General features: G+C 40.4%; 1 protein-coding gene across 1 annotated transcript; it reads right to left on the reverse strand.

Moving 5' to 3' along the window:
• Nucleotides 1–10,871: 10,871 nt before the first annotated feature.
• LOC126094484 (DDB1- and CUL4-associated factor 12 homolog) lies at nt 10,872–90,290 on the reverse strand. The gene is made up of 7 exons (XM_049908879.1): nt 90,130–90,290; nt 89,590–90,045; nt 70,950–71,162; nt 47,841–48,122; nt 32,447–32,603; nt 19,909–20,060; nt 10,872–11,563 (listed from the first exon to the last, which is right to left on the reverse strand). Exons 2-7 carry the CDS (start codon nt 89,992–89,994, stop codon nt 11,408–11,410), a joined length of 1,365 nt encoding a protein of 454 aa, XP_049764836.1. The 5' UTR covers nt 89,995–90,045; nt 90,130–90,290; the 3' UTR covers nt 10,872–11,407.
• Between the last annotated feature and the right edge of the window lie 53,889 nt (nt 90,291–144,179).

Consider the following 144,179-nt stretch of genomic DNA (forward strand, 5'->3'; position numbering starts at 1 on the left):
TCTTCTGATGTGGCCTGCAGTAAGCATTTTGCATTAGTTCTTGGTCTCCAGTCTACACAATTTATACCCTGTTAGGCTGGAATTCTGGGTTGTTCTCCAATTTGTTTATATGGAATGTATGTGGAATTGTGAACCACAACACATTTATCATTACATTTGTACTAAATTTCAAGAAATGTCATGAATCAGAGATATAACATCCATATTCTGATTTACCACTAGTCCACACCCCAAGCCCCAATACATCCTAAATTCTTGATACTACAGAAGCTTAATCATAACATTCTGACAAAGTCATTAAAGGTAGGCTGCTCTACATTATTCTTATGCCTCAGATGGCATTATTTCAACATATTTGTTAGCAACACCTGGCGAAAGTTTTCAAAGCAACTTTTTATCTTGTCAACTGTGACCAAGTTTGACAAAATGTATTTTAAAAAACCAGTTTGTTAAGCCACCAGTGAGTAAATTACAAGTTGCAACTTCACTTATTTACTGAAGAATATGGCTGTGGCACTAGAGGTCTAGATGAGTGCAGGCTGATATTTTAAGGTAGCTAGCAATGTAACTCTTTCATGATGTAAATATTACTGTAACTATGGCCTATAGATTAACTGTAAAGACTATTTTAGTGAATAAGTATCTTGTTACGGACAAAGATGTTGAGCAATGACAGTCACTTTTACTGGTACCTATCCATAGATTGAATTACAACTTAGTGTAGAAATCTGTTTCTCTCACAAGATAAAAGAAATCTACAGGTTGAATCGAACAATGGAAACTCCAATTGGAATATCAACAAGGTAGGGAAAGATAGGTTGTTACTTACTGTAAACGTAACACACTAACTTGCATACAGGCAAAATTAACAGGCACTTACACATAAGCTTTCGGCCTTAGCCTTCATCAAAGAAAGAGAAACATACACCATTCATTCGTACAAAAAGCACATCTCAAGCACATAATGTCTGCCAAATAGGGCAGCTCAGGCCAAAATGCATTCTGGCCAGAGCTGCTGAGATGTGCGTGAGATGTGCTTCCTTGTGTAAATAAATGGTGTGCGTATCGCTTTTCTGATGAAGGCTGAGGCCAAAAGCTTATGTGTAAGTATCTTTTAATTGTGCCTGCCCGCAACTTAGCATTCTTTATGGTAAATACAAATCTGTCTTTTTCGTAGATTCACAATCTACAGACTCGCTAGTCATCAACCAAATGAAGGCTCTCCTTTTACTTTGACACTGACTTTGACACTGAAAGAATCCCTGCTACAGAATCAGTTTTCTCCCTTTTTACTTTTGAATTGTGTCTAAAAGTTTCTATCATTACTGCCCTTTATATTTAAAGAATGACTGCCACTTTCACTTTCTGAATACCCCTCCAATTAACCACCTCCAACATATGCCAACCTACCAGATTTGTTGGTGCATGCTTTTAGTGTGCTTAATTAATTTTCGAGTATGATAACTATTCCTGTCACACTTTTTTCTTTTCTACCGGGGGGAGGAACAGGATTGTTGTATGTTCCCTCCCCTCTTTTGGAGCACCAATATTTATTAACTAATTGTACGCAGCTAGAAGTACACATAGCTATAGTTAACATAAAGACTCTTGGAGCATTTGTCCCAAGTGGTTCAACTGCCAAACTCATACATTACAAACCTATTTGGAATTATGACACTTGGAGTGCTTTAAAGTCCCTGTTAAGAAAGCCAACCTGACAAGATGTTAATTTATGATATTTTTTTTTTTTTCAAATAATCTGACACTATTGCATTCCATATTTACATAACTCTGTTACAAGACACACACAAATGTTCTTATAAAGACAGGACACAGTTTGGTCCCTTAGGAATTCACACACATATTTTGAAAGACAGGACAATCAATTAGGACTTCCTTACATTGAACACAGTGTTACCTTTAACAAAAATATAGTGCACGTATTACTAATGCATCTATAACCAACAGAGAAATATGGTGTGTCTGGAAAGTCCAGTAAAAACGTCTAGAACTTACTAAGGGGTCTAACAATGAGTACACAATATTCTGAATACTAACATATATTTGGAACATACCATTTCCATTCTACAGCCATTTCAAATCATAAGTTTAACTCAACCACTTCCATTTAAGGAATTTAGTTAGACATGATTAAGCATATTAGTTTCTAATAATCAAACTCAATTAATTACCAATTCCAAGGGGAAAAATAAATAAATTTATCCATTTATCACTTTATGCAGTGCTGCTGAAACCAAATGTAGAATTCAGTGTGTGGTGCATAATTGGATGACCCACAGCCTATACCCTTTTTAGGTGGTAGAGATGTGGTAGCTGCTCACGCAGAACTTCTCAGACAGTGCTGACACTTAACACCTGTAGCAAGCACAATTGTTCTTTTTCTTGTTGATGAGTTCTCTTCACTTTCAGGAGTGCTGCATTTCCTTGGAACACAAGAAAGGTATGTTTCTCAGACCCATTGTATATGTTTGGCAAAAAGTTTTTGCAATGGATTTTCATGCTGCAGACAACCCTTACACAGCTGAAAAGCAGATATTCCGTTATCTCGAACTCTGCTATACACGAAGGTCATGTCTGTGTATTTGGCAAACATGTACTTATGAATGCTTATTGAAGGTGCAAATCTGAGTGACATCAGATGAAGAGTAGACATTGTTGAACCTCATAAACATTATACAGAATAAACAAACCATTCGCTATGCAACAAACACCCACCATACGTACAAACACCATGCGTCAGCAGGTGATCGTCTGCCCCAGTACCCTTCATCTTGTCTGGCCTGCTCCATATCATAACATGCAAATCCAAGACATTGCTCTTTTCTCAGCAGAAGTAGCTGAATTAAATACCCTATTTGAAATAGTTGTAGAACAGAAATTATATGTTGCAATAGATGGCTTCACATTCATAATGTTGTGTGTACCAGTCCCCTGTATGAATCCTAGAAGTTTGTAACTAGTATTTCTGTACACCTTGTATACTTGACAGGAGAAAACATAAATATCTATATAAGATTTGGGAGTTTCATATGTTAACTCAGAAATGAAGAATAAATTCTACAAGGTTCTTCAGGTAAAACGTTACAGTGGCAATACAAGCTGAAAACAGGCAGAAGTACAGAAAACTACTGGGCACTAACACAGTCTGGCAAAGTGAATGGAAAATGATCCTGTGTACAGTACAGGTCATGTACATTACTAACATAGCACTTAACAGTAAAACCAACATTGACCCCATAACTTCATTTCACCTATGGCATTCTGCCAGCCTACCAAAAGGATGGTGGTTCCATCCTGCTGGAATCACAATCAACATGAACTGTTAGAATAGCCATAGTTAAAGGGAAATCCATTGACAACCGTGCCACAGCAACATATCATAAAAATGATCACTGGAATATGCAAATGATTTTCTACAAGGATATGATCAATGGTGCAGAATGTTGGATACCAAGAGACTGACAAGTGTATTTTGTAAAAGTCACTCTTGTCTCTGCACACTATAAGCCAAATGAGGCAAGAACTGGTCTTGGCTGGGGTGGAGAGATGAACAGCAGTAAGGGAGAGTATTTGGACATATCATACCTGTTTTGGAATGTGTGTGTGTGTGTGTGTGTGTGTGTGTGTGTGTGTGTGTGTGCAGGATATGTGTTTGCCAGCTATGAAGGGAAGCAGGACCAAGGTATTGAAGGGGATGGGGACATTAGGAGAACAAGAAAACAGTACATGCATAAAATGATGCCTTTGGACTAAGATAAAGAAGATGTATGGACATGAGGATGTAAATGTTTACTGGCCATTAGAAATGCTACACCACGAAGATGACGTGCTACAGACGCGAAATTTAACCGACAGGAAGAAAATGCTGTGATATGCAAATGATTAACTTTTCAGAGCATTCACACACGGGTGGCGCCGGTGGTGACACCTACAAGGTGCTGACATGAGGAAAGTTTCCAACCGATTTCTCATACACAAACAGCAGTTGACCGGTGTTGCCTGGTGAAACATTGTTGTGATACCTCGTGTAAGGAGAAATGCGAACCATCACGTTTCCCACTTTGATAAAGGTCGGATTGTAGCCTATCGCGACTGCGGTTTATTGTATCGCGACATTATTGCTCGCGTTGGTCGAGATCCAATGACTGTTAGCAGAATATGGAATTGGTGGGTTCAGGAGGGTAATACGGAAAGCCGTGCTGGATCCCAATGGCCTCGTATCACTAGCAGTCGAGATGACAGGCATCTTATCCGCATGGCTGTAACGGATCGTGCAGCCACGTCTCGATCCCTGAGTCAACAGATGGGGACGTTACCAAGACAACAACCATCTGCATGAACAGTTCGACGAAATTTGCAGCAGCATGGACTATCAGCTCGGAGACCATGGCTGCGGTTACCCTTGACGCTGCATCACAGACAGGAGCGCCTGCAATGGTGTACTCAACGACGAACCTGGGTGCACGAATGGCAAAACGTCATTTTTTCGGATGAATCCAGGTTCTGTTTACAGCATCATGATGGTCGCATCCGTGTTCGGCGACATTGCGGTGAACGCACATTGGAAGCGTGTATTCGTCATCGCCATATTGGCGATCACCCGGCGTGATAGTATGGCGTGCCATCGGTTACACTTCACGGTCACCTCTTGTTGGCATTGACGGCACTTTGAACAGTGGACGTTACATTTCAGATGTGTTACGACCCGTGGCTCTACCCTTCATTCGATGCCGGCAAAACCCTACATTTCAGGAGGATAATGCACAACCGTATGTTGCAGGTCCTGTACGGGCCTTTCTGGATACAGAAAATGTTCGACTGCTGCCCTGGCCAGCACATTCTCCAGATCTCTCACCAATTGAAAATGTTGGGTCAATGGTGGCCGAGCAACTGGCTCGTCACAATACGCCAGTCACTATTCTTGATGAACTGTGGTATCGCGTTGAAGCTGCAAGGGCAGCTGTACCTGTATACGTTATCCAAGCTGTGTTTGACTCAATGCCCAGGCGTAACAAGGCCGTTATTACAGTCAGAGGTGGTTGTTCTGGGTACTGATTTCTCAGGATCTATGCACCCAAATTGCGTGAAAATGTAATCATATGTCAGTTCTAGTATAATATATTTGTCCATTGAATACCCGTTTATCATCTGCATATCTTTTTGGTGTAGCAACTTTAATGGCCAGTAGTGTAGGTTTGGGGGTGGGAGTAGAAAGGAAATGGAGGAATGAGAGTAGTAAGGAGGTGGAAGGGGGAATGACCTGTTGGATGATCCTGACTGGCAGAGCCAGTGTGTTTTCATGTATAAAATATATCTTGCAGGGAGAGTTACTGCTAGCACAATTCAGAAAAGTTTAGGCAGTTGGGTAGGGGGAGTGGGGTAGGTTATGATGATACAGGCCACGATGCAGTCATTGATGTGAATCACAATATGCTTAGCTACATGCGCCATACATAGATGGTGTAGTTATCTGCCTGTCACATTTTGTCAGTGGCCACTCATCTGGGTAATTAATTTATTTGTGGTAATAACTACACATAAGCTGTAAATTGGTTGCAGCAAATTTAACAACTGCACGATATGTGCAACACAGGGGATGCTACTTTATGACTAGCCAGCCAAAGTACAAGGTTTGGAAGGGTGTAACAGGTTATCTGTTTTTGGGCAAAATATGGGGATTAGTGTCACCAGACCTTCAACCTTACTGACAGCTGCAATAAGAATGTTTGTTTGCAGGGAAGCTGCCACTCATTTTACAAAAAATGTCACTCTCATACAAGAGGTCTCCACTAGACAGCACATCAGCAGCAATAAGCAGTCCTGCACACTGTTGCTGAAGGTCTTATCAGTTCTCACTTTCCTTGATACTTTCCACTCAATCCCGTATTACCCGCACGTATCATCTTTGCCTTATCTCTCTTTACTCTAGACCCTCCACCTTTTCTCTATACTATTTTTTGACATTTCTCCTAGTTGTTCACTAACCTTAGTGTAAGTGCCTGTCACCGCTGCACATTCCTACATGTTACACACCCACTTTTTGCTGTCTCCCCAACATCCACTTCAGTCAAAACTGCAAGGCACATCTCATAGTTAAAGAATCTGAGGTAGAGCTGCCCCTAAATATATACTAAAAAATACAGGTCTCAATAAAAGATTAAAGAATTTATATTATAAGAACATAAAGACAGTCAACATTCTTGAATTGTTGATAGAGGCTTGTTTTTTGAACAGGTAGTAGCTGGTTAAGCTCTATATAGCAGAGGGCTGTGGACATGGCTTCTACAGAGTAAAGCTCTTATGGGCCTCCCAAAGGCTTAGTTCCTTCAGCGTGGTCATCCTGTGTCACAAGCGGAACTTGGGAGATACCATATTGGATTTTGACCTAATCAACTGTAGCCTGTATTTGGTGGGCTTTATATTATAACTTATGTCCATTTAACCTATGCTGTTTCAAAGCTCAGAACATTGATGATCTGTCAAAGATGTGCGTCATTATTGGTATGATCCGTTGTATGAAAGGACAGGAAAAGTCTTATTGGTGATTAAAGAATTTTTATATGAAAGACTGCTGTTTCAAGGCAACTGCACATTCAAGATCTATCAAAAATGCACCATACTTGGTACAATCTGTTATAATTAAATGTCAATCACATATCGGCAATCAGGGGAGCATACAATATAAGAGAGTGATGTCTTATTAATTAATTTATTTTTTACATGCCTGTCTGTCTACTATACAACAGGTCTTCTACTCAAAGAGTACCAGTCTATTTATTTTCTAATGATACAATAGTGCCACAAGCTGTGGAGCATGCACAGTAGCACAGCAGTTGGCATCACTAGCTGACTTATTGCGAGTCCACAGTTCAAACCTGACCACAGGCAGTTATTTACTAGTTATCATTTCTGGACGTTTCTTGAAATACCTTATGTTTGTATATTCCAAAATATTCTATGTTTGTATAAATAGCTACATTTTCCATTCAGGTCTGTTCTTTTCTGATTGTACGTTGGTGTTTGTAATAAATATGCTTCACTGCTACCTGTTGTACAGATGATTCAGCTTTCAGATTTAGGCCCGATTGTGGTTTTTAGGTAACAACAGAAGCATTATTTTTGCTTATCAACAGCAAAAATGTATTATTCCACTCAATCATCACTACAAAAACGAACACACCTAATAACTGATTTCGTTGAACCCTATTGCAAAAACAAGCATTTTTCTTGCACCACCTTGCACACACGTTCCATTCCACATGATGTACATATCTTCAGTTTTCTTACATTGTCTTTAAGAGAGGGCCAATGAGAAACACTTGCTAGAATGTGTTTACAAGTTTATACAAAAACTAGCATGAGGCATGTACAATTTACAGAAATGTGATGGCTCTATTAATCACACTTTTGAAATGTATACATAATAAATTAGCTACAATGACACCACAATTACTGTAAGATGTTACAAAAGTAGAGCACGTATTTTGCATGGATTAGTAATAAATGAGAAAATTTCATAGGAACAAATGAGTCTGAAGAAAGAATGTTCCTTTCCATAGTAAAAATAGTCTTAATTTCCTTTTTACTGGTACATCAGAGAGTGCTGATTTTACACTAATCATACTCCTTTTCACTACATTCCTTGATTATTGCTTAATTTCTGCCTGAATTCTGCTATTATGATGAAGAATCCACCCAAATATAGACAGAGTGTGTGGTCTGCCAGAATCATGTAATAGTCTTACCTTGATGTTAAGTCACATAACACTAGCAATGGAAAAATTACTGCATCTGCCATTGTAATTTAAGTGGACTGAGTCAAGGAAGGGGCATCTATACAATAATGAAATTAATATTGTCTTAAAAATGCATTCTGAAGATTGATATGAAGTATATCTACTTACTACTATCATTATTATTTAATATGTAACTGGACATATATAAATTCTCCTTTGCACTTGTCTAAATGAACCCAACTTACAATATTTGTTCAGGAAATATAACTGGTAATAGATATACATATATGTTGAACAATTACTGAATACTCATTGTGGACATACTGTAACTATCAAGTTTGCCACAGTTTTCATTGTTCAGTTATTCCACGTGAGCCGCTTTACCCAATTACTTATATTTCCCTAATAAAACATGTGTACTAATTTTTAAAAAAAGATTAGAGGGAAAGAGACTGTTTATAGCTTGTAACAGAATACAGATAAAAAATGGCACAACATTATTGTCTATACTTTCCATTGTTACAGAGAGTCACATAAAGTATAATCAACAAAAATGTTTACACTAATTTGAATGTCACAAGGTGCCACTGTATTCCTGGCATAGGTTTATGTTATTTGGAATTCCTACATAACATTTTAAACCCTTTTTTTTTGTACTATGAGTAAGGATTATTAATATGAAACTACACTATGACAGCTCTTTACGAAGTAAGTATGAATAGCAGACTGTGAAAATAACAAAGTACAGTTCTTCATTCACATATATTTAGTACCACGTCAAATATGAATGCCAGCTGTTACAGTGGTGTGAAAGGATTTGTGCACAAAAGTGATTACACATGAAAGGCATTGTAAGCTATAGTCTTAAAATTGAAATACAAACCTCTCCTACTGGATCAAAATTACTAAATACAAGTAACGTAATTCCAAAATGATTTATATAAAAATGAGTGAAGTAATCATAAAAATATTAACTGGTTCCCTTTTAATTAATTTCTCTGATGAATTGTGCAAAAAGTCTTCTGTGACTGAACCATCAATTCCCACAATTTAAACAACAGTAGAATTAAATCACTTTTCAAACATACATTACAAAACTCCATGGAGTTAGCCTTCATGAATGCGAAGTGATCTTACAAAAAATAAATTAATCTAACATACAATCGTTTCCACAAACAAAGTTTAGTAAACATTATTTTAAAAAACAAAATTGTAGTACTCTTCCGTTCTCTTTTGTACTTTGTATATATAAATTTAGCAGTGGATAATACCTGTTTCGTTTGCACTGCTCTTACCAGTTCAATATTTGACCTAATAGGGCCAAGGTTTATAAGTTTTGCATTTGCAAATTCAGAGACCTATTTCTTACAGTGATTGTACAGACAGCAAGCTAAAAGAACCTTCCAGATGCTTTAATTTTTGGCATCCCATCTTCTGGATTCACAACAGAAAATCTTCAAAGAAATTATAAATGGATCTGAAATACTTTGCAATAACAAATTCTTCAAAAACAACTTCGATCTGCTACATGACATGTATTATGCCTGTCAATTTTAGCATTTACCGAAAATCTTAATGTGTAAGGGTAAAAAGAGGAAAGAAGGGAGATAGGGATTAATGCCTCACTGATGACTAGGTCATTATCTGGGGCTCAAGCTTGGACAATAAGAAAATCTGCCATGTCCTAACACGAACACACTCAGCATTTGACTTAACAGATTTAGAAAAATCATGAAAAACCTACATCTGGGTGAGAATTTTAACTCTGCTCCTCTCAAATGTGATTTTGGTACGTTATCCACTACACCCTCTAACTCAGATCAACTTGACACATTCACTGATTGAAATTGTAATATGTCTGATGGTTCTTCTGGTTAAAAGAGTCAACTTCTCTTTAGTCTTTTACAGACATACTGTTGTGTTTTCCAAAGAAAGATAGTAAAAAGAGATTGCATTTAATGTTGCAGATGTACCTTCCCATAATAATGGTGTATGTAAACTTAAAAGATGGCACTCATAAATATGTGAAAAGGTATCATCTACATCTTTGCTACTCACAAAAGTTCATTTCTTTTGAAGTGATACTGATAATGGACAGTTATATTTGTAGGTACTTGCCACTGTCAGAATCTACAACAGAATGTACTAATAGCTGTTGTTCCTCTGCTGCTGAAAAATGGCACTAACCCAGCATACGGTGGTTTATGAAACACTGAACATAATATAAATATGTAAATTATTTATAAGTACTTTTTTCTTGTCCTGCCATCACTTTTTTCCACATATGGAAGCTTAGATCATACAAAGAAAACTGGGTTTTCTCTTGTACAAAATGATTCTGTCTTATCATTCAACAAGTCTTATTCCAAATACACCAGAATGTTTGTAACTTAGGGATTAATTTTACTTCCACATTAGTAATAAAAATACATTACAATACTGTTTCTTATATTAAACAACTTAAACTGGTCTACTCGATTACTGAAAACCACTCTGTAACTTGCTACAGTACAGTATGAGAGAATAGGGAAAAATTTTTATTTTAAACATGCAATTCAGTATATGATCACTTTTTAAATAAATAACTGTTAAACAGTCAAACTGATTTAAAAATTCTGTTAGACAAGCAGCAATATGAGTTTTTTTAGAATTGTTGAAGATCTTTATGTAGGATGCAGCACAACAATGTCATCTATTTTAGAAGAAATAATCACAATTAAATAACCACAATTTGTGGATATCGTCAGAATAATAAATTTAACTTCAAGTATGTCTACTTAAAGTACAATATAATTGTGCCAACCTCAGCTTATCAGTGAGCTAACAGCATATCTTTTCTGTTGACAAATGAGTTTTCGTTTTCCCCCCTCAGGGCTTATGGAATACTTACTGGAAAGTTAACTATCTGCTCTCATATGGAGTGTTATTACTTCACAAAATAACATGGCGTACGATAATTATATACCAACTGCAGACAATAAAGTGAACAGATTGGTAGGAAAATGGAAACAATCAAGGGAAAACATTTCATCTCTGAGAATAAAAACATGGCAGAATAGCAGATGAAAGATACGCCTATGATAAAGTTATCTTTTCAATACACTATCATTTGCCAATTTGGCTGCCCCTATTCTGAAACCACTATTGACTAAAAATCATTACTACTTCTTGTGTCATTATGATCAGCTATATGACCCCCAACAATGTTACTCTCTTTTCCTTCCATTATTAATCAGTCTATGAAACTGTAAACATTTCAATTTTAAGATAACAAAATTGTAAATGATACACCATAAATAAAACAACACTCTTTCAATACAAAAGTATTGCGACAACAGAATTCCAAAATTAAAAGGAAATACTTTTACAACACAAATAAATATTAAAAAATTCTGAGCTGAAGTAAAAGAACAAAAGATGCACATGCAGATATCTATAGCTCCACAGATTGTATCTCCACAAAAATAAATGAAACTCATCTTTGGTAAATTTCAGTTTATCAGTGCCAATTTCTTGCATATTTATTTCAGGAACTGCGGAGAACAGTCAATGCAAGTGCACTTTACACTCTTCACATGTTGCAGTACACTTATGTCAATTAATTTCCTTCAAAGTCTCATTTATGAACAATAACCTACAATAGCCAAACATCACTGCCACAATCCAGCATAGTTTCCATCTAGATTTGCTGGTAATGGACCACCTGCTGTGAAAAGTCGTGTCCCTGATGGATCATAGCAATGGGTATATATTGCTGGAGTGTACTTGATATTTTGAAAACCATCTACGTACTCATCATCTGGAAACTGAGAGTAGAAAATAATTATTAACAGTTGGTTACAATATCATAATTTGCAGTTTAACATGAAACAATATTTTCATGAAAATTTACAGTTACTAGAAACTGCAATTCCAAGAACAGCAATTACTATTGAAATATTTTTTCTGTGCAGATCATTTCACATCCCCACATACTAGCAGAGCAGAAGTCCTCCAATGTGCTTCCCTCCTTTTCTTACCATGTTTACATATAATCACAAAGTTGATAATAGGTATTATGTCTCACATGTTCTACAACAGCTTACTGTATTTACTCGAATCTAAGCCGCACTCTAATCTAAGCCGCACCTGAAAAATGAGACTCGAAATATAGGGAAAAAAAATTTCCCGAATCTAAGCTGCATGTGAAATTTGAGACTCGAAATTCAAGGGGAGAGAAAAGTTTTAGGCCGCACCTCCAAATCAAAACGAAGTTGGTCCATTGTAATACGAGACAATTTAGGTCGAATGAATGACAATATAGCTACAGTAGTTTGGTTTGAGTCGTACGTTTAGCAGTTAAGCTTTACCAGGTAGCCATTGTTATGCGTCAGGCGCTCCGTCTGTATTCATACGGGTACCCTTCCTTTTTCACGTGCTTCGTCTGGTTTGAATTGATTGCTTGTTTTGCTTTGATCTGATAAGTGCCGTTTTCTTTGTTATAGGTGTTTACGCCACTCTAAGCTGAAAATGCATTACTGTACTGTGTCATGCATTGTTTGTCGCATTCTGATAGTGCGTGTTTACGGCCTGTCGCTGCTCGCGGCACGGCTTGCTTTTGTGCGCGCTACCACCGCTTACAATAAAAAAAGAAAGAGAGGAATCGTCTCATTAGCGAAGCAATGGCAAGAGATTGTTATTTGCTGTTACCTACACTGCTGATTTCTTTGATAATGATCAACAAGAACCAAATAATAGACTGCGTATGATAGAACATGTTCTGAACGAGAGTTAGGCGAAAATTTTTCTCCGTTTGAAAATCTTTGCAGCCGCTTCTTTAGTACATCGAATTCTGCACAGAAATTAGAGTCATCTTAGATTTAAAAATATAGTCAGTTGCCGTGCTTCATTTCTGACTGTATCACTAATAGGCATAAGAATAATATGAATATAAACATGACACGATACGCATATTCTTCCGCGTTTGCTGTTGTCTCACTCTAGTTTCGTAGTTTATTAGGCAGACAGGATTTAAATGAGATAGCAGCAAACACGAAAGAATACATGGCAAAATGTTTATATTCGTATTCTTTCTTATGGTAAAGAGAATACTGCATGTGATTCACATTTCTTCAGGTTCCTATTAGCAACCATCTCTTCTCACAGATAGGAAAAAATTCAGAACGTAGAGTTGGCCACATCGACAAACATCCCAAACAGTCTTGCCAGTCGGATTTTCATAGTACATTGAAATTCTGCTACATTCGAAGATGAACAATACGGAATTTGTATTTACTTCGTTGGATAATGTATGAAAATGCAGTGGTCGAAACTCAGGGCGGAGAAAAAAAGCTCATCTTCCACTATTTTTTTTTTTTTTTTTTTTTTTTTTTTTTTTTTTTTTTTTTTAATTTATTTACTGACGCAGAGGTTTTGGCGCCAGTATTTATCTTTGTGCCTACAAAGCATTCCTGTGTAGCACTACATATATTCGACGGCAGAAGTTGGTTCTGGTGGCACCTACCAACATTTTTCAGAACTTCTGCTTGCTTTGCACTCGATTTAAGCCACAGGCGGTTTTTTGGATTACAAAAAACGGAAAAAAGTGCAGCTTAGATTTGAGTAAATACGGTATGCAACTTCCTCTACAATTTTTGTGTATCTTCACATGATTATACAGTGCTGTATTCTAGTTTTTGGATACCACATTGAGCTGTTGGGTGTAGAAAGATTCATCTGTGTCATAATGGAAAAAAGAGCTAAAATCTGCTTCAAGAACAGTTATAATTGCTAAATTTACCAGTTTACCAGAAGTCGTATTATGTACAACACCAGCTATTCCAAAACTGTTCTGACACACATCAATATACCACCGAAAAAGGAGTAAGCAGTGAAAAGCATTAAAATAACACATAAGATAGCTGTGACTGGGTGATCACAAGAAAACGAAAAATAAGCCAGTCCCTCAGCAATAAACTAAAATCTCCAGCCTAAAAGCTCAGGCTGAAGTCAAGATATAACAGGAAAACATTCGTTACATTATCAGCTAAAATAAAGGCCTATATTTGCTTCTGTGATCACATCGCAATATAAAATGCCCTCAATTAAAATTGTGTAAAGCGATTTTTGCACCACAGGTATCACAGACTAGGGAGATTCTTTGTAAGAATATGAAACCATGTGTTAGGGGACAGTGCCTATTCGGAGGTGGGTCAGGGTTATTTCATCCCATCAGAGTGGCCAGTATGAGGTATGCCACAGCCAGACAGTTGACTTCATCAACCACAGTTTATTGTCCTCAGTTCGAGCCACCCATCCATCCACAGTTGCTTGGGAGTCTGACTCAACAGCAAAATGACAGCTTGCTGTGGAATAGTATATAGTGTCACATCATGTTCCCCTCACACCTCCTTAGCTGCTTGGTATGCTTGCTAGTTTCCTCAGATTCCCAGTTACCCTGGTGCCCAGCAGAATGATACCTGCTTCCCTTGCTGCTAAAGGAGCATGTTATCTTGAACTGTTTGTATAATTTTCTCTGCCGAGTACCTTTTTTGCAAGTAATAAAAGGAAATTTATTATGAACTAAAATACAACTTTACAAGTGTTAGTAATCATAGTGCAGTAGTGTGACAATGTGAGTCGCAGCCTCAAGTCCAATACAGTATGTGGTTACAAATGTATCATGACAAATTTTCAAACATTTAAAAGTTATTATTTAAAAACTGTACTAGAACTTCATAGTGACATTTACCAATCTTTGTAGAATGTTTACAGTAATTGTTCACAGAGCAAGATTCAGTTTTGTAAGCCAGAATGGTAGGCTGATGAAAACATTTGGGAATTACTGTCCCTTGCTGCAAATATACACAATATGAACAAAAAAGTATCATGGACATCGTTAGCACTTCAAATGTTTTTACATATGCTGGTCAAAGTTAAAGTGCTACGAAGATCTTAAATTGCATCACAGGAATTGACTTGAGAAAACTGCAAAATTACAAGGAAGTAGAAAGTCTGGTCCATACTTACCTTCAGGACATGAAATTCCAGAATCCATAACATGTGGGTCCCACTCACTGTGAGGCCAAACTGTCCCTATGTCTTCCCTAAGAAAGGGAATAACTGTTCCAAAAGCTAGTAACAGTTTTTTCCCTGATGTTTGTATGTTTGCGTGTGTATGGGGAGGGGGGGGAGGTATTGGAATTCCATCTCCTGAAGAAAAGTGATGGCTCGCCAATCTGTCTCCTTGTAATTTTACAAAGATCTTACATGGTCAGTTCAGAGAGATGGCTGTTGTGAATTGCACAATGTATTCACATAATATAAACATATGAGAGTCCTGAATAGGGACATCTCTGCTTTCACTCTTACTGATTAATATAAACATGTGAGAGTCCTGAATAGGGACATCTCTGCTTTCACTCTTACTGATTAACTTGAGAAAAATATAACTCATTCATTTCACTGATTGGCTACTATGTGTGTCCACCGATAAACCTGAAAGACCTACATTTAATCACCTTTGACAATCTTTTCAGAAAAATGGCCATGGTAGCAATAGCTAAGGCATCATGGAATAGTAAAATAGGTAACAGAAGGAAGTGTGGTAGGAGGACAAGATAAAAATTATAAAGGGAGACCAAGATTTTACTACAGTAAAACAAAATTCAAGTTGCTATAGGCTGCAGTGCTTATGAAGGGATAGAGCAACTTGCACAAGATAAGACTGGCATGAAGAGTTCTGTCAAGTCAATCTGCGGACTGAAGACCATAACAACAACAATAGCAACACAACTGAAGTAAACACAGCTCATATTTCAGTGTTTGTGACATTGGAGAGTAGTGTTATATGGAAGAAAGCAGCACTCAACTTCTGCTGACTTCCAAAGCTTGTCATTTATCGCTTGACTCCATTTTAATAACAAAATGCAATATTTATAACAGTTCTAAAAAACTAAAAACAGTGTGTCTAGTTGCACATATGCAATGATGTATACAAGGTGGAATCCAAAATTTTCGGGACTGGTGCTGCCATCTGGAAAGTAGTTCTTTGCACCATTGGGTGGTGAGAGCTGCATATCTGATGAGTAAGTGTGCAGAGAGGAATTCAGCTGGGAGGATGTGTTGCATGTCTACAGTGATTTCCATAATACTCTGTGTTTGGTGTGTGGCAATTTTACGTTGCACCCGCGAACAGAACAGCAAGTGTGTATCAAATTATGTGTGAATCTTGGGAAAAGTGCTATGGAGACCCTTGCAATGATTCAACAAGTGTTTGAGGGACAGAGCATGAGTCGTATGCGTGTGTTTGAGTGGCATGCTCGATTCAGGGCTGGCCGTACAGACGTCGAAGATGATGCTCACACTGGAAGAACCATTAGCCACACAACGCCAGACATTGTTGCCAAACTTCAATAATCGGTTCGTGCAGATCAACGTCGAACCATTCAAGACCTTGCGGATGAAGTGGGTATTGGTTATGGGACACGTCAATGAATGTTGACTGATGAATTGGGCACGCATCATGTCACTGCAAAATTTGTGCCAAGGATCTTGACTGCCGATCAGAAGGCACAGCGTGTTGAAGTGTGCACGGACCTTCGTCAGACCGCATCTGATGATCCAACCTTCTTGTCACCAGTGACGAGAGCTGGATTTACGGTTATGACCCAGAGACAAAGTAACAATCATCTCAGTGGAAGAGCCAGTGCTCTCCAAGACCCAAAAAAGCAAGATAGGTGAAGGGCAAAGTGAAGAGCATGATCATCATTTTCTTTGATACCAAGGGAATTGTGCGGAAAGAAATTTGTCCCACCCAACCAAACAGTGAATGCCACGTACTACTGTGACGTTTTGCGACTGCTCCATGACAACGTGTGGCGATCACAGCCCGAACTTTGGCATCAAGGGAACTGGCTGCTGCATCACAGCAATGCGCCCTGTCACACTCCTTGCCACGAGTTATCACAAGTGACGACAGCTGGATGGTGGTTGTACCCCACCCACCGTACTTGCCAGATTTGGCACCTTGCGACTTCGCACTATTCCCAAAACTGTAAATCAAGTTGAAAGGCACTCTAGAGAGGATTCAAGGAGCATCACTGGCTGTGATAAACACCCTCAAAGAATAGGACTTCCAGAAAACATTTGACCAGTGGCAGAAGCGCTAAGACGGGTGTGTACGTGCGGATGGGAACTACTTCGAGGTGATGGTGACCATTAGTCCAAAGGTAAGGTTCTCAACAGATGGCAGCACCAGTCCAGAAAATTTTGGATAGCATCTCATATTCTGATCTTTTTTTGGTTTCACCAATAAAGCTGTTATATTTGTGATGATTTGTCTAAGTTCCAGTGACGATGGGGTTTTTAATCTGAAATGGATACAGTGAAAATAATAAGTAATACAGCGAGGCACTTAAGATTTGTACCTGCAGCCTCTTAAAAAACAGCCTTCACATAAGCATCACTCAGATTTTTGGGTCTGTAAGATTAACTTTTATCTGTCAGTCTCTTTACATTCAGTTTAGAACTTTGTGCACAACCATTTCTTCGGCCTTTCAAAAACATTGCCATTAACTGGACAGGTAGTGCAATGTCCTCAATATGTTACAAGCATCAGTCACAGTCAGAAGAGTGTTCTGTGTAGTTGGGAATCCATTACGTCGGAGCTAAGTGAATTCAAATTAGGGGAAAGAGTGGAAAAACATCGTCCACTCAGTCCAAACATGGATGAAAGTGTGCATTGAGCAATCATGAAAGATAGTCACTGAAGAGGACTGTTACAAAAAATTAGAGGATGACAAATGTAAAAGTCATTGCAGAACTGAACATAATACTCGCAAAACCTGTCAGCACCAAAACAACATAAACGAAGCTTCATAAACAGGGAATTGCATGGTGAGCTGGAATTCTGAAACTTCTCAATGATGCCAATGTCAATAAAAGGAAAATGTGGTGCAGAAGCTACAAAAACTCAACAATGGAGCAATGGAAGAAACTAATTTGATCAGATGAGTCTTGTTGCATACTGTTTCCAACTTCTAACTGAGTTTACGTCCCAAGAGTGAACAAGGCAGGGATTCAGTGATGATTTGGGGAGCCACATCGTCATATTCCAAGGGCCCCATGTGTAAACTGAAATGTAACATTATTGCCAAGGGTTGTGTGACCATTATGGCTAATCAGGTCCACCCCATGGTACAATGTTTGTTCCCCAATGGCGATACTGTGCTCCAAGATGACAAGACCCATGTTCACACAGCTCAAATCATCCAGGACTGGTTTTGTGAGCTTGAGGATGAATTGTCACACCCGCTTGGCCACCACAGTCATCGAACCTTGATACTATTGAGGCCTTGTTGTCTACTTTGGAGAGAGGAGTGTGTGATAGCTATCTATCTCCATCATCGTTATCTGAACTTGCAACTATTTTTTGGGAGGAGTGGTAGAAGATTCCATAGAAAACCATACAGGACTTGTATCTATCTTATTCTTTTACATTGTCAATGGCAAGATCCATGATCTGTTGATTTAAAACTGTGTGGATAAAAGTTATCTGTCAAGATCACAAATTTTCTTTATTGATTAGCAGTTTCAGATCATTACTGAGCCGTCTTCAGATCAATCTGAAATGCTGTTCAGTGTGTGACACTCATTACACATCATCATATTTTTTAGAGCTAAGTTGACCTAGTTAAATTACAATTTTTTATTTAACTAGGGCAACTTAGCTATACAAAATATGACAATGTGTAACAAGTGTCACACACTGAGCAACATTTTAGATTGATCTGAAGATGACTCAGCAATGAGCCGAAACCAGTAATCAATAAAGAAAATTTGCAATATTGATCTGACTGGAGGATTTTCCCAGGTAATTAAATGTGATTTGCAAAGAACCCATGCAGATATAGATGAATGCTAACAGTCTTCTTACTTCATATTAGACATAGGCATGGCAATGTCTTTTCAGTGTTTCCATTTCCTCTTCCTCCCATTTCGTTGTGTATGAAAACTATAAACACAAATAACGAAAGCAAAGGAGGTGTATGTAATTGACATTCTTCAAGTAATGATAAATAAGATCCAAACAGTAAAATCAATACAGGAAATCAGTAAACAAACAAACTTACCAAAACATACCGGCCGTGAGGAAAGGAAGATAAACAATCAATAAATTACAATAAATGAAGGTCTGAAAAGGTGAAAAGGCAGGCTGGACAAATTATGACCAACTCTTCCTTCTATGCTTTTCATCAAAGCACTGTGCATGGACACATTGCATAGCTCTTGGCATCTCATAACCCAATTACCAATACCCATTACCGCTGACAAATGTGTGCGCACAAACATAAAATTGTTGAGTCACAACAAAGTGCAGAGGTTTATTCCTTTTTGTGGCACATGAAAGGACTACTCTCTCCTCTATTGCTCAACAAATACTGTGGGGGTTAGGGGTATAAGTGCAAATACTGTGATCATTGGTACCTTAATATTCACCCAGTTCAGTGTGTCAGTTGTTTTTTTTCCCTTCTTTGTGTCATCCCATAAACATATCACATAATTTACTACCTGATGTTTTCTGCATGGTCTTAGCTGTACCACTAAGTGGACTGCTCCTATCAGTGTAGAGTAAATGTTTTGCTAACACTCTACAACACCTTATCTGCTGCCCAAGGGAAAACAAGCACTGACGGCTTGCTCTTGCCACATGTACTTGGAGGCACTACTCCAACCTAAAAACATGCTGCTCCTAACAGCTATAATTATTAGTCTTTAAATGAAATAAATGCTGATGTAATGTTGTTCAGTACACTGCCTTTAGTGACCAATAAAAAAATTTGTAGTTATACCCCTAACACCATGCATAGTGAATCAAATATGTCACTTCATTTATTTTAACAAAAATAATCAGTTTTTGAAAATATAATGTAACTGTATAGGTAAAAAATCTACTCGCCAAGCAGCAGCAGGAAAACACACATCTGATGCTTTCGGAGTCAGTGGCTCCTTCTCCAGGCAGAAGGTTGAAAGTGAAGGAAGAGGGGTGAAGTCAAGGGATGAAGTCGAGAGTTAGGAAAAGCCACTCAGAACCCTCGGTCAGGACTTACCGGAGAGGATGAGGTATTTTGCAAACCTACATTTTCTGTATAAAATAAATTGAGCAACTTACCACCCAACCTTTCGACGCTTTCAGCACGACTGTTCTGCTTGAATTAATGTTGGATTCCAAATATTTTCCTGCTCTTAAATCATAAAACATCAGTATACCAACACCGGTTCCTATTGTGAGAATGTTGTCTTGAAAACTTGCAGATCGAATACCTGTAAAACATTATTCTTTCTTCAATAATTACAAGGGAAGAAGAAGAAGAAGAAGAAGGAGGAGGAGGAGGAGGAGGAGGATTATTTTGACAAACAAAGACTGAAATAATGACACTAAAAAGTCAAGGGCTTAAAACATGTAAATATTCTTAAGTTGCCCTATCTTCTACAATTTTCATGGTCTGTATTTGTTAATACTCATTCTTACAATCAAGGTTTATCAAAAACTATAATTTTTTCTTCCTAGAAAGGCAAACATACATAAATGTGACAAAATGGAAAGATTCTGAAAGACTTTTTACTAGTGCAATCTTTGCCTTGTTTTCCTGAGCAAAATAAATCTGTATAACACACAATTTTATAATGCTTCTTCATATGGATACTTCAATAAAAAAAGTAAATAAAAACACAACAGTACATTACATATTTGTACATTAAAATTGTGTGTGGTAGAATATAAGATAGGAGGATAATTTCAGCATATTGCTTCATACTGAAATGATCTGTATTTAGAAGATTTTGCTGAGAAAGAGAATTGCAGCCCATTTAGGAATGGGTTGACAGGCAGTACTTTATCTGACTTTTTAATCTCAATTTCCACATTTAAAAAAAAACTTGTCAAATTTGTGATGAAATTAAAACTGATAACCATATTACATATGAGGGATGAAGGGAAGTACTGAAAAATGCTCATGAGCTACATATGCTGAGGGCAGAGACAAAAGAGAAAATGTCAGCAAAGCTAAAGAATCCCCTGAGTATCCTTCTACTTGAATCTAATAACAGAAGATGGAGTTAATAAAGATGATGAGAGAGACATTGCTGAATATGAATATGAGTAAACCACAAGCTCTTGTGATGGTAATGAAGGAAAGCTGTAGTTTGTAAATTTTTGACTATGCTGCCCATATATTTTTCTTCAAAAACTGCTGTCCATACAAGGTATTTTATCCCAAAATTTATAATGTGCACATGGTCCACTTCATAAAAACCCCAACTGCTCTACAACATTGGGGGTCATGTTCATCCCCACCCTCCAAGCAATTGCTGGAAAGCAAATTCCACTGTAATTGTAACATCCTAATTTTAATGTTATTCTAACAAATATAACAAAATCAAACAAAGGAAAGTCTAAGTTGGAATATTAACAACATTATGAAAAGCATAGTTCCTACTCATTGTAAGGATGACATGTTGAGTTGGGGACAGGCACAACAAAAAAGTGTTACACACTTAGCTTTTGGTCAAAGCATTCTTCAGAAAAGAAAAGAGAACACATACACATCCACACAAGCAGATACACCTGATGCACACACAACTGCTATCTCAATCCGCTCTGGCCATACTGCAAGACTCACAAAGTGGCTGGAGATAGTGGTCATTTGAGCAGTGCCTGTTGCATGAATGGGTGCATTTTCCTCTCCTTTCTGAAGAAGGATTCGGCTGGAAGAAAAATGTGCAACTGTCTTTTCATTGTGCCAGTCTGCAACTCAATGTGTAATCTTTATGGTTGATAGCAATCTGTCCTTTACACGATATTTAAAATACAATAAATTGATGTTTTCACTTATGCTATTTGTATTATTTGAAAAATTTAAAGGAAAGTAAATAAGTGTGGTTTTCTCTGAAGTCAGAATATGGACATAGCCCTTTATTCTTCATATACTCAGGAATACTTGGTGAAACATGGCAAAGTGGAATAACTCCATTTGCTATACTTCTACTCCATAGATAACTATTTTTTTATCTTCTTCAGTATACTGGCAGTAAATATGTCACATTTACTTCAAATATCAAAATTCTCACCTACTTGATATTCTGTCACAATTTATTATTCTTTTGGTTCTTTGAGCTCACTCATTTGAAAGCCCTAATTTTCCTTTTTCAAGTAAAAGTTTTACTTTCTCTGAAAAGCTGTTAACTTCAAGTTATTTGTACTTAAAGTACCTTTAAGCATGATCAGTTTCAAGAACTAATATTACAATTTTGTTGCCCTACTTTTTCTCGCCAAGGAAGTGCCTTTGGTTACAGGAAAATTTGCTAATTAAGAAATTAGGCTAAATAGGAAAATTCAAAATTCATAAAATTTACATGAAGTTTGGTAAATCCTCATGGAGTTACACATGGTATAACAACATAAAGTATCTAACTTTGCTAATTTTACAGTTATCTTGTGCAGTCCACACCTAGTAATTATTCCAGTAACATGCCATGCCAGAGTTCGTATCTACCAACCAGTTAACATCGTTAACATCTTATGGTCACAAAAAGTCAAAATGTACAATTCTTCAGTTGTTCTATTTCTTCAACCAACAACACAATCTTTTTGACCCAAAAGCAAACACTTGTAATCCAGGAGTTAAACTAAATGTCAAAAACCAGTATATTTTATGACCAAAAGTGACTAGACCAGCTTTTACCACAAAAAGTAATGTTGTATATAGTTCTTCCTAGCATTTACTTACTTCTGAGACAGCAAATGCAAAAAATTGTGGAATACTCCTTTTAACTCTTTCGTTGATGCATTTTTTGCAGTGCCTGAGTAACAGTAATTTTTTGATATCTTATTAGAATTGTGATCAAGCCACAAACTATGGTAGTATGTACAGGGTGTGCCAGAAATACCTGACAGTTTTGAAAACAAAACAATTCAGGGAATTTTTTTTATTTTGTATAAAGACGCATTCTCTATTTTTTTTTAATGGAGATTTAGTGTGTATTGCTATTTCTTGAAAATAATATTTGGTAAGTGTGCAAATGCTGAATAACATTCACGTGGTCAGTCTGGAAGAGGTAATATAACTCACTGCAACATGCTGTTTGGAGACACCCGAATGCACTCACAAATATGATCTTTCAGCTCGTTGATATGGGCTGGGCATTACTCAGAAAATTTTTGTTTAAAGCAGCATCACAAAAAATAATCAGTTGCTGTCAGGTTGGGCAAACTAAGCAGACCAGTTGATGTCCTGAAAGGGAGAAATGACTCTGCCCAGAAACATTTCATTCAGGACTCCCAAGGAAAAAAATGCAGTATGGGCTGTTGCTCCATATTGTTTGAAATGTAAGTGTTGATGTGGATTGACTTCATGACACAGAAATGTTTGCAACATGGCTGTGTAGCACTCAGAATTTACTGTTACAATATAGCTCGCTCATTTTAAAAAAAATATAGACCAATAATACACTCGTAGGAAATGGTGAACCACACTGCTGCTTTTGCACTATGCACAGGATGCTGTAGCTATTCACATGGGGCGTGCACAGATCAAAACTGACAGTTGTGTTTGTTTACATGCCCAGAGTGGAAACAAGTGTCGTCTGACATCAGTAATCTGTTCACAATGTCCTCTTCAAATTGCACAAGCTCTAAGAACTCACTGCAAAACTGAAGTCTCATCACCTTGCCCCTTTCAGTAAGCTTATAGACAGTTTGGATCTTGTACGCACAATAGTGAAGATCTCCATGCAGCACACAGTGAACGCTGGCATCCGTCCACCCAAGAATGACACTTTGCTACTGAACTGACCATTGAGAAGTGAACAAGACTGCATCCCATATATGATGCGTGTTTTTTGGTGCATGAACCAAATAAAGATGTCCTGTAGGTTTACTGTTCTTTACAGTTAAATCTCGACACCATTTCAATGCTCATAGCAACAAAGTATCACGACTAAGGGCATCACATCGATAAAACCTGTGTCAAAAGCTGCATCGTGCAACTGTGATAGACTCTGTCTTTATAAACTTCTCACTGCTGGAATGCAATGTTCCACTGACTAGCACTCCAGCTCAACTAAACTCCAGAAAACAGTGCCCATCATGGCGCACAGTATTCCAACACCACATGATTAGTGTCCTGAGTGTGAAAGTACATCTCCTACAACCGTTTTGAGAGTTGTTCAAATGTGGTGATAATCGTTATTTCCCACTTCTCTTTTGTGAGCTGTTATGTGTTGCTATTACACATGGGGGGGGGGGGGGGGGAGTATTCTGTGTTTTCATTTTACTGTTCACAAAACAATAACAATCCTAGAAACTTCTTTTATAAAATAATAAACAAATGGGGTGATACAAGTCACAATAACATACCCTGTAAAACTGAAGCAATGTGTTCCGACTTCACAAGTGACAACAGTAGCAATCTCATGAGAAACAGAAACTGATTGTTGTAAAAGTTATTTTATGTACATGTCAGTTCACATGACAATATCATCCTATCCCTACCTGTGCACCGTCGAAACAGCAACCTGTGGCATCAAATTTTGTTATTCATAAAATGGGCCCTTTATTGTTATTCAAGATCAAATCACAAAGGTTATTATGGAAGCACACAAAATATTTCATTCATGTTTCATTGTAAACTAATGACATTCATTTTCTGAAACTTTTAAGTATGTGATCTTGTAGTACAGGCTTTCCTTGTTGCTTTTCGCATCCTTAGCGATTTTTATTATATGGATATTAAGCCAGGCCTCCAGCACAAAACATGCATTATTTCATGGTCTAATGTCCATAAGACAGAAATATGACCAATTTCCTTGATCATTACTGGAATATGTTATGCAAGTGTGAACACTCCCAGTGAGTTAATTGTTTCTCAAACTTATGGAGTACTTAAGTTGGATTTTTCAGGGCATAATGAAGTTACACAAATTGTGACAGACGAGTTGAAAACACACAATTTTGTGTACACTAGCTCTGAAACCATTTTCCACACAATTTATTAAAAATAAAATTGTTATTCTTTCTTCCTCTAAGCCGCCTCCCCTCACCTGCGCGCGCGCGCACACACACACACACACACACACACACACACACACACACACACACACGTCATACTTCCACACATATTTTTCAGCTCTTAATAATGAAAGTCACAACAGAGCATTAAAATGTGCATTATGAAATGAACCATATACTTACAAACAAAACGAAGAACATTCAAGGCCATGCTAACATATGAAGTGTGATAAAAAAGTAACAGATATTTTTGTTTTTCTTACAGAATCTTTATTTATTCACCAAAATCAACTTTGTCCCCTTCAAAGTAATACCCCAAAGATATAATACACTTGTGCCAGCACTTTTTGCAATCTTGGAAGCACTTCTGCAACTCACTTGTTATGGTGTTCAGCTCCTTCAGCTGATTCCATTCTGATCTCATCAATGGTGGCAAAATGACATCCTTTTATGGTTCTCTTCAGCCTCGGGAACAGAAAGAAGTTGCAATGGTTTTATTTTTAGCCAAAAAAATCAGGAACAAGCATTGAGGTGTGAGCATTATCATGATGAAATTTCCACGAGTGGTTCTGCCACAGTTCTTGTCATTTTCTTCGGGTTGCTTCATGCAAACGGCACAAAACTTCCAGGTAGTATTCCTTATTGACTGTACGATCATATAGCTGGAACTCATGATGCACTATCCCAATGTAATCAAAGAAAGCAGTGAGAAGCACTTTCACATGATCAAAATTGTCAATATTTTTTAGGTCTTTGTCTTCAGGCAGTTTCCATTGGGTGATTGGGTCTTGGTTTTGACATCATACCCGTATACCCATGTATGTCACCGGATACAGCATTAAAGTTCTGGCTCATTGTCTACTTCATTCAGCAATTCCTGAGTGATGTCAATTCTGGTTGTAATTCAACAAGTTTGGAACAAACTTTGCTGCTACAAGTATCATGCACACAACAACAGGAAGAATTGCTTGGCATGAGGCAAAGGATATGCCGACATTGTCAGCAACATTCGGCGATTTTTCAGCAGTATTTTCTTTACATCTTTCACACTGTCGTCAATAACTGATGTGCTAGGGTGTCCAGGGCTGTCATCGTCTTCAACATATTATTGACCCTGTTTACAATGTTTATACTACTCAAACTCTTGTCTTATTTACAGTACATTTGTCAAAAGCCACAGTCAACATTTTGAATGTGGTGCTGCATTCTATTTTATTTTTCAAGCAAAATTTAATGAAAATTCTTTGATCCACCTTCTCTGAAAGTAAAAATTTACCAAGCACTTGAAAACAAACATAACCTTTTCAACTGTCAACAATAAAATAAATATTCAAAATGGCTGAAAATGCAAACATGTATCAGAAACATTGAAATATTTGAAAATCAGGCATGTAAAGTTCGCAAAATAAAAAAAATTCCTGTTGCTTTTTGATCACAACTCATAAATAAAAATGCCAATTCTTTTATTTAATTCTGATTGGTTCATTTAATGTTGGAAATGGCTAAATAGGATAATATAAAAACTCCATGTTTCTAATGTATTACAAGACACAGCATTTGGGGAACGGGAGAAAGGAAATCAAAGATCATAAAGTAATTGTGCTGAGGAGGAAACAGGAAATAAACAAAAGCAGGGGGAGGAGGGGAAGAAATGAAGTTGTGGAAATTTGCAGGTAAAAGGAAACAGAAAAGTGCAAGGGACACAGAAATGTAGAGCCAGCCTAAAAAAAAAAAAAGACAAACAATGCAGCTACCTTTTTTCTGTGCATTTCAACATGTCTACTATTTGATGAGCGGCCTCCTTTACTCCCAAATTATTTACATTCTACCTGAACTTTCCTAACAAAAGATCACATTAGACCAGCAACAGTCAACTGTATGTTTGCTAAGATGTCTCAGAGTTGTCACAATGACTACCAGATTGCTTAGATGGATGATGCAATTTGGAAAACATCGGTAGTTCACCTTGTAAAGATGCACATAACATTACAATCTGTCAGAATCTGTACCAGAACATAAATTACTTGTAGAATTTCACAACTGTAGGGGAGTAAAAGTTTCCATAACAGACTGTGTAGCATAATTATTCAACGACAAATGACAATATAGAAGAGCTTAATAAGAGTCAATTTATCTCCATCAATGTATGCAGACAGTGGAAGTTCTATCACAGTTGTCTGCTATATTATTCCAATAATCAACAGGTGTCATGCAACACGAATACAGAAGAGGGAATGGAATGCAGAATTGATTAATAATTGCTTGAATAATTTACCTTTGGCGGTGTCTATAACTCATTCAGTTTACATATAACTTATATATAAGAAAAGAGAAGACAAAAAACATGATTCAATACAAACATGACTCTAAAAAGTCCCCCTTCTTTGTTCCAATTTCTCAATTTCAATACTTTATCCTCATGTGAGACATTGCATGTGTCACAACCACATTTTCTTACAATACTCCCTGCAGACTATTTATTGGAGTTTGGAAGAGTAAGTTCTTTGTTAAGTTTAGTTTATTACTATTTTCCCATCCTTAATTTTCTTTCATAATGAGCCTAAATCAGTGTGGTGTCTCCATATGAAATCCTAAAGATATGACAATACAGTGTAGCACTACACTTGTAAAAGAACTTGCGGTTCTCAACATAACAGTAAATAACTTTCTTAGAATCTTGTACCAAAAATGGTTTCTTTTCCAAAATATACCAATTTATTTAATGCAATAATATGTTTTTTTGAAAGGTAATTTTCTGCAGTAGCTGATAAATATCTATTCTTCTTTTCTTCTGTCTTAAGCATACTGAAATTTAAGAGAGTGGGGCAACACCCTCTTAAACTACTGTCCCCTTTTCATAGGAAATAATGATAATAATTGTTTTTTAATGCACATTCACTAGTGAGACCTGTTTTCACTCAAGAATGGATGTTCTACCCTCTGTAGCGCAGCTGACTTTTTCACAAAAGACTAAACCTGTCATCTTACAGCAAAACCTCCTTTTTAGGACAGACCAGAATTTTCACTGCACAAAACGTCATTCTAATGAACCTACCAAGACACCATAATAAAAAAAAAAAAAAAAAACCAAAGAACGGCCTGTCACTCAAAGTAGGATAACTATATGCAAATCGTTAACTGGCAACAGCTAGGAGACAATGAAGCCTAACGAACAACTGCTGAAAGAGTCTGAAGAACAGTCCCTCAACTGTTAGTGGAAACTGTAAAAATCTTCCTACACCAGTCAGAGAAGAATTAAGTCATCTGCTTCACTGGGCAGGGGAAAGTGATTTTGTAAGATACGGGAAAATTTGGACAAGGAGCGATTTGAATTATGTTCCCACCCTGATACTATAATGGCAGCTATGTATGTTGTATATCTCGCAGCAGCCTGTTGCCAGAGTTCTGTCTTCCATAGTACATCATATTCCACAGAATTGGTGAGATGATTTACATAAACAGTAATTGGCACTTTTTGGAGAACCATTTTCTGACTATCACCAGCCCTAAGCAACAAACAAAATGGGGTCATCAACCATTGTCGATAGAACACCTGTACATCTGCCCGCCATCTAACTGTGTGGAATTGCCACCACAGTAGGATGGCAACCATGTTACATCACCTTTTGTGCCTTTTTAACAAGCATATTTCAGCTTTGTTTACATCACATTCCACACTTCAGTACCTACAAAAAGTGCATAGGAAATGACGACTCATGTGGTGAGCTATAAGACAAGGTGGGGATTTAATTGATTGTAGTTAATAAATTTCTGTGAGTTCTAATTTTTAGTTATGAATCTATGCACCTCATTAACAGGTAATATTGCATCCCAGAAAAGAATTCTTTCCCAGTATTTCACGAAATGTTAATCACTCTAAACAGAAATATTTCGAGTTCAGCCTGCTGAATTATGAATTAAATGTTTCTAATCCAACATAAAGTAAATATTGGGATTTACATGACGAAGAGAAGCCTTTAAGAACCATTTCACTTTATCACTCCCTCTTTGACCACAAAAAGAAATAGCAAATATTATCTGGCCACATCAGCCTTGGTATGTAGTTATTACTTTGTTATTACATGCCAAGGAGGACTCTTCCTGCACATTTCATTACAGTCCCCACTGTTCCTTGTATATCCCCAATTTCTCTCAGTCATTTTAAACTTGCACACGTACTACAAACAAGACCCACTCAAGTAGAAATTAGTGCAGATTCTTTTTAGCTGCATTTACACATCACTCTGTTTCCACTGAATTCTTATGATGACTTTCTGTACGAATTTATGAGAGCAAGCTGAAAATTCTTCATCTGGCACAAAAATATCAATGAAGCTTTTATTGGATGTCAATGAAGTTCCTTTGGTACACACTGCACAACATCGTAAATCAAATGAATGTTTATAAGAAACTTGTGCCTTCATTTTCTACAGTTAAGAAATTGGTAGTTGAATGCAAATACACTATACTTCTCATAAATGCTATAGTAGAATTGTAAGTACAGATGTAAACACAGAACAGAAGAAAGATTCCAGCAGACTTTACATGAAGAAACAACTAACAGAAAGCTTTGCACAAAATGGGTGCAGCATGTTTTGAATAATTATCAAATGTTAATGTAGAAATGGATTTTTCAGCAATGTTCGGACTGCTTCAGAAAGAACCCACAGACTGTATACTAAAATGTTTTGCAGTACTTTGACATGAGGTATGGGTGCACTGCTTCACATCAGAAATGAAACAACAACCATAGTGTTGAAAGATAGTGGTTCTACAACAAATAGGCAAATTCTACTGCATCTAACAGAAACATTATACAGCTAGTGTTATTTGAGTTGCAAAAGTAATTCTTCTAATTGATTACCTGGAAAATGTTAAATCAATAACGGGGCAAATACTACATAAGTCTTCTGGACTGACTGTTTGAGAAATGAGAAACCAAGAATTCAGAAGAATAAAATTAATCTTTATTCAGGACAACAAGGTCAACAATGGATTTGAAATACCAATTGTTGGAAAATCCACCGTGTTCACCAGATCTGATGAAGACAAAACGACAATTTTGTAAAACAAGTGCATTTTTTATCCAAGAAACATATTATTTACACCTGAATGAGGAATTTTCATTTTAGCTTTACACATACCAAGTAACCATATCCTTTTCAAACAATGGAAAATCCAGGATGGACTGTAACAATACTAGAGAAGGGAAGTTGCTATTCACCACATAACGGAGATGATGAGTCGTGACAGACACAACAAAAAGATTCACACAATTATAGCTTTCGGCCATTAGGGCCTTTGTCAGCAGTACACACACACACACACACACACACACACACACACACACACACACACAGGCGCGCGCGCGCGCAGACGCAACTTACACACACGTCTGCAGTCTCAGAGAACTGAAACCATACTGCAAGCAGCAGCATCAGTGCATGATGGGAGTGGCAACTGGGTGGGGGTAAGGAGTAGGCTGGGACGGGGAGGAGGAGGGATAGTATGGTGGGAGTGGTGGACAGTGAAGTGTTGCAGTTTAGACGGAGGGCAGGAGAAAAGGTGTGGAGGGGGAGGGGTAAGTAGCGGAAAGGAAAGAAATAAAAGGAAATTAAAAGACTGGGTGTGGCGGTCAAATGACGGCTGTGCAGTACTGGAATGGGAACAGGGAGGGGGCTGGATGGGTGAGGACAGTGACTAACGAAGGTTGAGGGCAGGAGGGTTACGGGAACATAGGATGTATTGCACGGAAGGTTCCCACCTGCGCAACTCAGAAAAGCTGGTGTTGGTGGGAAGGATGCATATGGCACAGATTCATTGATGACATCTTTGCTACCTGGACTGAAGGTGAGGACACCTTATTCACATTCCTACAGAACCTCAACAACTTTTCCCCCATTTGCTTCACCTGGTCCTATTCAACCCAACAAGCCACCTTCCTAGATGTTGACCTCCACCTCAGAGATGGCTACATCAGCAACTCTGTCCATATCAAACCTACTAATCATCAGCAATACCTCCCACTTTGACAGCTGCCACCCTTTCCATACCGAGTAGTCCCTTCCGTACAGTCTAGCCACCCGTGGTTGTCGCATCTGCAGTGACGAGCAGTCCCTCTCAAAATATACCGAGGGTCTCACTGAAGCCTTCACTGACCGTAATTATCCTCCCATCCTTGTACAAAAACAAATCTCCCGTGCCTTATCTTTCCAGTCTCCCACCACCTCCCAAAGTCCCACAGTCCGGCCACAGAGGAGCATTCCTCTCGTAACTCAGTACCATCTGGGACTGGAGCAACTAAATTACATTCTTCGCCAGGGTTTCAATTACCTTTCGTCGTGCCCTGAAATGAGAAATGTCCTACCCACTATCCTTTCCACCCCTCCTACCGTGGTATTCTGCCGAACCTACACAATATATTCGTCCATCCTTACACAACCCCTGTTCCCAATCCCTTACCTCATGGCTCATACCCCTGTAATAGACCTAGATGCAAGACCTGTCCCATACATCCTCCCACCACCACCTACTCCAGTCCAGTAACTAACATCATCTATCCCATCAAATGCAGGGCTACCTGTGAAATCAGTCATGTGATTTACAAGCTAAGCTGCAACCACTGTGCTGCATTCTATGTAGGCGTGACAACCAACAACTTGTCTGTCCGTATAAACTGCCACCGACAAACTGTGGCCAAAAAACAAGTAGACCACCCTGTTACTAAACATGCTGTCAAACATGATATCCCTTATCTCAATGACTGCTTCACAGCCTGTGCCATATGGATCCTTCCCACCAACACCAGCTTTTCTGAATTGCGCAGGTGGGAACTTTCCCTCCAATACATCCTACGCTCCCATAATCCTCCTGGCCTCAACCTTCGTTAGTCACTGTCCTCACCCATCCAGCCCCCTCCCTGTTCTCATTCCAGCACTACACAGCCGTCATTTCACTGCTACATCCAGTCTTTTAATTTCTCTTCTTTTTATTTATCTCCTTTCCGCTACTTACCCCCTCCCCCCTCCACACCTTCTCTCCTGCCCTCCGTCTAAACTGAAACACTTCACTGTCCGCCACTCCCACCATACTATCCCCTCCCCCTATCCTTCCCAGCCTCCTCCTTACCCCCACCCAGTCGAGACAGCCATCATGCACTGGTGCTGCTGCTCACAGTGTGGTCTCAGTTCTCTGAGACTGTAGACGTGTGTGCAAGTTTTTTTTTTTTTTTTTGTGTGTGTGTGTGTGTGTGTGTGTGTGTGTGTGTGTGTGTGTGTGTGTGTATGGCTGACAAAGGCCTTAATGACCAAAAGCTATAATTGTGTGAATCTTTTTGTTGTGCCTATCGCGACTCAGAATCTCCGCTATATGGTGAGTAGCAACTTAGCAACTTTCCTTCTCTGGTATTGTTACAGCATATCCTTTTGTATCACTGCCATGAGCACTCAGAGGAATATGATTAATTTCAATGATTCAAATTGCATACTAATCAAATATACTATGATAACAGTACAATTTTTCATCCTATGAATACATAATGCTACAACTAACTACATGTAGCAGCATACTTACTAATCTGAGGAATGTTAGTAAATCTGAGGGATTGTATCACGCTTAGCAACAAATAGTTTTCAATACATACCACAGCCACTATAACGTGTTGATATTTTTTTCACAGCTTGTAAAGTTCGAGCATCTAAAAGCAGAGTGTAGGAACGACAGCCAACAGCATACATTCCAGTATCTTGCACTGCGAGACACACATTTTCTTGACATGATGGCAGCTTTCTTGAAAACTTCTGTGGAATGATACAGAACAAAATAATAAAAATATTGTTATTTTTGCACAGAAGTACTAGGAACAATATTTAATGTAGTGCATTGAATCACAGCTGCCTGGAACCTGTGTGTGAGTAGCCAGTATCCTCATAGATCTAATGTGTTAACATATTTTTGTTTACATCAGTGATGAAACTATCCAAGTCAGAAATGTCCTACTTACCAAAAGAAACTGTAAAAGTGTAACTGAGATACTAAATTGTGAAAGAAATCCCGAACTCTGAGAGCATACATTGCACCTCAAACAGCTGACTGAAGAGTGAGAGAAACAAAGAGAAAAGAAAAAGAAAGTAAGTAAAAGGTGTTTAACGCCATAAAAAATAGAACATGATACACTCAGGTCTCAAGATCAAAAGATACACAAGGAGAGAAAAAATAATGAACTGTGACTGTCAAAATAAGGGTTTCTGGGATATTAATGGAAAAACGTTTGGCAACAGAGCAGATGAGATATGCACGAACTGTCAAGAGAAGCTCAACATAGATGGAAAGGAAAGAAAGGAAAGCAGAATACAGATGTGAACACCAGGAAGGAAATGATCAGATATGTTGAAGTAATGGTTGAGGAATGAGGCCACTCTCACTGCAAATGAGGTGTCATTTGTAGGATTTAGAAGTTTTGGCAGTGAGAGTGAAAGTGGTAAAAGCAGTGACAACCACCGCAAACAGTCTCTTCGTATATAAGTAGGAACTGGAAGGAAGGACATGCAAGTACCATACAAACTGCACGTGCAAGCCAGCTGCTTGTTTCATTTATCAACACATCACGTCACTCCTTCTCAGTACCTGTTCTGTCCACCCAATGCCTTCTTCTGCAGATTATTCTTTAGCTTTTTACTATCCAATTTTTTGCTTTGATTTCTTTTCAAATAGTTTCTTGCACTCATGTGACCATGGGCCTCAATTTATAGCTGCTGTTCCACTTACACAAAGATTTTAAAGACCTTCTCTTCTTTTTGTTTTTCTCTCCACCCCTAAACCAAAAGTTCGTGATTTCTTATATATTCCTTTGTTGTTTACTACCTTCACAAGTTTTTTTGTAACATCTACATCATTTTTACTAGTCTTCATGTAATTAAAAATTCTATTTACATTGAAAAATCAACACCTAAACCATAACTTTCCTTGTTGCCAAGTGATATCTACCCAAAATCACTGAATAAAATGTGATATAAGAAGACTGGAGACATACGATAGTTCAAAAATATGTTCTTCCAGCCTCTTAATTGTTTTCATGTGCACATGTGTTTACATTGCTTCTTGTCAGTAATAATAAAATAACAATAGATCTGACTTAATTTGATTTTACTTAAAACGTTTACTGGTGGCTACCCTGCAATGCTAAAGGTTTCCGTCTGTTGATGGCAGTGTCATTTTGTTTGGGCCCAGTTTATCAATGTTCTTGCTGACTTTGTATGATTTAATTATACAATCAGGATTAATTTAATTTCAGTGAATGCCCTGTGAGCTTATTTGTTTAAATTTTATTCATACACGAGTACCTGGCATTACCTGCATGTGTATGATCCTTGTTCAGAAAGTAAACATACTGTGAGTATAACTGGCTGTGGCTTACTGTTTTTAAGTTTTGGCAACAATGAGTAGTAGAGGGGGATCCCATGCAACAACACAGTAGTATGTAAACCAATATTGTAGTATCCAGTTGCGTGAAAGATGTCTGTATGAAATCCTGCCAAGTGCGAACAACAATCTGTGTCCTGATTCCTACTCGTAGACAGAAAAATACCTACCAAATTTGTTTCACAAAACAAAACAGTTTATGACGGAGGTGTTATGAACAGAATAAGTGTGTTTAAGTGGTGTATGGAGTTACTGGAGACAGAACATATGTTCATGATCAAGAGAGGAGTGGAAGACCTTTCAGAAAAAGTTGTGAAGAAGAAGAAGAAAGTTTTGCTGTTAGGTAGTTCATATGGTAGAGGCCTTGGCCAACAGTTGGAGGATTAACTAGGGTCAAATTACCATGTCACAAGTTTTTTTTAAACCTAGTGCAAGTCTGGGTCAGGTGATAGAGGATGTAGGTTCAGTTTGCAAGGACTTCACAAAGTAAGACACCTTGGTAATAGTGGGTGGAGCAGGCAACATTATAGACAAGGACTCTAATTATTCAATTGAGGGTGACCTGGTGAAGATAGCTTCAGCAACAAGACATACTAGTGTTCAGTTTGTATGTGTTCTGAGGTGTCATGACCAGCCTCATTAGACTCTTCTGTTGGATCACGTATGGGGTTTCATATCAATGTGGTTTCTGTTGACTCTATGAATAGATGGGATTACACTAGGCATGGCCTTCTCCTCAACAGGAAAGGGAAGGGAAAACTATTTAGGCTAATAGCAAATGATTTCAGGAGGGGGAGTGGGGTACTATCACAAATGGTAAAGTACCAGTGGTTACAAGTGAGAGAATAGCAGTTTTTATACGGTAGGTAGGGAAGAAACAAAAAATGATAATAGACAGGTTGAAAATGACATTCACACCCATAAAACAGGCAGCCAGAAAGCAAATTTTAATGTCCACAAATCACACAAACAGCCCCTGACTGAAACTGGGAATATTCAGAAATTGACAGAAAAATTAGGTTCATGCAGTTGTAATTCAGCCAGTGCACAAATCAGTTATCTTATTACATCAGAATATGTGAGGCCTAAGGGGTAAGCATACTGAGTTGCTTATTTGTATTGAAGAATTAGAGTTGAGCAGATCAGTTGATATAATCTGTCTCTCTGAACATAATGTGACCACTGGTATAGATACGAGGGCCGTTCAGAAAGTAACCTCCGGTTGATTTAAAAAAAATACACCAAGTTAAATAAAAATATTTTAATACATACATCTTACAACTACATCTTTGCACTATTTTTCTACATAGTCTCCATAGTGATTGAGGCACTTATCGTATCTCTTCACAAGCTTTGAAATTCCTTCTGCATAAAAATCACCCGCTTGTGCCTGGAGCAAGCCTGTGACCGCATCTTTGAGCTCTTCGTTGTCATCAAACCGCTGTGACCCAAGCCATTTCTTCAAATGCATGAAGAGGTGATAATCACTTGGCGCCAGGTCTGGGCTGTAAGGTGGATGGTTGATAACGTCCCACTTGAAGGACTCAAGAAGGGCCGTTGTTCTGCGAGCAGAGTGAGGACGGGTGTTATCGTGCAAAAAAACGATACCGGAAGTCAGCATACCACGGCGTTTGTTCTGTATAGCCCGTCGTAACTTTTTTATTGTTTCACAGTACACGTCTTGATTAATGGTCATACCACGTTCCATGAATTCAACCAACAACACCCCTTTGGCATCCCAAAACACCGTTGCCATCAGTTTTCCGGCAGAAAAATCTTGCGAGGCTTTTCTTGGTTTGGTAGGTGAATTTGAATGTGCCCACATCTTTGATTGTTCTTTTGTCTCAGGGTTCACGTACTTAATCCAGGTTTCGTCACCGGTCACGATTCTGTTTAACAATGGTTCTCCTTCGTCCTCATAACGTGACAGAAAGTCTAATGCAGAGGCCATTCTTTGAGTTTTGTGGTGGTCGGTAAGAATTTTGGGCACCCATCGTGCACAGAACTTACGGTAACCCAATCTTGCTGTCACTATCTCGTACAAGAGAGTCTTAGAAATCTGTGGAAAACCAGTAGACAACTCCGACATTGAGAAACGTCGATTTTCACAAACTTTTGCATCAACTGTCTGAACGAGTTCGTCAGTCACCAATGATGGTCTACCACTCCTCTCTTCATCATGAACGTTTTCTCGTCCACTTTTAAATAAACGTACCCATTCACGGACAACTCCTTCACTCATAACTCTTGGTCCGTACACGGCACAAAGCTCACGATGAATAGCTGCTGCAGAATATCCTTTGGCTGTAAAAAACCTTATGATAGCACGCACTTCACATTTGGCGGGGTTTTCTATTGCAGCACACATTTCAAACTGCCACAAAAACTAAACTAGCGCAGGTACGACGTTCACTCGACCACGGCTTGATGCCGACTGACCTGTTGAGTGCGTGAACGCACAGATGGCGTCGCTACTCCCCCCACAACCCGCACTGTGACTGATCGGAGGTTACTTTCTGAACCGCCCTCGTATATTAAATGTTACAGATGCAAGTTGGCTTCTTACTCCTGTAGAGAAATTATGGAGGAAGGAAAAGTTGCCACATTTGTCAGAAACTGTTTGAATTTCAAGAATATTTATATTAATAAATTTTCCTCAGAGCTGAAGCTTTTGCAACAGAAGTAGTATTTCATAATAAGTCCTTTATAATAATAAATACATACAAAGCACTTTAGGAAACTGTAGCCTCTTCATCAAAAATCTGGAAACTGTTGTCCCACCTCACAGAAAAAAATAAGGAAATAGTGGTTGCTGCTGATTTTAATGTAGATTTATTGAATAGCTCTGTCAATGAACACCTTATTGCTATCAGTAACACTGTCACTCAATTTAATTCCTACTAGTGCGAACTTTGCAACTAAGGTATGTAAATGCTCTGAGACTGCTACTGATAATGTCTTTGTAAATTATCAAGGGGAAAAAGTCATATCACATAACCAATAGTAAGTGGGCTATCTGATCATGACATTGAAACTTGTCAGGATATGAGATCTATAAAACCTGAGTACAGAACATAACAAATCAGTCAAAAATTGAGAATTTTAGAAGACTGCTCAAAGACATGAACTGGATAGATGTTTGCAATATTTCTGACTCAAATGGAAAATACAAAGCATTATAAGTTACTTTCTCTTTTGAAAACTGTTTTCCCTTAAAGGTAACTCAAATCAAAGAGAAGTCTAAAACAAACCATGGAATACACAAGGAATAAAGTTATCATGAGGGAGAAAATGGAGACTGTATCTACTATCTACGAGTAGCTCTGATTTCAGCATTGTAATAAATTAAAAAGAATACTGCAAAATATTGAAGCAAGTAATCCAGAAATGTAAGCAGAGAGCATCCCAGAGTGCCCCAGAGAGCATCCCACAGTCCCCCAGAGAGCATCCCAGAGTGCCCTAGAAAGCTGAAACACCAAGAAGAATCGCTTCTCGGCTTTTGGCAAGATCAATGTGTAGTAGTAAGTATTAAATGATAATACAGGCATGGCTGTGTAAAACATTCAGTTGCCTCGAGTTAAATAAAGTGCTGCAGCTTCGTTATATATAGCATCCATGCTGTCGCCTGTGCGCAGTATTATCAAGCAACATGGGCGTGGCAGCTGTGTGCATTCACTCTATGCTGCGGTGTAAAGCGCGTGACCTTGAAGCGGACTTAGCCGCTGAGCGAGGCAGCCGGGCAACACGGGCCCTAGTATTACTAGGCCCGTGTTGCTGGAAAACTCAGCATCCGGTTGCGCAATCGGGACTGATAACGCGCGCTGGCGCTGTTATCACGAGGCACATCCGCTGGGGACCCCTGGAGGGGGCCTCTGGGGGCCCTTGACGCTCGTGAGGCAACAGCATTTCATTCGACTCGAGGCAGCCGCACTGTGCACACAGCCATGCCGTACCGACGCAGAAGATATTCAAGGAGGAGCAGAATGCCTGTCTACAAGAGTGTGGATAGCTTTTCTATTACACCAAATGAAACAGCTCAACAAGAACTTCTTCAAGGACCTATTACCTTTGTTGGTTGCAAGATTCAATTTTCTTGTACAACTACAGAGGTTGTTAGTGGCAATTCGTGGTTGACTGTTGCTATAATACGAGGAGGTGATTCAGCACTAGGAGGACTTGAGAGCTACAACGAGAGAGATATAATATCTTTTCGTACTTTTGCAATTGGTGTAATACCTAACCGTAGTTATGGAACTTGTGTAGTAACCACAGACAAGCCATTTTCATTGTATACAAGGAACAGGAGGAAGATAAATGCTGATGAGAGACTAAATATATGGTCCAAGATTAGTGGTGTTCTTTTAAAATATATTGTTGTACCTTTTTTAAAACAAAGCAGCTACTGAAGCATCTTTCTCTTGTGTGGGTTGCAGGGTTTACAACCCCTGGGGAGGTGGGTGGGTTTGATGGCTGTGTGCATTCAATCTATGTTGCGGTGTAAAGCGTGTGACCTTGAAAAATAATTACATCTGGCAACAAATAAAAACTATATGGGATATAGTGAAGACAGACACAGGTGGGGCCAAAAAGAAAGAGGAATAGGTAATTCTAAAAATAAATGAGACATTGGTAACAAGTGCATGTAGTGTTGCAAACCTCCTAAACAAGTACAGTAGAGCGTAAATTATCCGAACGTCGGTCAACCGAACGACCGCTTAACCGAACTGTGTACTCGCTCGCACCTATTACTCTCCCACCCTACCGTCCATCATCCCCCCTCACTCCCAAACCAAGTTTCCCACAGAAGTCGCCGCACTGGGCCACCGCTGGCGGAACACTGCTTTTATTGGGGCCTTCACAAGGCACTGCTGACCGGCCAAGCCGCCAGTCGCTGTGTTTCAACAATCAGCACACTTCTGTCGGCTTGGCACTGGCAGTAGAAGTAGCGGCAGTATCAAAGCTGTTCACAGCAACAGCTGCGCCAACTTAGAGTTGAGGCGTGCCGCTCCGCGCAGTTTGAAGGACTGCGCGCCCCCGAGAAGAGCTTCTTGGCAAATAAACATGTACAGTTTCATTATCCGAACAAACCAGTTTTCTGAACACCCATGTCCCCCAATTACTTCGGATAATCGACGCTCTACTGTACTTTGTTTCTGTTACCAACAGCTTGGGGTTGTCAGGTTTGGTAAACTGTCTAATGGAGTATCTGAGACCAGTCTTTACAACTAACTTCAGTAAAATGGGATTGACACTCATATTTCCCAGAGTAGTAGTATCCATCATAAAATCTTTAAAATCAAAGTATTCTAATGGTTATTACGAGATATCAATGAAGTTAATCAAACAGTGCTCATGTGAGTTGAGTTGTATGTTAAGTTGTTTGTGTCATCAATCTCATCATTGGAACATTTCCAGACTGGCTAAAATATGCTGAAGTTAAGCCTCTTTATTAGAAGGGGGGTAAAGAGATACCACCAAACTATCAACTAGTTCCACTTGAGCCAGCTTTTTCAAAAATATTTGAAAAGGTTGTGTTCAACGGTCATGTGACTGCAAATAACATATTGTCCAAGTTACAGTTTGGGTTTCTAAAGAGTTTCAATATAAAGAAAGCTATTTACATGTACAGTGAGAACGTACATAATTTCTGTGACCTGTCAAAAACCTTGGACTGTGTAAATCACAGCCTTTCTGTTACGTAAATTAGAATATTATGCTGCCACCAGCAGTGCTGCAAAATGGTTTGAGCCTTACCTAACTAATAGGGAACAAACAGTACCGTTGTTAAATACCATGGAGTAAGCAGTCAGTGTTCTTCTGATTGGAAATTAATTACATCTGCTGTTCCTCAAGGTTCTATCTGGTGTCCATTGCTTTTTCTTGTGTACATTAATGACCTCTCGTCTGTTACATGGCCTGAGGCTAAGTCTGTTTTGTTTGCGTATGATACAAACATTGCAATAAATATAGAGTCAAATACAGATTTAGAAATAGGTGTTAATCAAATTGTCACTGACATCAAAAAATGGTTTAAAGCTAACTGGCTGTCATTAAACTTTGTAAAGACCTACTATATGCAGTTCAGAACCTGTAAGAGATTTCCTTCCAGCATGTGTGTAACATATAAAGATGTGCAGATTGAAGAGGTTGACAGTGTTAAACTTCTGGGATTACAACTCGATAAGATTAGATTAGATTCAGTTTTCATTTCATAGACCCAAAAAATGAGATGATTCTCGTGGGTGTGGACATGTCAGAAAATATAACATAAAACATTTGAATATAATACTTACTACCCTAATCATTTATACTTACTAACCTTATCATTTGTCAGGAGATAGTCAAAATAGGTTAATATAATGCAGTAAATTGGAACAGCTAATATTTACAGAATTAACATGCTGTCAGAATGAAATTCAGCTTGGAAGGGCATACCACAAAACTGCTGAAGTGCCCAAACAAGTCTGTTTTTGCCGTATGAATGATATGAGATGTAAAACTTGCATACTTTGCTTACTTTCATTCTAATATGTCATATGGGATCATATTCTGGTGTAACTCGTCAAACAGAGTAAAAGTTTTTAGATTGAAAAAGCATGTAATAAGACTAATTTGTGTTGTAAATTAAAGAGAATCATGTAGAAATCTGTTCAAGGAACTGGGTATTCTAACCACTGCTTTTCAGTAAATTCATTCCTTAGTTAAATCTGTTGCGAATGTTATATCTCTATTTTCAACCAATAGCTCAATATGTAGTCTCAATAATAGAAATAAGAACAATCTACATAAAGACCTAAATTCACTTGGTCCAAAAAGGCGTCCAATATCCAGAAACACACACTTTCAATAAATTGCCAACAACTATTAAAAATATGGTTTTAGATAAAGCACAATTTAAACAGAGTTTGAAAAACTTTTTGGTTCGCAACTCCTCCTATTCTACATCTACATCTACATCCATACTCCGCAAGCCACCTGATGGTGTGTAGTGGAGGGTACCCTGAGTACCTCTATTGGTTCTGTCTTCTATTCCAGTCTCGTATTGTTCGTGGAAAGAAGGATTGTCGGTGTGCTTCTGTGTGGGCTCGAATCTCTCTGATTTTATCCTCATGGTCTCTTCGCGAGATGTACCTGGGAGGGAGGAATATACTGCTTGACTCTTCGGTGAAGGTATGTTCTTGAAACTTCAACAAAAGCCCGTACCGAGCTACTGAGCGTCTCTCCTGCAGAGTCTTCCACTGGAGTTTATCTATCATCTCCGTAATGCTTTCGCGATTATTACATGATCCTGTAACGAAGCGCGCTGCTCTCCATTGGATTTTCTCTATCTCTTCTATCAACCCTATCTGGTACGGATCCCACACTGCTGAGCAGTATTCAAGCAGTGGGTGAACAAGCGTACTGTAACCTACTTCCTTTGTTTTTGGATTGCATTTCCTTAGGATTCTTCCAATGAATCTCAGTCTGGCATCTGCTTTACTGACGATCAACTTTATATGATCATTCCATTTTAAATCACTCCTAATGCGTACTCCCAGATAATTTATGGAATTAACTGCTTCCAGTTGCTAACCTGCTATTTTGTAACTAAATGATAAGGGATCTATCTTTCTATGTATTCGCAGCACATTACACTTGTCTACTTTGAGATTCAATTGCCATTCCCTGCACCATGCGTCAATTCGCTGCAGATCCTCCTGCATTTCAGTACAATTTTCCAGTGTTACAACCTCTCGATACACCACAGCATCATCTGCAAAAAGCCTCAGTGAACTTCCGATGTCATCCACAAGGTCATTTATGTATATTGTGAATAGCAACGGTCCTATGACACTCCCCTGCGGCACACCTGAAATCACTCTGACTTCGGAAGACTTCTCTCCATTGAGAATGACATGCTGCGTTCTGTTATCTAGGAACTCTTCAATCCAATCACACAATTGGTCTGATAGTCCATATGCTCTTACTTTGTTCATTAAACGACTGTGGGGAACTGTATCGAAAGCCTTGCGGAAGTCAAGAAACACGGCATCTATCCGTGAACCCGTGTCTATGGCCCTCTGAGTCTCGTGGACGAATAGCGCGAGCTGGGTTTCACACGACCGTCTTTTTCGAAATCCATGCTGATTCCTACAGAGTAGATTTCTAGTCTCCAGAAAAGTCATTATACTTGAACATAATACGTGTTCCACAATTCTACAACTGATCGACGTTAGAGATATAGGTCAATAGTTCTGCACATCTGTTCGACGTCCCTTCTTGAAAACGGGGATGAACTGTGCCCTTTTCCAATCCTTTGGAACGCTACGCTCTTCTAGAGACCTACGTTACACCGCTGCAAGAAGGGGGGCAAGTTCCTTCGTGTACTCTGTGTAAAATCGAACTGGTATCCCATCAGGTCCAGCGGCCATTCCTCTTTTGAGCGATTTTAATTGTTTCTCTATCCCTCTGTCGTCTATTTCGATATCTACCATTTTTTCATCTGTGTGACAATCTAGAGAAGGAACTACAGTGCAGTCTTCCCCTGTGAAACAGCTTTGGAAAAAGAAATTTAGTATTTCGGCCTTTAGTCTGTCATCCTCTGTTTCAGTACCATTTTGGTCACAGAGTGTCTGGACATTTTGTTTTGATCCACCTACCGCTTTGACATAAGACCAAAATTTCTTAGGATTTTCTGCCAAGTCAGTACATAGAACTTAACTTTCGAATTCATTGCACGCCTCTCGCATAGCCCTCTTCACAATACATTTCACTGCGCGTAATTTTTGTTTGTCTGCAAGGCTTTGGCTATGTTTATGTTTGCTGTGAAGTTCCCTTTGCTTCCGCAGCAGTTTTTAACTCGGTTGTTGTACCACGGTGGCTCTTTTCCATCTCTTACGATCTTGCTTGGCACATACTCATCTAACGCATATTGTATGATGGTTTTGAACTTTGTCCACTGATCCTCAACACTATCTGTACTTGAGACAAAACTTTTGTGTTGAGCCGTCAGGTACTCTGTAATCTGCTTTTTGTCACTTTTGCTAAACAGAAAAATCTTCCTACCTTTTTTACTATTTCTATTTACGGCTGAAATCATTGATGCAGTAACCGCTTTATGATTGCTGATTCCCTGTTCTGCGTTAACTGTTTCAAATAGTTCGGGTCTGTTTGTCACCAGAAGGTCTAATATGTTATCGCCACGAGTCGGTTCTCTGTTTAACTGCTCAAGGTAGTTTTCAGATAAAGCACTTAAAAAAATTTCACTGGATTCTTTGTCCCTGCCACCCGTTATGAACATTTGAGTTTCCCAGTCTATATCCGGCAAATTAAAATCTCCACCCAGAACTATAACATGGTGGGGAAATCTTCTGTAGGTGAATATCTTAACAGAGACCATTAGACCATTTGCAAATGTCTTGTAGATTTCTGTTTTGACAAAACTTGGTCACAAGTTAAGATTCAGTATTTTGTGCTTTATTTATTGAATGTGCAAAACTATTTTTCATTCTGACGGTGTATTAGTTATGTAAATATTAGCAGTTATAGTAGTTCCAGTATATTGTAATGCATTCACATATTTTGACAATATCCTGACAAATCACCACTAAAGTGAGAATTATATTCAAATGTTTTATGTTATACTTTCAGACTTGCTCCGCACCCACAAGAATCTTCTCATTTTTGGGTCTACGAAACAAAAACTGAATCTAACCTAATCTACAAGTGTGCTCGTTACACAATAATGCCTGTCCTCACACTGCTACCAAGGCACTTTTGGACTCATTTCCTTAGGATGTTTTGACCCCAATGTTCCCCTGACTTGGCACCTTCAGATTATCATCTTTTCACCTCCATGAAGGCACACACAAGTGGAATTAATTTTTCATCCACTTAGTAGGTGCAGAGAGAGGTTCTTAAGTGGGGAACAGAGCTGGTGGGAGAGTTCTTTAAGGAGAGCATAAAGAAGCTTGTGCCTTGGCTCCCACGTTCACTGAACAGGATGATGATTAAGTGGAAAAATGTTCAATAAGTGTATCAACAACCTCCTGTAGTTTCTTTTCAAATACATTTTTACTTAAAAAAATAGAAATCTAGTTAAATTTACTCTCTGATCATGCCACGTATTTATTCCAATCTTCTGTTAGTCCTTCTCCTCCACCCCTACTCTCTGTCTATCTGCTCCTGCCCCTCTCTCTGTCCATCTCCTCCTCTTTTCTTTCTCTGTCCATCTCCCCTCTCCCTCTCTCTCTCCATTTCCCCGTCCCCTGTCCGTCTCCTCTTCCCCTCTCCGACTGTCTATCTTATTCTCCCCCCCCCCCCCCCTGTGGCTGTCCATCTCCTACTGCCCCCTTCTCTTTCCATGTTATGACCCTCGTCCCAATAGGAGGCTGGTGGTTCTTACCCCCAAGGTATTTCTTTCCAGTTCGTAACTAATGTGTGTATCAAACTTGACTGAAATCTTTCAAGGGGTTTCAGGTGAGCTTTTTACCCACTGCTTTGCCCACATATATGTTTCACACATATTGAACATATCACATTTGCTTGTACATATTTTTCTCTGTATCTTTAATGAATTTTGCCCTTCAGTTTCACTTTCGTGCAGCTCAATGTTTATGATGACATATGGGCTGAACTACATGTCGTACCATGATATAATTTTACAGGTGCATCCAGTTGAATATTTGGTTACTGCCTGTGAAATGTGCTGTGAACACAGTTTGCAGTAAGGAAGTAATAAATTAAAAGTCATGCATGATACAGCAATTTTTCACACATCTCAGTATTTGACATCATACCGTCTCAGCTGTGTGTCATACAATGATATGTTTTTGTAGGTTCATTCAGCAACATGTGTGGGTACTGTCTGCAAAAAGTGTTAGGAATAGAGACAGTAGTAAAGAAGTAATAAATTTAAGCATAATGCATGATGTGGCAGTTTTTCATGCATCTCAATGTCTGTGACATAATATTTCCTGAAATATGTGTCGTGTGGTGCTGTAATTTTGCTGGTACATGCAGTAGTATATGTGAATACTGCCTGCAAAATGTGTTACGGATACAGTTAGCAGCAATGAAGTACTAAACATCATGCTTAATGAAGCAGTTTTATTGCATGAACGGCAAAAATGTATATGGGATAAACTTTTTCCTTTCATCATTTTGTGGGGGTTGTCAGTGAGAAAAAGCTTCATGAAGGTTTGAAGTTACACGTAACGTCTGTTGCAAGTCACTATGTGTTCTCATTCTCAAATATTGGATGAACAAAGTAAGGATATTTGTACATTGTGGGTTACACAGCTTTTTTGCCCCTGCCCCCAACCCTTTCATATGTAGGTTGTTCTTAGCCCTACAGCAATTCTTTCCTGACAATAAGTGATATGTATACCAGGTTTGTTTGAAATCAGTCCGTTGATTTAGAAAGAGATGTGGAACATACACATATACATACATTTTTATAATATGTATGGATTCTTTTATGCAACCTCTCTGAGTCATTTCTATTTTACCTACAGGGTTTAAGTAATACTTCCTTGATTTAGCTAAGCTTGCATTTTACAACTGCCCAGTCCTTTTTTTTCATTTATTGGGCTTACAGGTCTCAAATGGTGCACTGACTACTGTTTTTTTCTAACATGTGTTAACTGAAACCTTCTTGGTGTGTTCTAGTAAAGCCTGGATTTCATTCTTTCTCATCTGAAATCGTTTTGATAGAAGGTCTCAGCTATCTACTTCTTCTGAAAAAATTTTTCAATTTTCAATTATTAAAATTTTTGCTCATTTCCTTAATTTTAATTATACCTTTAAATTCACATGTTTAATATGAAAAGAAGACATATTTTTAATTTTAGCTTTTGTGGATGACATGTTACATTTGTGTGGCCTCGTACCATACCACTCCCAGCTCCCCGCCTGTACAGTATCACACAGTTTTGTTGAAAATTAGATTATACAGCAATTTTTCATGAAGGAGATCGGTAATCCAATTTTGTACACTGCTTGAGAAAGAAAGTGAAGCACCCAGTAAAGAGAAGGAAAAACTGAAAGAGACTTCACATGTTGAAAGGGGATTACAAAATCGATTCAAAATTACAAAGAGCTTGGCAGGATGAGCCCACTAATCAGTTGGATCCCTTCTGGAATTGATGCATGCACAGATTCAGAAGGGAAGAAAATCAAAAGACCATTGTATCCTCTCCTGATGCAAGCTGGTCCACAACTGTTGTAAATGGTCCTTGATATCCTCAATACTGACACTGGGTCACAGTTGGCATCCAAGCTAGTCTCACGTATGTTTTATTGAGGACAGGTCTGGGGACCTGGCTGGCCACTGGAGTACCTCAGCCTCACACAGACAATTCACAGAGACAAGCAACGTGTGGATGAGCTTTGTCCTGTAGAAAAGTGGCACCACTATACTGTTGCATGAGAGGTAATTCAAGGGGATGCAGGATGTCCATGACACACCATTGTTCCAACAGATTTCCCTCAGTCACTACCAACCTCGAGCTGAAGACATTCCCGATGGCTCCCTACACCATGACACAAGGAGTTATATAGCTGAGCCTCTCCAAAACATGGGAAGAATGGGACCACTGCTTAGGTCACCACCATACTCAACAACAATGGTTATCCGAGATAGTGCAGAACCACGATTCATCACTGAACACAATGCAATGCCATTCCTCAGTCTCCTACAACTGCCGGTCACAGTGCCAATTCAAACATAGCCATTTGTGCTGTGTTAATGGCAGCCTATACATGGGGCAGCGATCCCCTAGTCTGGTTTCTGCTAGTCTCCGACCAATGGTGCAGGATGACGCAGAATGTTGCAAAGAGTCCCTTACTTGTTGTAGGACAGCAGGTGCAGATATAAAGAGGTTAGAGCGTGCTTGGTGCACAATATGGCAATCCTTCCTTGTGGTGGTCAGATGAGATCAAACAGAACACTGGCGATGAGTATGACTGCCCTCACATTCTCATACAGTCCAACATTGGGTCACTTCACCTCCGAAGGCCCCACAAATGGTTCAACCTGCCATGGAGACCCACAATGAGGCACCTTTCAAACTACGTCAGGAGCTCGTAATGCTGTCTTACAGAAGTATGGTGCGTCTCCAAGTCCTTCAGGGGGATCACTCAACATCTTAGCTGTTCGAACTCCTGATATATCCTATGAGGGCTGGTAACAACAATAAACACCAGCAACACTAATGCACTCTGATGGCCATTCTACCTGTCACAGAGAATTGCAACTACAATCATTTACGTGCTCACTGACTGTGTGTATGTGTGCAAACTTACATTGACATCCTACCGTGTCTTCTGGGCTTCAGTTTCTTTGTCAGGCAGTGTAGTAACCGTAACATCAACTATTAATTCTGTCAGTCAGATTGCTACTCAATGTGTTACTGTTACCATTTCAATGCAAGAAACACCACACAAAATATAAATTTTAAGAAACTTTCATTGCAAAAAAAGTGTTCAATCAGCATTCCAGTATTAAAAGTAACTTTATATTTCTTCCACTTTGCGGCCACAGTGATTATATTATCATCTTTTGTGCACCTTTGTATTAACTAACCAGGAATGTCAGCTGACTGAAATAAGTAATTCACAAATCAACAACAACTCACCTGCTCAAATGTTTCAGCATTCCATATATGAATGAAACCATTAAGAGACAAGGCAGCAATTTCCTGGAAATTCTTGTTGAAAGCTACAGCCCTAACTTTTTGTGCTGATCTGCATTCCTTTGTAGCCAAAGCATGAACATGTTTATAAGATGGCCCATCTTCTCCATCCATAAGCTCGTCCAACTGCACTCTCCACAAGGCCATGCGAGTGTCTCGTGATCCAGATACAAGGAACTGATCATCAAGCCAACACATGTCAAACACCCAGTCTTGATGCGCACCCTTTCAAAGAATAAAAACAAACAAAAACTGTCTAGACGTGATTCATAACTTGCATCAAACTGTTATTTACTACAAAACAGTGTTAAACTAACAGAGAAATTTTACATTTTCACAACACACTACACATCCGCTCAAAGTGCATAAATACTTCAAAAACCAAACAATACTTGGATTTTAAATAGTGTTCAATGCAATCAGATAACCACCACTCATTAAAAAATTAGGACATTTTAAATATTATAAGCATCAATGTCTCTAAATCAAAGCTAACAAATTGTGAATGACTGTGGCAAAGTATAAATTAAATTACTGTATAGTTTATAAAAATGATGACTGTTCTTCCTGAAATAGAACTGCATCACATAGATGCTTCAAATTATATTTCAGATAAATCAAATGCACCTGTGCTTACTGCGACTATACTTCCCACCAGGGTGAACACTAACATAAAAGAATGATACTTTAGCACAAGCATGTAAAGCTAAAGGCTGCTGTTTTGTCAGATAACAAGTGAAGGAAACACATAAGAATCCTAAAGCTCAACAACAGCAGCACTAAGTATTCAGAATCTTTATTCTTAAAGTATATAGTACATAGTAGCAAGCAACAGGTGAGGTTCCTGTAACTAACAAGGTCAAAAAGACTGTCAAAGAATAAGCACATTATGTAACCCACACTTCAGGGCCAAAAACCTTTATTCAACACAAAATTAGCATTTTGTAACAACAAATTAAACTGTCCGTTAGTCCATAAAATGTAAACAATAATAGCTCCCCTTAAGATTAATGTAAGTCCAGGTAGGACACCACCATTTTACACGCTTCTGCAATTACAATATTAAGCACAGTTCCAAATAAGACTCGAGTGGAAATCACTGTCATCAAATAGAAGAACTATATGGAAACGTTATACCAGCTCATAGTGTGCAGACAACAGGCCCATCACTCTAGTCATGCAGTAATCAGAAAGCACAGCAGTCACTATCCTAATAAAAGTCCAATCCAGTCCAGGCAAACAGCAGATGTGGTTGTAGTTCACTTCATAGTTGCAGAGCCAGATGACAGCAGCTAGTGAAGGCAAAACTGAGGGGGAGGTAGTTGCTGGGTAGGACAAGCACTCTGAGGGTTCCATACAAACTTAATTACGGATATAGACAACAATAAAATTTTGTGTGGCTCAATGGCCTGATGCATGTCTTTCTACTGAATCCCACTTTGGTGACTTGTGTGTCTCTAACCTACCCCAGCAGCCCAATCAGGGAAAGTTGACCTACAGCTTAATGTGGAATCTGAACCATGCGTTGTTTCTGGCAACTCCTCACATCGTTGAGACGCGAAGGCTAGGATAAAACAAAGACTGAAAAGTACATATCTGACAGAGTTTTGATCCTGCAGACACTAAGTTTTCAGGCATACACTTTACTGCTAGACCACCAGGCCTGAAGTGCAGTGCTTGATTTGTTATAGTGCATGTCGGTACCAGTACCTCTGACAAAAAGAATGCATTAAAATAACATTAAGCCATCTAAATTTAACAATACAGCCCCCAGTAGGTCACAGTACCAGAATATCTTTTTTCACAACTCAAGCCCTGCTGACATTTACATAAATAGTTCATCTATAGGTTGTTGTCTGCGAGTATCAAAATATGTGACATATATGGCCATATCTTTTGACTGCATTCACTTAGAAGCCGACATGTTTTGCACTGGTGAGGGACCTTAAATATTAGTATTTGACAAATTCTAACTAGATACTTCTGCCTGTTCCTGAGAAATGGACAGACAGAAACAATTGGCAAAAAGAATATTTTTTATATGATTTAATTATAATAATAATAATTTTTTTCATTTGCTTGTACTGTAAAACCTTGTTTGTGTCAAATTTCATGAGTCTAGATCAACAGGAAGCACACTATAGATTTTGATGAACGAGTTGGTGAGTATTGGAAAATATGACATAAATGGACGTAACTTTTGACTGCACAGACTGAGAAGCTTAAATTTTTCACACCACCAAGGGACTGTAGACTTTAGTATGTGACATAAATGTAAAATTCATACCCCCACCAGTTCATGAGAAAAAGTGGTCTTAGCAGTCGGATGGGCAGACAAATGGACACACGGATGACAGCAAAAAAAGGACTCCGATAGGGGTACTGTTTTTACTGACTGAAGAATAGAACCCCATAAAGAGAGACAAAGGGGGCTAAGGTCAAGATTCACACAGCATATACAAAATTCAGAGAAAGAAACAAAATGTGTAGAGAGAGAGAGAGAGAGAGAGAGAGAGAGAGAGAGAGAGAGAGAGAGAGAGAGAGATGAAAGAATATTAAGAAGTTGAATTTGATGGGCTTTAAAAATGAACATTAGAAATATGCCATTACGGCAAGACCACACGATAATGACAATCAACCTGGAATGCTAGATGAAAAGCAAAAACCACAGTGGAAAGGTAAAATGAACAATTACTATGACCCTCCTTTTTAGAAGGTTGTTCAGTAAAAGTTTCTAAGAAAATTGGCTTCCATAGCTGGAAACTGAACCTGCTCCTATTGGATCACAAAAAAGGTGAATATGATCCTCCTTAAAATGACTGACAAAAACGTAGGAAACCAGCTGCCTCAATCCTCATTCCACCTTCCTCACCAAAATATTTGGTATGTAAGCATATTCACAGTCTTTTCACACAGAACATTCTAAATCCTTTTACCCTGTTTCTCTTTGTAATTAAACCTTTATATTCAGCACCCCCATCCACTGCCACTTTCTATATATGTCTCTCTCACATTGTCTCCATTTTCTCTCATTGCTTTACAGTATATCCCATTGCCAATGCATCCTCTCTCACTTACACTCCATCACTGTCTACACAACACCTAAGCAGCTCAAAAATTCTGTGGTGTCCAACTTATGTTTCCCCTATACCCACAAGTTCAAAATTTCGGTCTAAAATACATTCTCCCCAACATCTACAGGTTAAAGTATGTTTGTTTGGGTGCTACAGACCACTCCAAGCCGACATATGGTCTCCACTCATCTGTATTTTTAATTTTCACTGTCTCCTCTTCTTTTCCTCCCACTGTTTCAATCTCCATCCACCTGTCTTTCTCTTTTACTGCCACTGTGTGCAACTGACCATCAACAACTCCTCTTTGAAGCTCAATGATATTGTCTTCATCCATCTCTCTCTCTCTTTCACTGCCACTTTCTCTCTCCCACCACCACTGTTTCCTCCCTCTTTCTCTCTGTCTTCCACCATCACTTTCTTTCTGCTACTGTCAGCACAAGATCATGCAAATATATCCGCATGCCAAAATGTTTGGTGAGGAAGGCAGAATGAGGTTTGTGGCAGCTGGTTTCCCACTTTTCTGTCAGAGTCTTTTAAATAAAAGCATATTTGCCTTTCTGTGTTCCGGTAGGAGCATTTTTCTGCTGGTTTCCTTCTCTCCCCTGCTACAGTAGGATGTGCTGCTTATATAAATTCTGTTGTACGTCAGTAAAGTTTTATGTACTTTGAATAATTATATGCTTTGACAGATATAAACAAGAAATAAGTATCCACAATGTAAGTGAACACAGAATCATTTGCTTTACATTTTTTTCTGGGTACTTCACTCACTGATTGCAATTCATCAAAAATGCCCAGATTATGATTTGTATCTTAAAAGAGTAGAACTATTGTTATAAATATTTTATTGAATTTTACATAATTTTTGGAAATCTGTTTAAGCTCTTTCCAGACATGTTAAGATAAGCTTTAACCACTTTTATTCCACAGCAGTGTTACTTTCGGGTATATTCGTATAGGTGTTAAGTGCCCATTATACAGAGAAAGTGCATCACAAAGTTTTATTGATGAAAAAAATGCTGACTAAAACAGCTTGGTGATCTCAGAACACAAGTGATGTCCCTAAAAACTTTGTCATGTGTTCACTATGTCAGTTAAAACTACATTTATGCCTCAGACCAGATATTAATGCACATTTTACATGCATAACTACAATAATTTGAACCTCTGGATCTCAGTTCCCCGAGAACATTACCTTAAGAACATATGGTAAAAATTTTGACGATTTTCCACAAATAACAATTAAAGAAGTAGCCATACTCACAATTGGTACTATGGTACCTGTGCTGGCGTAAGGTGTCGCCAGCACACCGGTTGGCAAAGAGGTTGCAAGAAAATCGATAATAGGCACAGAATCAAGCACACCTATCAGGAGAGAGGCCAAAGACCAAAAGACTCACAAGCAACGCACCGCCAATGCCCTCTCGATCACACGTATTTAAATCACCATCGTGTACCGGGAGAGACAGTCAGTCACTATTCTAGTTGGCGTCTGTCAGTTCATGTCATCAAATACGAGAATGCAGTGTTTATAGCCAGACTTGTACTTCACCAGCAGGAGGCTAATGTGATCTATTGCGGATGAGCTTGTACCATAACAACCGTTCTTGAAGATAAGTAGCTTCCTGTTCTTGTTAATAAGGAACACAGTTAATACATGTGTGCAGTTGTATTACAGAAAGAGGATACCAGCCACCAAACAACATCCTCTCCTTGCTTCCCATGGTACAAGACTCTACAGTGTCAACGACAACACAAAAGTACCCAAAAACAGTGATCTTTTGGGTGTATATTTATTACAGATACAGATTTTCAAAAACATGAAAATGTCATTTCTAGATGAATGTCTAAAGAATGTACAGTTAAAATTTTAGCCATTTGCTGTGGTTACATGTTATAATGAAACTAAGTAACGAATAGATGTTGAACAAATGTCCCCCACACACTCGATGAAAGCTGGTGGAAGAAGGTGACCTCTTCATAATTTTTTATAATAATCTAGACGTAGGAGGCATCAATGCTTGGGTAATCTACAAAGAAGTGACCAACATCAAAATAACAAGATGAGATTTCCTTTTCAAACTTGGGGAGGAACTTGCCATAGATTATATCTAAAGCAGGGTCCGAGTTGAATTATTAGACATAGATGGAAGCTCCCGCCACTGTCAGGTGCATAAACCTTGCAAACAAGGGAAAAGTCATATAAATGTGCATTGTTTGAGAAGAGAGACACCAGTTTCCAGATTGCACAGCTTCGTCTACAAAGATCATATGTAGGTATCTGCTTAGTCTACAGAAAAAGTGATCTGTTAGTATCTAATATAACATTTACTTACACAGACTATAATGTTTACCTTTAAAAAATGTGTATCAAAGTTTAGACCTACAGCAGTACTTAATGTTTAGTATTAAAACAAAAAACAGGCCCTTTAGCATGAGTATTTGTTACAGAATAACTCATATCCTAAAATAAAAAGACAAAGAACAAGCTGTACATGTATCAACTAGAGATGGGACATTTTTGTCTCACCAGAAGTTTTAATGGGTTAAAACAATCCAGTTATCCTACTGTTAAAAAAACACAAAGCATATCTTCATGCAAAAACCACATCTTGGCATTTCTCAGTCCACTAGGGAACTGAGGATCACTGCAGGAGGGAAGATGTTTGAGATATGGAATATTCAGCAGCAGAGGGATAACATTCGTAAAGTATTCTATGTGTTCATAAGCTTTAGAAAGGTGCCACGTCATCTTACCCACGGATTGTACATGATTTAGCACAAAATTACACACAGGAAAAGGTCACTCGAATGTGTGTTCAATATGATGGATGACTACAGCCTGAAAGAAATGTTGCTTCACGTGTGTTGAGGTAAACAATAATAATGAAAGCTTTCTCAACTGGATGTCATAGTTGCTGGTGAGTCTCCCAGGTTCTATGGTTACTGGCTGCGGTCCTTGTAACTTTTCTGTTCCTAACGTTTCATGCGGAGCTGCAGTAACATCTTCAACTTCAACATCTCAACTTCTGTTGAGTCTTGCCAGCTGACGTATCTGGCATCAGAGAGTGATATAAATACTGTGAAAAATGGTTAGGTACAAGTTTACAAGTGGCTGGCAGAGATATTCCTCGTCAGTGACAAAACTTAACTATCTATTGTCATCTCTCAGAAATAAAACTGTGTAGACCTACTGTCCATATATACTAAGTTTCATGGCTTTTCTCTTAAAATTATCCCCATGTTTATATATTTCCACAGCTTCTGGACATAGTTTCTGGACATAGTTTGTTGCTGTAACTAAAACTCCACAGTATGATTTCGTGACTGAAGAGCATGCTCCGCTACAGTTGATTATTCTATTTTCTCTAGTCATTAAAGACTTTTTTGTTCCTTCAGCCATGTATTCAGTTTTGATTGTTCCAGTGTAGACTTTGCCACATGTACATGGAACATAATGTATCCTGCTTGTTGATGTAGGAGCGCTTTTATCCTTTGCAGATCAGAGTACTTGACATTTTCTTTGTTGGTCTAAAACTGGTCTGATGTTGTGTTTCTGTAAAATCTTTCAAGTCTGATCAGTTACTTTTTTTAATAAAAAGGAGAGAAACAGTGTTCTTACATGTTTCATCCTTGTCCTTTGTCCTATTGTTATTTGGTCATAGAACTCCATTTCCTTCTTTAGCTGAATAGCCATTTTTCTCAAAATCCTGCTTCAGATGTTTTAATTGGGCATCCAGATGTTCTGGTGTGCCAATTCTTTTGCCTCTGTTGAGAAGAATTTTAATGACACCACTCTTTTGTTGTGTATGATGGTTGGAGTTCTTATGCAAATATCTGTCTGTACGTGCGGTTTCCCCAAAAACTTTCCAACCTTTCATCGATCTGTCTCGGAACTAAAATATCTAAGAAGGGTATCCTGTTGTCATTTTCTATTTCCATGGTAACTTGCATTTTGGATGTTATTTAGCTACTTTACCATGTGACAAGAGCACAAAATAATTTACTATCCACAAACTGATACCACCAAGACAGCTTCTTATTTGCTTTTTCTAGAGATGATTGTTGGAATTTTCCCAATACAAATTAGCAATCGCAGGACCCAATGGGTTACTCATTGCGACACCAACAATTAGCTCATAAAATTCATTGTCACATTGGAACTGGCTAGGAGTAAGGTAATGTCTAACAAGAGCTTTCAAATTCCCTGGAAAAAAAAACAATATATACATAACAACTTCATTAATGGTAACCATAGTGAACAAAAGTACTACGTCAAAATTTACAAGATCATCTTTAGGAACCAAAATTAGCCCTTCAAGTTTCTCAATAAACTGACACGAGTCTTTCACATACATGCCAGTTTTCCCAATATCTGGTTGTAAATGAGTTGCCAGATATCTTGCTGCTTGTTATGTAGGGGAACTGATAGCACTAACAATGGGTCTCAGGAAAAATTCATAAATTTGATCTTCCTCTAAGATACAGTGTTAATGTTATCAATTCTCCCACATACCAAGTAGCACCATATCTGGCCACTCGTTTGCAACTACAGATCTGGAAAAACTAACTCATACATAAAAGACTCGCATCATTCCATTGAGAAAGCTTACAAGCTAACTTTGACTCCTGAAGATATTTAAGTAAGTTTTAACATGGCGCCTTTGATCATTATGATTCCAATTAACAAAGCTGTGATTTATATAATGGATATTTTACCATGTGATCTGATTGCTCTTTTTAGACACAGCCTTACTTCTAGACAAGTTGTTGATGTCATAACCCACTGCATTCCACGATTGCTAATTTCTATATGAAAAAATTCCAACAATTAGCTCTAGAAAAAGCAAATAAGAAGCCATCTCGATGGCATCAGTTTGTGGATGATACATTTGTGCTTTGGTCACATGGTAAAATAGCTAAATAATATAAATCCAAAAATGCAGTTTACCACGGAAATATACTACCCATTCACATTAAAGTGATCACCTGTCAAAAGCCTGAATAACTACCTTTCGCAGCTCAGACTGCTGTGAGATGTGCAGGAAGAGATTCAGTGATGTTCTGGAAGGTACTGACAGGGACGTGGAGCCATGCCAACTCCAGTGCTGTGGCCAGCTGTGTTAAGTTCCTCAGCTGAGGATTCATAGCTTGAACAGCCAGAATGAGGTGGTCCCATAGATTCTTGATTGTTTTTAAATCTGGAGAGTTTGGTGGCAAGGTGAGTACAGAGAACTTATTCTGGTGCTCTTAGAACCACACACATACCCTGGGAGCTATGTGATTGTTAGGTGCCATAATGACAAGGAAAAACAAAACTGCATGTAGGGGCAGACATGGTCCCCAAGGATAGATGCATACTTGTGTTGACTCACTGTGCCTTCCTGAATGACGAGATCACCTGGCAATGCCACCAAAGTTCCCCACACCATAATATCCCTTCTCCACCCTGGATCCTTCTGAAATTGTCGCAGGGTGTTTGCTTTCAGACATTTCACTCCGTACATGCCAAATGCCATCTGTCTGCTGGAGCATAAAACATGATTCATCTGAAAAGGCCACCTGCTGCCACTCAGTGGACATCCACTTGTGGTACTGGCGTGCAAATTCCACTTTGTCCCGATGAACAGCAGCCATCACAGGTGCATGAACTAGGCACCTGCTGCAGAGGCCCACAAGCAGCAACAATCACTGAACAGCCGTTGAGGAGACACCACTAGTAACCCCTTGGTTCAGCTGGGTGGTTAATTGCTTAACAGTTGCATGTCTATTCACCTGTACACATCTCTGCAGCAGTCGTTCACCCCTGTCACTATGGTCCACGTTGCATCACAGTTGCCTTGGGGGTCAGTTTTGGATACCACCACTGTGCCATCCACAGTGTAGTTTAACCATGGCAGCATGCAAACTGTTTACAAACTTAGCAGTTTCAGAAATGCTCCCACCCTTGGCCCAAAAGCCAATGATCATACTCTTTTGGGCATCAGATAAATCGCTGCATTTCCACATTATGATAATCACAACACTGTTACCAAGCATTATGACAATGAAAGTACTGTTACCAACCCTCTCCCCCTCATGTGCCTTATATATCCTCCATTGTTCATGCGGCAATCTGCTGTCTATGAGTGGTTATTGGATGCTGATGTCAAATGTAAGTGGTGATCACATTTTTTTTTTTTGAGAGAGAACTCCATCACCACCTACAACAAAAGAGAAGTGTCATTAAACATCTTCTTGGCAGAGCCACCTGGATTTGTACATCAGACCATCTTGGCACCAAATTAAAATACCTAAAGAAGGCTTTAAAGGCCAAGGATAAAACACAATGATGGGAAAACACAGTTTGTCTTCCTTTTATTAAAAAATTAACCAATTAGATTGGAAAGATTTTACAGGAACATACCATTAGATCAGCAATGAAAATATGTCAAGCACTCTGATCTGTAAAAAGTAAATGCTCGCCAGTGTCAGCACACTGGGTATATAAAGTTCCATTGGAACTCTCAGGAGAAACATGACTATATGGAATGTACATCTTTGCAGACTACAGAAGAAAATACAAAAACCAGCTGCAGCAGAGCACACACTTCTGACAGGATATCATGAAGGTTTCCAGAATCAACAGCTATATAGAGAAGCCATGGAAATATATAAACATGGGAATAATTTTAACAGAACATAAGAAGCCATGAAACTTAGTATTTATCGACAGTAGCTGTCCAGAATCGATAGTCTCATTTCTTTACAGTAGACAGTTAAGTTGTATCTCTGACAAAGATTCTCTTTATCAAACACTTTTGCAAAGATCTCCAGTGCAGCTCTGGATGAAACGTCAAGAATAGAAAAGTTTCACCTACCACGATCATACAATACAGATTTACCAGTAGCTGAAACAATATCAAGTTGGTCAGAATATCAGCCAGGAGCATGCCCCTCGCATAGACTCTGGTAGAGACCCAAATGAGGAAGTGGGCATTGCAGTCACTGAGCAGCATGGAAGAAATTGAGAGTTGAGTGGTAAGCTGTAGTGTTCTGTACTGGTGAGAATAAGTGACAAGGGTATGTAGAGGCTTCAAAGAGAAAATGTAATTCTGTATAGGGAAATACAAAAGGCAGCAACTTGTAAAAGAGTGTTCAACACATTGACCAGGCTATGAACAATGTCTTGGATGAGTGCCATTACATCAACATGAGCTGGATTTCCCTCTTCGGGAGAAAGGTCATAATGTATTGGATCAAGTGTGGAAGTCAAAGCAGTCTTCAAGCTGTATTTAATTTCTTGTAGGCATATAACAGCTGGAAATTGTAAACATATTAGGCAGCTGCAGTTCTGCTGTATGTGATCTGATGCCACTTACATTCCATTCAAGGATAGCCATGTTTAGGGATGAGAGATGGCAGCTGTAGTAGTTGTAATCACCTTGGCAACTTAGGAGTATCTGTTTTCGTGTGTGTTTCAATACAAGTTTCAGAAGCTGTAGGATTCTTGTCTATTATTTCTTTTCTTCAGAAGTACGATTTTTCTCTCCAGATTGATCAGCTGTTGCTAAGGTAGAGGGTCAGTTGGTGATTCAGGCAGGTGAAGTAAAGTGAATAATGTTTTTGCAGTATTGTTATTGATTAGGATTCTTCAGTTTTCTTTTTACATTTCTCTTTACTTTCTTCTTCATAACTTTTCATTTGTTGGATCAGGATCTGGACCATTGTTGACCAGAAGTACACAGCAAATCTTCTCGGGAGTATTCCCTCCTAAATTTCCTTTCTTCCACATCAGTCACAAAAGAACTTCTGTGTTTAGGTGGAGGTTTCATAGTATGTTGCGAAAGCAGGGTAGTTCTAGATGAGGAATATCGAGATCTTACAGCTTTGTAGAATTTATTGCATTCAACTTACAATTATACAAAATAAATCAAATGGGAGAGCAGCTCCAGCAGTTTTTCTTACAGTGTTCAGTGAGAGCACAATTCGTCACATGGCACACATCAAATCGATAGGCAAGTTCCTCCCAAATCTCTATCAGTGCATCTGAAATAATTGTTGCAACAGCTGCTTCAATACTGTTTCTTAAGTCAGGTAGATCAGAAGGTGGCAGAAGCACATACACATGATCCTTTATGAAGCCCCCAAAAGGGAAAAAATCATGAGGTCAGATTGGCTGAATGTGAAACAAGCTCTGTCTTCCGGCCCACTGTGACCAATCCAGAGGTCGGGCATAGTGTTGCTTAACCAATCCCATACTGAGTTGTGCCACTGAGGGGGCGCACCATCTCGTTGCCAAATGTTCTGTGGTTCAGGTTCTTCCAATTGAGGAAAGGGCTGCCTAGTTCTAGCACATCAAGATAAGAAACAACATTTACAATAACTTCACAGAAAAGAAAGGCCCATAAACTTTCTGCTGGGATATGTCACAACAAACATTCAGCTTAAGGGAGCAAGATGATTCATATGATCTGATGCCCTGTGACTTTTACCTCTGGGGTTCAGAAAGCATCATCTGATGTGCCTCTGCTATCAGCTCATCTACCAGACTTAATAAACTGCACTGAAGCAGTTGTTGCAACAATTACTCGACACACACTGATCAAGGTTTGGGAAGAACTTGCCAATTGACTCAATGTGTGTGCCATGTAATGAATAGTGCTCACACTGAACACTTGTAACAAAAACTGTGAGTTGTTCTTTCATTTGATATAATACTTAAAATTGTAGGTTGAATGTAATAAATGCTACAAAGGCTTAAAGCCATGATGCTCATTTTGAAACACCTAATACTTCAATGCTTGGGGATTTTGCAATTGTGGCACTGAAACGGAGGTTGCAAGTCTGTGTGGTCATATTCTGCTTGGGTCATAATGTAGCCACAATAATGCTCTAACTGCCAGATGGATGTACAGATGGATTTCGGATGGCAGCTTTCGGATGGCAAACATTTTCTGAACAACAGTAAATCAGACCTTCTCCCTTAATCACACCTCCGTGTAGCTAACTCATAAAGGTGCTCAGAACATTTGTGGGATGAAGCAACATGGTACCCTTATGCAATTAATGTAATGGGAAGAAGGGGGTATGCAATCTCCAGCATGTGCATCTCTGCCATAATTTACATGTTTGGCTGCATTGTTACAGGACATGCAAGTATGGAAACACTGAAAATGGCAGCAATGCATTGTGTTTGGCATATACAGTATTCTGTTGATGACCTCGCAGCCAATCTTGATCTTTGATGGAAATTCCACTTGATTGAATGTACAAACAGGATACAGGCAGGCACTAATTTGATATCTATTTTCTTCATAACTCAATAACTTGGTCTCCCTAGGTCACATCACCAAGCAGCCAGATACCAACAACACCACGCAAGTAATTCACTGTGTGATGTACCTTTACGCAAAAACTGTATCTGTGGTGGAGCATAGCTTTCAACAGTTTTGGGGCCTGAAATGCAGGGGTCCATTATGAAGGTGAGAGCATGACTTCACTGGACCTGGAATTGTGTCCACTTCTTGCTGGTGGAAGAATCGATTTACATTAATTAAACTCTTACCTTCTTCCATGTGTGACACTATTAATTAGCATGATGCAGCCGGAAGATCTATTATTTTTTGGCATCATTCCAGTTGCTTTTGTTAGATGGAGGTTGAGAAGAACGGTGTGGAGAATAGATTAAAATTAGAGCCCTCATGATTGCAGCATTTCTGATGACACACTCCTTCTTTCTAGGTACTAACCCCCTTAGGCGACTGTTCACATCTCAGGTCACACAATCCAAACTCCAGGTAGAGGGACCACTAGAGGTATCAACTCAGGTTATCACCTTTCCTTACCCCTGGCCTTTACCAGGGGTACTTGTGATCCTTACCAGCCATCTGTGCTGGCAATTATGCATTACCTAATCAACCTTTATGTGTCAAACTGTGAGCGACCTTCAGGGATAGACAGGGAGGAAGAGATGCAAGATGGAACACCTCAAACACTGAAGCAGAGGAAGAACATAAGAAATCAATGGATAGGATTGGAATAATATTAAAAAGACAGACTTGCAACACAGAAAAAGTAGTAGTACTGCAAGAACTATAGCCCTGTGTTTGCCATACATGCACTCATGTACTCACATGCGGGGTCTGAGAACTGATGCCAGAGACAGTCAACAGGCATACTGAGTGACAAACTGTCATTTCTTCTGAGGTAAGGAACTGGTATGTTGTTGCAACCAGAGCAGTCAGTAAATTAGGTAGGAAGTCAACAGATGTCCATCGAAGCCTACAGTATTTCTTGAATCTTGACCAGCACCTATGAAGCTTCTCCTAGTGGAATTTGCCAGCTTAAAGACTTACAGTGCCTATATTTCTGAGAAGTGAAGTCTGAATCTTGCGTTAGATGTTACCATTTGCAGATGTAATCTAAAAGGCAAGGACTAGTACCAGAGCTAGGTTATCTTAACTGGGAAGCACTACTGTCATCTTGAATACTCCAGTTGTAACAAGGCCATACAAGCTGCAGAGCCACATGGAATTTACTCTTTGGTTGTGTGGTTTTATAGACTTCTATAGTCTGATTAAAATTACTTGATAGTTGGAACTTCATGGATTGAAGCTGTCTTCCTCCAATCAGAGTGCTCAACATCATGTCCAAACTGATCACCATTGCCAACTGTCACAACAAATGGTCAGTTCACTTCCACTGTGTATTTCATTACCATTGTAGTGTGTGTTGTTCCTGATGTGGTTGTCATGTCTGATGAAAAGCGAAAGAAAAGGGACAGTCCCAGGATTCAGAACACAAACATAACAAGAAAGAAAGCAGAGCATGGATATGTGTTTAAAGGACAATTGTGACAACTCATGTGCAACGTTTGAGGATGTCTTGAGAGGGAGGTGGAAAATGGGGGACCTATCTCTTAAGTTTCCAAAGAAGCAGTGCAGCCCCAGTTATGGTTAGTGAGCTGACCACGTTTCGTACTGGTAAAGAGAGAGAGGGAGAGAGAGAGAGAGAGAGAGAGAGAGAGAGAGAGAGAGAGAGAGAGAAAAGCACGACCCTCCTGTCTTTATACATCAGACAGGAAGAGAAGTATTCAGAAATGTGTAAAAATCTGGATCCCTTCACATAACAAGTGATTTGGCATTACAGATACAACAATTATTATCGTAACAGAGATCGACCTACAATATATGAGCTTCACACAACAGTGGGTGAGGCCAAATTTTTTTAAGGCAGCAAATCGCCACTGCAACTGGTTCTGCAAAGTATCAGTTTTAAATACTAAAACATTTTAGGCTGTACAATGTTGACGGAATGAGAAAACTTATTACTGTTTCCAGCTGCTCATCTACTTCACAAAGTTCCAGCAATTTTGAACTTTTAAAAAAAAAGGTTGAGCCCCTCCACACCCACACCGGCATGATGCCATCTCTGCATAGGAGTTAGTTTTCACTAAAATGAGGTGTTGCAGGATGTGGGTACTGCAATGTCTGCGTACATTTGGTTAAGGTTACACATTTATATGCGCTCATCTGCAGATAGATTGGGCCGAAAGTCTAATGAATGGTAGCGGTTTGAAGGGCAGAGGGAAAAAAGTACCAAGGCAAAGCCAAGGGAAAAAAACCTCTGCGAAAGTTAGGTCAGGTAGTGAGAGCAGCAGCGGATGACTTGCTGACTGCGACAGTTCATGCAAGGGTAGGTTATGTTAATAGCGCGTATCGTGCAAGAAGATACAGCGTCAGTGCCACTGGTCATTTTAATAAAAGGAGTTCGGTCGGCAATGCAGTGCTTTGCCTTGTGCCCTCTGCTGTGCCATGTCATCAGTCACTTGGCACAGCAACATCAGGCTGGTGCTCAATGGTAGCACCTCATGGTTGGTCAGCATCCCCTGTTACTGTGTGGCGCAGTTCTGCCGCAGCTGCTCCTTGAGCAGCTCTGCTTGCTCAGCATGCTTCATCGGACAGCTCCAGGCCGTTCTCTCACACATGTGCAATGTAGACTGCCCTTTTGACTTCTCAATCCCTTGCGGGGGCTGCTCCCATGGTGGTCGGCATTGCTGCCGATACCATTGGGGCGACGGCTGTCTTCTTGCCACCCTTCCCCTGCAGTGCTTTTGGGGCGGCCGATGGGGCAGGCACCCAAACACCCTTCTGTGAGGTTGCAAGAGTGTTCACAGGGGTTCGAACCCCTTCTGCTGGACGCAGGCCTCGGGCAAGGACTGCACGCAGCTGCCTCAAAGGCTCTTCCTTCTCTGCAGCCATGGTGGCTGCGAAGGTAGCCCTCTCTGCTGCCATGACATCTTTGTGAGCTGCTGTAGCTTCCTCCACAGTGGTGCTGATTTGACGCCACTGCTCTTCTCAGAGGCGCGAGCTGCATCCCGAACATCCGCCCCAGTCAGTCGTCCCCACTCCTGGCGGGGGATGGGGGGGGAGGGGGATCCGCGCTGTCCCTTAGCTGAGCTGGGCTGGTCTGCACCCATTGTTGTCGCGAATGTCGTCATCTCTTCCACTGTGTCAATGCGGCTGCCTTGCTGCCTTCAGCGCGACAGTAGCTTGAAACAGCCGGGCAGCCATGCCAGCCGGTGACGTGCCGGCCACCACACTGCGCGCAAATCAGCTAAGCTTCTCTGCCGCAGTCGCAGGTGTGGCAGCTGTGCTTGCCAGAGCACTTGACGCACCATACCGCGTTGTGGCAGTACTTCACGACATGGCCTTTGCCCTGGCACTTTAAGCACCAGGGCTGGGGGTCCATGACAGTCAGGAGAGCCTCTGGCCCAGCAGCTTCTGCAAGCCAAAGATGTCGCTCTCACCGTCGGCCGTTTACATGATAACAGCATACAACAGTGCCCTCTCCTTGCTCGTCCAGTGTGCAACCTTGCGGTTGCGTTACCGAACCCGGCACACAGCAACCCATCCAGGACCACTGCTTCGTCACAGCACAAGGCAGCCCCTTTAAGAGTGCCTTGGTCGTCTTCTTCTTCACTGTGGAAGGCAGCTTCTAATGTGACGGCGGCGCATTGACGATGTGGGTGGCCACAGCGCTCTTGATCGCCCTGTGATCGGCCAGGTTTGCCGCCAGAACACAGATCAGCGAGTCGGTGATGACAGACTTGTAGACCACCTCATTCTTGGCACAGGTCGTCATCAAGTCGAACAGCGCTGTCCACTTGACGTGCAAAGGGGAACAGACTGTGATTCGTCTTCTCGGGTCTTCCTTGCTTGGTCGGCAAACTCAGGGAGTCACACAACCGAAGGCCCCCTCGTGGCAGCAGGTTTCTTCTGCTAGTCCTCCTTTCCCATGCTGTGGGGTGCAGAACACGACAATTTGCTGGCACTGTGAAAACAACACACGACAATTTGCTTCTCGCAGCACCCACAACACAGAACTTCTAAAGCTCTCCTCGGCCGAGAAAGCGCAGCGTGCAGCGGCAGCAATGCACACACGTCGCTGGCTTAGGCCAAACCCAAATGAGTGGTACCTACCCTCTTTAGGACACCAAAGTTTCCTGAAGACGGAAATCGGTGGAGGTATTTACACAAAAAATGTTTCCTTACTTTTAAACAGTATAGTTTATTTCTATATGTTCTGCCTATGTCACCTATAATATGTAACCCATCAGTTCAACTATAGTGTGCTTTTAGCATTGTCTTAAGTTTGCTAATAGATGTTAGCTTTAATCGCCATGAACAAAGTGAGCATGATGAGTAGTTCGACTACAAGTTGTTGACCGCCATTTCTTAGATATACTGTACATCGTTGTGGTTAGGTTAGCAGTTCAATCGTAAGTCACTTTAAATCAGATGTTGACAAAGTATCTTGCGTTACCGTCATACTCCATGGTGGCCGCTGCCAACATTGCTCTACATTAGAAATAAGTAAATGAGCCCACACACATTCAACAATGTCAATCTGTCAATGTATTGACCACCTGTGACTGAGCATTTACATATTGTAAATACTAGAAATATTGACAAGCAGCACTGATGGCCCCAAATACACTCCTGGAAATGGAAAAAAGAACACATTGACACCGGTGTGTCAGACCCACCATACTTGCTCCAGACACTGCGAGAGGGCTGTACAAGCAATGATCACACGCACGGCACAGCGGACACACCGGGAACCGCGGTGTTGGCCGTCGAATGGCGCTAGCTGCGCAGCATTTGTGCACCGCCGCCGTCAGTGTCAGCCAGTTTGCCGTGGCATACGGAGCTCCATCGCAGTCTTTAACACTGGTAGCATGCCGCGACAGCGTGGACGTGAACCGTATGTGCAGTTGACGGACTTTGAGCGAGGGCGTATAGTGGGCATGCGGGAGGCCGGGTGGACGTACCGCCGAATTGCTCAACACGTGGGGCGTGAGGTCTCCACAGTACATCGATGTTGTCGCCAGTGGTCGGCGGAAGGTGCACGTGCCCGTCGACCTGGGACCGGACCGCAGCGACGCACGGATGCACGCCAAGACCGTAGGATCCTACGCAGTGCCGTAGGGGACCGCACCGCCACTTCCCAGCAAATTAGGGACACTGTTGCTCCTGGGGTATCGGCGAGGACCATTCGCAACCGTCTCCATGAAGCTGGGCTACGGTCCCGCACACCGTTAGGCCGTCTTCCGCTCACGCCCCAACATCGTGCAGCCCGCCTCCAGTGGTGTCGCGACAGGCGTGAATGGAGGGACGAATGGAGACGTGTCGTCTTCAGCGATGAGAGTCGCTTCTGCCTTGGTGCCAATGATGGTTGTATGCGTGTTTGGCGCCGTGCAGGTAAGCGCTACAATCAGGACTGCATACGACCGAGGCACACAGGGCCAACACCCGGCATCATGGTGTGGGGAGCGATCTCCTACACTGGCCGTACACCACTGGTGATCGTCGAGGGGACACTGAATAGTGCACGGTACATCCAAACCGTCATTGAACCCATCGTTCTACCATTCCTAGACCGGCAAGGGAACTTGCTGTTCCAACAGGACAATGCACGTCCGCATGTATCCCGTGCCACCCAACGTGCTCTAGAAGGTGTAAGTCAACTACCCTGGCCAGCAAGATCTCCGGATCTGTCCCCCATTGAGCATGTTTGGGACTGGATGAAGCGTCGTCTCACGCGGTCTGCACGTCCAGCACGAACGCTGGTCCAACTGAGGCGCCAGGTGGAAATGGCATGGCAAGCCGTTCCACAGGACTACATCCAGCATCTCTACGATCGTCTCCATGGGGGAATAGCAGCCTGCATTGCTGCGAAAGGTGGATATACACTGTACTAGTGCCGACATTCTGCATGCTCTGTTGCCTGTGTCTATGTGCCTGTGGTTCTGTCAGTGTGATCATGTGATGTATCTGACCCCAGGAATGTGTCAATAAAGTTTCCCCTTCCTGGGACAATGAATTCACGGTGTTCTTATTTCAATTTCCAGGAGTGTATATTCTCAGTAATGTCAATAATAATGAGATTATGAGGTCAAGCATTGGCAGTTTGACAATATTTGCCATTCAATGCCAGCAGAGCTCCATGAACCAGCCACAAAGTGTTATCATGAACTGGCCACAAATTGTTAGCGTGCACTGTTTATGTTTCCAGTTCACCTCTGAGCATAACACCTCTCAGATTCAATTTCTCAAGTAGCCTTTTTAATGCAGAACAGTTTCATTAGAACTCTGAGTAGTATTTGTGTTTATCACTTTAAGGTGGTCAAAGGAGCAGGCATTATGGCATTGCTAACTTAATTGGGCTTCACCATACATATATGCAAAGGCTTCAAAATACATGTCAGCCTTGCCAAATTACCACAAGATGGAAAAAAAATTATGTTCATTACCTTAGTATATCATTGTGGGACAGATGTAATCACTTTACAGGTTTCAAGAACATTAATGATAATTGTGTTAGCTCATATTACATCACTAAACTTCAAGGATTTGAATGACCTATCTGTTCCTAGAAAATCTCTTGTTGACTGCAATTGCATCTCTCGTTAACGAATTTAGTTGCTCTGTTTTTGCCACATCAACATTAATAAGTTGTTGTAAGATGCAGAACTCGTACGAAAATAGTTTACGGCATATTTCGTTGCCATAGTTATGAATTTAGTCAGTAAATTAATATAAGAGAAGTTGCTTCTTTTTTCCTGTCATTCTCAGACTTATTTCTTCTTTCTCGTTCTTTCCTGCTGTTGACCAGCTATCACTAAAATAACTGCAGCATATGCTTTCTTTTGGGCAGTTGGTATCTAACTTGCAAAATCATGTTTCCAATTGACAATATTATTGATAGAGTGAGGGTTGCTTCAATAAATTGAAGGCATTGCAAACTATTATTGTCAATAAATACTGAATATGTGCAGACCCCTTAACAGCACTTGTGAAATGACACATTGTGTGTTACCCACAACCAAGCAGCAGGGCAGATGATGGGGCAACAATGTAGTGGGAAGTAACAGACATCAAATAATTTTAATCAGACTACTGTTACTCACAGTACTCTCTTTGATCCATCACACATCAAGCCTATAACAACTGGCTTTGCAAACAACCATGGAATGGACACTGTGTGATCAGACCCTGTATTATTATTCTTTATTTCTCAATAAATACAATAGCTTTTACTATGAGGGTGGTTTGAAAAGTTCTCAGAACGGAATAGAAAAAAAGTACTTACATCACTGAAACTTTTTTATTTTTCCATGTAGTCTCTTTGTAGACTAATGTACTTGGTCCAATGATGTTCCAGTGCCTTGATCTCATCTCAAACATGAGTTTCCTCCAGGCCTGCAAAATAGTAGTCAACTCCAGCTATCAATTCTTCATTTAAAATGAATCTTCGTCCACCAAGAAAAATTTTCAGTTTTAGGAAGAGATGGAAGTCTGACGGAGCCATATCAGGTGAATAAGGCAGGTGTGGCAACAATTCATACCTTAGTTTGTATAATTTTGCCTAGGCAATGGCACATGTGTGTGGGAGCGCATTGTCTTGACGTAAGATGATTTTCTTCCTTGCTAAACCTGGATGTTTTTCTTGCACTGTTAGTTGCAATTTGTCCAGGATGTTAGCATAGTATTCTCCAGTAATTGTTTTGCCCACTGGGGAGATAATCTATGAACAGAATCCCCTTCGCATCCCAGAACACTAATGCCATGACCTTTAACTGCCGATGGAATTGGCTTTGCTTTCTTTGGTGGTGGAGAATCAGCAAGTTTCCACTGCTGTGACTGTTGTTTTGTCTCTGGGGTATATCAGTGCACCCAAGTTACATCTTTGGTCACAAACTGGTGCAAAAAATCTTGTTAGTTTCTCCAAAAATGGGCCAAACATTCTTCCGATATGTCCATTCTCATGCGTTTTTGATCCATGAGTTTTTGACACATCTTGACCGACCAATGTGAGGATCATCATCTAAGTTCTACCGAACATATTTAAATTCATTTGTCCACTTGGCAACAGTTGAATATGAAGGAGCAGAGTCCCCCAGTGTATTCTGGAAATCGGCATGAGTGTCCTTTGCTTTCATAGCTTTCTTCATGAAGTACTTAATCTCTGCTCGAATCTCGATTTTTTTCAACCTTCGCAATCACTACACAGGAACAACAGAACCATGTCACCGCCACAGCTCTCTTCCAAGTACACTGACATGGTACTCTCTTGTGGTGATTCTGAGAACTTTTCAAACCACCTTTGTATTATTACAACTTACTCCACTGCTACAAGTTTCTTTACATGATAACTTCAGAACCAATTTCCCTCAATGCAGGATACCACATAGTGATTTGTAACAAAACGACTCCATGCCTCTTCTTTGATCAATGAACTGTCATCCTGAATCCCTCGAGTCTTTAAGAATTTTGCTGTTTTTGAAGGTAATATCCACTTCTCTGAGAATTCCAGGTTTTTCACACAAACTGCTACACTGTAATTACATGTAAAGCAAAACTTTGTAATCATCAATTTACTTGAATCCTTGAGCTGGATGTGACGCTTATGTTCCTTGAATCAGTAGCAGATTTCTGTCTGTCTCTCATTGTCTGTCTGGCACATGAAAAGAGATTCTGGGGTGCTATGAAATAAACATGAAGCTCCTGAAGGTCTAAACAATCTTTAACATTGCAAAGTGATGCTTTAATTTTAATGACTGGCAAAATGTACATTGGATTGCGCATATTTGTAGTGCGACAAAGTTACATGACCTTTTGTTTGTTTTCCTCACTTTTGATCTCCTCCTACAACCAGGTATGTTTTACTGCACTGTTTTTAAATCCATATAAAATGCATGTGTTACAGTTTCTTCAGGCAGTTTTTGGACAAGCAGAGCATCTCTCTTCTGTGAGGAGGATAACAAGCTGTGGAAGTAGAGACCTGTACAAGTTTATTTCCTGTGGATAATGTGCTTGGTGCATGAATGTGCTTTTCTTTCCACAAAAAATCTCATACTTCTGTATTACCATAGCTTAAAACATCTAAGGCAGACAGGAAGAACAGTTCTCAGAGAAGTATGTCAAAATCAAAACCCAAATGCACTTGGAAATGGATGTGTTAATTTTCTGGATGCATCTTACATTTTTTGTCTTTGGCAAATTTCAGAGAATTTTGCCCAACATAAGCTGATGAGTTACAAAATGAAACAGATGACTATTTTATACTGAAAACTACACACACACACACACACACACACACACACACACACACACACACACACACACAAGGAAATAAAGGTGGGTGGGTGGGACCTAACGTAACTGGAATCTAAACACTGTCCATCATATACTTGTAATACGAGGTTGTGACACTAGCAATCTCTAGCAAACTATTGAAGGACCCCTCCTGGCTCAGTATGCCAAGTGGCATCACCCAATAATGACAAGTATAGTTTCTGTGGTAATTTTTTGTATTATGGCTGTGTAGTGCAGTCATGACATAAAGAAATGACCAACTCAAGAACAATGTGCAGCTGTGAAGTTTTGTTTTTTTAATCGGCAAGAACATAGTGTAAACTGTTGTGATGATACAAACAGCACACAAAGAACAGGCTCTTAGTAAAATTGAAGTGTACAATGTTTTTCTTGTGGCCACTGAAGATCATCCCCAATCCAGACATCCTTCGACTATGCAAATTTGGGAAACTTATCAGGAAATTCGCAGTCTCATCAGTGAAGATCAACACATGACAATCGACAAATTCTAGCATTTATCCAGGCTGTCCATTGCATAGTTCAGTTCACTTTCAACACTGATTTAGGAATGTGGAGAGTGGTAGCAAAGTTTCTAGCCAAACACTTCTCACCAGTATTAAAGGAATCAGCACTTTCAATGCTGTTGTGAAACAATGGACACATTTAAAGATGAGCCTAATTTTTTTTCCAACAAAATCATCACAGTGAATGACAAAGTGCTATGGTACGATCCACAAAGTGAACAGCTGGTTCACTTCATCCAAGGAAAGCTCGTGAGGTGAAATTGAATGTGAAGATGCTGATCCTCTTTCTTTTTTTTATGTCAAAGGGATCATACCCTCAGAATTCAAAACAGTAAACTAATAATTCTATCTGATCTTTGGAGAATTCTGATGAGTGGTTCTTGCAAAATGTATTACTCCCATGCACATGGCTTTTAGTGTTCACTTCAGTGAAGATAATTACCTTGACTAATGCACCCTATTTGACAGATTTAGCTGCTGTGGGCTTGTTCCTATTAGCTAGAATGAAAAGGGGCTTCAAATCAAAAGAGTTTTGCTGCTGATTACAAAAAACACAATGTCATTATATTGCTAGCAGGTACCAAAGAGGCAGAGGGCACAGCTTAAAAGGTGCTTTCACACTGGAGTGAATGTTTTGACAAGTGGATAAGCACTAATGGCTTGGAAAGAAATTAAAGTTTTATTTGGAAAAAATAAAGGAAATGCTTTTTGTAAGAAAATTCCTGTTATTTTGGAATCCCCTCTCCACAAGTATTCTCATGCATTGTTATTTTTGGGGAATAAGAGGTATTTCCGCAGCATATGTATACAAACCTCTCCCACACAAACAGGATCTAGTGTGGGCAGCTTATATATGGCTATTTCACTTGAGCTGTGGGCTCCCGTTGCAAGCAATGTTCTTGATGGATTTATCTGCACAGCATGGATTCCACATTGTTGATCTTGCTGCTGGTTTGCTGAACTTCGAACACCTTGCAAGGAAGGAATCTGATCCAACTGACGTTTAACGACATCGTAGACCATCAACTGAAAAATGAAGCATATTTCTGAATAATGTTTTGAATAAACAATATTCTACCATTACAAACACACAAAACATGAAAACAGGTTTTTGCTCTCTTGAAACAACAGTGAGAACTGAATGTTGCACACAGCACTCCCTCATTTTTGTTATCTGACCATTTATCATAATTCCAAATTACATGATGAAATAAGGATTGCCTACAAAAATTATTTTTTCCTGACATACTGGCACAAAAATTCTGTCCTCTGCACTGCAGCTGGATCAATTCTTTAATGAAATTGAGAAGCAGGTCATTGTTGTGACCCAAGTCTGATGATTTCATCATCAATGATATACTGAACACTAAACTTCCTTCCTTAACTGGGACACATTTCACAAACAAACTCAAAGTTCCATTTTTCAACTATTTTCCCTCCAGTCCCATCACTGACAAACCAATAAAAAGCTGCAACCTTATAGGTCAAGATGGGCTCAACTCAGAGAATTTTCACTTAGCACAATATCTTGTTGAACACAATGTGAAATCATTATTTCTATAAATGTTGTTTCCTTTTAACACTAAGTTTTACACACTTAAATCCCTGGGATAAGTCAAAAAATACCATAAAGTGTTTCTCTCTAAAGCAAGAATTGCCTGTGTATTTTTCCCATCACTAAGAATGTTTTGCTCATCCAGCACCCTACAGCAGACTGGTGCTAGAGAAGGAGCAAGTTGTTTTCCTCAGAAAAACAATTTCAGAAAAAGGAATTTATTATTTAAGCTTCCTATCATGCTCCATTTCAATGGCATTACACTGAGGTGACAGAAGTCGTGGGGTACCTCCTAATATCAAGTTGGACTTCCTTTAACCTGGTATAGTGCAGAAACTTCATGTGGCATGGACTCACAATTCGTCGGCAGTCCCCCTAAAGAAATAATAAGCCATGCTGCCCCAATAACCATCCGTAAATGCAAAAGTGTTGCCGATACTGGATGTTGTGTACTAACTGACCTCTTGGGTGTGGCCTGTTAATATCTGATGGGATTCATGTCAGGCAATCTGGTTGGCCAAATCGCCCACTCAAATTGTCCAGATTGTTCTTCAAAGCTATCATGAACAACTGTGGCCCGAACACATGGCACACTGTGATCCATAAAATTCCATTGTTGTTTGGGAACAGAAGTCCATGAATGGCAGTATATGGTCTCCAGGTAGCTGAGGATAACCATGTCTGGTCAATGATCCATTCCATTGGACCCAGTCCATTGCATGTAAACACAGCCCACACCATTATGGAGTTACCACCAGCTTGCACAGTGCCTTGTTGACAACCTGTGTCCATGGCTTCGTGATGTCAGCTCTTACCAACTGAAATTGAGACTCATCTGACAACGCCACAGTCTTCCAGTCACTTAGGGTCCAACTGATGTGGTCAACAGCACATAAGAAGCACTGCAGATGATATCGTGCTGTCAGCAAAGACACTAACATCGGTCATCTGCTGCCACAGCCCATTAATGACAAATTTCACTGCAATGTCCTAAAAGATATGTTCAATGTACATCCCACATTGATTTCTTCAGTTATTTCAGTTATATATTGGCCTGTTAGCACTGACAACTCTATGCAAATTTCACTACTCTCGATCATTAGGTGAATGTCGTTGGCCACAGTGCTTTCCGCCATGAGAGGTAACAGCTGAAATAGTATTCTCAGCACACTTTAGACACTGTGGCTCTCTGAATATTGAATTCCCTAACAATTTCCGAAATGGAATGCTCCATGTGCCTAGCTCCAAGTACCATTCCGTGTTCAAAGTCTGTTAATTCCCGTCATACGGCCATAATCATTTCAGAAATCTAATCACATGAATTACCTGAATACAAATGACAGTTCCACCAGTGCACTACCCTTTTATACCCTGTGCATGCAATACTATCGCCATCCTTATATGTGCATATAGCTATCGCTTGACTTGGTCACCTTAGGATATGAGCAATGGACAGATGGCTTTGAGCCATCTACTGCTTTAAAGTAAGATCAATATTGCTTAGGATTTTCCGTCAGATCAGTGGGCAGAATTTTACTTTCGAAATCGATGAACACTAATTTTTGCTTTGTTTAGTTTTTTGTTTGTCTTCCTGTAGTGATGATGGGATATTCCATGTAAAGTAGAACACACAATATTTAAAAGTTTAAAATTTGGTAATTTTCACATATCTTTTGAAAAGGCTGGACTTTTTACTGTTGGCAATAATGGTTTGTGGCCCATTATTGCTACCCCTCCATAATTTGTAGCCATTTTCATAACGCCATATGTTTTTCATGTGATGAGAGTGTAAACTACTGGAGATTTTGGACCTTCATTTCAACTAATTGGCAGGTGAGAATTAGCATATCATTATTTATATTACTGTTACATACCCTAGTGTATTGCATAAAGAGTATAAAACTGAAGTAGGTAAAATATACAACAGCATGAACATTCATGTAATATGAGTCACTTTCATCGAATTAAGTTTTTATACCAAGAGATATATTAGAAATAACTGTATCTTGTTCCATAATTTGCTTCTTAGTGTGAATGTGTAACTAATATCACTACTAAAAATTTCCCAATTTCAAGCAAAATCGCAAAAAGAGAAAATTAAATGTGTAATGTGAGTCACGTAATATGAGTCACAGTTGTATTATTTTAAGGTTAGAAGAAGAGGATGCCCTTAGCAGCAGCAGAATGACAGAGTAGGAGGAGGGAAAAGTTAAAAAATGAAGTAAAATATGAAGAATTTAAGAAGCAGCATTTGGAAGAAGCTAGAAAAAGCCTGCAGAAGCAGAAACAAAAGTTTCTACAGCTGAGTCAACATAACCAATGACTGTTGTCAGAAGAAAGAAGAGCTAAAACTGGGGGGAGGGGGTGGAGGGGGGGGGGGGAGAAGAGCGAGCGAGCGAGAGAGAGAGAGAGAGAGAGAGAGAGAGAGAGAGAGAGAGAGAGAACATAGGCAATGTAAGATCAGCAACCTACTAAAACAAGTTTGTCATCGTATAAGTCACATAGTGCTCTGGATAAAGCCATGGCTTGAGTGCTGCAATTGCTTACATTAGTAAGGTACTGTCAACTATACCTGAAAATGTGAAGGTAATTTCAATCTGTTCAGCTGGACCTGCCTTGCAATTTAAAAACAAATACATTACTGCTGCTGTACCTCAGTTTCAATCATTTAATAATGTGGAACTCTACTGGAACATATTTGCTACATCTCATGGTAAAGGAGCCATAGAAGGAATTGGTGCAGTTGTGGAACGGCTAGTGTGGAATGCAGTAAAAAACCAAAAATTCATAGTATGTGATGCTTCAACTTTCACTCAGGTAGCTGCAAGTACCACAACTATGCAAGTTTTTCCTATGTCTATTGAGGAAATTCATGGGATCAATGTGAAACTTAATCTGGTTCAAATATTTTCTTCAGCACCATCAGTGCCAAACATAAAAAATCATTCACTGCTTTCACTACAAGAAAGGAGTACTAAAACCGTATCTGCTGCCTCCAAAGAATTTTGCTGCTGCAGATCATCATACTGAAGAAACTATAGAAAGTGTGAAAATTGGAGACTGGAAGAAAGTAGAATACGACAGTAAATTCAATGCTGGAGAAGTATGTGCAGTTTTTGGAAATTCTTCCCTGATCAGTGGAATGGAGCTTGCTGGTCACTATTGAAAATGGCCTGTAAAACATGGTAAAATTATAAAGAAAATTAATCCACTTGATGTTCTCAAATTCAAAAGGATATTTTCAGTTCTCTGACTTTTAAAAGGATTTACAGTTCATTTTCCCAGATGTCATGCTCTTATAATTTTTCATAGTGTTTGAAAAGTGAAATGTTAATGTTAAGTTTATCTTATTTGTCATACAATGTCATATTTTCATTTCTCTGCTTGCAGCAAAGAAGTTTTTCCAACAAGAAGTAGCAAGCAACATGAGTCACGTAATATTGAAGATTCATTTGAACAGTTCCCAGACAGTGCCAGACAACAGGTTGTACTGTGCATGCCCAGCTACGATGACGTAGGCAGCCTGTGCTTGGTGCTTGCTTTGCTCATACACTTTTCGTCGCATTTCTGGTGGAATTTCATGCGTGGTGGGGCATCAAGTGACGATTTGCAGCCCTGCGGCATGTTGTTGAGAGGACATACAGAGTTATACTTAGAGCAATTGTTTTATCATATCCCACCCAGATAAAGGATGCAAATAAGGAATCAGTTTTTGGCAAAATATCATTTCAAAATTAGACTCCACAGCTCGGAGTACCATAACATTTTGCTATGAGGTGACTGACAGATTTTTTTTAATTCGTACCCTGCAATATTGTTATGTAGCATTTCCAACAGGTTTACATCTACAAAACACTGCAAAAAGCTAGTGGGATGGAATACAAATTTCTTGCAAAAAAACAGTTTCTAGTGTAGCTTACACCGGAACAGAAGACAATAAATTTCATGACTGTTTCAAAATGTGTATAAAATTGACAGGGTTGTCTGTGAAGCAAAGAAACTGTACAACTGACAGTTTATATTTTACTCAAGAAATAAATATGAAGCCATGGGGGGAATTAAAACGATGAAACACAGTATGCTGCAAGTCTACAATTTAGCATAGAATGGCATTCTATAAATTTCAGACGTAAACAAAAATTAAGAAATAACTTTAGGCCTAGAGGAAGTACTAGACAAGTGCCTTGTGATCGAAAAACACTTTCACAGAAGGCAGGTGTATACAATTCTGCTACAGCTGTCATTATATTTGAAATAAAATATTTAGTTCAAAACTGACCAAATTTGCCTACTTAGCTTCAAGTAAACGTTTACATATGTTCGTAAGTATATAGCATTAAGAGATCTTACAATGTCATAAAAGGAACAGGACATCAGAGACTACTCTAGCAGCATCGGTATTTCATAAACCATACTAAAAAGCTTCATTCCGCTCTAATTGCACATTTCTATGTCCACATGCACTCTGAAGTACCTGATATTCAGCTTTTCATGTGGTTTTCATGATACCAATTTTCTTGGAGGTCCAGTAGTGTATTTTCATGTTTGGTTCTTTATTATGGTATAAATGTCAATCATTGCAGAAAATGAAAATTTGCCCTTGAAATTGAACAAAGTTGAAAGTGCAAATAGTGCCGAATGAAACACTTCGTTTCAAATAAACTAACTGCCTCAGTGGAAAAAACATTAATAGAATCAAATTTCTCTATAAAACAGACAGAAATAGCTTCATTAAGACATTAATGGTTGATTGCTAATAATGTGGAAATAATATAAAATCAGAAAATTGAAACTACTAACTTATTTTCATTCTTTCATGGTTATGAGAATGTATATTAATTCACTTGATGGCTCCCAGCCACATAAATCTGTTTTGATATAATTTGACATGGGAACTGTAAACGAAGAGACCAGAAATATTACGAAGACACGAAACATATACACGGGTCACATGGGGAAGGAGGGGCCCCCCCCCCCCCTCCCCCCACTATAACTCAGCTTGCTCTGCGCATGCACGGAACTGGCCGCTTGGGTGCGCCAGAAAAATTTTTCCGGGTAGCATTTGGCTACTTGCTGCTACTGCTCATACAGCAAACAGCCACGCTTCAATTAGCCAGAAACGGGAGAAAGGCACTGCTCATACGTGAATTCAGCTCTGCGCATGTGCACGAGCCCGCTGGTAACTGCTCAAATGAACCTTGAGTCGTGCACCTTTTTCAATATATTACAATATTTCACATGATATAAATATTTTTTAGAAATATGTAACGGTGTCAATTGAATAGAAACCTAGTATGCATTTTCTGTGATAAAAATCAGATCCATACTCCCAATAGTTTGAGAAGGCTTTTGAACTAAAATGCACATAAGCAATAGGATGTCCCAAATCACAACATAAATTACATTCTTTTTCCTTAAATTTAATGCTCTTCCCTACTTAAATAACACTTCAAGATCTTTGCCTGAATAACACAATTTATAATGATGATTTACAAAAGAAAATATGGGTTTACAGATTGATAAAAAGTCAATATAAGACACTGATGTCAAAATGTAACATGAGTCGTCACCATGGAATCTCCCTGATGTACTCCTTCTTTCCAAAATACAATATGAAATGTCAATTATATTGAGATTTGGTGACTATAGTGGCCAGGGGAGATGCAACAATTCAATCCTCGAGCTCATAAAATCTGTCCTGGATGATTTAAGCAGTGTGAACAGGGGCCCTGTCATCTTGGAACACAGCGTCTCCATTGGGGAACAAACATACCACTTGATGGGCCTGATCAGCCAAGATGGTCATATAACCCACAGCAGTAATGTAAGTAAACATGAGACCCATAGAATACCACAATATGGCTGTCCAAATAGAGCACTGCAGCCCACAGGATTGGTTGAAACCTTCATTTATGTTGAAGCAGTCATTTCTCGCAGGGTTTCCACATTTTTTATCCATCCCCTTTATTTACAATTGTAGTATATGATGGTCTTACGATCACCGATTCCCTGTTCTACATTAATGGAGTCCAAATGTTTGAGCCTGTTTGTGACCAAGATGTGTAAAATGTTACCCTTATGAGCTGGTTCTCTGATTGACAGCTCAAGGTAATTTTCGGATAAGGCATTTAGAACAATTTCACGGAAGCTCAAAATTTAGTGTGAACGTCAATGTGAGATGCTTTTACTAGTTTCCACAATGAAACATTGTCTCAAAATATGGCAGAAAACCCAAAGAGATTCTAGTCATATGTAAAGGACACCACTGACAAAAAAAAACACAATCAATACCACCAGTGCGCGACAGCGATGGAAATGTTACCGATGATGGTGCCACTAAAGCGGAGTTACTAAATACAGTTTTCCGTAACTCCTTCACGAAAGAAGACAAAGTAAATATTCCAGAATTCGAAACCAGAACAGCTGTTAGAATGAGTGACATAAAAGTAGATATCTTAGATGTTGCGAAACAACTCAAATCACTTAAGAAAAGCAAGTCTTCCGGTCTAGATGGTATACCAATCAGGTTCCTTTCAGAGTATGCAGGCACAATAGTGCCTTTAGTAGCAATCATATACAACTGCTCACTTGACGAAAGGTCTGTTCATAAAGATTGGAAAGTAGCACGGGTCACACCAATATTCAAGAAAGGAAATAGGAGTAACCAACTGGATTACAGTCCCATATCACTGACCTCAATTTGCAGTAGGATTTTGGAGCATACACTGTACTCGAACATTATGAATCACCTTGAAGAAAATGAATTATTGATACATAACCAACACGGATTCAGAAAATGTCGTTCTTGTACAACACAGCTAGTTCTTTATTCCCATGAAGTAATGAGTGCTGTCGACAAGGGATCTCAGATCAATTCCATATTCCTATATTTCCAGAAGGCTTTTGATACCGTTCCTCACAAGTGACTATGAATCAAATTGCGTGCATATGGAGTATCATCTCAGTTGTGTGACTGGATTTATGATTTCCTCTCACAGAGGTCACAGTTCATAGTGATAGACGGTAAATCATCGAGTAGAACAGAAGTGATAACTGGCGTTCCACAAGGTAGCGTCATAGGCCCTCTGCTGTTCCTGATTTACATAAATGACCTAGGTGATAATCTGAGCAGCTCCCTTAGATTGTTTGCAGATGACGCTGTAATTCTCCATCTCGTAAAATCATCAGACAATCGATTCCAATTACAAAATGATCTAGAGAGAATTTCTGTATGGTGCGAAAAGTGCAACAGCACTAAACAAAGAAAAGTGTGAGGTCATCCACACGGGTACTAAAAGAAATCCGATAAATTTTGGATATAAGATAAATCACACAAATCTAAGAGCTGTCAATTCAATTAAATACCTAGGAAATACAATTACAATTGGTAAGACACACATAATATTGTGGGAAAAGGAAACAAAGACTGCGTTTTGTTAGCAAAACACTTAGAAGATGTGACACCCACTAAAGAGACAGCTTACATTACACTTGTCCGTCCTCTGCTGGAATATTGCTGCGTGGTGTGGGATCCTTACCAGGTAGGATTGACGGAGGACATCTAAAAAATGCAAAGAAGGGCAGCTCGTTTCATGTTATCGCGCAAATATGGGTGAGAGTGTTACTGATATGATACGCGAGTTAGGGGTGGCAGTCACTGAAACAAAGGCGGTTTTCTTCGCGGTGAGATCTATTTATGAAATTTCAATCACCAACTGTCTCTTCCGAATGCGAAAATATTTTGTTGACATCGACCTATGCAGGGAGAAAGGATCATCATAATAAAATAAGAGAAATCAGAGCTCAAACAGAAAGATTTAGGTGTTCCTTTTTCCCATGCGCCATTCAAGAGTGGAAAGGTAGAGAAGTAGTATGAAAATGGTTCGATGAATCCTCTGCCAGGTACTTATGTGTGAATTGCAGAGTAACCATGAAGATGTAGATTTCACGCGATTCCCTGTGCCATCTACTTGCCCTAACAATTGAGTCTCCCATTCTATAGTCCATAAGTTGAAACCTCTGTCCTATTCTCTCACATGACCATGAAATTTAAATGAAATCTTAGTCAAGTTTTTGCAGGAAAGTTCTACCACTACTGCTCCTGTGTCAAAAGTTCTATAAAAGCAACTGATTACCTTTAATACTTATCTTCAACCACATTATTTCACAGTCAAATACTGTACTAATCTCAATACATATTATTGTATTGTTTATGGTTACAGACACGTCTCCAACTCCAACATCAAACAATCTCTGCAATAATGATTCCATTAGAAATTTACAATTTCATTACTGATAACATCTGGTTTCAGTCAGTTACCTGACCCTGAAACTTTGCAGACATTATTACCATTACAACAACAACTAGCTCTGTGAGCTTTCCATGGACACTTCTGCATGAACTAATACTATATTAAAATTCTATTTGTCAAATCTGCCATGACAAATGCTACTTCCTGTTATTAATGGGGCTGATATTCTCCTCCTTTGAATTTATAGTACAATTTATCAGGCCTATGGAGGGATGAGAGATTTCTCTGTTCTCGGAACAATGTTTCTACCCCACTCAATAACGCAACTAGCAATGTTTAAGTGCTGATGATGGCCTCTGAACCCAGGCGACACGCATAATTTGTGCCAACATGAACCATGATTCACAGCTGGTTGCACCCAATGTACTCAATCATTGCCAGCAAAGCCTCCTCCACGTCTTTGGACACTGGGTTTTGTTCCTGACCTGCTTGACCTAGGCAGCCCAATCACTTTCCTAATGTTGAAGCTCCCACTGACGAGCAATCTCACCATCTTCACTTGCCCAGACCTTTCAGAAAGTCTGTCCCCCAATCCCAACAGCTGAGGTGCCCCACACTGCTTAGATGTACTTTCAACAGTGGGCAAGATCACAAACCTCTTTTCAAAGCATAAAGCCAAGTGGCCAGTGCCAATTTTTGCCTTCCTCCAAGAGATTCAAGAACCCATTACTATTCGCCGTTCACACTAAGGTGAATGTAGACCAGCCAGGCGAGGACATAAGAAGGTGCTGAGGCCTCAGAGATCCCAGACAATAATATACAAACAAAACATGCCATAGCTTTTGCCTCAACGCTACCGTAGTCCATTGTAGCAGTGTGAAACCCAATTAACATTACATGTGCAGCTTCCCACTGTTTGTGGACAGCGGCCAATTTAACCTTTAACCTGCATTTTGTCTATGCAACAAGGAATACAACACTAACCTAAGCAATCACTAGATGCAATCTTAGTACTATTACTTCTGGGTATCAATCCACTACTATTCACTTCTATGCAGAAGCATGTGAGAAAAAGACTAAATTAAAATGCTATGTAGAAACAGTAACTGCTGTTGGCTGTTGCACTAACTTCTGTGGCTGAAGCTACTGAAGCTCCAATGTTATGTTTATAGTCAATGATAGAGTACGTACTATAATTTCTATCATTTAGCTGGAACTGAAATTATTTAGGCTGTAGATAAAAGTTTGTACGAATCAAAGATATGGAATGAAATGTCGCGTGGCTAGGGCCTCCCGTCAAGTAGACAGTTGCCTGGTGCAAGTCTTTTTAGCTGACGCAATTCTCGGTGACTTGCATGTCGATAGGAATGAGATGGTGATGAGGACAACACAACACCCAGTCCCTGAGTGGAGAAAATCTCCAACCCAGCCGGGAATCGAACCCAGGCTTCTTTGCATGGCATTTCATCACACTGACCACTCAGCTATTGAGACAGACAATCAAAGATATAATGACTACCTTCAAAAATGAACTTGTGCACTTATCTGTATCCGCGAGGATGCCATGTCTCTCTTACGCAAGACCTGAAGTATCCACATGCCAGTTCCATGTCTCCAGAATAACACTTACAATCACTGTAGAGGCATGTGACTTTCCTAGCTGCATTAATTACTATGACTCCTTTGGGGTGATGTTTATTTTAAAACAGTGAACGTATCTACAAGACTGAAACTAGTTTCTGCATCAAAAGGGGTGTGTGAGGCAAAAAGAATGGAGCCTAACATGCCATCAACACTGAGGCTGTCAGAGAAAGAAGACGTGTTCAGATTAGAAAAGTATGGGAAAGGAAATCAACCATGTCCTTCTAAAAGGATCTATCCTGGCAACAGAAACCACGGAATGTCTAAATCTGGGTGGCCAGACAGCTAAGAATCCAGTTTCTTAATCACTGCATCAACTAGTTCTGTAAGATGAAAAAGGTGTATTATTAAATTGTGCAGGTGGTGAAGTAGCCACTGTTCTTACCAATGCAGACAAAACTGATACAGAAAACAGATAAAGAATGTGATACCCAGGTAGGGAAACTGCTATTCCTCTTGGAGATGTAAGAGTTAATATTACATATACTTTTATTTAAAAACTGCTCAGCAGGAGAGTAATGGTATAGAAGGTATATAAATTATAAGTTTATGTTGTTAAAGGCATCTAAACTCTGGAGGAATAGTGGAAAGATGCAAAACACAGATGTTGCTAACAGCAAAAAGCTGTCACGCATGGATATATTTTCAATGGAAGTGGATTTTCCTAAAGGCATTATGGCCACAAACGAATACTGTTTAGCAAGGGTTCCTTCCATGAAACAGATAAGGTATCTAGCGTCATGTTTGTTTTTACTATTATGGTAATCATTTCTTTCCTTCTCTACATTTTTATTTGTGTACAAGAAATTGAAGTACAAAACAATGAGTTTTGAACAGCATACTTTCAGGAATTATCTGTACTACAAAAACTGTCTGAATGAAGTATTTATAATACAATACAGCCATGGCAAAGTCATGAAGGAGGCACGGGACCATATTGAAAAATACGCACAATCTGCAAAATCCTGGATAGATCACCGAGGGAAAAGACATTGACTGAATGCAAAAATCTGATTTTTCATTCCTTATTTGAAATAACTGAAACTAAAATTCACACAATAAGTGTTGAACAAAGATTTAAAGAGCATAAACATTAAACACAACTCAAAAAGCCAACTAAATCAACTGTCACAGAAATGCAGCTTGCCTACGAGCCTGAAACAAAAATATGAAGATACAGGAATCTGGTGCAAGTAACAAAGTTTCTCAGACAGTGTAATAAAGATAGCAATTTAGATTCAAGTGACAGGAAAATTTAACTAATGGAGACACAGTCTTTAACTTAAGTAAATCATGGGAACTAGCATTTAGGTTGCTAAAATTGCATTGGAAAAAATATCAATGCTCCCCCCCACCCCCCGCCATATAGTGGCTATTCGATTGGTTTTGGTACAGGGTATGTCTTATGTCATTTTCCTGGCATAGCTTTTCAGATGATTGTGAATTTCTGTTGACTCAAATATCAGCAAGAAACAATCACCACGGCAGTGCACAGCTTCTCCCAGTCATAGCTTAGTTGGAGTCCAAACAGTAAACAATGAAATATGCACTCGGCATACTATTAATACATACGATTAATACATCTGATGAAGTACTACACTATTGGCCATTAAAATTGCTACACCATGAAGGTGACGTGCTACATGCGCGAAATTTAACCGACAGGAAGAAGATGCTGTGATATGCAAATGATTAGCTTTTCAGAGCATTCAAACAAGGTTGGCGCCGGTGGCGACACCTAAAACATGCTGACATGAGGAAAATTTCCAACCGATTTCTCATACACAAACAGCAGTTGACGGGCATTGCCTGGTGAAACGTTGTTGTGATGCCTCGTGTAAGGAGGAGAAATGCGAACCATCACGTTTCCGACTTTGATAAAGATTGGATTGTAGCCTATCGCGATTGAGGTTTATCGTATTGCGACATTGCTGCTCGCGTTGGTCGGGATCTAACGACTGTTAGCAGAATAAGGAATCGGTGGGTTCAGGAGGGTAATACAGAACGCCGTGCTGGATCCCAACAGCCTCGTATCACTAGCAGTCGAGGTGACAGGCATCTTATCCGCATGGCTGTAATGGAGTCAACAGATGGGGACATTTGCAAGACAACAACCATCTGCACCAACAGTTCAACAACGTTTGCAGCAGCATGGACTATGAACTCTGAGACCATGGCTGTGGTTACCCTTGACACTGCATCACAGACAGGAGCGCCAGCGATGGTGTACTCAACGGCGAACCTGGGTGCACAAATGGCAAAACGTCATTTTTTCAGATGAATCCAGGTTCAGTTTACTACATCAAGATGGTCACATCTGTGTTTGGTGACATCGCAGTGAACGTACATTGGAAGTGTGTATTCGTCATCGCCATACTGGCGTATCACCCGGTGTGATGGTATGGGGTGCCACTGGTTACACATCTCAGTCACCTCTTGTTCGCATTGACGGCAATCTGAACAGTGGACGTTACATTTCAGATGTGTTACGACCCCTGGCTCTACCCTTCATTCGATCCCTGCAAAACCCTACATTTCAACAGGATAATGCACGACCACACATTCTCCAGATCTCTCACTATTGAAAACGTCTGGTTAATGTTGGCCGAGCAACTGGCTCGTCACAATGTGCCAGTCACTGCTCCTGATGATGTGCATGGACAGCTGTACCTGTACACGCCATCCAAGCTCTGTTTGACTCAATGCCCAGGTGTATCAAGATTGTTATTACGGCCAAAGGTGGTTGTTGTGGGTACTGATTTCTCAGGATCTATGCACCCAAATTGCGAGAAAATGTAATCACACATGTCACTTCTAGTATAATATATTTGTCCAATGAATACCCATTTGTTGTTGTTGTTGTGGTCTTCAGTCCTGAGACTGGTTTGATGCAGCTCTCCATGCTACTCTATCCTGTGCAAGCTTCTTCATCTCCTAGTACCTACTGCAACCTATATCCTTCTGAATCTGCTTGGTGTATTCATCTCTTGGTCTCCCTCTATGATTTTTACCCTCCAAGCTGCCCTCCAATACTAAATTGGTGATCCCTTGATGCCTTAGAACATGTCCTACCAACCGATCCCTTCTTCTAGTCATGTTGTGCCAAAAAGCTTCTCTTCTCCCCAATCCTATTCAACACCTCCTCATTAGTTATGTGATCTACCCATCTAATCTTCAGCATTCTTCTGTAGCACCACATTTCGAAAGCTCCTATTCTCTTCTTGTCTAAACTATTTAACGTCCATCTTTCAGTTCCATACATGGCTACACGCCATTCAAATACTTTTATAAACGACTTCCTAACACTTAAATCTATACTCGATGTTAACAAATTTCTCTTCTTCAGAAATGCTTTCCTTCCCATTGCCAGTCTACTTTTTATATCCTCTCTACTTCGACCATCATCAGTTATTTTGCTCCCCAAATAGCAAAACTCCTTTACTACTTTAAGTGTCTCATTTCCTAATCTAATAGCCTCAGCATCACCCGACTTAATTCAACTACATTCCATTATCCTTGTTTTGCTTTTGTTGATGTTCATCTTATATCCTCCTTTCAAAACACTATCCATTCCGTTCAACTGCTCTTCCATGTCCTCTGCTGTCTCTGACAGAATTACAATGTCATCAGCGAATCTCAACGTTTTTATTTCTTCTCCATGGATTTTAATACCTACTCCGAATTTTTCTTTTGTTTCCTTCACTGCTTGCTCAATATACAGATTGAATAACATCGGGGTGAGGCTACAACCCTGTCGCACTCCCTTCCCAGCCACTGCTTCCCTTTCATGCACCTCAACTCTCATAACTGCCATTTGGTTTCTATACAAATTGTAAATAGCCTTTCGCTCCCTACATTTTACCCCTACCACCTTCAGAATTTGAAAGAGAGTATTCCAGTCAACATTGTCAAAAGCTTTCTCTAAGTCTACAAATGCTAGAAATGTAGGTTTGCCTTTCCTTAATCTAGCTTCTAAGATAAGTCGTAGCGTCCAGTATTGCCTCACGTGTTCCAATATTTCTACGGAACCCAAACTGATCTTCCCCAAGGTCAGCTTCTACTTGTTTTTCCATTTGTCTGTAAAGAATTCGTGTTAGTATTTTGCAGCTGTGAGTTATTAAACTGATAGTTCGGTAATTTTCACACGTGTCAACACCTGCTTTCTTTGGGATTAGAAAAATTATATTCTGCTTGAAGTCTGAGGGAATTTCGCCTGTCTCATACATGTTGCTCAACAGATGGTAGGGTTTTGTCAGGATTGGCTCTTCAAAGGCCGTCAGTAGTTCTAATGGAATGTTGTCTGCTCCCGGGGCCTTGTTTCGACTCAGGTCTTTCAGTGCTCTGTCAAACTCTTCACACAGTATCATATCTCCCATTCACCTACATCTACATCCTCTTCCAATTCCATAATATTGTCCTCAAGTACATCACCCTTGTATAGACCCTCTGTATACTACTTCCACCTTTCTGCTTTCCCTTCTTTGCTTAGAACTTTGTTTCCATCTGAGCTCTTGATATTCATACAAGTGGTTCTCTTTTCTCTAAAAGGTCTCTTTAATTTTCCTGTAGGCAGTATCTATCTTACCCCTAGTGAGATAAGCCTCTACATCCTTGCATTTATCCTCTAGCCACCCCTGCTTAGCCATTTTGCACTTCCTGTCGATCTCATTTTTGAGATGTTTGTATTCCTTTTTGCCTGCTTCATTTACTGCATTTTTATATTTTCTCCTTTCATCAATTAAATTCAATATTTCTTCTGTTACCCAAGGATTTCTACTAGCCCTCGTCTTTTTACCTACTTGTTCCTCTGCTGCCTTCCCTACTTCATCCCTCAAAGCTACCCATTCTTTTTCTACTGTATTTCTTTCCCCCATTCCTGCCATTTGTTCCATTATTCTCTCCCTGAAACTCTATACAACCTCTCGTTTAGTCTGTTTATCCAGGTCCCATCTCCTTAAATTCCCACCTTTTTGCAGTTTCTTCAGTTTTAATCTACAGTTCATAACCAATAGATTGTGGTCAAAGTCGACATCTGCCCCTGGAAATGTCTTACAATTTAAAACCTGATTCCTAAATCTCTGTCTTACCATCATATAATCTATCTGAAATCTGTCAGTATCTCCAGGCTTCTTCCATGTATACAACCTTCTTTTATGATTCTTGAACCAAGTGTTAGCTATGATTAAGTTGTGCTCTGTGCAAAATTCTACCAGGTGGCTTCCTCTTTCATTTCTTACCCCCAATCCATATTCACCTACTATGTTTCCTTCTCTCCCTTTTCCTACTGACGAATTCCAGTCACCCATGACTATTAAATTTTCATCTCTCTTCACTACCTGAATAATTTCTTTTATCCCATCATACATTTCTTCAATTTTTTCGTCATCTGCAGAGCTAGTTGGCATATAAACTTGTACTACTGTAGTAGGCATGGGCTTCGTGTCTATCTTGGCCAATATAATACGTTCACTATGCTGTTTGTAGTAGCTTACCCGCACTCCTATTGTTTTATTCATTATTAAACCAACTCCTGCATTACCCCTATTGGACTTTGTATTTATAACCCTGTATTCGCCTGACCAAAAGTCTTGTTCCTCCTGCCACCGAACTTCACTAATTCCCACTATACCTAACTTTAACATATCCATTTCCCTTTTTAAATTTTCTAACCTACCTGCCCGATTAAGGGATCTGACATTCCACACTCCGATCCGTAGAATGCCAGTTTTCTTTCTCCTGATAATGACGTCCTCTTGAGTAGTCCCCGCCTGGAGATCCGAATGGGGGACTATTTTACCTCCGGAATATTTTACCCAAGAGGACGCCATCATCATAAACCATACAGTAAAGCTGCATGCCCTCGGGAAAAATTACGGCTGTAGTTTCCCCTTGGTTTCAGCCGTTCGCAGTACCAGCACAGCAAGGCCGTTTTGGTTAGTGTTACAAGGCCAGATCAGTCAATCATCCAGACTGTTGCCCCTGCAACTACTGAAAAGGCTGCTGCCCCTCTTCAGGACCCACGCGTTTGTCTGGCCTCTCAACAGATACCCCTCCATTGTGGTTGCACCTACGGTACAGCTATCTGTATCGCTAGGGCACGCAAGCCTCCCCACCAACGGCAAGGTCCATGGTTCATGGGGGGAATACCTGTTTATCATCTGCATTTCTTCTTGGTGTAGCAATTTTAATGGCCAGTAGTGTATATGCACCACCTAACATGATACTCCATGTAGGAGCAGCTGTAAGGAATTCTGCCACTGGGGCGTCAAGGTAGACTGCACAGACAGTAGTTGAAATACCATATAAACAGGCAATGGCAACTCTGTTACTTAGCTACAGACATGTAAAACAACAGAATGGATGGCTAAACCATTTTTTCTGAGCTTTTGCGAGTAGTTTGATATGAACAACTGAATAAATAAGCTATATTAAACAAAATTGAAGGACAGATCACATCTGCAGGGAAGACAACTAAATTAGGAGCATAATTTGTCCCTTACTTTTATATTACTTATACAAAAGCCTTAGTTTAAGTTGAAGCATTATCAGCAACTGTTGTTTTATTCATAATCCCTGTTATACTTGATTATCAATATTCTTCTGTATTACTACATATTACTTGTTGAAAGCATGACAAATGCTCACATATCTCAGATGATTATCATAAAAGTGATGTCACTTAGAAAGAGGAGAGGAAGGGTGCTGACAGTACGATTCAAGTAGGCCCCATCCCATACACTGACTCTCACAGTGCGAGGAGCAGTTTGGAGACGGGGCACCTCCCTCACAGTCAAGCACCACCTCCCTCACACAGTGCAGCCCCTCTACTTTGCTCTTCACAGTGACTGACTACAAATACATGTGAGAAACACCATGCTAACAGACATTTAAAAATTTTGTGTATTCCAATATGAAACTGGTATAACATAGCAATGTTCCTGATAACAACATTTCAATAGTCATATTTAATGCTACAAATCACACAATGACTAAATGGAAGTGCTTTCAGCCATGCCCACACTAAAACACTACTATACACCGCACCACTGACAGCTAAAGTTGGAGCCAATCACACAAAAAAACTATTTGTCTGAAGCCTTCTAACCTCTGTCAGTTCGGAACTTGGGAGTTCAAGATAAAGTGTATTCACAGACTTACACTATAATATCCCACTAGTTGAAATACATGCATGTTCTTAAAACAAGCACAGCGTGCTATTTAGCATTATTTTGAAGTAACTTTAAAAGCTGATAATAGTAAACAAGGTTTTTGAAACTGTCACTTACAGAAATAGGTGGGGCACCGTTGTATCACCTCATAGAAAACACATTTACTTTAAATAGACTATCCCAGCCCAAAGGATGATGATCAAGAGTCAACAGTTTCACACTAATAATTATGAAACTAATGAATTATTTGCCAACATTCAACTTACTTTACAGGATAATAACAAAAATGCTCTACATTTTACAAATATTCATTAATATCCTTTAATAAACATGGCAATCAAATTATGTCGAAGTCACGTTTCACGACAAGTTCTGGAATCCTGGGCTCGAACAAGAGACAGACTGTAATCATGGCAGAACCAAAGGGGGTCAGGAGGGGGAGGGGGTGTGAAACCACACCATATTAACTATGGGGAGAGAAATCACACAATAAACCCAGTTTCAATGCTGGCAAAAGTGGGCTAAAACCACTGTTGTTTGAAGTCCCTCTGTAAATCAATCAATCAGCCTCCTTTAGAATTTAATATCAGTTGTCTACTATAATATCAGAAGCACAACACACTGTAGCCATGATCATGAGAAGCTTTCAGTTTGTATTCAATAACAATTAGAACTCTTCTTGAAGATCCAGAATAGTCGCGTGTTACTATCGTTCATTTCATGGTCATGTTACAATCTTTCATACTATATACTGCAGCAATATATTAATTAATGTTTAAGATGATGTAAGAAAGTAAGTTGCACCGACTCATCTTAAAGGATACATTCCGTTTTACCTTGTTGCATTTCGTGCCAAAGACAACTTGTCTGTCGCTCAGCCACTGCGAACAAAACACCTTGTTCATGTTATTAAGAGATACAGAATATTCTTTAAACATTTCATGTGTAAGTATGTGACGTGAAGCATATTCAGCACGCACACATCTGGTGTCATTCCCACCCAGCTCACGTCCTCTCACAAAGTCCACAAAATTGTACGAAGTTCGAAGAATTTCTTTCTCGGCAACAGCGTTATCTTCCTCATCTGAGCCTTCATAGACGACGAAATCCTCTGGCTTGTCCGGTTTACGTGCTCTTTCAAGTCGTATCGTCCGCAGACGAGAATGCCACTCTTCCAAGCGAGTAGGTGTAGCGCATGGTGGTCTGGTTCCATAAATTGGAACTCGCTGAGTATGTGCCATGGCTTGTAGTGCGGCTTTTTGGTTTATGTTTGTGTTTAAACCATTTGTAACCTGCAAACAATAAGTTTGTATTATACTTACGAGGTTCCGTTGACGGATAAGAGCATCAACAAGCCAACAAAGAAATGTTATTACCTAAACAAAGTTCTCCGTCGGCGAATATTAGAATCCGAGGCATTGCATTTCATTCTATGTCTTTGCTGTTATGGATTTCCTTATTTTTAATAAACAGCATTACACAAACTACTACAAAACTATACCAACAAACGTTTCTATGCATCGATACATCGATCTATCGACACGTAGTGCCATCGATGTCGAATCTCACCTGAGGCATCAAATGACATGTGTCAACCCGGGTTTCCACGCATGGTCTTCTTACATACGAGCATTCTCCCACCACCACTCGCGTTAATCAACTTAAACGTTGTGGAAACACTCTACTTGCGCACTGTCATGACAACGTACGTGCAAGCTACGAAAGTTGAAAGATATTTTTGCACGACGTCGCTTCCCCCCATCGCTTCAGCAACAGCTGATAGATGGCTCTGCGCCGTTTAGTCCGACAGCGTAGATTAGAATCGTTTGTTTATGTACGTGGAAAGTTTGCGTCATGCCAGAACAATATGCTTAGTCTTCTACTAAGTAAATAAATACCTTATAAAATTCTGAAACAGTCCGACTGAAATGTTGTTCTAGTATTCAGGAACTCCTTATAATTACTTAATTGCAAAAGGTAGCACACCATCGTTTGAAGTGACGAAATGGATTAACATTAGAACCGCCGGAACTAGTACTATACTTAGAATCGCCGATGTGGTCAAAGTGACCACTTTCTTTGTAAGTACATGCTGTGCTGTTTAATGTAAATGTAAATATTAATGACCTTGATAACAATGTATCACTTTAATTACGTTTAATAACAATATTGTATTTTACAACAACAATGGGAACATAATATTACTACTATTAAAGAACATAGCTCACAATATTTATCTACAACCATACTAATTGTACTGCAGTAGTTTTAAAATTAATAGAAATTAATCTTACTGGAGAAACTAAGTACCCATGAATATGTTAAGAGAAAGACCATTAACAAAAATTATGACCATGTATAGTACCTAATCCTACTTACAAGCATTACAAACTACTGTCTTTATTACTTTATATGTATACGGCCCACAAACATATCTCTTGCATTTACTGCACACTTCATTTGTCTTGTTTCTGCATTTCCTCGTTTGGCATTGTTATCTTACTTTCGCAGGAATTTCCGCCTCTTCTCCATCGTCCTTTTCTTCCTTTTCTTTTCCATCCCTTGGCATCCTTTCCTGATTTCTGGTTTCCATATAGGCTCTACGTAATTATTCTGCTAGATTTAGGATGAAATTCCTCCTACTTATTTTGATCCCTGTCACTAGCTTGAAAATGATCCATGCGTTGATGGCTGCTAAATCAAGGATACTGTGAAATACGTGTACAGGCCATCGACGAGTACCAGAGCGGACAGAATATTTCCTCGTCATCTGGTCCAAGACATCTGCAGCAAATTTTGTGCTACTGTAGAAGCTCACTGTTTCGGGAAGGTGTTTCGAATTATTTCGTATTTCAACATCTGTGTGCATGGTGATATACAGAAGAACATTTTTCTTCTTTTTCCCTTGGTAAACAGTCAGAGTACCACCTTCCCTTTTCAAGAGAACAGACATATAAAGAGAAGTTTTCATTTTTTTTTATAGTGTTTGGAATTTCTTTTCTTGCACGGTTGATAGTGCCGACAAGACTAGTTTTCTCTTTTTCCAGTCTCTCCCCAAGTGTGACCGTAGTGAAAAAATTATCACTAGTCACATTTCGCCCCTTATAGCGATATGGAGCTACCAACTTCATTACTACTTGTTCTGGAAGTTTCCCATTAGGTGCCCTCTGTTCGTTCTTTCCTACGTAAGGGAACCCATTACAAAGATATTTTGTTTCTACATCCGCTAGAAGCCAGGATTTGATTCCGAATTTATCAGGCTTATTCGGCATATACTGCAAATACGGACACCTGGTTCTGCTGGGGAAAAGTTGTTTGTCCACAGTGACATTTGATCCAGGTATGTATTTCAACTGACAGTTTACTATAAAATGGTTCCAAGTAGTTGATATAAGTGCAAATTTGTCACTTTTCAAACGTTCCGACCGTGTATTTTTTTTTCATCAAACCACAGATATTTCAAAATTTCTCGAAACCCGTTTCTGCTCGTTGTGTCAGTGAAAAATGGGGCTCCCCACTTTTTCGACCACAACTCATCTACTTCAATACATCTGGCACCTAGTGCACCACGAACATATAATAAAGCAAGAAATGCATCTAATTCTTCTAAACGCAAACTCCAGGAATCATTTCCAAGAAGCCGTTGTGCCTCTGCTTCTGTGCATTTCAACATTGATTGATCAACTAAAAGGCGCCAGGCACTCGAAACATTATCATTTGAGACGTGCCACTTTACGTGTGGAGTAGGTCCCCATGTTTCTTTCAATATATTCTGTTGACCTATCCTACCTGGAGTAGTAACACTGAAGTCTGCTACAGTCCACTCCTTGATCCTGTCCTTCCCCAGGAGTTTTGAGCCAGGTTCTGGAAGTGAACCCTCACTTCATTCTCCTCTTCTATGTCGATTCTGTATTGGTCCACTTATAGGAGGTGCAGTTCTTTTTTTACCCAGGGTAGGTCCTTCTCTACCATTGTTTATATTACTGCTTGGCCCTGGTTCAGCAACTGCCTGATGAAAGAGACAATTAGAAAGCTACAACTCATTATAAAGATAACATACCACACAATAAAATTGCAGTAACAGAAGTAGCAGTAGAAGTGTCAGCTCAGTTATAATAGTGATCATTATTTATATAGTAATAATAATAATAATAACAATAATAATAATATAAGTGAATGTAAATTACCTTCATCTTCAGTCTTGGAGCTGTCATTCTCCACATTAGTGACGGGTTGGTAATCTTCATCTGCAGAATCTTCCACAAGATCCCCAACTTCAGGATCATTTTCAGCATCCGATTCATACAAAAGTGTGACAATTTCTTCATCTGAAAGTGGCCGTGGCCATGGTTTGTATCACTGTGACATCTGAGCCATGTCTACTGCTCTGAGACCAGTACTCAAATAATCAGTCTTGTTTATGCGAAACCCAATAGCAAAACAATAAATGACATATTGCATTGTTGAGCTTTTAAATTCAAACAATGCGCATAAACTTCAGTAACCAACATATTTAGTACATTCAACAATAATAGCATTGTTGCTAAAAATAAATCCGGGGAGTGACGCACAACAATCTTTAAATAATATGTTTTCAAATATACATGTAATGTGGTCAAAGTGACCACTCAGCGGTTTTAAGTATAAGTGGTCATTCATAGAAACCTAATGAAGATAAAATAAATATTGGACTATTTATATGATTACATAAACGTCTAGGAAAAGTCATGAGCTCACAACAGCATAGATTAGAAATTGACCGAATAATAACATATTAAAATATAAAAAGTGGTCAAATTGACCACTCGGCGGTCCCAGTGTTAAGACGAATTGAAATGTATAGTATTATCTTTCTGATGTTTGCATTTCAGCAGAACAGACAATACTATGAAAGTATTTTTTATTTCAGTGTAATGATAAAAACTGTTTGTTTAGAATGGTAGAGAAGTAGCTTACAGGGTGGTTCGATGAGCTCTCTGCCACACTTCATTCTGAACTGCAGAGTAATCATGTAGATATAGTATTTTAGAGAAAATATTAAAGTGAAATGGAAATTTATTTGTGGCTTTGGGGATTTAAAGTTACTGTTGCCCTTCTTAAATTCCTACATAAATATAACAGAGTTTGTTTTGTCACTATCATTCCACATGGGACACACCATTTCGTAAACTATTAGGGAGTTCAATATTCCAAAATGCACAGTGTCAAGAGTGTGCGAGAATACCAAACATCAGCCGTTACCTCTCACCACAGACAACACAGTGATCAATGGCGTTCACTTAACGAGCGAGAGCAGCAGCTTTTGTGTAGCATTTTCAATACTTACAGACAACACTGGGTGAAATAACCGCAGAAATCAATGTTGAATGTACGATGAACATATCTGTTAGGACAGTGCGGCGTTAATGGGCTATGGTAGGAGATGACCAACATGGGTGCCTTTGCTGACAGCACGACATCATCTGCAATGCCTCCTCTGTTCTTGTGACCATATCAGTTGGAGCATAGTGATTAGAGGACCTTGGTGTGGTTAGATGAGTCTCGATTTCAGTTTGTAAGAGCTGACCCCACGAATCTATGGACCCAGGTTGTCAACAAGATACTATGCAAGCTGGTGGTTGGTCCATAATTGTGTGGGCTGTGTTTATACAGAATGGACTGGGTCCTCTTGTCCACATGAACGGATCATTGACTGGAATGGTTATGTTCAGCTGCATAGAGGCCATTCGCAGCCATTCATGGACTTTGTGTTTCCAAACAACAACGGGATTTTTATGAATGACAGTGCACCATGCCAATGGGCCACAGTTGTTTGCGACTGGTTTCAAGAACATTCTGGACAATCCAAGCACCCAACATGACAGCCATCGAACATTTATAGAACATAACCATGATGTCAGTTCAGGCATAAAATTCTGCACCAGCAATACTTTCGGAATTATGGGTGGTTATAGAGGAAGCATGGTTCAATATTTCTGCAGGGGCTTCCAACAACTTGCAGAGTACATGCCACGTCAAGTTGCTGTACTACACCACACAAGTCGAGATCCGACACAGTATTGTCTGCCTCCATAGCTGAGTGGCCAGCATGGCAGAATGCCATGCCCAGGTTTGATTCCTGGCAGGGTCGGAGATTGTCTCTGCTCGGGGACCGGGTGTTGTGTTGCCTTCATCATCATTTCATCCTCATCGACACGCAAGTCGGCGAAGTGGCGTCAACTCAAAAGACTTACACCAGACGACTGGCCTGCCTGACAGGAGATCCTAGCCACACGACATTTCATTTTATTTCAACACAGTATTAGGAGGTATCCCATGAATTTTGTAACCTCAGTGTTTCTCACTGTAAACTGTAATTTAATGCGAGCTGCCATGGCATCCTGCATACTTGCATTATACACTGAGGTAACAAAAGTCATGAGCTACCTCCTAATATCATGTCGGACCTCCTTTTGCCACCACAGGTCTGCAACTCGACCTGTCATGGACGCAGCAAGTCATTGGATGTCCCATGCATAAATATTGAGCCATTCTGCCTCTACATCCGTTCATAACTGCAAAAGTGTTGCTAGTGCAGGATTATGTGTATGAATTGACCTGTCGAATATGTCCCATAAATATTCGATAGTATTCATGGGGTGTCTGTTCTTTTGCATATGTGTGAAACAACGATACCACAAATTCATATAACTGTTTTATAGTTCTAAGTGTCTTATTTACCGTTACATCTTCAGTGTCAATGTTTTCGCTGTCACAGTGAGTGTGGCTCTCCATCCTCCAGAGATGTTGTTACATTGCTTATAGGCATGTCTGTTACATCGTGTCTGCAGGTGTTGTTGTTTTTGAAATACTGTTTTTTAATGCATTTAATTGTGCCCATTCTTCTTTGTCTCTTATTTCTGCGTATGTTTGTTTCTATGTATTGATCTGATGGAATTACATTTTCCTGGAGACATACGAGTCTCAACTTTATCTTCAATGACAATACGAGCTGAAGCAATAAATTAAAAATTATGCTATTGCCAGACTTGAAAGCAGGTGCAGATGTGCTAACCACCACACCACTATATCACTGTGGCTACCACTGTTGCATGGACCACCCCAGTCCAGTGCCCTCCCTAAGACAACTTCAAGTCACACACCTGAGGCACGGGCATGATTTCCCCCTTTTTGTATAAAGCTGGGGTAATATTACAATGTTGCAGAATCTCGGCAATACTGACGATTTCAGGAGGGGAAAATGGGCTGAAGGTATGAACTGAAGTTTATGTTAGGCACGGCACTGGAAGAAGGCAGTCTGCACAGATGTGATAGTCACAACGCTACAGTGCTGTAGTGTTTGGCATGTCTCCCTATTAAGGAGACTGGGGTTTAAGTACTGGCTGTGGAATAGATTTTAATTCGTTGCTTCAGCTTCAATCCTTATTGATGATAAAGATGAGACTCTCACGTCTCTAGGAAGATGTAATTCCATCAAATCAATAGGTCACCTATGCCAGAGATACAGGTAGGATTTTCCCTTTATGTACAAAGCTGGGTGTTACTCTAATGTTGGAGAGCCTCAGCAATACTGACGATGAAACAAGGGGAAAATGGGGTGAAGGTGTGAACTGAAGTTTATGTTCAGGAGGGCAATGGACAGCCACGATGCTATGATGGCGTACTGGTTAGATCATGTGCCTAGTAATTAGCAGACTCGGGTTCAGCTCCTGGTTATGGCACAGATATCAATTCATTCCTTCTATCCTTATGTTTCTGGGTAGTCTTAGCGTAATTCTGTTGTTTGGGTAATGCCTACAGAAGATGACAGTGTGTTCTGGGGAACCATCTTCCATACATGTGCAAGTAGGTGTCTGTGTCAGACTCATGTGGTTTGTGGTTTGAATGTGTGAGGTGAGATCTGTGTCCAGTTAAGAAATGTACCATTCCACCAAATGTGGATTCAGAGGGGGGGGGGGGGCGGAGACATGTGGCCTCCAGACAGTCCCGAAAAGAGAAGAGACTATGAATCTCGGCATAATCAAAATGTTTCTTGCAGGCATCAGGTAATTGTGAGTTCAAAAAACGCAGGAAGCCTGCTATTAACGGGACCAGGTGTGACTTGTTGTGTCATGCGTTCTTGTTTCTTTTTTTCTGACTGCTATAAAAACAATACGATTTGCATGTCCAAAGGAATACGCCCTGTGGTGACTGCAGCCGTTACGAAACATGGTAGACGCATGGTTGACGACATATGGAAGTTTGAGTGTGACCCTGAGTCGTGCACAGAGAGCCAAAAGGCCTAATAGGAGAAAAGTTCACCGAAATTGTCAATGAAGTCTTTCAGGGAAATCCAGTGCCTGCAAAAATCGTGTTGATCCCTAAGAACAGAGGCTGCAAAAAAAGAAACAACCTACTGCCGATTTCACTTTTAAATTCGGATTATAAAGTAATTAATAATTGCTTTACACCATGCATTGCTGTCATCATAGGCCAACAGCAGACTTGTGCTTTTAGAAGGACGATTGTGCAACCTGCGGTTTTGTATTGTGATGTCATTGCACTAACAAAGGCAAGTAATATAAAATGTGGACTGCTTTTCGTAGACTTCCATAAGGCATTTGACCAAATTAATCACAAATACCTGAGAGAGACAATGCGCCGAATGGACTTCCTGCCAAAAACCATCAACCTCATCAAGAACATGGCAATGGGTGTTACTGCACAAATCTCCGTTAACTGTCACTAACAATACAAATTGAAATAAAAAGGGATGTTACCCAAGGAAGCCCCTTATCTATGCTCCTGTTCGTTATATCGCTGGAACCTTTCCTGAGACAGCTGCAGCACAGGCTGACAGGCATTATCATTCAAGGAACAAAGACCATAGTAGGTGCTTATGTGGACGATGTAGGCGTAATCATCAGAGACCAAGCAGATGTGACACAACTAGACATTGTACTTGCAAAATATTGTTCTGTATCAGGTGCGTGGGTAAATGAAAACAAAAGTAAATTTCTAAATATAAAGCGGCTTCCTAACTTGCGCAGTGGGTGGGTGAACCATGTTAATGATCACAAGGCTCTTGGAATAGCATTGACAACTTCCCTTTTAAAAATGATAGCAATAAATTGGTGGGAGGTGGCAAGAAAAATCAAGGGAGCTTTGATTGAAAACTGTCAACGTAGCATAAATTAGTTCCAGAGAATACTGTTTATCAACATGTATATTTTATCCAAGGCCTACTACATAGCACAGTTTTCCCCATCCCATCATTGGTGACGAAGACGATGATGTCCATCTTAGCAAAGTTTTTGTGGAAAGGGGAATTGTTCCGAGTGCCAGTGAAAACAGCAGCGTTGGATCCAAGCAATGGAGGAATGGGACTAACCGACATCAAGTCTAAAGCGAAGGCATTGTATGTCAAACGAACATGGAGCATAATGTGTAACGATCCAGGGTGCATTACAGCAAAACTATACGACATTGCCAGGCCAGAAAGTGTAGAAACGCCGATAAATACACAAAAATAAGTTTTAAACTAAAACATAGGGAATTTTATCTTGAACTAAGCTATCTGAGCAAAAAGCTTTTAAACTTCAAAAACGTTACAGCAAAGGCAATTTTAGCTGAAAGACAGAAACATGAAAGGAAAAATAAAATAGAAAATAAATATGCTGGCCTAGCATGAAATGTGGCCTGGAAAAACATCAGTAGTGATGGTCTTTCGTCTGATGTAGAACAGCGTGGTACAATGTAATCAATAACATCATCAGCACTAATCAGAGTCTCTTTGCCATCGGTTTAAGTGACACTAACCTGTACAGCAAATGCAACCTCGTTGATAGTGTGCCTCATCGGTACACATGTGGAGATAGGATTATCAACTGGAGGTGGACCAGGAAGAAAACTGCTCAAATAACAAGAACTTCAGCAAATAATGTGCCGATTAACATTTTCTCCAGAGCAGAAGAAAGTTACTATCCTCAGGCAAAAAATAACACAGTGATTTGGTTAATGGGCAAATATACAAGTTACATTTTTAACCATACTGGGAGCAATGAACATATTGAATACAAGATGCATCTGGAAAATGAATTCGAGAAAACACTTCAGTATCAGAATCACAATTATAAATATGGTAACATGCTCCGAATTGTCTTCAACAGAATGGGTATAGGGTAGGAACACGTGGATTCCTCGTGGAGAGGTGATGGGTTGGGTCATGTCCCCGACCCTTACCTCAAGTGCAAGTCACACATGAAAAATAAATCAGTAGTACAGCAGATACAAGAATATGAAGGCAAACATCTGGTGTCTGTTATAAAGGAAGATCTTGAACTGCCTAAGGATGCGCTTAGAAGGCTGAAACTGACAAAAAATAACAAGACAGCGAAGGACTGCTCTTGTGTCCATGTAATTTACCCTGGAAGGAACACACATCAGGGATTTACTGGATGATTAGTTTGGGTCTGGGAAATGATGATGAGGAACCTTAGGCTGCAAATGAAGAAAATGAGCATGCTGAACTGCCACCAGTTGAAGGTTACATTGAAGGAGTAAATGTGTGCTACTGCTAAAAACTGAATATCATTCCTCATTCTATGAATGCTGTAATTTATGACTGCAATTATCTGCCATCTAATTTACGTCATTTCATTGTCAGATAGTTTTTGTTACTGTTTTTGTGGAATAATAAAAAAAAGTGAGGCGACCGCCCTTGGTAAGCGGGAAATCCAGGTTCGAGTCCCTGTGTGGCACAAATTTTCACTGTCGTAATTTCATTCTATAGCTGTCGGTAGTACTTATGCACAGTTGCTAATTTTTACGATATCGTTCATCGTATCGTAATTGTGTAGCAGATAAATGAGCTATTGTGTCGGTTTTACTCGCTATGGAAGTACAGTTAAATATTTTACTTTGTGCATTGAGGCTCACACATTCAGATATTTTCGGTAAATATTTGATCTGTCGGGATTCTTTTCCTGGTTAGTAAGAAATAGTACTGCCACGAGTTACTATTATAAGCACACGTTTCGATTTTCCATTGTAGTCAGACTTCTTACAATCAGTACGTTAGTTATTCTATGCGCCTTGACATATCGCCAAAGTTGATTGCTCGGTTGATTTTGGGATGAGGACCAAACAGCGAGATCATCGGTCCCATCTGATTAGGGACGGATGGAGAAGGAAGTCGGCCGTGACCTTTTAAAAGAACAATCCCAGCATTTGCCAGAGGCGATTTAGGAAAATCACGGGAAACCTAAACCAGAATGGATGGATACGCGTTCGAACAGTCGTCCTCCGAAATGTGAGTCCAGTGTACTAACCACTGCTTCACCATGCTCGGTTTCGCCAATGTTCTCTGATTGGTAAATAGTGCCTTGTGTCCTGTTTGACGTTTTTATCAGGAACTAGCGTATTTCAGTCATGACTGGCACTTCAAGTTTTGTTGAAAGGCAAAATAAGTAATCCATAAGACACCAATATTATAAATGTGAAAGTAACTCATCTGTCACCTTTTCAAGGCAGAACCACTGAATCGAATTTATTACGTAACTGAATTTGGAGGGCGGAGAAAGGAAAGGAAAGGTAAGGTACTAATGATATGAGCTGCGTTGAGACTTTATGTAGACTCAGCGACGACGAGTGAAAATATGGACTCAAACCCGGAATCTCCTATCAATTAGGCAGTTGCTCTTCCAAACGAAATGACACCGCACGTTCATATATTTAATTCGCCTCGATGAGCGACTGCTAGCGGGAATCTTAAATTAGCGAACATGGAGGAATGGACGGGGATTGTGAATACGTAACACTACATGGGAACGTGGATCAACCGGCGAGCGTACCGAGATAGTCTGCGTATGTGCAATCACTGATGTGACTGGGTGGCTCAACGCTTGCCGGCACGGTAACTCAGCGTGTCGCCGGCACGGTAGCTCAGCGTGTTCGGTCAGAGAGCCGGTTGGCCTCTGTAATAAAAAACTGAGTGGAACGATCAACCACCCAATTTGAACAGGATGCCTTGCGACGTCCGCAACGACCAAACACAACGATCAATAACGAACAAAAAAAAAAAAGCGTGTTCGGTCAAAGAGGGTTAGCTGCCCTCTGTAATAAAAGAACTGAGTTAATGGATCAACAACGAACTGACACAGGTGTCATGCGACGTCCGCTCCGAGCAGATACAACGAACGAAAAAAAAAAGCTTAACGCAACTGCCTAGTAAGTAGGGGTTCCTGGCTTCGAGACTCAGTCCAGCACACGATTTGACTAGTCGCAACTCATTCGGCATAAAGTCCCGATGCAATTAACATCATTAGTTCCTTTCCTTTCTCCCCCATCACTCTTCAATTACATTATATGTATCACAGCTGCGAATTGTACCTGGTGTCCCTTTTTCGCCCGGAACAGACACCACACATTCATATAAATGAACTGAATTTGATTAAGTTTGGTATGGAGATACTTTGAACCCTGAGAAAGAACATAGGCTACTTTTAAAAAAATTAAATCAGTAGGCAGAGTTGATAATAGTCGATAACAGTGAATCAAGGCTGAAAAATCTTTGTTGTCAATGCACTCATTTATAATACGTTGCGCAGGCAATAAGAGCTACGTCAAATTGGCATGTATGAAACTGTAGATTTCAAAAATGTCTACACGACAGTTCACGAGAGCTATGCTTAGCTTTTGTGGTTCACCCCCAATATTTTTTGTCTTTTGATTACACCTGGTGTAGCGAAACCGAAAGACATCACAAAAATGGTGATTATGGTGAAAAATAAAAGATAAACATATGTTCTCATGGAACTTCGTTAGAGATTTTTGTGATCCATATTGTAGTATGACATCAAATTCTGTACCACGTGTTAATTTGGCAGCTTGTTGCTGCCGACAAACTTCTTTGAATAGCAGCTTATCTTTAAACGGCTGAACAAACTTTCATCAGACACATGTCACGACAGTTCTGATTAAAGTAGCCTTCAAATAAATAAAAAATCTGCATTGACATCGATGCATTCGTGTCGGTGCCGTGATGCAATAGACATGCAAAAACTTCTAACACCTGTCTTCCTGCGATGGGGCAGTGTAGGGGAGGCGCACATCGCGAGCTGTGCTTCTCAATTACTTACTCATCACAATAATACTACTGATACGCGAACAAAGCTGCAGGTAAAAACTAACTGAATATATAGATAAACAGACACTATTCTTAATCAACTGCTAACTTTCGGAAATGCTTATGTTTACGAAGCAGTGTACAGCTCTGCTTCGAAGAGACCACCAGATTCAGTTTTCAAACACGGCTTGTAGAAGAGTATTACCGTCTGGCAGGGTTCATACCCTTTCTTGATCATTTGTTAAACGAAATGTCAGTAATACTCCCTACAAGTCAGCTACAAAGAATCGAACATCTACTAAAATGGCTGTCGCAAAACTTTAGTGATAAAGATACAGAGCATGTTTTACGAAGTATTGAACCATACAAAGACAATCTGCCTTGTTTTGTAGCTCTGAAGGACGAGCGACAAATTTGGCAACAAGTGACGAAAATATTAAATAGTCTCCAGTACTTTGTAGAGGCCTGTAAAAGAGCAACGATCCTGCTAAGTATTAGTTTTGTGTCAGTTATTGTGCATATTTTCTGTAACAGCCAGCACTGCAGAGAGATCTTTCTCAATCTTTCACCGTCTGAAGACATTTCTTTTCAGCAGGGTGACAGAAGATCGTTTAAATAAAAAACATGGACGTAGTATCTACGATGAACACTGAGGAAGTGCTGGATGTCTTCTGTAGGGAACACAAGAGGAAGCTTTCATCGGATCATATGTAATAGTGATTGTGATAAAATTATATTTCTAATGCGTGACAATGACTGCAGTAAAATTAATTTCACGCAATGTATAACACCCCTTTTATTTTGTGTACGGTTACGCATATCGGAACGCGGTTTTCGGCAAATGTTTTAGAGCGTCGAGGGGCGCGTATGTTTTTGTCTGGTTAACGTTTTTAGCTCTGGTACCAGCTGAGATGTTGAAGTAAGTCCGTCTTTTTAAATGGAACCGTATACCTTTTTACAACTGCATTCAACATCTCTTGAGAAGACAATTACAGTGATACAACATTTGTTGATGTTGACGGTGAAACCTGTCATAAAAAATTGAACAAATGACCCAGAACGTGAGAGCACAATGGTCGGTAACAGTATGTCGGTGTAAATACTGCCAAGCAGGCGTCTTGGACCAGGCTGCGTAGGGGTATACCGTTAAGGTAGGCCTGCTCTCCGAGAATAAAGCATTATTTCCCCTTGAATCGATTTACGACCTAGATGCAGGCTCACCTCCGAATGTTGTATATGGTAATACAATCTAGACTAGAGTCTAGCGTATCACAAAGGGCTTAGGAAAAGCATTTCACATTTTTATCTCCTCCCAGATTTGAGCAAGCTGAAACAGAGAAATCAACTGCTGATTCTTATACGCTGCAGAAAGCAACTACTATATCGAATATCTAAACGTTAGAAGGAAGATCTGACTTATCTTTCCCTGTACGTGCCTGTGTGCTTCTTAGAGGTAAAATACGTGCTGTCAGACAACTGTCTCTACCTACACTGATCTAAATTATAACATATGTGATACATTCGTTGAAAGAAACATTTTATTAAAAATACTTTGGTGATCATCTATACACCGCAACATAAATATTGTTCTTAACGAAACGTTGTTTCATACTGAAGGTAAGGGCGTAACGGCAGTGTTACCAGCTACATGCAGTACACGCTGTTGATTTATGTGACATTAAAATACAATTTAGTACACACGTAAATGAAAGAAACAATTTACTAACAATGACTTGGTAACCATCCAATTCACATAACAGAAATTTTGTCGTCCAAAAAGTAACTTTATCCTTTATTTAAGCATGTGTTCCAACTGTTGACCATGAACTGAAAGGCACATTTGCAGTCACCGTTCGAAAGAAAGATGAACAGATGTAATTACAGTGGATGATATGGTGCAGCACATATCGTCTGGCGTAGTTGGGGCTTAGTCATAGATTGTATCTTTGAGTGCTCCCCAAAGGAAGAAATCAAGAGAAGTCAAATCGCGGAACCTCGCAAGCCATTTGACAAGAGAATTTCGTTTTATCCGCCCTCAGGGACTCAGCATTCGTTTGCTGAGTACAGACATGGCGACCGCAGGATTCCTGAGCTGGAGATTGGTAAGTGCGGCCAGTCTCCTGTTACTGTAAGCTCTGGGAATGCTTCAACGACCACTGTATGACGCGGCAGTGGAGGGCTGTGTTCCGCAAGGAATGGTGATCTTGGCTTGACCACCCGGATCGCGAGGATGGTAAAAGCCTCTATAAAAACCTTTCAATCTCAAGGTGTGCTGCACATTGATGAGATGCTTGGCTGTTCAGGTGGGACAGTCATTAGCGGGCAACCTCTGGGGAACCTGTCGCACCTCAGTTGTATAAGGCTTACTCAGGCATGCAGGGCTCTGTCTGAGTAGACCTTTGTTTCCCTAGCTGCTCTTGGGACAGAGATGGAACCCTCGAAATCTTCTTCTTCTCCCAGTGGGAAGGATGTACCGCTTGGGAGTATTCACACACCCTATCCTCCAAACGAATGAGAGAGGCTAGCCCTCCTGGAAATCTGCGTCAGTTGAATTATGGTGACAGGGCTCAAAATGTGTTTTTGGTCATGAAGAGGAAGGAGGGGACATTTGAAAAAGTGTCTTCCTTCTGTTACATAAAGGCTTGGAAGGACTTGCTGGAAGCCTGAAGACTATTAAGCAGCTGCGGAATGGTTCTCTACTGATAGAGACTAACAGGCAAAGCAGGTGGAACTACTTATGAAGACCGAAAAATTGTATGAATATGATGTAACTGTTGAACTGCATAACTCCCTTAACTCTAGCAAGAGTGTGGTTGCATGCCATGACATTATGGACATCGACATAGCTGAACTTAAATAGCAATGGACCTTAAAAGAGACAGTGGATGTAGAGCAAAGGATGCATAGGGATAATGGAGAAATCTAGAAGGCTGCCACCTCCATTGTGACGTTTAATTCTCCAGCGTTGCCTGACCACATCATGGCAGGTATCCTCTGACTTAGGCTGAGGCCTTATGTACCTAACCCTATGCCGTGCTACAAAAGCCAGCGCTTTGGTCACACAGCGCTGAGTTGCGGGAGTGAAGCGATGTCTATCTCCAGCAGTCTGTGTTAACTGCTCTGGGAGTCACCAAGTCTGGAGCTGACACTGCCCTGTTTTTGCAGAGGAGCGAAAAATTCAGGAGCTAAAAGTCAGCAAGCGGATTCCCTAAGTTGAAACCAAAAAGGAATATAAGGTGACGAAACCTTCCGTCTTTACCACTTCTTATGCTTCCATGGTGCATAAACTTGTTCCTAAGGTCGAGGCCTCAACGCAGACGTCGTCCAGTGTACAACCATCCACCACCAGCACCTGTACTTGCATGTGTACATGCCAAGACAAAACGAGTAAGAATAAATCAATCCAAACAGCCGCCACAGAAAAGACCAGAAATAGTTCCGTAGTGGGTGTCAAGAAGGCACACGATAAGCCCACTTTCCCCCTCATCCTGGAAGGGACCGAGTGCAGGGAAAGGTTCAAGTTTTATTACGTTTGGGTCAAAAGCTGTCCTGAGCGCCGTCAGACCTCATTCTTTCACGTCTGACTGATGAAGAGAAGATCATGGAGTTATATGCCTTGGATCCAGGCAGCCCTCCAGTCCCCCTCACTCTACAAGTGCTTCACCTTTGCAGTGCAAAGATAGGGGTAAATTAAAACGACGTCGGTGAAATGGCTCCCATCCTACAGTGGAATTTACAGGGGTTCAGGACGCATGTGGAGGAACTCCGTCTCTTATCTCAGGGTAGACCAATGTGTCTGTGTCTCCAGCAGACTCATCTCCATCAATCCTACAACCCTGAGCTACGAGGCTATGTACACCACAAAAAGGATGACCTGAGTGGAAAGACAGCTAGAGAAGGCCTAGGTATTTTCGTCAGTACCGACTACCACTCCTCGCCTCTCTCACGACTTTGCAAGCAGTTGCTGTATCAGTGCATGTGCATCATCCATTGACAATATGTTCCCTTTACTTGTCCCACATGATACACTTGATGAACAGGCCCTAACCGACCTTATTAGACAGCTCCCCCGCCCCTTCATCCTCTGTGGTGATTTAAATGCACACAATGTACTTTGGGCCTCTGCAACTACCTGCCCCAGGGGTACAGCAATTCAGAGGCTTCTCGTGTCATCATATGCATACTTGCTAAATGCGAGACAAAACACTCACTTCTGCATGGCAACTGGGTCGTTCTCTGCCAGTGATCTCTCGCTTTGCTCTCCAGCTCTTGCTCACACTGCTCAACGGGAAGTGCTCGATGATTTGCATGGAAGTGATCACTTCTCGATCTGGATTTACCTGCCCAATGGGGTGGAACCTGAAAGGAAACTGCCATGATGGGTGCTCAGTAGAGCCGACTGGCCACTTTATAGCCAGTTGGCCAAATCTGATCATTATGCGAATGTCAAGCCATAGGTGGATCGTATTACCAAAATGAGCCACCACACCGCTGCAACATCCATTCCATAGACCATGGGAGAACATAATAGGCAGCCTGTCCCTTGGTGGAGTGCCGAATGCCACTCTAAAATTAGGACCAAGCGTACAGCTCTGCGTAGTTTCAAGTGTCGGCCAACTGCAGAGAATCTTGCAGCCTTTCGGGTGGTGAGGGCAAAATGTCTGCTGGGCGGCCTCATCCAAGATGTGGAGGCGGCCTTGCCTGCGGCTATCGAGCGTACGGGGTGCAGTCGTCTGCAAGTAGTTGCTCACGTCGGCACCAATGATGCCTGTCGCTTGGTTTCTGAGGTGATCCTCAGTTCGTACAGGCAGCTGGCGGATTTGGTGAAGACCGCTGGCCTCGCACGCGGGGTGCAAGCAGAGCTCTCTATTTGCAGCATCGTTCCCAGAGTGGATTGGGGTCCTTTGGTTTGGAGCCGAGTGGAGGGTCTCAACCAGAGGCTTCGTCGACTCTGTGACGGTCGTGGCTGCAGATTTCTAGACTTGCGCTATTGAGTGGGGAATTGTAGGACGCCCCTAGATAGGCCAGGGCTGCACTACACAAAGGAAGCAGCTACTCGGGTAGCAGAGTACTTGTGGGGTGCACATGGGTTTTTTTTAGGCTAGGCAGTAGTGCAAGGTGTCCTGATGAACACTCACCAGTCAGCGTGCAGGCAGGGAAATCAGGATGCGCTCAGTGTAAAGACACTTGAGCTATCAAGATATTAGCAGTAAATTTTCAGAATGTTCGGAATAAAGTTCCTGAATTTACTGCCCTCCAGGAAGCGTGTGGCGCGCAAATTATTCTTGGGACAGAGACCTGGCTGAACCCTGAGATAGGAAGTTCGGAAATATTTAGTGAGGGTTGGAACGTGTATCGGAAAGAAAGACTAGACACCCCAGGCGTTGGTGTCTTCATTGCAGTTGACAAAAATATTGTGCCTACTGAGGTCGAAGTAGAGTGTGATTGTGAAGTTAAATGGACACGTTTAACAGGGCTAGGGGAAATAAAGTTAATTATGGGGTGTTATTACCGGCCACCAGGTTCCACTGTGACAGTTCTAGAATCATTCAAAGGGAGTCTACATTCTGTATCGCAGAAGTATCCGGATCATGCTATATTAGTCAGAGGCGACTTCAACCTACCTAGTATAGACTGGGAAGTCTATGGATTCATTACAGGTGGTACAGACAAGCCGTCGTGTGAATTACTTTTGAACACATTATCCGAAAACTGTCTTGAGCAGCTAAATCGACAGCCAAAGCGTAATGGAAATATTTTAGATCTGGTAGCCACGAACAGACCAGACCTCATCGAAAGTGTCAGTGGTGAGACAGGATTTAGTGATCATGATGTTGTCATTACGACTATGGTTACGAAAGTTAAAAGGTCGGCATGAAGGCTAGGAGAGTATTCTTACAAGAAAGAGCAGATAAGCAGTTGTTAGCATCCCACTTAGTAAATGAATCGACTTCATTTACTTCCGGTACGATGGACGTGGAAGGATTATGGGCTAATTTTAAACACATTGTAAATCACGCATTGGACAAGTATATGCCGAAAAAGTGGGTTACAGACGGAAAAGACCCACCGTGGCTGAACAGCGCAATTCGGAGAATGCTCAGGAAGCAAAGGCAGTTGCACTCGCGGTACAAGAAAGGTCGGGAGAATGAGGACAGGCAAAAGTTACTAGAGATTCGTGCTGCTGTAAAAAGAGCGACGAGCGAAGCATACAACCACTACCACAATCATACCTTACAAAAAGATCTTGCTGAAAACCCAAGAAAATTCTGGTCTTACGTCAAATCGGTAAGCAGGTCGAAGGCTTCCATCCAGTCACTCACTGATCAGCCTGGCCTGGCAATGGAAGACAGCAAAACGAAAGCTGAAATTTTAAATTTAGCATTTGAGAAATCTTTCAAGCAGGAGGATCGTACAAACATACCGGGAAAATAGGCCAATTGTGCTATGTCCACTAACCTAAGCCTACAGAAGAAAAAAAAGGCGGCAAAGACCGTACTTGTCTTTTTATTACTACTGATTATCATTCATTAACATTCATTATTATTTATTATTATTTATTATCATTTATTATTATTTATTATTATTGACCTGCGTCCACTAGAAAATTCCCTCCAGATTCAAATTCCAACATGATAATGGCTGCAAAACCTTACTTTTGTTTATTATTCATTGTCATTCATTATCATTTATTAACATTCATTATCATTTATTGTCATTTATTATCATTCATTATCATTTATTATCATTCATTACCATTTATTATCGTTCATTATCATTTATTATTATAGGCCTACCTTCACTAGAAAATTGCGCCAAATTCAAATTCCAACACGATATTCTCTCGAAAACTGTACTTCTATGTATTATTATTATTTATTTTTTATTCAAGATGTCCGATTTTCTCGATGAGAAAGCCATTCTCTTTACATCCATAACAAAAATCGATCACTAGTTCAAATCCCAACACCATAATTGATCACATGTACGAGCTTTCTCCCTCACTTATCTTTTTTTTCGCTGGTAGCCTATCATAATCGCGTCAAATAATAAACTGCACTTATAGTAACGTAATTCACATCCTTTGATTTTGCAGGGGGGAAGGGACTGAAGACTTTATTTCAAGCAGTACGGTGATCACTTGTTCTCCAACACAGTCAACACACACATCTTTGATATCGCAGTGCAGTCACCACGACGTCTGTGCTCCAACTGAATTAGTTCAAATCCTCGCCACCCCCTGGCCAGCGCGCGGAGACTCTGCCTACGCCTGTCACGTGAGGCGGCCGGCCACTAGCGTGGGGGGCGAGCCCAGCGATCGCTCCCACGTCGTAAACATGTTTTCGCTGGACACGCTGGAACTTGTCGAGTTTGACGTGACAGCTGCCCCTTGTCCGCTCACCACGTGCATTCGTCGCCTCCGCACGTTTCCCGCCATTCTGGAAACATCCCCCAGGCTGTGGCTAAGCCATGTCTCCGCTATATCCTTTCTTTCAGGAGTGCTAGTTCTGCAAGGTTCGCAGGAGAGCTTCTGTAAAGTTTGGAAGGTAGGAGACGAGATACTGGCAGAAGTAAGGCTGTGAGTACCGGGCGTGAGTCGTGCTTCGGTAGCTCAGATGGTAGAGCACTTGCCCGCGAAAGGCAAAGGTCCCGAGTTCGAGTCTTGGTCGGGCACACAGTTTTAATCTGCCAGGAAGTTTCATATCAGCGCACACTCTGCTGCAGAGTGAAAATCTCATTCTGGAGATGTCATGTTGTTGGGTGCCAGGACATGTAGGGATATGGGCAAATGAACAGGCTGATCAGGCAGCCAAGGAGGCCTGCAGAGGACAGAATGCGGCACAGTGACCTATTCCCTTGCAGGCTGTCGTTTCTGCACAACACAGACAGTGCATGCCGTTGTGGGATGAGGTATGGCTGGTGGTGACGGCCAATAAGCTGCGGTTGGCGAAGTTAACAACCTGGCCGTGGCCTTCCTCCAGCCAGTTGCTCAGATGGGATGAAGTGACCCTCACTTGTCTTAGAACTGGGCACTGCCCTCTCACACATAGCTTTTTACAACGGCGAGAGGATCCCCCGTTTTGTGATGCTTGTGGCGTGTACATCTCTATCCGCCATATTTTAACAGATTGCATTTTATATCGTGATGAAAAGGCAGAACCAAATATGGTGGGGATCTGCCCTGTATTTTAATGAGACAAGTGTGATTAAGGTTTTAAAGTTTTGTGATGTGTGTGGACTCTGGCCTAAACTTTTAGGCTGGAGGTTTTAGTGTGTTGTGGACAGGCTGGCTTCTCAATTTTTTATTCTTGTGGTCAGCCTGCCGTGTCCATCTGCTATATTGTTTTAGCTCCTTATACAATTTTCTTCCTGTGTCGTTAATGTTTTACTACTGACGCAATACTTCGTTCCAGGGTTCTGTGCGGGTACGCACATAGTGTTCCAACTTTTGTTACTTGTGTTTTACATACTGTTTTATCTTCCCTTTTTGTGTATTTTGCTCACACTCGTCTCTATCTGTTTTCGCACGGTTGCTAGATACCTTCCTGTCGTGCGCCTGTACAAACATGTCCAAAATTAAGGTCGTCGAGAGCCTGATGCTGTGACAGATGATAGGGATAGAAATTCTGTCGATGCAGGATGCGAATGACACTCGTCTGGCTAATTCCACGTTCCTTGGCAATATGTCTCCTACCATTGTGCAGATTCATTAGCTTCGTAGCCAGAACAACTTCTTCGTGTTTGTAACCTCCCCCTCACTTATCAACCTTAATGACAGTGAAAAATTAAACCATGTGCACCTAATGGAAATTTGGGAAAAGCAATCGTCACCGAAGTTAATTTGTTGGTAAAGAGGGAGGAAAGGGTTACATCTAAATGAAAGGAAAAATGCAAATGAAATTGGTGGAAATTAATTTTGAGAAAAGGGTAAAATTAATAAAGAAAGTAAATGTGCAGTCGTTATGCTAACAATTAATTGGCGTTAATTAGATATTTGAGATTTGGGGAAAATTATGGTCGCCAGTCCTATGGACAACTACTGCAAGTTTCGCAGGAGAGCTTCTGTAAAGTTTGGAAGGTAGGAGACGAGATACTGGCAGAAGTAAAGCTGTGAGTACCGGGCGTGAGTCGTGCGTCGGTAGCTCAATTGGTAGAGCACTTGCCCGCGAAAGGCAAAGGTCCCGAGTTCGAGTCTCGGTCGGGCACACAGTTGTAATCTGCCAGGAAGTTTCATATCAGTGCACACTCCGCTGCAGAGTGAAAATCTCATTCTGGATACTATAATAACTGTTTGAAGGTTGACACATGTTGTGTGGAAACTGAATGTTTGCCGGAAGTAATAAATTTCGCTGCACTCTGACTTAATTTAGCAAAAGAATTAATAAAACTGGAAAATTGAAAGTTAATTTAGTGACTGAAATTAATAGTGAACTTTGTTTCTGAAGCACTACGAAATTCAATAAAATAAGGTTAGTCTTGGGCTACCCCAACAATCATTTCAAAAGCTACTTGAATCTACACAATTTAGAAATAAGGGATTTAACCTTGAACTTGAATTAAATGATTCTGAACAATTAACAATAGTAAAATTTAGTACGTACCAAGCTGAGCTGCAGTCACAGGTAAGCCAAAATATGGTAACAAAACTCGCACTCTTAATTTGTGCTTGTGTAATCTAAATATTGTAGCTAGCTATAAATACTTTAACTGAACTTTGAAATTAAAGCTGTGAAATGGAATGATATTACTTTAATGCTGGCGTTTGAATTTCGACGACACTCGGGTTCATTCCAGAAAAGGAAGGGACCCTGCTTGGTAATGCAATTGGGGCAATGAGCAATAAAGGTTCATGCTGAGTTGCTGAATTTTTGTGATGCAACAGTTTTAAAAGCTGAGGTCTGCTATACAGTTCTAAGACTTTACGTGCTTTTAGTCTTCCTTGTTGGTTGATTGAAGGTTTGCAGTCGTCCATCGGGGAGGGGGCGACAGTCACTCATTGTCAGCCGTCACTGTTGCAGAAGCTGGATGTTGGCGCGCCTTCTTCTCGATACGGTCACCAGGCGAAACGGGCTCTTGATGTGCGCCAGCTAATGCTTCCCGTGCGTGACACCGTATCAGAAACTATCATAGCAAGTCGAGCGCAATTACATGCTGCCAAACCCCGAAAGCGCGGCAACTCGCGGGAGCGTCACACAACACACCTGCTCCACCGCCCTACTCCAGCCAGACTCTCTCTGCCCACACTCCATGCGGCAGAGTTAACACTACCAAAGTTCCTAAACACTATGGTTCTCCACACGACCTATCGATGTAATCGTTCAATAGCATAGTTTTCCCTAGACAAGACCCAGCGTAAAAATACAAATAGTATTTACAAAACAAACCAATTATAAATCGACATAAATGCATAAATACATATATACAAATAGTAAAACAATTACAATATATAAAGACACAGAAATGTCATATCTTCAGGTAACAAAATAAGGAAAAGATTTATAGTACAATAGATGGAAATAGGAGGATATGCATTTCCGGCGTTACATGTTCTCTGTCAGTTGCAGTTTTCTTTCTTGCTCTTTATAGACGTTCAAGCAGTCTGTCTGCACTAGCGTCTTGATAATTGGTGCAACTACCTGGGATCCGTATAGATTTCCCTATACCACTGTACTGTTTTTACGGCATTTCTTTTATGTTCACCATATACACCGAAGCGTCAAAGAAACTGGAATAGGCAAGCGTATTCATACACAGAGATATGTAAAACGGCAGAATATGGCGCTACGGTCGGCAGCGCATATATATGACAAGTATCTAGCGCAGTTCTTAGATCGGTTACTGCTGCTACAATGGTAGGTTATCAAGATTTAAGCGAGTTTGAATGGGTCACAGCATTTCCAAGGTAGCGATGAAGTGGGGATTTTCCTGTACGGCCATTTCACAAGTGTACCGTGAATATCAGGAATCCGATAAAACATCAAATCTCCGATATCGCTGCTGCCAGAAAAGGATCCTGAAAGAAAGGGACCAACGACGACTGATGAGAATCGTTGAACGTGTCAGAAGTGCAACCCTCCGCAAATTGCTGTGGCTTTCAACGCTAGGCCATCAGCAAGTGTCGGCGTGCGAACCATTCAACAAAACATCGATATGGGCTTTCGGGACTGAAGGCCCACTTGTGTGCCCTTGATGACTGCACGACACAAAGCTTTATTCCTCGCGTGGGCCCATTTACACCGATATTGGACTATTGCAGCTCCCAGCTAGACCCTTTACTATTAGGTACGTGAAACATATGGCTGCGTTATCTATCAGCTGTTTTACAGTCTGCTATTTAGCACCAATAGCGTCCGAAATCTTGCAGTTTTGTGCGGGTAAAGTTGGTATACATTTTTTGTCACTGAGCTTATCATAAAAGTTGCTACTCATAACATTCTTCATAACTCCAGCATCAGTTACTAGGACATTGGAAAATCCTTCTATGTTTGCATTCGGAGCTGTGTGTACCAGATCTTTCGTTTTTTCCTTGCCTGTGTCATCACACGATTCATTTCGAATATTCTGATCATCGCTAAACCACAGCATTTTTATTTTGTCGTCTTGTATAAATCACTCACACCATTCCTCTGAAAGTACTGGAAGGCTACGCTGTGCCGTCTTTGGATTGTCGATTCTCCTTGGTTTAGTGAAGGCTGCTGATCTTACTGAATGGTTTTGTCGTGATACCCAGTCCAGATTATTTTGCTGTGACCATTTCGGGTAATTGGTTTTGTTGTGATAGCCCATCTGGATTACTTTGCTGTGACTAGTTCGGGCTGCTGTTTTGCCTACTTCTGTCGTTATTTGTTGGATTCCCATGGGGAGAAGCATTACCTATTTGTCTGTTCTGTTCCCAGGCGCTCCCTCGCTGATTTTGCCAGTTTTGATTACTATTTCCCTGTGGATTCCCATTACCATTTATAACGATATGTTTACGTAATGTGTATACATAAACATATAGTTATAAATGTCCCCGTTCGTAGTCGCTAATTATAACAATATGTTTACTTTTGTGCTGTAACATCTAGCTATAATCAGCGGCTGTTTCTAGTTGGATCGTCTGATCAGTCGAAAGTTGCATTGCAGAGAGTAAATGCCTATTCAAAATATAATTATTTTTGGATAGCTCAACATGAATTTCCTAAGGGACCGTAGTTTACCATGCATTTACCAGTAGAATATGGCGCGGAGAAAATATTTCGCTGCATGCAACTTCCGCCCGATCTCGACGAAAGAATTCGTGACTGGAACTCTCTATTTGGCAGAAACATAAAGAAAATTAAATAACTTCATGAAAGAGTGAGACATAGATTCTATAATAAATAAATAGTCCTTACACCAGTTCCATTTAACTCTGAATTTATGGCAATTAATAGATGAACTTACACTGCAATGAAGGATTTAACATGGATGCCGTTTTGACTGGCACTTCTCTTCTCGTAATGAAAATAATTCCTTTGACGTTTTCACATACACGTCACACAATAAATCTACTGCTATGCAGTATTGCACTTTTAGTCTTGCACTTTTACTTTACACTAAAATAATATTATTTTTAACAATAATAATAATAATACGACGGCAAGACATGCACGTCCGACACAAGTTACAAGAGAAAATGAGTAACTGAGTAACTGTTCATCGAGAATATCTCGTACATCAAAAGAATGCGTAAAAGTGTTCTTCTCCTGTCCATTTTTCGCGCCGCGGTTTTCGAAGTCAGTAACTCAGTGCATCTCTGACGGCGCTTCGACAATAAACGCGTTACGTCACAGGTCGTTCACCTTTTACATTTTCACAACATTATTTGCTAACTTTAGCTGTTGCCGAGCGACTGCTCGATTAGTGAATGATTTAAAATGATAAGGCAGTCACATAATGTTACACATTACAACCTTGTTCATAGCTGTTATCATTCGTCTTCCTCTTACTATACAGGTAGTTTTGTTTCTATGCTGTTTAAAGGTTCGACGTGGTATTGCTCACTGAGTCACTGCTGCCTAGAGGTGGCAAAAAATAACGTAACTGATAGAAATAACCGGTTACTGAGAAGTAACGGTTACTGCGATAACCGTTCCTCTGATTCTGGCAGTTATTTCAATAACTGTTTAGTGTCAACAGTGCCTCGCGCCATCTGTTGACCGAAGATCGTACTGCGCATTTGGAAGGCGTTCTATAGACCATGGGAATAACTGTGAGACTGCGCGCCATCTGTTGATAAGAACTGTGTACTATTTCGTGGGCCTTCGTTACTTTTAGCATAAACAATTAAATAAAGTTAATGTTCGAGCCGTGGCTGATAGGAGCTGCAGTACAGGCATTAACAAGTACGGTCGTTCCCTTAAGCCACCGCCTTACGTGTTAATTTAGCTTGGACGGGTAGTAGAAGGAAAGTTACTTAGGAATTCGAGCGACTATGGAAATAACTGTCAGAGACCGGTATTCTCCTCTGGCAGTTATCGTTATTGGCTGGTAGTTCTAGTTCTCTGGTAGTTATCGGGCTACCGCCACAGATAACCTGGAAGCTGGTAATGGAATAACTGTGTGTCTAGACGTTCCTGACTCGGTGACTCCAGTTAAAGGTCGTAGTTCCAGGTGATATTTCCAGAGAGGATAGTAACTGGAGCGAACAAATATTTTCGTACTGCTACGGAAATAGCCGCTGGCCATCGCGAATGACAAATAACATGTCAGAAAGTATAACATAATAGAGTGGAATATAATAATTATTATCCTCATCATTTGGCAGGAGATTGTCAAAATATGTGAATATATCACAGTAACTGCTAATATTTACAGAATTGGTACACTGACAGAATAAAACACAGTTACGTACTTTTAATAAATTTATCGTACACAGAATACCCGATCTTGACTGTTGCAACCAAGTGCTGTCAAAACTGAAATATAGCAGAATTTTTACCTAAGCTGGTCTATCAGTCTCTGTTACGATATTCATCTACAGAGTAGAAGGAGGGGTCAATGGAAGCGTCTGATTCCACCCGTCTGCTTCGACGTAAAGGTGTTGTGGTGTGTGAATGTCATTACGGCACGGTGTTTATGAGTTGGTTTGTGTGTGTGTGTGTGGGGGGGGGGGGGCTGTCGATCTAGGTTGCAGTGCCGGAATTTGCTGGTGGTAATTAAATTTTTTTTCTAGCTGTGATGTTTTGTGTATTTATGATGTATTGAATGTGATTTAATTTATGTAGGGATGATTGATTTGTGAACTTTTGGGATTGTGGTTTTATTTTTCGCAGTTGTAGGTGTTGGTTTTTTGGCATCAGTAGCTGTGGTGGACCTATATAGGTCACCGGAAATGACAGATTTCCATTTTCATAGTTGTGTGTGTTGATGTTTTAGTATCGTCATCTGAGGTTGACCTATATAGGTCAAGGGAAATGTCTGATTCCAATTTTCGTACTTTTAGTTGTGGGTATTGGTGTTTTGGTATGGTCACCTATAGTTGACCTATATTGTTCAAGGGAAGTGTCCGATTCCTGCAGATTTTTGTTTGTGTAGCAGAATGCTGTAATTTTTTTTTCTTTTTGTTCTTCATTTTGTGTTTTGGGATCATGGTGTGTTTTTTTTACTAGGTTGTCCTCACCCTAAAACCCCCAACTTCCCGCAGTTGTCCCATTGGTTTGATTGTATTTTTGGTGGGAAATGTTATTGTATTATTTATATGTATCTTCGTGTTTGTTGCCATGTGTGTGTAGTGACGTCATAGACACACTTAAAATAGCCATTTCCGGCATATTGATGACGTGTGGAATCAGACACTTCTGTATCAAATAGTCTTTCAAACACACTGTAAACCGCGCCTTATCTGAAACCAAGTTTTTAATGGTTGCTGACTTGCAGGCAGTTTATTGAAAATGCATGTTCCTGAATATTGGACCCCTTTTGGACCAAGGTAAGTAATTTTAGGTCTTTATGTAGATTGCTGTTCCCATTTCTAGTACTGATATTATGTATTAAGCTATTGGTTGGAAATACTTGTAACACATTTCATAAAGGAATAAATATACTAGGAAGCAGTGGTTAGAATACAAAGTTCCTTGAACAGGTTCCTACATGATGTTCTTGAATTGATACCACAAACGATTTTTATTACACGCTTTTACATGCGAAAAACTTTTGCTACGTTTGATAAGTTCCCACAGAATATGCTCCCTTATGAAATAACAGAATGAAAAAATGTGGTATGCCCTTCCCAATTGAATTTATTATCGAGTTGTAGTCCCAGAAATGTAACACTGTCAACCTTTTCGATCTGCATGTCTTCATATGTTATAAACATGCTGTCGCTGGAGAAATCGAGCAGTTTGCAACTCTGACATAAAACTTGGATTACCGTACTCACACTTTCCCCAATAGGACTAGCTTTTACAGCACAGGAGTAAACGAATCTGTCACATTACGTATATTTTTTGTTGTATTATAAGGCTGTACACTTTATTCTATTATGTGAGCAGCACAAGAAATTAAGCTTCGAATTTAACCTACAGTACTCAGTTTACATATTACTTCATACTTAAAAACGCACGTTTTTAACATTTTACTTAAACAGTGCTTTGGCGAAGTTCCGCGTACTTTCTGTCGCAGCTGCGAAGATAATATTTCTAATAGCGACCGATAACCTACAAACATATAATATGAAACACTAATAATCGTTCTAACATCAACTAAAATGTACCTGGAGTTAATAAGCTAAGGTTATGACACGATTCATACATTCCTGCTATTTCACACTACTCGCAGTTATACTGCTAACTAAACTGATGGATTCCAACTATGTCGTTATTTAACTGTCGGAGTTATCGGTATTCGCTAGCGAAAAATAACTTGGCAGTTATTAATAACGGTTAACGATAACGGTTACCAAAGAATAACTGGAACTGTGATAACGGTTACTCCAGAATAACCGTTTGGCCCACCTCTACTGCTGCCAGTGCTGCGCTACCGCCCGCTACGACCGTTTTTACCGTTGCTGTTACTAGATGCCGCTAGTGTGCCACCACTGTTGCCAGGCTGTCCTTCGCATCTTCATGTATCTAACGAATCCAGTACTGACATGAATTGTTCCACGTTAACGTCGTGTACGTTTATGAGTTTCTCGTTAATGTGCACTGGCAATTTGGACTTTAACAACTTAAGCACACCTTTATTTGCCATTGGTCGTCCCAGTACCGAGTTTTATTTAAATAGCACTCAAACTATTTATTGATGTTGCCATGTTTTGGATTGCAGGGCTCCAAATCATAGACTTGTTTCCGTATTCTTTCCTGATTTGATGCGGGCCAGGAGTGATTTAGGAAAGCCTTTTCAGATTCAGCATGTTGTGCATTTCTCGGCTGCGCCCGTTGCCCAAAGTGCTCCCGCACTGTGTGCATATACCAAGACAAACTTTATTTTCTGTTGGTCATTCCACTTTTGTGGTAAGACACCTCTGAAGCTTCTTGTAAATACGAATGGGTGGGGTGGGTACTTTTCAAATAAGAATACCTGGAATTGCCTTTGTTCTACTTGATTTTCTTCAAGTAATATTGAAGATAAATTTGGTCCTGACCCCACCTGATCAAATGAATTGACTGTGCATGGGCTAATTGTTCCTGCTTTCACCCTTCCTCTTTCGTTTCAGGGTGCGTTACCTACATGGCCTATTGTTGGTTCGTATTAAATGTTTCTTATGGCGGCTATTTCTTACAGTAAGTAGCTGACTTGTGTTTTGACTTGTTCCAGTTCATGTATCACACGATTACTAGGGGTACTACACTCGCGTACTGTTTCATGATCTACATTTTGTGCTGCCACACGTAGTTCTGTATTAGGGGAATCATTTATATGCTTTTCCTGTGCCTTCAACCATGTGGAAACATCATTTGCGAGTTCCTGACGCTGTCTTTCAAAACTTTCTTTGGTTTTGTTTTCATGTTTCATAGCTAAAGTTCGGAACCGCTTTGTAAGATGCTGTGTTGAAGGTTCCATACTTGTCTGCTCTATTTTCATTATGTCTACTTTACCCAACAATTGCTTTAATGTCTGCGTTATTCAGCGTATGCTTATTGTAATGCATATGCAGGGTGTTACAAAAAGGTACGGCCAAACTTTCAGGAAACATTCCTCACACACAAATAAAGAAAAGATGTTATGTGGACATGTGTACGGAAACGCTTAATTTCCATGTTAGAGCTCATTTTAGTTTCGTCAGTATGTACTGTACTTCCTCGATTCACCGCCATGATTTCATACGGGATACTCTACCTGTGCTGCTAGAACATGTGCCTTTACAAGTACGACACAACATGTGGTTCGTGCACGATGGAGCTCCTGCACGTTTCAGTCGAAGTGTTTGTACGCTTCTCAACAACACATTCGGTGACTGATGGATTGGTAGAGGCGGACCAATTCCATGGCCTCCACGCTCTCCTGACCTCAACCCTCTTGACTTTCATTTATGGGGGCATTTGAAAGTTCTTGTCTATGCAACCCCGGTACCAAATGTAGAGACTCTTCGTGCTCGTATTGTGGATGGCTGTGATACAATACGCCATTCTCCAGGGCTGCATCAGCGCATCAGGGATTCCATGCGACGGGGGTTGGATGCATGTATCCTCGCTAACGGAGGACATTTTGAACATTTCCTGTAACAAAGTGTTTGAAGTCACGCTGGTACGTTCTGTTGCTGTGTGTTTCCATTCGATGATTAATGTGATTTGAAGAGAAGTAATAAAATGAACTCTAACTTGGAAAGTAAGCGTTTCCTGACACATGTCCACATAACATATTTTCTTTCTTTGTGTGTGAGGAAAGTTTCCTGAAAGTTTGGCCGTACCTTTTTGTAACACCCTGTATGTCAGTACTAATTGCTGTGAAATTTGGGGTGATTTGTTCCGACTGTCCTTTTGAGTCGCGGAGAAATGTGGCTCCTTATTTGTTCAGATGGTTCTTTTGTTACTTTCTCAAAATTCTGTTTTATTCGGACTTCTGTTTTATTGTCAAGATTCTGTGCCATAAGCGCGAAATTGTTTTTTATCGTATTTTCTATTTTTTGAAATAACGAAATCAAAGAATCTGGAGCTACAGACGGTTGTTACGGAACTGTTTCTATAGGATCTGCATGAGTTTCTGCCTCGATCTCAATGGTAGCCGCGCCTGCAATTCCGGCGTCCGGTGTGCTGTCAATCTGTCAGCCAGCAATTTCTCCAATATTTTGCCAAATACGTCCAACAAGCAAATCGGCCTGTAAGATTTCACTTCTGCAGGGTCCTTGTCTGGTCCTTTCTTTATAATAACTACGTTCGCCATTTTCCATTTCTTCGGGAATCTCCTCTGTCTGAGGCATTCGTTATATAGATGTGTTAGTGGCGCAATCAGCTGAGGCGCCAGAAACTGCACTACCTCCGCCACAATACCGTCTGGCCCAGGTGCTTTTCCTTTTTTCAGTGATCTTATATGGGTTGCCACCTCCTCCTCTGAGAAGGGGTAGACAGCCGTTTCATTAACGTATTCTTCTTGATCTTCGTCTCTAAGTTGCTTCTGCCCCTCCGTCTCCCCATCCGCATTATCGTCAGGCAACAGGGACCGGAGGAGGACACCCGCAGTCTCCTGCCAGGACTCCGTCATCCCGTCCCCGTACCTGACTGTTGATAGCTCCAGAGGAGAGCGGATTTTTTCCCTTACCAATTTGTATGGAAGCCCCCATGGGTCAGTGACTAGCTGGTTAAGCACAAAATTTTCCCAGCTTCTCATCCTGACTTCGCGCAGTTCCTTTTGGAACTTCCGCTTTTCCTCTCTATATAGCATCTGCCACCTTTGTCGTTCCTGCCAGACGACACTGCGCTGGTAGTGCTTCCTCAGCCTTCTGACAGATTGACGCAGTTCTCCCAGTTCAGCAGTCCATGGTGACGGAGAGGCCGCCATGGCCCTTCTCATTGTAGGTACGGCTGCCCTAGAACTTAGAACTAATTAAACCTAACTAACCTAAGGACATCACACACATCCATGCCCGAGGCAGGAGTCGAACCTGCGACCGTAGCGGTCTCGCAGTTCCAGACTGCAGCGCCAAGAACCGCACGGCCACTTCGGCCGGCTACGAAAACGTACGTGACGGGTATATATGTGACCACTTCAACGGTAGACACCTGTCAAAAACAAGCCAAAAATATAAACTACAAGATTTGCCAGTTACTCGTATTGCGTCTGTTTGGTGAGGACGGTCAAACGAGAGTGATTAAAGGGAAGGAGCTTCTTCCTTGAACAAACTTCTACTGTTCAACAACTGACAGTTTTTTCATATATCGATACCTACCTTTTCATTATCACAGATATATCCATTACGAATTTCCTACATGTATACATAACCATTAAAATATATTTGATACCTTTATTTACTCATGAATATTGCCTCACATCTACGAGATGTTTATGCCATAAATCGTACAAACCATTTATACACTGAAGATGCAAAGAAACTGGTACACCTGCCTAATATAGTGCAGGGCCCCCGCGAGCACGCAGAAGTGCCACAACACGACGTGGCATGGACTGACTAATGTCTGAAGGAGTACTAGAGGGAATTGACACCATGAATCCTGCAGGGCCGCCCATAAATCCGTAAGAATACGAGGGGATGGAGATCTCTTCGGAACAGCACGTTGCAAGATACCCCAGATATGCTCAACAATGTTCATGTCTGAGGAGTTTGGTGGGTAGCTGAAGTGTTTAAACTCAGAAGATTGCCTCTGGAGTCACTCTGTAGCAATTCTGGACGTCTGGAGTGTCGCATTGTCCTGCTGGAATTGCCCAAGCTCGTCGGAATGCACAATGGATGCAAAAGATCAGACACGATGCTTACGTACGAGTCACCTGTCAGGGTCGTATCTAGAAATGTCTGGGGCCCCATATCACTCACACTGCACGCGCCCTACACTATTATAGAGCTTCCAACAGCTTGAACAGTCCCTTGCCGACGTGCAGGATCCATTGATTCATGAGGTTGTACCCATACCCGTACACACCCAACTACTAGATGCAATTTGAAACGAGAGTCGTCCGACCAGACAACACGTTTCCAGTCATCAACAGTCCAATGTCGGTGTTGAAGGGGCCAGGCGAGGCATAAAGCTTTGTGTCATGCAGTCATCCAGGGTACACGTGTGGGGGCCTTCGGTCCCGAAAGCCCATACCGATGATGTTTCGTTGAAAGGTTCGCATGCTGACACTTGTTGAAGGCCCTGCATTGAAATCTGCAGCAATATGCGGTAGGGTTGCGTTTCTGTCACGTTGAACTGTTCTCTTCAGTCGTCGTTGGTCCCGTCCTTGCAGGATCCTTTTCCGGCCGCAGCGATGTCAGAGATTTGATGTTTTACCAGATTCCTGATATTCACGGTACACTCGTGGAACGGTCGTTCGGGAAAATCCCCACTTCATCGCTACCTCACAGATGCTGTGTCGCACCGCTCGTGCGCAAACTACAACAACACTTTCAAACTGACTTAAATTTGATAACCTGCCATTATAGCAACAGTAACAGATCAACAACTGCGCCAGACGTTTGTCTTATATAGGCGTTGCCGACCGGAACACCATATTCTACCTGTTTACATATCTCTGTATTTGAATACGCATGGCTACACCAGTTTCTTTGGCACTTCAGTGTAATAACACGCCTGTATGTGAATGTATTCCGCACTGTTTCATGGAGCTCTAGGATGACTGACTCCACAATTACTCAGTAATACTTCTCTCTCGAAGCCCTTAAATGACTGGCATGATTTCATTCGTGTGAGCAGTATTCCCTATTCTGGGCCATGCTATTGACAGCAATAACCATTCTATGATTTTTTTAGGGCCACCATAGCATTTTTAGTGCAGAGGTCTACTGATCATTCTCTTCTGCTGGATATCGATGCCTTTACCTTCGCTATGTACAGTTTCTAATGTAGGTCAAATAATATTCAAATATTTCATTTCCATCTTCAGTGTTGTTTAGCCTGTGTGAATTAGTTATACGTAATATTTCAGCATATGCTCGTATTTCTTTTAGGAAATACGTTCTAGGATTCGAAATTTTTAAGAATGTCAGACCCACTAAACCAGGCGTTCATTCAAACTCCTTCTCTGCAACATGTATTAAATGCCCTGTTAAGCATATAGGATGCTTTTCCAACAAACACTGTTAATACATCGTAACTCCTAATGATCTATGTATTTTACTAGCTCTGTGATGGCTAATGTAATCGGTAGCAGTATATCCTTCTTTTTCTCCTCCTCTTCCACCTTCATTCTTGTGTGAGACAGTTAAAGACTTCCAGTTACTGGCTAAACGTCACTGAGAGAAAATGACCTCACTCCAACTGTCCTAATTATAACAGTCATAAATTACGACGAATAGCCTTACGTGCCTTGAAGACTGCATTTTGTTGAGGTGCTACTGCGTACTAAACTAACTTCAAGATAGTGCACAACTTCTGTACATGTGAATGCATGGAATTTTTTTTTCATTTATAAAAAACTCATTCAGTCTTTTCAATCTCTGCACTTTATATATTGATTAACATTAGAATAGTTGTAATGCTTTCTTCCTATGCATATCTTTCCTCAACATTTAAACAAGGTATTTTTTATATCCTCTAATGATTTTTCAATTTTGTGGACGTTTACAGTTACCGTTTTGAGGACCTCCCGATGTCTGAATTTCTGTTGTATTACGTTTAAGAGTTGCAGTGATATTTTCAATAGAGGTATTAAGACTTTCGACTTTCTATTGAGATGAAGATGGATGCTTTACCCAAGCATCAAACTCTCGGAATTAGTACATGACATCATTGCAAACTTATCCATAGCAAACAATGTACTGACGTAGCTACGTGCTGGAACAGAATCTTTTAAACAGAAACTCCTGGACGTTTTTTCTGTATCAACTTTCATGTGATGGCCAGAGCACGTATATTTCCAGACGTCATCCTGATTTTCATCTGCAACTTCGTCAAATATGAATACACTGTTTGGCTTTACTTTTCCAGGTAATGGAACATCGCTGCTTTCTCTGAAAGCTTAATGTGGTACACTATCAGTGCCATTTAGAATCTCCTGCAACAGTTGATACTTGGATGAAATAATGTTTTTGAAAATATATGTACATGCTCCAAGCAGACCCCCATAGGATGTGTTAACATTGGTTGAACAATATTAGTCTTCACACAGTCGGAAGGCTCAATAATCAAAGCACATATGTTATCATGAAGCAGTGATCCATTTTTCATCTTTTTGGTATCAGCGTCATTGCAGGACCAGTGAGTTACTGCGAAGTCCTTGTGACAAGGATGTTTCATCCACTCAGCTACGGTGATGACTACAGGTTGACACTAGCATACTGTGGATTTTATACAGAAAGAAAACAGATATCACTCTTACACTTTTATTCCTTTATAAATTCTTACATATGCAAGGATAAATATACATGCTTAAATAGGCTTGTAGTAGGGTTCCCACATCAGGCATGGTTGGTTATACATATTCCTATGTACCGATGCACGGCATGCATCATACTGTTGTGCGGTGATTTCTTCGAACAGATTAGGATTGTGGTGCTCCAACTCAGATTGGTCCACATTTTCTCGTAGAATCTGTACATGTATGACTGTAAGCTTCGCTGCCGGTCTGTAGTATGCTGAATTGTGCTGTACTACTTTTTGTTATAAATTGTAATCATGCATGGGAACTCTCCTGAGCCAGTTGTATAGTCACCTAGTATCACTAAGGAAGCTTGGCCAATGCCATTAAACATAGGGGTAGTCTCCATTGAAGTTCCTGATAGCCAAATCCAGTCATTTATACGTAGATATTTCGACTTTGGTGTCACTGTGTCGAGGATTTTCGAAAGCCAGCACTAGGTAGAACCCACAGTCCGAGGTCATCCTTACACTAAAACATTTGCTATCACTGATGTTTAAACTTCATGTTGTACTATATAACATAATTCTAAAATCTGATGGCTGTCGTGATTGCTTTCCCTGTCCTGCAGGAAAATGAAGAAATGTGTTAGATACACATGTACGGTCACATACTTCCAATAACTACCACTACTAATATTTACTTTCCACTTGCCTTGAGGAGGAGGTGAGATAAGATGTGCAGCTTATTATGTTCATCTTGCAAGTGTTCTTATTCGACTGATACAGAGCTATTTTAAACTGTCGTTAATGTACAGACTATTTAAAAGAGAATGACCTAGTTTTGGATGGGAATAATTACGAAACATGGGATGTGCCTTCAAGGAAATGTGTGTTGTTTGAGTGGACGTGGCCCAGAGCTTCAGAAAATCGCCATCAGATGCCAGTCAATGCGTCTTCTCAATTTGCAGTTAGTCAGAAGTAAGAATGCGTTTTGTTTGCTGCAATTTGCAAAGAGTGAGTCAGCAATTTCGGTCCAGCGTAGTTTTCATCAGCATTTTGGCATTGCGCCCAAAAACATTCGTCATTGGTGTCAGCAATTTGAAGAGACTGGATGCTTGCGCAAAGACAGAGTCTAGGTCGACTCTGCACTTCTGTTGACACAGTGGAAAGAATTCAGCAAACATATGAGTGGAGTCCATTAAATTCTACTTACCATGCAAATACAGAACTGACAGTACCTCATACGATTGTCTGGTGAAAGTTGAGGTATCGTTTGGCCTATAAACCATAGAGACTACAATTAGTGGAAATTGTCGGGTTGGTGATAAAAGGAAACGAGATGATATCAGCAATGCTTTGCTAGAGGACATAGAAGATGAGAAATTTTTGCCACGGTTAATTTACAGTGATAAAGGAACATTACATTTTATGGTGAAGTAAATCGATTAAATCGATATAATGTGCACATATGGAGACTCCAGAACCCTTAGGACATTATTGAGTGCGAAAGAGACTCTCCTAAAGTGAACGTTTTTTTGCTCCATTTCTAATGGTAAAGAGTATGGCCCCCATCCTTTTTTTGTTTTTTTTTTTTTTTTGAGAAAACACAGTGGCTGGAATGAGCTATCTTCAGATGATGCAGAAATAGCTGTGATGGCATTTTCCAACAGATTGGAACTCCCTCCAACTGGCACAACAATATACGAGGGTTGGAACTTAAATATTGGCAACTATTTATTCACAACCGATACTAAAGACTTACATGTTTGCACCTGCTATTGTCGTTCAAAGTAGTCACCTTCGTTGTGTAGAACCCGTTGCCAGCTATGTGGAAGGCAGAGCCTGTTCTGTTGATGGTGCGAATGGAGCAGTCTACTGCCTGTCGAATCTGTGGAACAGTTCTGAAGCGAATGCGAATGCCACGAAGTGGTGCCTTCATCTTCGAAATCAAATCAAAGTAACAAGGACGTAAGTCCGGGGAGCATGGTGGATTGTGCAGTTCTTCCCAGTCCAATCGACCCAACAGAACAGCTACAGCTTGCGCTGTAGACGTCCGCGCATGTCGCGCCACTGTTCTGTACGGCAATGCCGATTCCCCGCACACCTCTTGAAGACCTTGATGACACTGTCGTGCTGCACGACCTCTAGCATATTCAGTCTTGATCCAACTCCGTTGTTCCTGTTTCGAAAACATAGTGACACCGTTACGTTAAACCGCTCGCTCATAAGTGACTGTGTTTCCTTCGACTGTGCGCACGCCGGTAACGTGGGACGGGTGAGTCCATTTGCTCGGAGGTAAGGTAGATATGTCAACAACGTGTGCTATCAGCGACACAGCAGTGTTTCCACTATTTAAGTTTAACCTACGTACATAAGTTTCTCAGTGACGCTCTGCCTCAACGCTGGATAAGGCGCATAGGACCTTGAGTCGCAGCCCTGCATTCTTAGCCGCCCAAGATCGCCAGACATGACCCCACGCGATCTTTTCTTGTGGAGATATGTCCGCCAGCTTAGCTGCGTTGTAACGTGTTTGCCTACCATGCAGCAGTCCCGGATTCGATTCCAGGCCGGACTGGAGATTTTCTCCTCTCGTGGACTGAGTGTTGTGTTGTCCTCATCATTATCTCGTCAGCACCGACACGAAAGTCGCCCAGTGTCGCGTCACCTGAAATAAGACTTGCAACTCGGCGGCTGAACTTCCCCGGATGGGGCCTTCCGGTCGTCAATGCCACACGATCATTTCATTTTTTTTTAGGGAGTGAGGGGTGGACGGATATGCGTAGAAAAGTGTGTTCATCTCCCCTGTGAGTCGTGACGTAGGAGAAGTGAAGAACAGAATAACAGCTGCCATAACTTCTGCAAAAGCAGATACGTTGTGTAAAGTTTACGACGAATTTAGCTCTCGTCTAGAGGTTGTTTGTGCCGCTGGTGGTGGACACTTACAGCATTTGTTATAGCATAGTTAAAACTTTAAAAATGTTGTGCTTATTTTACAATTTATCTCATATTTGTAATATATTGTTATCAATAAAAATGGAGTTTTGAAATTAGGTCATTCTTTTAAAAAAAACCTCTCTGTATAGCACTCGTAGCAGCGTATGCAGGATTCAAAACACGAAGAAAAACTATATGTATATCACCTTTGGTTTCAGATATATATACAGGGTGACCAAAGCTACGCAGACAAGCTCCTAGAGGGATCAGAACTGCCTTGAGGAACAAAATGAAGGTAGCAACCTGTCTCTGGAAACGTGATCCAGTGACACTGCAGAGCGTCTAAGTTACAGTCGCTGGCACCTATCGCTTTGTATGCGAACAGACAGCATGCAAGTTGAGACTTTTCGTTTTTGATATTTATTGGTTACGACTGATTGCCGCACTCACTATTGTAGCAGCTATTTGGTGCACAGACAGCCCTTGTCTACTATGAGTGGAATGCTCTATTGCCATGGTGTTGAGACCTTTCGTTTTTCATATTTATTGATTACGACTGATTGCCGCACTCACTACTGTAGCAGCTATTTGGTGGACAGACAGCCCTTGTCTATTATGAGTGGAATGCTCTATTGCCATGGTGTTGAGACCTTTCGTTTTTCATATTTATTGATTACGACTGATTGCCGCACTCACTACTGTAGCAGCTATTTGGTGCACAGACAGCCCTTGTCTACTATGAGTGGAATGCTCTATTGCCATGGTGTTGAGACCTTTCGTTTTTCATATTTATTGGTTACGACTGATTGCCGCACTCACTACTGTAGCAGCTATTTGGTGGACAGACAGCCCTTGTCTATTATGAGTGGAATGCTCTATTGCCATGGTGGCTGACAGCGTTGGACATGGGCTTCTATCTGCGGTGTACTGTCTCTCGGAATCCTCTATCCAATTTCCAATGTTTTGCGGCATAGTGTACAGGGTGTAACAGGAAGAGAACGACAGCGTCGAAATTACTGGGGCGAATGTCGGCCTCCACGGTCTAACATTCTGCGTGGTGTCTGTCTGTTCTAAGACGTGTCTCCCTACCACTTTCGCGCAACGACGCTTAGCGTGTTTTTTAGGGAATTGACTAGTTTGAACCTGGGACCTGTTGCTGGTAAGGAGACGCCAGACCACACATGACATGTAGAGTTCAGAAGAGTTCAGTGAGACTAGCGATGATATAACCAAATACTTAATGATTTCAGCATCAGCTCCACTGCACTCCCTGTAAAAGAATATTAATACTAGCTAAATTTAGTGGAAGGGGTTCAAGGCTTTCCTATATTTAGTTAGCTGGTAAAATAACGTCGAAAAAGCAGTTAAGTTTACCATTGGAAATTTTATTCTACTCACAAAACATTGTTTATAAATTGCACTATTGATAAAAGGAAATGTTTTAATACAGGATGGTAAAAACCAACTGCGTTCAACAGAACTGTGAACGAATATTCCCTGAATGGGTTTCCAAGTTCTACAATGGGTCGAAGGATGACCTATGCCATATCACATCTATAATCTAGGTTTAAATTAAGTTTCACTAAAGAGAAAACTATCAAAATGGTCTACAGTGACCCTCAATTATCTTTAATTACTTATCTAACTTGTCGTAAATTACAGTGGCTGATGTGGCTTCTCAATAACTATATAACAGAAAAATCATCGTGTTTCAGATTTTTACTTCAAGTGGCAAATGTGAACACCATGAGCTTTAATTGACGATCGACACTAGTATTACGCAAAAAGGGGGTGTAACAGATGAGACTTCTGCAGTTCTGAGTGAAGCTTTATGCATGGGCGGGGGGGTGGTCCTGACGTAACAGAGACGCGAAAAAGTCGCATGCTAAAACGTGCGGCTGGGGTGGCCCTTTTAGTGTTATCGTAAGATCTATACTGTTCTTCTGGAGGGCTCTAGCTTTTGACATGGGCTTGGGGGTGGTCCTAGCGGTTATCTGGCGACGTGGGTGTCCGTCCCTTATCGTAGGGCCTTCTAGCTTAACACGGTTCTGCTCTCGGCTTCTGTTCTCGATTCTCCCCTCGGAACTGCGTCTGTCTCACGGTGGGAAGGTATGACATGCATTTAGGCATTCTTGTGTTAGTCTGTGGTATTCCATTTGCTCACTCGTTACTCGTATTACTTTGGTTAATTTAATGTCACGATTTATTCGGAGCTATGTGACATACTACTGGATTTGCTTATCATGTCAGGGTTTTCATGGAAGGTGTTGGATTTGCCTGACACCTTACAACGGCAACCTTCCCTGTCTTGTCAGTATGTGGGTGTTACGTTGACGAGTTGCGCAACGGATTGATCTGACAAGTACCCTTTGGCTCCTGCAAGAAGCAATTTCCACCACACAATACTACAGAAATCAGACAGACGCTCCTAACGTACCAAAAATGCCTGAAAAACTTTCAGCAATAAATATCTTCTGAAGTCGTCCGCTGTAAGGAAAAGACACAGAAATATTCTATTTTCTTACGTAACTAGTGGGATACTTGGGTACTGGAGTATTGCTAGTTAGTTTGAGAAAAACATTAAACGAACGGAAAATATTATTTATTACAAAATCTGAGAAAATCAAGTGAATATTTTATTTATAAACTGATGCACAAATTACCAGGTTCTTTTCGGAACAGGAGGTTACCTCTTATGGATATGAATTCTGTCAATGAAATTTATATACAAAGTGTGGGAAGCTCTTTTATCCCTTATCTTTAAGAATGTTATTTACTCAGCAGAATGGCTGAGAGCCGCGCCTACTCAATTTGAATAATTATCCGATCGAATTTTTCTACGTACGGTCGAAGCTGTCGCGTGTGAAATGTAATGGAATGACGTGAATGAAGTACGTTAGCCGGCCGCGGTGGTCTAGCGGTTCTAGGCGCTCAGTCCGGAACCGCGCGGCTGCTGCGGTCGCAGGTTCGAATCCTGCCTCGGGCATGGATGTGTGTGATGTCCTTAGGTTAGTTAGGTTTAAGTAGTTCTAAGTTCTAGGGGACTGATGACCAAAGATGTTAAGTCCCATAGTGCTCAGAGCCATTTTGAAGTATGTTATTTCTTATGGAGGAAAGATGGAGCTCGCCTACGCTGTAGCGCACAATACCATGAGCTGCGACGACTGCTGCCTGCGTCGTTTGCCGCTGAAAAATAATAAAACTATCTCTTTCTATCTGGATTGACCTTCGCCAATCGAACTCTCACTAAGCCTTGATGAAGTCAAGGACTCCTATCTGCCCTTAGTCTAACTATTGGCGAGGTACACCGGTCAGATAACCACTCCACCGCAATGCTACTCAATGTTCGCTCGCAGGTACACAAAACGGGTCAGATCGTTGTAGCAGACGGAACGAAAAAAGCATGCCCAATTTAAAAGGACGCAAAATCCCCAAGATTGGCAAAGTTTTACAGACTCCAAATATGACGCCTACTTCAATAATAATTTTCACAACGAAATTCTGTCTCGAAATATGGCAGAAAACCCAAAGAGATTTTGGTCATACATAAAGCACACCAGTGGCAAGACCCAATCAATACCCTCACTGCGCGATAACAACGGTGAAGTCACTGATGACAGTGCCACTAAAGCAGAGTTATTAAACACGGTTTTCCCAAACTCCTTCACCAAAGAAAACGAAGTAATTATTTCTGAATTCCAATCAAGAACAACTGCCAAGATGAGAAACATAGAAGTAGATATCCTCGGAGTAACAAAGCAGTTTAAATCACTTAATAAAGGCAAGGCTTCCGGTCCAGATTGTGTATCAGTCAGGTTCCTCTCAGAGTATGCTGATAAAATAGCTCCATATTTAGCAATTATGGACAACCATTCGCTCACAGAAAGATCCTTACCTAAAGACTAGAAAATTGCTCAAGTCACACCAATACCCAAAAAGGGAAGTAGGAGTAATCCTGTGAAGTACAGGCCTATATCGCTAACGTCGGTTTGCAGTAGGGTTTTGGAACATATACTGTATTCGAACATTATGAAGTACCTCGGGGAAAACGATTTATTGACACATAGTCAGCACGGTTTCAGAAAGTATTGTTCTTGTGAAACACAACTAGCTCTTTATACTCATGATGTAATAAGTGCTATCGACACTGGATGTCAGATTCATTCCATATTTTTAGATTTCCAGAAGGCTTTCGACACCGTTACTCACAAGCGTCTTCTAACCAAACTGCGTGCCTACGGAGTGTCGCCTCAGTGACTGAATTCGTGATTTCCTGTCAGAAAGTTCACAGTTTGTAGTAATAGACGTAAAGTCATCGAGTAAAACAGAAGTAATATCCGGCGTTCCCCCAAGGAAGTGTTATAGGCCCTCTATTGTTCCTGATTGTTTGCAGATCAGATGACCAAAACGACTTGCAAAATGATTTACATAAGATATCGGTATAGTGCGAAAAGTGGCAATTGACCCTGAATAAGGAAAAGTGTGAAGTTATTCACATGAGTACGAAAAGAAATCAGCTAAATTTCGATTTCGCGATAAGTCACACAAATCTGAAGGCTGTAAATTCAACTAAATACTTAGGGATTACAATTACAAACCTAAATTGGAACGATCACATAGATAATATTGTGGGTAGAGCAAACCAAAGACTGCAATTTATTGGCAGAACACTTACAAAGTGCAACAGGTATACTAAAGAGACTGCACCACGCTTGTCCGCCCTATTCTGGAGTATTGCTGTGTGGTGAGGGATCCGCATCAGGCGGGACTGACGGATGACATCGAAAAAGTACAAAGAAGGGCAGCTCGTTTTGTATTATCGCGAAATAGGGGAGATAGTGTCACAGTCACGATACATGAATTGGAGTGGGAATCATTAAAACAAAGGCATTCTTCGTTGCGATGGGATCTTCTCATGAAATTTCAATCACCAGTTTTCTCCTCCAATTGCAGAAACATTCTGTTGGCACCCACCTACTTAGGGAGAATTGATCATCACGATAAAATAAGAGAAATCAGGGCTCGCACAGAAAAATTTAAGTGCTCGTTTTTCCCGTGTGCCTTTCGAGAGTGGAACAGCAGAGAGACAGCTTGAAGGTGGTTCATTGAACCCTCTGTCAGGCACTTTACTGTGAATAGCAGAGTAATCACGTAGATGTAGATGCAGATGAGGTGCTAACTAATACTCTGTCTGTGTTCGCACCGCGCATTAAGTGTCACGGCCAACACAGTGAACAAATGCTTAATCGCAAGCGATTCAATATAGAGTATCACTCCGATTCGCTAGCGACAAAGGTGCTCTCTCAGTGCAGTACTGAGTGTAGACTTTGTTCCTTGCTCTCTGCCTACACGCACGAGCGCACTCGCTCCCACTACATGTTCCCGCTTTAAGAGCATCACCGGAATAACCCCTCTCCACCCAAAAAGCGAAAGGGTATATCATCCGCTGTCTTACCCTCATTCCTCCGGCTCATTGCGTCAGAAACAGTCCGCCAATCAGCTTTACTCTTACAAACGGGAGAATGACGCTCCGTTTAAGCCGACCAATCCGGAAATATATAGCATCTGCGTTAGGCATTTACTGTCCACCTTTGAGAACTCTGAAACTGCGCAGTAGGTCCATCAAAAAACGCGTATGCTGGGGCTATCCCAAACAATACAGCAGGGTTTGCTTTTAAGGTGAACACGCAGGCCATGATCCCTTTTATCTGGCAAAAACTATTTTGGTCCCTGGGCGGTCGGCCGGCCGGCACAGCTGCGTGCTCACTCACCCTCCTAAGGACTTTCCAGCGGGCTTGTTGCCTCCGCCGAACAAAAACTCCTCTAGCCATCGTCTTTGTGTACGTCAGCCTTGACTTTTTAATCTTGGTGAGCACTTGCGATTTATTTATTAGCATATCGGTGAAATGGCAGTATGTAAAACTGACTCTTTCCTATCGAGTTTGGGCTCGAATGAAACGTCTTCATACGCAGAATACGATGGTGAGGTCGGAATATGTAAAAAATGAAGGTCAGGAGACCACGCCACCTTACAGTTTGCTCTACTGGAGTGTGTGGCAATCAGACACATTACATAAATAATGACAGGTGTTCTGAGTTCTTGACATCTTCATTGAGCTTAAATGACAGGGACCATGAATACAAGGACTTGGGGAGCAACCATACATTTAGAGACTGTGGCAGACACCAGGCAACAGGATCCAAGGAATGTACCTTACCATTTATTCCATTAGTACAGGAAATTACAGGGTGACAATTATTGAACTATGTGAAATAATATTGTCATAACTTCTGCACGGTTTGCGTTAGGACATTCAAACTGCACAGTTGGCTGTGTGACATGATGGGAATTAGAATGCGCTGTATGGTTTGGTTTAGTGATGAAGCCCACTTTCATGTGGATGTGTTTGTCAATAAGAAAAAATTGGCCCATTTGGGGGACTGAGAATCAGAATTTTGCAATCGAGAAGTCTCTTTAGCCTCAAAAGATTGCTGTGTGTTGTGCAATGTCCAGTCATGGAATAATCGGTGTGATATTCCTTGATGGCACAGTGACTACCAAATGGTATGTGAAGGTTTTGGAAGATGTATTCATCCCCATTATCCAAAGAGACCCTGATTTCCATAAGATGTGGTTCATGCAAGATGGTTCTCGATCCTATCGAAGCAGGGGGGTGTTTTGTGTCCTGGAGGAACACTTTGGAGACAGCATTCTGGCTCTGTGGTACCCAGAGGCCACTGGCATGGGGCTCGATTGGCCACCATATTCTCCAGATCTGAACACATGCGACTCCTTTTTGTGGGGCTATTTTAAAGACATGGCGTACAACAGTAACCCCCAAATCATTGCTTAGCTGAAAACAGCTGTTCAGGAGGTCATCGACAGCATCAATGTTCCAATAATTCAGTGGGTCATGCAGAATTTTGATATTCGTCTGCGCCACATCATCACCAATGATGTTATCATAACCTAAATCCGAATATCTGTAGTGACGTTTACACGTTGAAAAAAGTGTGTGCCCTTCATAGTTTGTAACTAATTTACGTTCCTTTTCATATAGTTCAATAAGTGCCACCGTGAAAATACATTGTACAATGTAATCAACGAATGAAGCAAATGTTAAAAACCAAATGTTTCATTCCAGTCAAGACTGTTTTCTTCACTTGTGTAAATTAGTTTATTGGTACTCCTCACAACAGTCCTTCATCACTTATGAATTAAATACAAGTACAGTAGGTGCTCTAAATGTCTGCCTCCAGCATTGCAGCATGCCCGACATCTGCTTATCATAGATTGCTGCACTCGCTCAAAGATGCAGGCATGGTGCGAACAATCTCACACATTGCATGTAGACTCACCACTAGATCTTCTGCTTACTCCACTGGTGTTTCATACACCACATTCCCCAGTGGTCTCACAGGAAAATGTCCAGTGGGTTGAAGTGAAGTGACAGAGGCAGCCAAGTTACAGGAACACCTCGACCAACCCAGTAATCTTGAAATATCAGTCTGATCTGGGTTCTGGCAGCTCGACTTAAGTGTGTGGGTGCCCCACTGTGCTGATACCAGATACATAAGTGGAATGCAAGTGGCACTCCTCCAGTAATTCCAGCAGCACTTCCCAGATGAACATGCCTAGCTATCACCTGTGAGTCGAGGGGAAAGGACATAGAGGCCAGTAAAACAGTCATGTACCATGTCAGCCCAAACACTGGTGGTGAAATTTTCCTGCTGACCTCGTTCATGGATGGCGTGGGGTTTCGCTTTCCGTTCACACATGGAATTTGGGGGTGTTGAACACACCCTCATCAATGAAGGACCCTCATATGTGAACAACACATCTACAGTGTAATACAACTGCCTGGAACAGTGCTGCAAGAACCACTGCCTGAACTCCAGATGCAGAGAAAAATCGTGGGCCAACAGTGCCTGTGTCTTCTGAAGATGGAACAGATGCTTTCAGTCCTCATGCAGCACCCAGCAAACCACTGAGTGGGAGCTTTGTACTGCATGTGCCACAGCACTGGTGCTTGCAAGATGAGTCTGTATCGAACTTCTCTAGTATGTCTTCTGCAAATCGTGGTGTGTGTATGCTTCGCACGCAGCTTCTGTTTTGTCGATGTCCATTGAAAGCACCTGTTTCACACAGTCATTGAAGGATGGCCGCAGACATGGAGTGTGTGGCTGAGGCCTACTGGGATATTGTTGTCCATAGTTGGATAATGCTATGTCCATTGCCTCACGCCTCACCATACATGAAATACATGTCATGCTGCTTGGCCCTGGTGAACATCTCCATGACTTGGCACATCAGCATGCGAAGAACTACGACTGAGCACCATGTTTCTACTGCACATATTTGTCGTCCCTTTCCGCCGCTACCACTGTCAGCGGTCTCTACAGTGTTGGTGTGACAGGCATGGCCACGTTCAGTGCCATATAACGTCGAGACTGCTCTCGGGTACATTGTGAGACGTTCTGCCCACTGTCTGTTGACATACAAAGTCATGCCTGCTGCCGAATGCGAGGCCTAGCAGCGGGCGCCGGCGCATACAACGTCGACGCTCTGTAGCATCATTGGATAGCGTTTCCAAACATTTTGTTCCTCAAGACACCTGCTACATCCTTTCGTAGTTTGTCAGTTTACTTCTCAAACATCCTGTACAAGAAGAAGCACAAAGAGAGCGCCACAGTCATTTCATCACATAACACAATGAGTAAGATCATGTTTTCAGATGCTAAATGCAGTAGCGAAAGGATGATGGTATCAGTCACTAATTTACATGCAGGCTACAAGTATATACTGCAAGTTCTTAGCAGTGAAGCATCTTTCAACACTCTGCAGTCGACCATTAAGACGCTGTTAACGGTGGATGACGATTGCAGGACACTGGTGTTTTCAGGGAATCTGCTAAGTCGAGTCATTCTAAATATTCTAAAGCACATTACACGTGGATATGTGATAATGATGCAACTAGAAGGCTATTGATTCGACTATGTGAGGAGCACTGGCGTGTATTAGGTATTCAGATCGCTTGGATCTAAAAATGTATGTACGGTGATTCTTGAAAGTTACAAAAAGCTTATGGACGAGTGTAATATTTTGATTAATAGATTACTATGTGTTTCCTAAGGAACTGATGCCTGCTTGTATAATATTACACACAGATTTCACAAGCTACTACTGGTGTTTCGGAGTGATGAGTTTATTTCCAAGTGTGACAGTTGTGATAAGCATTTTCTGTCAGGTGGAGATGGTGTGGTTGGTGGCCCACTTCCTGTTAAAATGTGCTGTGGAGGCTGTAAAAAAAGATCAGATAAAATAAATCGTTTTTTAATATGTCTTATTTTCACAATTTTAAACATGGGTGACAGCAGCAACTGTAAATAAACTTTCAATAAACTATATATAGAGACGATCTGCTGCATAAAGTTTGTTGTAGTAAGCTTTGACCAGGTTTCAGTACCAATGCAGTGTCTCCTTTAAAAGAAATAGCGTCACATAATTTACATTACATTAAAATTATAAACATACATTATGAGCTAAAACGCTCAAGTCAAACCGCAGAAATCACAGATTAAGTCCTCCTTGAATAACAGCATGAATTGCTCCACAGGTACAGCTTATTATAAGAACAGATACTTAGTTCAAGATTTGTTCTTATAATAAGTTGTAGCTTTGGAGTAATTGTTGCTGGAACATAACTTGTCATCTTTATGATGACAGTTATTACTTCACCCTAAAAGCACTTGGACGCACTGGTAAACGTGAACGTAAGTGCGCTTCTTGGCCGCCAACTTGGCTATAAAGTATAGCATTTATAATGACAGTTATAGATGATTAACTGCAAAAATAATGACAGTTGCTGGTATTGCCCATTAATTACGTCCTAAGCAAAACAAGGGTCCAAGTGAGCAGTTTGTCTGCATAAGGGCAAGTGAATGGTTTATTTACTTTAGGAGAACTATGGGCCCATTGTTGGGGAACTGGTCCAGCCCCCCTACTTGGGCTCACCCACAAGGTGCCAAGATTGTTTAGAGTATGCTGGAGAAGTTTTGCTGGGAAGCCCTTAACACATCCATCACACTTCGCCAATCTCACCCTGTGTGATTTCCATATTTTTGGAGCCGTGAAGAAAGGCATTTGTAGCCGTCGATTTGGTCTGGACAAAGAGGTGCATGGTTGGATAACCTCAAACATTTTTCAATGATGGCATTGACAGTCTTATATCATAGTGGCATAAATATATTAACATTATGGTGATTACTTTCGAAATAATGAACAGTCTTTTCCATCTGTCTCTTTTTCACTTTACTGCCCATTGTATGAATAAAATCTTCTCGGTTTTCAAGCCGCATCAATTCGAATAAAATTCTCGAGCTTTCGATTTCTACCTCCGCCAGTGTCGTTAGGAGTAAAACTACTGACTGCTGGGGCTGCACGATTTTCCGCTTATATAGCGACGATTATGGCCGCAGGTACCAATCGGAGAGAGCCAAAACTACACGTGCGTGAAAGGTGAGTTGGTCAGCTCATAGCAGATCCAGCCCGCCGAAAGACCGAATGGCGTCAACTGGAGCGAGGGCCTGGTGCGACGTTTGAAACTATCTCTTCCGCCTCGCTACAAACGTTAAACATGCGTCGTTGCTTCCTTTCGGCATATAAAGCCCGCCCCCAGGCCCTACTCAGAGTGTACCCCTGGGCTCTGTTAAAATGATTGCTGTTCACTGTTATCTCAGCCACCTCTTTTATAACGGAATCTCAATAAGTTGACGCATGAGTCAAAACTCTCATGTTCTCAAACTGTACTTCGTTTCCCTTTTCCAGACAATGGTCAGCTATGGCTGACTTGTCATGCTCTCTTTGTTTAATATGTCTCTCGTGCTCGCTACAATATACGGCATCTATCCGATTTGTCTGATCCTTATGGATGTTGTCGCACTTGCAAGGGACACCATACACACTGGGCAAACGAAGAGCTATGTCGTCTTTAACAGGATGCATAATATCTTGTAGCTTGGGGCGGGCTGGAGCACTGCTCTCAATCATAGTCTCTGCAGTACACATCCTAACTTGCTGCTCGGTGTCCCACTGTATGACAGGAAAGCCGCCGGCTTGGCTTCTTATGCCAATTCACAAGGAGTCCTTCTTTGGTGGTACCTGAAAGCGTTTGCAATGTGTCTGTTGCTATAACCATTGTCTCTGAACACGTGTCTCAAGTGCTGTCATTGAAGATTGTAGGTGGTCGTCGTCAAAATAACTTTTGCTCCGTGTATTAACGTGTTCAGGACCTCTTTTCTGCCTACAGGCTGGTGAAAACTACCGATGTACAAATGTCGATCAATATGCAACAATGCACACCAAACATCTATCTTCCCTGAGTGGAGAGGTGCTTAATGCAGAAAGTGTTGGTTGTCCTGCGACCAGTATCTGCAATTCTCGGAGTTTACATAACTTGACGTACGGAACTAGGCTACATTTGAAATGAAGTAAAGCGAGGGGTTCAAGCAACTGTTGTTAACAGCCATTTACAACAATTAACTCTTTTCTCCTTATCCTCAAATTTCGACTGTTGCACCATGCTCAAGCGAAAAACTTTGAATGGAATATCTTTTAGCATACACTGACACGATGTACAAGATACACCAACCTGCTGCAGTAACCTCCTTACCGACCTGCAGTGACTTCTCGTAAAGCCCATACGAATTCTGTCTATAGTTTCTGGGGTCCTCACTGTTGATCGCCTATTCTTCTGAACATTCCGGGCGGAACATACAGCTCTTCAGTTTTTGCAGAGACCTGTAATAGTGCTGATTGTCACGAGTTTCAAACCAGGATACTTAGCTTGAAAAATTTCTTTACATTCCTTGATGTATCCTGTCTATATGTAACACTGCACAATATCGATTTTCTATTATAATGCAAACTGCCCCATTTCTGTAACAACTCAACAATATGAGCTTCTCACAACAACTGATACACGGAAACGCAGCAGCACTCAACTTCCTGATAAAATGCAGCGTAGCCAACTTTTGGAATAGTGTTGCCACTTCACAAACAATTCGACTGGAGTTGATTAAGTGCTACTTTTATGTATGACACCCTGTATAACCAAGATGAACTTCTTGTGGGTGACAAAAGTTGGGTATCTTAAGTTGTGCAACTGAAAAATGGGATTTCACACATGCAACTACGGTACGACGCTAGCTGTGGCGTCACTTTTGTTTCATGTGTGAACCTGACTTAAGATCCTGTGTTAGCAGACGATGACACCATCAAAACTCTCTTCTTGAGAAACCATGGCATGATACGATGTGACATGATGGCCAGACTTCAGTGGCCTTAATAGCACTGTTAACTTCGATTCACACCTCACGGAAGAGCATGGGACAAAATGAACCCTCAAAACACTCAAAATGCATGTCAAATGGCGGCATTCACACAGAAAATCAACGGAACGGATTGCATGGGATGGAATAGGAATGTTAAGGTCAAGATTCGTCAGAAAGGAAGTTTTGACTTAAACTTTGATGGAGGAAACAGTTTCATCATCGATTATTGTTGTAAATTAATCTATTTTCGCCATGCTCGCTCATGTAATGGTAGTGAATATCATACTTTTGCGTCCACTTAGCCTTTATTATTTTGCTTTTTTTTTTTGACATACTCATAATGTGCAATGTCCACTTGCATATTTTTTATACCGATGTTTTCCGCAAGAGAGGCCAGATACCTGAAAACGAAAAATAGTTTACATTTTGCAGTAACTGAGCAGAGTTCGTGCCTACTGTATATAATAATAAAAATATGGATATATTCGTAGCAAAACTGGAAAAATTAAAGGATAGTACAATTGCATTATTATTAAATGTTCCACATCTACGAAATTGTGCTACTGTTCATTCACTTTGCCTTGCGTCGTTTCTCTTTTTTTGTGTCAATTACTATATAGATTTTAATTATACATATCATCTTCTGAAAGCTTCTTGTTTATCTTGCGAAAATGTGAATGTGGACTTCCTTTCCTACATTTCAATTGCATATACAGGCAGCCAACTCAAGGAACACCAGTGCCTCTCAAGATGATATAAAACATGAAGGAAACTCCTCCCAACTTGGCTCCACTTCATTTCAATAAAAACACTTTACACTGTTATTAAGTCTTCTCTTATTCAGAATCACGTATAATACTAAACACTCATAGCACTTCATACTCCAAGCAATACATCTTAACCATCCTTCTACATACAAAATCATGTACAAAAAAGTGAATGATTTTTTTGTTCATTGGTCTGTGCCTTATTGCGCATTCATAATTAATGTCTTTGCCGACGCTTACAGTTGGTCTTTTGATTTTGTCATCACCGCTGTTTCATTTTTTAATAAATTTTAACTTTACCATATCTGGGGGTCTTTCACCATGTACCTACACAATTGCCCCCACACTGTATGTTGACATAGTATGGAGACGTACAGTGTTTTTGCATGCACATAACTTATATTTACATTTACCATTATGGGTCGATACCCTTTATTTGTCGGCTTCTCTTTTATTTAATGAAGTGGATATGTTATCTTATCCTATGTATGTTAGATTAATATAAGAAATTAAAATATTATATACATAATATAATAGTTCATTACACTTTTGAATTTAGCGCCCTGACAGTGATGTTCAGTTTACTTCGACCTCGCTGCCGGATTTTGCCTCTGCACACTAGTATGTTTGGCGGCTAAGCACGAACTGCTAACGGTCAACATGCTAGTTACTATCGTCATATGTGCATGTACTCGTTTCTTAGTGTTAATTTCACACTGAGAGTCACACTTTCACCTGAGTATACATTTTACAGAATTGCTGTGGCGTTTGTCTTCACTCTGGGTGCAGTGTCTGTATGTGCTTATTGTTCAAAATCCGACGCTATGGCAGAATATCTTAATTCTTACGCCCTGGGCGTCATTATTACCCATCGTACTCGCATTTTCAGCAGAGAGAACCCTGGCCAACAGCATCTGTGGACGAGGTGAGTACTGCCTCGAACAACTATAGTTCACTTATTAATGTATTAGGGGTGGTGAGACACAATGCTCAGAGATTACTTAGTTGCACACGTATGTCACCACACTTGACCGTCCACTTTGCTGAAAGACTCATATTGCCATCCAAAACATTGTGTAAATTGCTTGACTTTAAAGTTCATTCCTTTACGTGGAGTTTGGTTGCCAATGAAAATTCATACAAGTAGTGAGTTACAACAATATATAACAGGATAGCTTAATCTATGTCTGACATTCCATCCATCGCTTATACTATGAACATAAATTAATAAGGTTTTAAAACGTCATAAATTTTTCATTAACTGGTTTCTGTTACCACAGCTTCTTTATTAGTTCTAACTTATCCCTATTCACATCACAATGTGTCATATACAAATTAATTATATAACACATGATTATGGTACAATACATGCATATGACACATTTATTCTTCATTTTTTAGATAGGCTTTTATCACTTATGGGAGCTCATTTCTTCTTTAGGTAGAGGAGGTAGAGAAACATTCAAAATACGACTAAAACATTACGCTTTGCTGGCCAAACTACACCTGGCGCCGCCTCCTTTGCTTGGATGGAAGGAAGAAAATACTCATCTGCTGGTTCAAGGATTTGTGAGGAAATGTAACTCGTACAATCATGGACTAGTTGCCAAGGAACACTTATTTCAAGGAAATGATGTGTACTGACTAATCATTCATGTGCTATCATGCTTTTTCTTCATGCACTAGTTCAGTTTACTTCAATTCACATGCAGCTTAGTGTTAATTGTGAAGAAGTTTCAGCCATTGTAGACTTATCTTTCTCGAATACATGGAAATGTCGTTATTTATGCTTTCATATGACATGATAAAAATTAACTGGTTTTTGTAAAATCACATGCTTAAATGTTTATGTGTACCTTGCAGTGAATAGATACTGATAAATGTCATGGAGCTATACTGCGTTGATGCATGTTTTCATTTTCCATTTGCCTTACGACCTTTGTATAAATATCCTTATACTAAATTGTTTTTCTCGAGGTGCGGCTCGTTTCTTCATTTGGTACCTGCTACTATCGACGTAATTCTCTTCTTCTGCGCCATGAGGATGCACTGGTCGCTGAAAGAAAAAAACTTAATGCTAATTGCATTACATCTACATCTACATATATACTCCGCTAGCCACCAAGCAGTCTGTTGCGGAGGGCACTATTCGCGCCAAAGTCATATTTCCCCCCCTTTGCTCCACTCACCGATCGCGCTAGGGAAAAACGACTGTCTGAAAGCCTCAGTACGAGCTCTAATTTCCCTTATCTTTGATTGGTGATCATTGCGTGTTTTGAAAGTTGTTGGTAATAACAAATGCTCTACATCCTCGGCGAAGACCGGATTTAGAAATTTAGCAAGCAGCCCCTTCTGTTTAGAGCGTCGTCTATATGCAAGTGTGTCCCTCTTCAAACCTTCTATGAGATTTGTAACTCTCTCATGCTGGCTAAGTATACCAGTCATGAATCTTGCCTTTCTTCTTCGGACCTTCTCAGTCTCTTGAATCAGACCCATCTGGTATGGGTCCCATACAGTACTCTAAGACTGGACGAACTAAAGTATTGTAAGCTATTTCCTTTGTTGAAGGACTGCATCGATTCAGGATTCTACCAATAAACCGCAATCTAGAGTTCGTCTTGCCCATTACTTGTGTAATCTGATCGTTCCATTTGAGATCGTTTCGAATAGTCACACCCAGATACTTCATGGATGTTACTGCTTCCAAAGACTGGGCATTTATTTTGTGCTCATACATTAATGGGGATTTTCGTTTGATATATGCATTAGGTTACACTTACTAATATTGAGAGATAACTGCCTGACATTACACCACACATTTGTTTTTTGCAAAACCTCTTTGATTTGTTCACAACTTTGGCGTGATGCTACTTACCTGTAGACTACAGCATCTTCATCAAACAGTCTAATGCCGCTGTCAGTACCATCAACCAGATCGTTTATGTAAATCTTAAAAAGCAGCGGCCCTATTATGCTGCCCTGGGGCATACCTCATGTTACACTTGTTTCTGTTGAAGTTTTATCATTCAGGACGACATACTGCTCTCTGTCTGTTAGAAAACTTTCTATTCAACCGCATATGTCATCAGATAGACTGTAAGCGCCTACTTTTTGGAGCAAACAACAGTGCAGAACTGAGTAAAAAACATCAATCTGAGAGCCGCTTTCTAGAGCCAGTTGTACATCATGTTTCCTAAAATCGTCATGGTTTCTGCAGATGAGCTTCTCAGAGTCTAGAAAGGTTATTAGGTCTCAACACAAAATTAGTTCCATGATTCTACAACAAATCGATGTCAGTGATAATGGATGGTAATTATGTGCATCCGATTCTCTACCTTTTTTATAGATTGCTATGACCTGGGCCCTCTTCCAGTCCCGTGGAACTTTCCACTGTTCCAATGATCTCTGATAGATGATGGATGAGAATGGTGCTATATTTGTAGCATAGTCAACAAAAAATCTTGTGGGGACACCGTCTGGGCCAGATGCCTTCCTGGCATCCAAGGATCTTAACTGTTTGACAATCCCAGATACACTAAAAACTATATCAGCCATCCTTGCTTTTGCTTGATAATTGAAAGGGGGAATGGTGCTGCAGTCCTCTACCGTAAACGAGTTTTTGAAAGCTAGGTTTAGAATTTCGGTCTTCTGTTTATCAGCAACATTACATTACCCGTACTGTCAGCAAGAGAAGGTATTGAATTATTTGTAGCGTTCATGGATTTTACATATGACCATAATTTTTTGGGTTTATGTTTAGAATCTGCAGATAAAATATTGTTATCAAATTCGTTAAAAGGCTCTCTCATTGACCTTTTGACAGCTGCTTTCATTTCATATAATTTCTA

This window comes from Schistocerca cancellata, chromosome 8 (genome assembly GCF_023864275.1).
Source record: "Schistocerca cancellata isolate TAMUIC-IGC-003103 chromosome 8, iqSchCanc2.1, whole genome shotgun sequence".
NCBI classification, from domain to species: Eukaryota; Metazoa; Arthropoda; class Insecta; order Orthoptera; family Acrididae; genus Schistocerca; species Schistocerca cancellata.

What these genes read in the sequence shown, in the direction of transcription:
- LOC126094484 (XM_049908879.1), bottom strand. Translation starts at nt 89,994, where the DNA reads ATGGCACATACTCAGCGAGTTCCAATTTATGGAACCAGACCACCATGC. An exon ending in ATGCTGAAACATTTGAGCAG is followed by an intron (nt 32,604 to 47,840) that starts GTGAGTTGTTGT and finishes ATCATTCCACAG; the next exon opens with AAGTTTTCAAGAAAGCTGCC. An exon ending in AACACGTTATAGTGGCTGTG is followed by an intron (nt 20,061 to 32,446) that starts GTATGTATTGAA and finishes AATGTTTTACAG; the next exon opens with GTATTCGATCTGCAAGTTTT.